The 123,108-nt window shown below is 36.2% G+C and overlaps 6 protein-coding genes, 1 long non-coding RNA gene and 1 pseudogene across 8 annotated transcripts; 6 read left to right on the forward strand and 2 right to left on the reverse strand.

The window, feature by feature from the left end:
• The first annotated feature begins 11,551 nt into the window (after nucleotides 1–11,551).
• On the forward strand, nucleotides 11,552–17,207 carry LOC127868088 (uncharacterized). Its single transcript, XM_052409683.1, has 2 exons — nucleotides 11,552–12,375; nucleotides 15,631–17,207. The coding sequence occupies exon 1, from the start codon at nucleotides 11,612–11,614 to the stop codon at nucleotides 12,326–12,328; it is 717 nt and encodes a 238-aa protein (XP_052265643.1). The 5' UTR covers nucleotides 11,552–11,611; the 3' UTR covers nucleotides 12,329–12,375; nucleotides 15,631–17,207.
• Nucleotides 17,208–23,059: 5,852 nt separating this feature from the next.
• LOC127870359 (uncharacterized) lies at nucleotides 23,060–24,873 on the forward strand. The gene is made up of 3 exons (XR_008044775.1): nucleotides 23,060–23,176; nucleotides 23,658–23,758; nucleotides 24,266–24,873. It is a non-coding gene; the product is annotated as an uncharacterized LOC127870359 (long non-coding RNA).
• A 3,667-nt stretch (nucleotides 24,874–28,540) lies between these two features.
• LOC127869906 (THAP domain-containing protein 1-like) lies at nucleotides 28,541–34,042 on the forward strand. Its single transcript, XM_052412565.1, has 3 exons — nucleotides 28,541–28,948; nucleotides 33,223–33,354; nucleotides 34,028–34,042. Exons 1-3 carry the CDS (start codon nucleotides 28,541–28,543, stop codon nucleotides 34,040–34,042), a joined length of 555 nt encoding a protein of 184 aa, XP_052268525.1.
• Nucleotides 34,043–34,284: 242 nt separating this feature from the next.
• LOC127870218 (acidic leucine-rich nuclear phosphoprotein 32 family member A-like) lies at nucleotides 34,285–35,199 on the forward strand. Its single transcript, XM_052412867.1, has 2 exons — nucleotides 34,285–34,513; nucleotides 35,116–35,199. The coding sequence occupies exons 1-2, from the start codon at nucleotides 34,317–34,319 to the stop codon at nucleotides 35,147–35,149; spliced, it is 231 nt and encodes a 76-aa protein (XP_052268827.1). The 5' UTR covers nucleotides 34,285–34,316; the 3' UTR covers nucleotides 35,150–35,199.
• A 295-nt stretch (nucleotides 35,200–35,494) lies between these two features.
• On the forward strand, nucleotides 35,495–39,841 carry LOC127869907 (uncharacterized; annotated as a pseudogene).
• A 5,011-nt stretch (nucleotides 39,842–44,852) lies between these two features.
• LOC127868089 (uncharacterized) lies at nucleotides 44,853–93,490 on the reverse strand. The gene is given in 52 exon segments (XM_052409684.1): nucleotides 44,853–45,862; nucleotides 46,589–46,714; nucleotides 47,176–47,389; nucleotides 47,800–48,620; nucleotides 48,811–48,934; nucleotides 49,252–49,423; nucleotides 49,706–49,965; nucleotides 50,470–50,596; nucleotides 50,816–51,289; nucleotides 51,515–51,787; nucleotides 52,111–52,276; nucleotides 52,438–52,553; nucleotides 52,940–53,041; nucleotides 53,328–53,552; nucleotides 53,926–54,038; nucleotides 55,207–55,368; nucleotides 55,964–56,091; nucleotides 56,286–56,575; nucleotides 56,772–57,011; nucleotides 57,798–57,877; nucleotides 58,555–58,654; nucleotides 61,901–62,026; nucleotides 62,883–63,071; nucleotides 63,359–63,441; nucleotides 65,523–65,694; nucleotides 65,843–66,012; nucleotides 66,220–66,486; nucleotides 70,437–70,642; nucleotides 71,044–71,118; nucleotides 71,576–71,687; nucleotides 72,885–73,008; nucleotides 75,124–75,327; nucleotides 76,023–76,217; nucleotides 76,417–76,689; nucleotides 76,691–76,936; nucleotides 77,394–77,491; nucleotides 78,152–78,305; nucleotides 78,852–79,060; nucleotides 79,745–79,936; nucleotides 80,838–80,954; nucleotides 81,651–81,776; nucleotides 82,364–83,587; nucleotides 84,059–84,209; nucleotides 85,591–85,762; nucleotides 86,136–86,267; nucleotides 86,741–86,907; nucleotides 87,293–87,456; nucleotides 87,833–88,028; nucleotides 88,347–88,729; nucleotides 89,069–89,212; nucleotides 93,103–93,136; nucleotides 93,424–93,490. Coding segments are annotated over 52 exon segments (10,647 nt in total). The 5' UTR covers nucleotides 93,463–93,490; the 3' UTR covers nucleotides 44,853–45,672.
• Nucleotides 93,491–104,663: 11,173 nt separating this feature from the next.
• LOC127869908 (uncharacterized) lies at nucleotides 104,664–105,080 on the reverse strand. Its single transcript, XM_052412566.1, has one exon. It carries the CDS (start codon nucleotides 105,078–105,080, stop codon nucleotides 104,664–104,666), a length of 417 nt encoding a protein of 138 aa, XP_052268526.1.
• Nucleotides 105,081–113,827: 8,747 nt separating this feature from the next.
• LOC127868090 (biogenesis of lysosome-related organelles complex 1 subunit 6-like) lies at nucleotides 113,828–121,129 on the forward strand. 2 transcript variants are annotated; one of them, XM_052409685.1, is made up of 6 exons: nucleotides 113,828–113,943; nucleotides 114,204–114,424; nucleotides 115,352–115,490; nucleotides 116,117–116,204; nucleotides 118,300–118,386; nucleotides 120,331–121,129. In XM_052409685.1, exons 2-6 carry the CDS (start codon nucleotides 114,214–114,216, stop codon nucleotides 120,484–120,486), a joined length of 681 nt encoding a protein of 226 aa, XP_052265645.1. In that variant the 5' UTR covers nucleotides 113,828–113,943; nucleotides 114,204–114,213; the 3' UTR covers nucleotides 120,487–121,129. The 2 variants fall into 2 exon arrangements, with proteins under 2 accessions (XP_052265645.1, XP_052265646.1); XM_052409686.1 differs by having other exon boundaries at nucleotides 114,204–114,406.
• Nucleotides 121,130–123,108: the final 1,979 nt, after the last annotated feature.

Below are 123,108 nucleotides of genomic sequence, written 5' to 3' on the forward strand. Positions count from 1 at the left end.
GAAATTCTCAGGTAACTTTCTATGGAAGGGAAAGACCGCCATAGAAATCGGTATTTATCACCATCAATGTTGCACGTGTTGAGTATTCAGCTGATATGTTCCATGTATCAATTATTAATATATGTATCCCGGAAAAAGCAACTTTTTGGAAAAACCCACTAATCTGCTGGTACAAATAAACATGACCCATTTATAATCTTTTCAAAATCACACACCGTATCAACCGTTATTATTTAAAGGAAGCTATCATGGGTTGATATAATGGACCAGCGTTGTTTGTACCGGGGTGATTAGTGGGTTTTTCTTAAGTCGTGCTTCTCCGGGATCAGTCTATTATACATACATGTCAAAAAATATCCGTTTAAATAAACAATGTTTGATATTTTATGTTTCAATTTTTAACAATCTTAATTTTTAAGGTGGAGACATCTCAAATGTTCATCTTGTGCATTGTACAATTAAAACTGTTCAATGAAAAACCAAGATCACCGCATGGCGGGTGCCAACGCTCGGCTGCATTGGCTGCGTTGCAGTTTTTAATTTATTTTTTATTTTTTAAAGGTCACAGTGACCTTTGGTCTAGTGACCCAAAATGGGTGTGGCGTGTAGAACTCATCAAAATGCATCTACATATGAAGTTTCAAAGTTGTAGGTGGAAGCACTTTGATTTTAGAGCCAATGTTAAGGTTTTAGCACGACGCGGACGAGCTGGCTATGACAATACCTCCGGTTTTATCCGAATACAGCCGAGCTAAAAATATAATGTTCAAAATGTAAATAAATGTATACTTGTACTTGTATTTTTAAATCGCATACACAACGCACACACCTTTGTCACAACTCTAATATACACATTTGCAACAGTAACTTTAATGAACTGCCAATTTCCACAGAGAGCATGTAAACACGTCTAGACTGGTCAACGCGTAACTTTACATCTTGCAATGTTACAAGTTTACATTTGCACTGTTGTAAAGTCTGTAATCTATACGCGGTGAACGCGACAAAAAATAGTTTTTGTCTTAGCCAGGAACCAATGCTACACTGACAGGCCCGGAACTATTGTGACAAGGGGTTTTCAGTTGATTTTGACTTAATTAGTGGGTGTTGTGAAATAACACATTTTCATTTAGCAGATTTCATTATTTTATTTTTTAATTTCAGGACAACGATTGATACATAAATGTTTTGTTTCAGATTCCATTTTGGTATCCCGTAAATATGCCTTACTGCCATGGCAGATTAGCAATATGATGGCCCTGTTCACCAAGAGGCAAGACTTAGTGTGTACATGAACGTGATAAATGTCTAAGGCAAATGCATACTAAAATAACATCCAGCAATTAACCTAAACAAATTAAGTTTATAGAACATATGTTTGAGTTTCTACTGATAATATATGAAATGAACCAATTATTACATGATGGAATACTGAATTAATTGTGTATTGTTCAAATTTATTTATTTTAAACTCAGAATATATTAAATAATCCACACAATTTAAATTTTTGAAACAACCATGTTTTGTTAAAATATAAGATTTTCTTCCTATTCACTGTCTGTTTTTAATATCACGATTCATATTTTGCTTAATTATTTGTACAAACTTTTTGTATAAATAATAGACATAGAAGAAAAAGCACTCAAGTTAAAATGTGTTCGAAGCTGTGTAAGAAGTACATGAACACCATCGAACTACACAGAAAGTGTTGTTATGCAGCAAGTTTAATATTTCAATTGCAGTGACAGACAGAGACTTTGGAAAGCTTTTTCTTTAAATGAACTATATAAACAACCCATTATATATTTTTTGTTTCTATGTAATTATTGATGTTGATTAGATGCATATGAACTCGTGATTATTAATAAAACAGTGGTTTCACAACAAATAACAATATGAACCCAATGATGCTTGTTTGTGGTCTATTAAAGTTTGTTTATTTTCCAATATTAAGCCATGGCATTTTATCTTGATTTGGGATAAGGACCTGGCTTTCCAATATTTTTTTTTATAATTTTTTTTTTTGGGGGGGGGAATATCGACAAAACTGGAAAAGGGGAAGACATTTCCCAAAGTAAGCTTTACATGCGGGCAAAATTGCATCATCTTAAAGAAATATTCTTAGAAGAAGGGGCCTTTCTCTTGGGGGAAGGGGCCTATATAAGGCCCTTGCTCAAGACGGAAACAAAGCCCTGTATAGCCATATGTGTCTTCAGTATATCTAAATAAACACTACATTTATAATTACATTACAATTTAATAAACATACAAATCTTACATGCTAAAGACAGTAGTAATTCAGTATCAACTTAATAAAGAAGTACAGCAGTATTCACAAAGTTAAATCTGTCAATGTATGAATTTGCAAATCTTGCTATAACAACAAAAAAAGCAACAATTGACACCTAAAAAACTATCATCATCAAAATTTCTTGACTTTGGGATTCCCTATAACAACAAACATATTACATTGTACTAAAACAAATTACTCAATTTCATATGAAATCTGAATATCTAAAAATACTTAATGAAAATAATCAACAGCCCAAGTCATGAAAGGGGGCTGCAAGATCATATTACCACTGCACAAATTAATAAATATGAAATGTTGGTTCGATTTGTTGAATTGTCAAAATTAGTGATTTCATTTTTATTCAATGTTTACTTCGATTTTTTTCTTTCACTGCAATAATTGCACCATTAGGTAATTAGCCGGAACAGTTTTCTGGTTTGTCAATACTGGTCAATGAAAAAGAGTTCAAAGAGCAATACTCTGATCATGACACTTTGGAACCTGTTCTATTGTATGTTATCTGTTTATTTATCTGTATCAAGATATCACGTCAAGTCTATAGAAGAAACTTTCATCTCCTACCTGAAAGGAACAAAATACAGAATGTAAATCATATGAAGGCAAAATCACTGAAAACCATTAAAAACAAGCAAATTCGTTGAATTGATATCTCCCGCCAAATAAATTTTGTTTATGGATGGGTATAAAACTAAAAGAAAGGTATATGTGAAGGGTTGTGCCTTTTGTCATTTTGTTTTAACTTATTTGTACCTGTGATGGGTTTGCAGACAATAAAATGTAGATAGTATATTTTTCATGAATCAATTAACATTGACAGTATCATGACAAAAGGAGAAATTGCTTATTATGAGCATTTTCTTAAATAGAAATCATACAAACTGAGTTATTGCCCCGAAAAGTAACAACATACAAAAATAACAAAGGATAATAACTAAAAACTAAGACAGAAGAGGGTTTTGAGCGTTCAATATTAATTTAGCTAACTAATAAAGTAATGCCTTTTCCACGAAAACATTCAATCTTAATGTACACTTACTTTTCAGAGTGTTGCAGAGTGAACACAACATCCACCATGACATACGTGGAAATAACATAAATAAGTTTTAAGGTCTTATATTTGACACTCGGCTAGATAATTAATAACAATTGTGGACAGTTATTACAGAATCCCTTGATGCATAGTAAAGGAATAACTAAATAATGAATAATGGATCCATCATCCATCGACCTTACATGAAGCATTTGTGTAACCTTGACCCTTGATGTGAATCGTATGACCTTACATGAAGTATTATGTGTGACGTTGACCTTAACTCTATACATGAATCTTACATATGAGACACAGCAAGGAAGAAGATGAAGAAGAATTATGAGAGGTTATTACAGAACCAACTGATGCATAGTAAAATAATGGCTAAATAATTAATATTTCTACAAATGTGTGACGTTTGATGTGTGACATTGATTGGGTCAAAATCACAAAGGTCTTTCACTGCCTGATAATTGAGAACAATTACATCAGGACATTTTGAGAATCCATTTTAGTGTGGTATAATCCTTACCAAATAAGGCATATTTTATCAAAATGTGTGATTTTGACCTTTGAGTGTGACTGTGACCATGATCCTAGCAACCTGGATCTTATATTTGACACTCGGCTAGATAATTAATAACAATTGTGGACAGTTATTACAGAATCCCTTGATGCATAGTAAAGGAATAACTAAATAATGAATAATTCATCAAATTTGTGACCTTTGACCTCAATGTATGACCTTGACCTTAGCCCCTAGGATTATGGGTTTTGAATGTGAAGCATCCCCAGATGATTGAGAACAACTGTGACAAGTTTCATGGCTCTGGCTCATGTGGTAATGGAGATAAAGCTTATATTAAAAAGCTTTTTTTCTAAATACAAAGGGCCATAACTCCGTTATTAACAGATGGTGTACAATGCCATTTGGCGCGCATCATCCTTTTATCCGTATATAAACTCATACCAAGTTAAAATGAAATCCGCAAAAGCACTTCCAAGATATAGCTCCGGGCACAAAAGTGCCGGACGGACGGACAACGCAAAAACAATATCCCTCCGCCTATGGCGGGGGATAATTTTGCACAGATAATTTGCATGAATTTCAACAGACAATTGATTCTGGTCGTGTTCAAAGGACATATCTTCCGATTATCAACTCTACTTCTTTCTATGTGCATAGATTCTAGCTCGCTTCTTTGCACGCGACTTGCTGTTACAAGTTTACATAGATCTACATGTAGATCTACTTGTCGCCCTTTCAACACTACAGAAAGTTGTAATCGTTTATCGTTTAATTTTTAAGAAACATTCCGAATGATGTTTATGACCGCGGAAATTTAAAATGGAGCACTTGCCCCCGTATCCCGATCCATTGACTGAATCCGGGTCGGTTCGGTCACTTGTGCCGGAAAAAAACAAACGCATGGGATGACGCGCATCTTTATAAATTTACATCCAGGTAAGTTGTTTGATGACGTCATAATCTTCATCATCATGACGCAGTCGGTTTATAGTACTGACGATGTAGATTTGAAATCTGGCTATTTTGTCAAAACAGATATTATAGATTAAGCTATAATAAGCAGATTTATGTAGCTAGGTCTAACTTTAATTGCCTTATACTCCAGATTGCCGAATTTTATCGATAGAAATTTCTTAACTGTTCTATATATAGATTTAGCGCACTCTACTTTACATATCAAAAATGTACATAGATCTTTTTACACAACTGCCCAACTTCCTTGATGGCTCAGTGGTCTAAGGCGTTGGACTATATTTAATGATCTGACGGTCGCGGGTTGAATCCCACAAGGGTCTATATTTTCTTTTTTTTAAATTAGGGGGTGGCATGATATACACTGTATGCATAGTTTTGCCCTTCTTTTGTCATTTTGAGACAGTCTTCAACTTGGATAAACCTTTTTGTCATAAACCTGCGGTGAAGTCCTTTTAAACAAGATTAAAAAAAAATAATTCACATAGGCCTTCTCTAGATCTGACGAATCTTTGTTTTATTTTTAATGCGGCCAAAACAGGTCCCCTGATAGCGTGCCAAGTATATAAATAGCCCCTTTTTTGGCGTTCCATGTATTATGAATACTAGGCGGCCGGACATCCGAACCACAATAAGCTAACGCCAAACTCCCCTCCCCACCCCAAGGTGCAAATTTAGAGGTACACAGTGCTAACTTTCCCTGTTTATTATGTTTTATAGACTGATTGGTGGCAAGCTAAGAAGATTCGACGCTAATTGGCTCAGAGACTATCCGTGGTTGAAGTACTCGGTGTCTAAGGATGCAGTTATATGGGCCCCGTGTCTCCCGTTTGACAATAAAAGGGTGAACGCTTTAGTTCCACTTCCGTTTCATGACTGGAAAAACTTGTCTACAGTCGTAAAAAGGCATCTCGGCGAAAGCCATAATGACAGCGTCGCCATGTCGGAGAATTTCGTGGACGTTATGGAAGGAACAAATGATGCAATCGTTTTTAAACTTTCTTATTCGGCTAAAGAGACTGTTGAAAGAAAAAGGCACATATTAGGTCAAATAATCAAAGTAATTGTTTTGTTGAGCAAGCAAAGTATAGCCGTCAGGGGTCACATAGAAGATAAAAGTAATCTCATGGCTGTTCTGAAATTGAATGCAGAATCCGACCCTATTCTTGATGACCACCTGAAACATGGCAAAGAAAATGCAAAATATGCAAGTCCAGACATCCAAAATGAGTTGATTGGAGTATGTGCTGATAACGTACGTCAGAGAATCCTTTCTCGTTGCAAAAATTGCTGAATATTTTGCAATTATGGCCGATGAATGCACTGACTGTTCAACAAAAGAACAACTATCAATATGCCTACGTTTTCTGGAACTAAAAGAGGGGAAATATGAGCTACATAAGGAATTATTAGGACTTGTAACGTGCATTTCAATTAGATGAGTGGTTCTTGCGAATATCATATTACAACATCTTCAGGGTTGTGGAATTGACATTATGAAACTTTGAGGCCAATGCTATGACGGCGCAAGCAATATGTCTGGCAAATATAATGGCGCACGAGCAACGAGCATTAATTCAAGAACGTGTTCCTTTTGCAACGTATGTGCATTGCAATTCGCATTGTCTGAACCTAGCTTAAGTCCATATATGTAAACTCCAGTGTGTACGGAATTTTTTGATGAAAACCGTTCAGGATATCGGATTTGCCATCTCCTATTCCGCAAAACGATAAGAAGCGTTCATCTCCGAGCTGTCAGAAGACCAAGTAACATGTGAACAAATGTAAGGTCGTCAGAAGCTGTAGACGCTCTGTGAAACGCGTTGGACGAGCCGGGCAGAAGCACTGACGACGTTCGTAAAGGCTTTCAGGGTTGTGGTCCATTCACTCGAATGATGGTGACGTGAACACGTACGGGCTATACTGAGATTTGAGTTCATCATCACTCTAGTCACCTGTGACCACGTACTCAGCTCTCTCGTTGGACTGACAGCAATACTGCAAGAGGTAAGTTTCTAGCTCAAGTGTTCGAAAAATTGTTTAGCCTACTCCTTTGAGGCCTACTCGACCCCGTCGTCGCGTTGGACAATATAAATCTTTTCGATATATTTGCTTTCAAACTTGGAATTATTCTTCGTCGTCATAAACATAATTACTATAAAGGCCTGGTTACACAGTCAATTAGAGCTTCACTTTTCTGTATTATAATTTATGTAATTCTTTTTGTATCTAATGTAGACATATAATTATGCGTTAACATGCAATGAAAATATACATGTATAAACTCATTGAAATTAGTTTCATAGGAATTTATTGACTTGAATAAATTTCTATATTGATTGATAAGCATTAAATAATAAGAAAATATCATTTTCCGCAATAAGACAACAATTTGATATTCGTTTCCAGGTCGACATAGACTTGATAGAGGCTGTGCGAGAAAGTGGAGTTGTAACAAGCATTCTTCTTGAACGACAAGATGATGCGGTGTTTAATGCGCTCTTCGAGAAAGCTGTCAATAAAGCAGCCGAATTCGATGTTTGTTTACATACCCTTAGTCAATTTTTATTTTGTATAGCGTGCCATTTATCCCGGCTTCGCCATAAGGCCTTTAAGCGAAGTTAATTAACAGCTCCATGTAAAAGTGTAATAAAGGATGTTTTAACGATAGTTAACGATGAACTGTAATCCAAACATTTAGGACAACTATTACAAAGTCCATTTGTATTTGAGTCTTTCTATGATCTATGGACATAAAAAAGTAATTTCACACGTTAGCAGTAAACGATCTAGTTTTAGATCGATGCAAGTGTACCTCGTCAAAATCCCAATCAGCGGAACAGGGCAAACTACGCTTTACGAGATCCGTTGACATACTGGCGGATTTCCTTGGTCACGTCTTTGTCGATCACCTTGTTGAAGAGATCACAGAAAGGTCGCTCATTAACCAGGAAAGGTTCTATGCGCAGCTACTTCTGCCAACAAGATTGGATAACCTGAATGATGAACTGATAAATCAAATCTACACGAGTTATGGAAGCGACATTGATTCCACTAGAGATGCATTTGCGGGCGAAGTTCGGCGTTGGAAGTTTCAGAAGCCGGGCATTCTTATCGATATTCTTATTGTTACACCAAAAGCAGCATACCCGGCTATACCAGTACCAGTAATCCTGCTCACAATGACAGCTACATCCGCCTTGTGTGAGCGTTCCCTCAGTTCTATGCAACGAATCAAAACGTACATGAGAAGCACCATGTCTGGTGAACGGCTGTCTGATTTAGGACTCCTACACATTCACAGGGAAACAGATGTTTCGATCGATGAAATCATCAACACATTTGCATCGGTTAAGTGTAGAGATAATGATTTCATGTAAAGGATGCACTTGTTAGAACAATTAGTGTAATTAGTGTAATAGATCGACTATAAGTAAGTTGTACACTCAACACGTTTCGGTGCCTTTATAGACATGCAGACAGTATTATTGGAAAGAATTCCCATGGTTTGACTTGTGAATAAGTGGAGTGTTACACTTTTAATTAAATGTTTCTCTGTTCCATATTGTTTTATAATTTAGTTCTCTGGTATAAAGATAACACAGTTATCTTTAGTTCTCTGACATTGAGATAAAACAGTAAAATATCAAAGAAAAACAAGCCAACGTCTTATATTTTCTTATCTCATTATTATTGTCTAGTTATGCTTTAAATCTCACCACATGCGTTATATGATTTAAAAATGTTCAGGGGGAGGACCCCCATTTTAATGTATCAAATCCGGGCCTACAGCTTAAAAAATGCTAGCTACGCCTCAGCTTTAATGTCAATTTTTTTTCATTATAAAGAAGTGAAACTATGCAGTCTTCTAGCATTCAACATCCATCATACAACAATTCTCTTGAGTATTATTCTGCGAAGCGTGGTATATGTTATATGAAATAAACATTATTACGTAACATTTATCAGTTCGATACATGTTAGTCAATTACAATAATGTTGTGTTTACACGAGGCTATACGAGGCATTTTGTTTATAAGCAAGAATGCAATGATTTCCATGAGCGCTCTGACAATTTATATTTGAGTATCATTTCTGAATAATTCTCGTTAAGATGATTATTAACGATTGTAGATTATTGCTCATGTTTCTTAATATTATTAAACTAGTTGAATGATGATGGCAATAAACCTTTGTTTTACTTTGTGTCCGTGAATGTAAAATTTAATTGTATAATCGAAATGTAGCGAACGACAAGACTATATAACAAAACAGGCGTTGTATTCATATATCGTGCATGCATGTAAATATACACAGCTCTTATAATTCCTTTATGGTTTTCAATTAGTTTTATTGATTGCTATATCATAGCAGCAAGAACAAGTGTATGTACAATGAAATCTTCATATATACATATATAAAAACAAATGCATAGTTGCTCATTCACCAACATTGACTCATTGTTAATTTCAAGGGACATTAAATTTGGTTGATCTGGATAAAAATGAATACTTGGATATGGCCTATTTCAAAGGTTAAAACCAAAAGAAAGGATTTAAACTTATTATGTTCTGATCTGGTCAACATGTGCATTTCATTAAATCCATGAAGGCATACATATCGGGGGAAGAAAGAGCACTGTAGGGGTGCAAGAGGTTAACCGGTTAACCTACCGAAACGACCAGTTAACCGGTTACATTTTCCGGAAAAGGTTAACATGGAAAAAAATATTTGATTATGTTTTTTTTTCATGGAATAATTCGTATGAGTTTACTTTTTTCGCGTGACATACTGCCAACATGCGCTGGCGACTAGTAAGAACAACATGCCGCACCATCGCCGGTAATAAAGAACGTGTCAACAATCAAAGTAAAAAAGAAATTAATCAATACCTTTGTGATAACAAATAGGGGGTACGTTTTGATAACTGACACTATTGGTCTTTTGACTCGCTAAAATTTAACTAGCGAACTCACTGGGGGCTGACGAGGTATAAGCGTAGTCCGTTTCGCTACGAAGTCGGGTATATGTTTTACTACGAAAACATTGTGTACATACACTACTTAATCAGGTGAGTTTCATCTTTTCTGGTGTTTATGGATTAGAGAACGGAACATCCAGTAATGGTAGGTACTTATTTTCAATAACAAACTAATAACAAATGTGCGTAGTTTCAGCCTGTACATTTATTTTGAGGTAAAATCGAAATATTTGATTTGAAGCAATGCATAAGGTGGTTATTATGTTAAAATAGCCAATTACGGTAACTTAAATCGAATAAAACTACATGTTACTTTGATTCATTGTACATTACACATTTTAAAGTACAAACACGGTTACGAACATGTATTTTAATTATTCAAATGCTTTGTTTCAAAGAAAATTACATGTCGCTTCATGTATAGGTTTCGCACAGAGTATGTATTGGTTGTGCTACGAAGTACAAATATAATGTATAGGTTACTCAACGAAGTCTCTGTATCCTTTTCAGGACATTGGGGTCCTACTTTCCACACCTTACGGCTGTTACAGGTGTTGATTTTACAGGTAAAATCATGTATACGAACATGAAATTCATCTCAAAATTAGTAGGCGATACCCGATTTTCAAGAAAATCGCTTTGACAGATAAAATGTAAAAATGAAAATCCGTATGAGATAAAGAAGGATCGAAGTTGGGACATGGGATTTACTTTGACATAAGCAGAGTTTCGAGATAACATAACGAGCATCGAATGTTATTTAATAAAGAATACCGTATGCTAAAAACCTATCGTCGGTCTCTATCCAAAAGAACGTATAAGCGATTGTCACAAGGTGAAGATGCGTAATTTTTATTGAGACCGACGACAATAAGTTCTCGACTCTCAACTGTCGTCTAATATATATGGATTTTCGATTTTGATCGTTTCCTTTGGCCTAGTCGTGAATTTAATTATATCATAATAATGTGCATTACCATGTCGACTGTGCGCTTCGGATCATGTTGTGTCGTTGTTGTTACTATCTCTTCCTCAAAGGAAACATCCAGCCACTCCATGACTCTGTATTTAAAAAAACATGTTCTTTATTTCGCCTTTGAGAGATAACCAACACGTCCTCTGTGAGAAACGCATACACGCTAAAGCGTTGTCGTAGCGAGGCATATACGTATACTGTCAGAGACATGATCATACGTAATAATACTATTTAGCCTTTATTTCTGACAACTGGGTCACCCTATACATTTCTGAACACACCAGTGGCTTAACGATACACACATCAATATGGAAATTGTGTCAATTAAACATAGTTGTAAACCTTAATTGCATTTTTGTAAAATAAAACTTGACTTCGGTTTGATAAATCAGCGGTAAATTTAATGTTTAACGCATAAACCAGACACATGTTGAGTCATAATTTGATGTAACAGACCTATGAAATGTCATTGTGCTTAAATTCAGAGTTTTGTTATTACAAAAGCATAATCTTACCTGTTTTAAACACAAATTTCCACTAATCCGTTCTTCGATGTCATGTGTAAGTACACAATGTTTTCGTAGTAAAACAAATACCCGACTTCGTAGCGAAACGGACTAATATAATTTTCGATGTTTGAAATTTATTGAATGAGTCGAAAATTACTTTCCCTTCAGTATGAATTTGCCGCTAGAGGCGCTCTAGAAGCACGAGGTTTTCGTGCATGGTTAAAACGTGGTCAGTTTTCGTCATTCAGCTTAGTGAACTCGCACGGTATACATGTTATTTTTCGGCTGGGGTTTACACAATGGACGACATGGAGCGAGCCACGTGTTCGGAAGACATAAATAACAATTTAAAGAAAATTCTGTTTGAATTAAAGAAACAGCAAGTTGATATAACTTCTTTGAAACAGCAAGTTAGTTTACCAGTGTCGTCTAAACAAGACCATAATGACATTAAATGGAAATATGAAGGAAACAAAAAGCAATATGATTTCAATTGTGATGTCCATGAAGGAATCAAGCAATGCATGTGGGCAATTGAAAACCAGAAAAGCGACTACGCAAAGGAAGTTTTATCGGAGGTTGCCAAGAAAATTCACACGAGAAATAAACACATAAGGATAGCGGAAACGTCAGAAGGCGGGTGGGAAACTTTCAAACAGTATGAACAGAACCCCCTCGCGAGTGACTCAGATGACGAGTCGAGAATCAATAGGGCGGATTCTAAAGCTCTAAAGAAAAAGAAGGTTAAGCAGGCGAAGTTAAAGAAAAAGTCAGCCGTCCTGTATGGACACTCGGACGCACTCCGTCAGTTGCTTGAGGGACAGGCAGGAACACGTCCGGCGCCGTACCCGTTACCACAGAGGCCCACACCACCGTCGATTGGTTCTTTTCGTGGCTACTCTGGATGGGGTCCCCAGCTCGGGCCATGCTTCGCGTGTGGACAGGTCGGTCACATCCGGCGGACGTGCCCCACCACCAGAGGGCAGCAAGCGAGCGCTCAGGCCAGGAAGTACTGATGCCACTGAGGCGAGCCCACCCGTGACCGAAAGTGCTGTATTTAAAGATGAGTATTACATTCATGAACAAAATGACAGATTTACTAATGATTATTTTATTTACGAGCAAGGTCAGAAAGACATTATTGTTAAAAATAGATTGAAAGAACATATCCAATTTTGGAAAAACATTGGCGCCAATCAATTTATTATTGATTCTATAGAACACGGTTATAAGATTCCATTTTATTCTTTACCCGAAAGCGTATTGCTTAAAAACAATAAATCAGCACGTGATAATAGGGAGTTTGTAAGGAAAGCAATTACAGATTTGTTAGATCGGGATTTGGTAGAAAAAACAGATGCCACTCCTCGTGTTGTTAATCCACTTTCTGTATCCATTCAAAGTAATGGTAAAAAGCGTCTCATTTTGGATCTGAGATGGGTAAATAAACACGTATGGAAACAATCGGTTAAATATGAGGATTTGAGATTAGGTTTGATGTTTGTTAAAGAAGGGGGATTTATGATAAAGTTTGATATACATTCTGCTTACCATTTTGTGGATATATATCCTGAACATACAACTTACCTTGGGTTTTCGTTTGAAGATGATCATGGTGTATTTAGTTACTTTAGGTTCAAGGTTCTTGCATTCGGGTTGGGTGTAGCACCTTATTTTTTCACTAAGCTTACAATGCCACATACAGCAAAGTGGAGGGGCGAAGGTAAACGAGTTATTATGTTCTTGGATGATGGTTTTGGTACACATGATAATTATGAGGAGACGAAAAAGCTTGCGTCTGATATAAAGCAAGATTTGCTTCTCTCTGGGTTTATCCCTAATGTAGATAAATGTATCTGGGAACCAGTACAGGAAATGGAGTGGCTGGGTGTTAATATTAATATGAGAGAGTTTTCAATAAGAATCCCTGAAAGAAGAATTAGCAAGGCTATGAATACCATCAATAGTTTATTGGGCTCTGTATATTTGCCAGTAAGAAAGGTAGCTAGTTTTATTGGTCAAATTATTTCTATGAGTATTGTAATTGGCCCTGTAGCTCAAATAATGACTAGATATTTGAGTATCGATGTTGCGAAAGAGTGCACGTGGAATGCGTACGTTAAGTTGTCAATCGATAGTGTAGAGCAATTGGCATTTTGGAGAGAAACGCTCATTTTGCTTAACAAAAGATTGCTTGTTGCTACTGGCGCGTGTTCAAAAGTAGTATACAGTGATGCATCTGCTGTGTCTTATGCCGGATATGAGGTAGGGACGGTGAATGGTGTGGCGCATGGGTCATGGTCGTCAGAGGAGACTAAAATGTCTTCTACTAGGCGGGAACTTTGTGGAGTTTATAGACTTTTAAAGTCATTAATTGATGTGCTTGCAAGTCACCGCGTTAAATGGTTTACAGACAATCAGGGAGTTTGTAGTGTTATTAAAAAAGGTTCTATGAAAAAGGATCTACAAGATTTAGCTATCAAAATATTCCAATTAACAGCAAAAAAATTCAATTCATTTAGAAGTTGAATGGATTCCGAGAGAAGAAAACGGTTTGGCAGATTATTTATCTAAGATTGTAGAGACGGATGACTGGGGAATTGGTTTAAATGTATTTGAAATGTTGCAAAGTAAATGGGGCCATTTAGATGTAGATGTTTTTGCGTCAGAACATAATGCTAGAGTTTTAACATTCTTTAGTAGATTTTGGTGCCCTAAATCTGCAGGTATCGATGCATTTACATTTGACTGGAGTATGATTTTTGGGTTGTACGTTCCTCCTGTTACTCTAATTCCCAGAGTTTTGAGTAAAATGGCGTATTGTAAAGCGAAAGGCGTTTTGGTTGTGCCAGAATGGAAATCGGCTAGTTTTTGGCCACTTATATGTGATAATTCTGGCGACTTTAGTGCATTTGTTAAAGATTTTATCTTTTTGCCTACAAATAAAGATTCATATAAACCATGCAGAAATGGTTTAGGAATATTTGGTACAGAAAACCTGCGGTTCAGAATGATTGCTTTTTTCGTTGAGTTTTAAAGGCTCTACTCGTCATGTGTAATTTACCATATCATGAATAAGGTGTTTCCCTATATAACTAATTCTGTTTTTGCCCTAAACTCAAAAGAGGGAGCACGAGGTTTTCGGGAGCACGAGGTTTTCGTGCATGGTTAATGAGTATGCGCTGAGGTGTACAGCGGTTATGGCGCTTGCCATTTTACAGTGACCTGTAACACACAAGGTGTGGGAACGTGAGTGTAAGCACGATACAAGGTGTCGGTATCGGTTGTAGTGGTTGTAATAGAAATTGGAATGTATTTGTCTGTTTTTTAAATGTGTGTGTTTATGTTGATTTTTTTATTAACACGAAGTTGTCGGTTTACATATGTTGTTAATTTTACTCGTGAATGAGTATGCGCTGATGGTTCAGCGGTTAAGGCGCTTGTCTTAATTGAAGCCACAGTGGCTTGTTACACACCAGGTGTGGGAACGTGCGTTTAAGCACGGTGCGACGTGCCGGTATCGGTTGTCGTGGTTGTATTATAAATCAATGCATTTGTCTGTTGTTGTTGTTTTAATGAGTGTGTTAATGTTAAAGTTTTTATAAACACGAATTTGTGTGTTTAAATATGTTGTTAATTTTACTCGTGAATGAGTATGCGCTGATGGTTCAGCGGTTAAGGCGCTTGTCTTAATTGAAGCCACAGTGGCTTGTTACACACCAGGTGTGGGAACGTGCGTTTAAGCACGGTGCGACGTGCCAGTATCGGTTGTCGTGGTTGTATTATAAATTAATGCATTTGTCTGTTGTTGTTGTTTTAATGAGTGTGTTAATGTTAAAGTTTTTATAAACACGAATTTGTGTGTTTAAATATGTTGTTAATTTTACTCGTGAATGAGTATGCGCTGATGGTTCAGCGGTTAAGGCGCTTGTCTTAATTGAAGCCACAGTGGCTTGTTACACACCAGGTGTGGGAACGTGCGTTTAAGCACGGTGCGACGTGCCAGTATCGGTTGTCGTGGTTGTATTATAAATTAATGCATTTGTCTGTTGTTGTTGTTTTAATGAGTGTGTTAATGTTAAAGTTTTTATAAACACGAATTTGTGTGTTTAAATATGTTGTTAATTTTACTCGTGAATGAGAATGCGCTTATGGTTCAGCGGTTAAGGCGCTTGTCTTAATAGAAGCCACAGTGGCTTGTTACACACCAGGTGGGGGAATGTGCGTTTAAGCCGGTATCGGCTGTCGGGTTATTAATATACATTGGGATGTATTAGTTTGTTTTGAACTTTTTATTAACATACATTTGTGTGTTTACATCTGTTTTTTCAGAGACATGCAGATGACATAAACGCGCTGCCTGACGTCTTGGTGGGGGGAGTGTCCTTGCTGCCAGAGTTACTCAAAGAATCAAGAGCTATGAACACATCAGAGGCATACAGAAGGGGGTTTAAAAGGTGGTGTGATTGGGCTTTGAGTAATAACTTAACCAGTGAGGATACTTTTCCCGCCAAGGCGTTTCATGTGGCTTTATATATGACATCTTTAATTCAAACTGCTCAGTCACCAAGTCCTATTGTGAATGCTTTTTATAGTATAACGTGGTATCATGACTTGTTGGACTTACAATCACCAACCGATTCTAATTTAGTTAAAAATGTGTTAGAGGCTGCTAAGAGGAGACTAAGCAAACATTCGAATAGAAAAGAACCAATTTCTGTATCTGTACTTGAACAAGTTTTTCACTGTTTGTATAAAGAAAATAATGTGTTTAATCAAAGGACAATTTGTGCACTGTTACTTTCCTATGCTGCATTTTTAAGAAGTAGTGGGTTGTTGAATTTAAAGAGATGTGATATTATTATTTACCCAATGTATATGAGTATTTTTATTCAGTCATCCAAGACCGACAAGTATCGGGATGGAGCATGGGTGCCTTTAGCTAGAACTGGTACTGTTTTATGCCCAGTAGTTAATCTTGAAAGATATTTTGTGTGGGCTAAGATACCAAGTGATTCAGAATGTTTTGTCTTCTCTCAACTGTCAAAAACAAAAGAAGGTTTTAAACTAAGGCAATGTGATAAACATTTATCATACAGCAATTTAAGAAAACTTTTCATTGATGCTATCAAACCTTTTGTAAGTGATATAAAATGTTATGGTTTACATTCATAGAGATCGGGTGGAGCCACAGCGGCAGCTAACATGGGTATTCCTGACCGTTTGTTTAAGCGTCACGGACGATGGTCCAGTGAGTCCGCGAAGGATGGTTACGTTAAGGATTCGATAGATGACAGGCTAAGGGTGTCTAAGTGTTTAGGTTTGTAATTGTTATAATTATGTAAATATTAAGAACAATTGTTATAATATTTATTTGTTGACAATTATGTTACGTTTAGTAGCCCGTTCTTTTAATTCAGCCGGTATGCGAGTCCCTGCGGCTAGTACCAAAAAACAGAGTTTTTGTTTGTTTGCTATATAGGCAAAGGAGGGATGTAAGGGAAATATAATTTTCTGAAATTTATTGGATGAGTCGAAAATTACTTTCCCTTCAGTATGAATTTGCCGCTAGAGGCGCTCTAGAAGCACGAGGTGTTCGTGCATGGTTAAAACGTGGTCAGTTTTCGTCATTCAGCTTTGGGAACTCGCACGGTTTACATGTTATATTTTTTTTTAAATAATGTGTTAATATTTCATATTATGGAAATTATATATGAAATTGAATAATTGATATATGTATTGAACTAAATTTACATAGAATGTCACTGTATGATGACTGTTAGAAAGATTGTATTATGTGATGTATGTTTGACGTTTTGATGATGGTTATTATGTTAAGTATAATAATAAATGGACAGCCGGTATGCGAGTCCCTGCGGCTAGTACCAAAAAACAGAGTTTTTGTTTGTTTGCTATACAGGCAAAGGAGGGATGTAAGGGAACGCTTATACCTCGTCAGCCCCCAGTGGAACTGCGGTGAGGGGGAACTATTAGCGAAGACGTAATTGACACGTTTATTGAACTCGCGATAAAAAACAGTTGAGACATTTAACGGCTTATTTTAATGTGTTGTTAACCAATATCCAACACTGATTGCTCGCAAATACACCGTGTTTATAAGTAACAATTTTATAAAGAATTGCATTCGTAGTTACAATCTTTACGAGTTAACGTCGTTTTAGTTTATCAAAAATTAATATCATTATGATAATGTACGTCCAACGATTCGACCATTACCGTCCGATGCAAGTTTTATTTAAGAAAGCAAATTATTAACTAATTAAATAATTAAACATCAATTAAAAATATTTTAAAAATAAACCCGTTAAATTTAGTATTTGTGTAATTGCGTAAAATATGCGCGCTAGAGTACGTTAACAAACATACGTAACTATCAGTATTTGAGATCATAATACTTAGTTACTTCGCTATTAAATAAATGTACTGATTATATTAAATGTTCAACTTACATTTCGTTCAAATTTAATTTGCATTTGTGTCCTTTATTTTACGCACATTTTTTTATATTGTATAATGAAAATCAAACGATACAACTTCGGCTACAAACGATAAAATGCAAACAACAAAATATGCAATTATCGAATAAGAAGAGATGCGGATTCGTTGAACACACATAACCCACTTTACGTCGCATTGAAAGGAAAAATACATTTCTATATTAAGCCAATTTGAGTTTCAAAAATTATAACAGAATGCACAAAGGAACACGCCATTTTTGTGAGCGATACGACGCGAACGTAATATAAGCGGCCCCACCAAAACTTAGTTAATAACACGTAAAAATGAACATTGTGTAGTTCTTTAAATGTGTACTCCTATGCATTTACGCAGGAAAAGAAATAGCATACATTAACAAACTTATGAAAATAATGTGTATAGTACATTTTATTACGAAACTGGCATGTTATCAACGCAAGCGATTTCAAATTTCAAATTGCTTTTGTTTCTACAGAGCGGTTCGAGCGGTGTGATATTTTTACGTACTCTATATCATTTTAACTACTTAAGGCATTTCGGTTAACCGGTTAATAACCGGTTACGGAAAAAGGTTAACCGGTTAATGATTTTTGTAACCTCTTGCATCCCTAGTTTTATGCTAAAAAATTACTTTTTGTTTATTACTTATATATGAAAGTGGTAGTATTGGCATTTTTCATTATTATATCTCACTTTAATTCACAATGCTAAACTCCCATAGGCCATCGTGACAAAGAAATACTGTAAGACACAGCGGGAAAAAATTTACTGTCCAAAAAATACTGTCGCCCGCTACCTTGGCAATCACGTGCCACCAGCGGGAAAAAAATTACTGTCCAAAAAATACTGTATCCCGCTGCCTTAGCAATCACGTGCGGAATGTTCGCAAAATTATACTGTCCCATTCGCGCATGCGCAGTACGCAGTTTTGCATGACCGTTGTGTTTGGATAATTAAAATATCGATTGCAGCTGAATCTGTGCTGTAATTATTGCCATTATTTAAGCTTTGACAGGATTCATAAAAAATCAAATTAGTAGACACGCTTACCTCAATCGTAACTTTAATCCAATGCTTAGTTACAACGATATACACTTCCAGTGTCTGTTCTTAAGGTGTTATGCATGACAAACACGCAATCCGAAATACGTTTTGGATTCGTTCGATTCTTTAAAGTCTCTATAACGCTCAAAATCAACGAAAATTTCGTTAAATATTTCGTAAAATAAAGTTAACACCTAAACAATCAGTGTTCCTTATAGCAATAGTCAAAATTTCAACGCTAGATGTGGTATGATTACATAGATTTTTGTAGATACACAATGCTCGTTTTTATTTATTTGTGGCCACAATTAATTCCCGCGAATATATCTATTCATACGACACACGAACACCATTTCAGTGTTCATGTGTCGTATGAATAGATATGCAAAACAATAATAAAAACGAGCATTTTGTATCTACAAACATCTATTTTACCAGACCACATCTGACGTTGAAATTTCGGCAATTGACTTAAGGAACACTGATTTTTTATTGGTTAAGTTAATTTTACGAACAATTGTAAGAAATTTTCGTTGATTTTGAATAGTAATGTTACTTTAAACAAATATTTTACTGTTAAAAAACCAACACGTCCATATTGTTGTCCCAAAATGTTTCGTCGCCGAAATGACGTCACACGAGTACGTAATAAATTGCATATCAAGTGATGAAAATCAAATACGGAAAGCTGGTTCGGTAATATATTTTTAAACAAATAATTGAAGACTAAGAAAATTGATGGGATAAATCGACTTCTAGGTCGGTTCCGAATAAAGCGAAGTTTATTTTGCTCGGCCCGAAAATCTGACCCACTCAACATATTAATGGTTGTTCATTGCTGAATTTAAATACAATTAATGAATATTAAATTTGTTCTTGGTTCATATAAATTGTTCATGTTGGAATAGTTTGTTCGGTATAATAAAATAAATATTACATGTCTGACAGGGTGACAGTAAATTTGTCAACTTTCGGAAAAATGCTGTCAACCTCGGCTTCGCCTTGGTTGACAGTATTTCCTCAAGTTGACAAATTTACTGTCACCCTGTCAGCCATGTAATATTTATATACTGTTGAATTGAGCTGAAAAGAATTAACAGGTCAAAAAAGTTAGTTAAAATGTGGTTACTGATCTACTATCTACAACTCATCTTGCTGCCAGTTGTTTATTAAAAAATATATTTTATATTCGATATTTTACGTGACTCACCCAGTCTTCTAAGCCGAAATGATCCTTTAAACAAAATAATGTCTTTGTGTCGTATGAACGAATCTGAACTGTAACTAAATTTAGGTTCACATCAGTTGTCAAACGAAAGTACGGTTGATATTCAAATGCATTATTTTTCTTTTTCCGGGATATTGTTTTTTAATATATTGATGCTGCATTACCAAATATAAGTGTATATGAAGTGAAAACACCAAAAATAAGCAGCGGTTGCGATAGACACCTATAAACTGTTAGATTCCCATAATATCACTTTAATATCGCATACCATTATCCGAATTATATTTGTTTTTAAATACAAGCAAATTAAAACTAGAATGATTTTACAGTCTCGAAAAGATAGACTTATTTGGCAATTTATTTATTTCTCACTTACTTTATTTAGCGCTGATGGGGTTAAGAACGAGTCTATAAACTGCATTACGCAGCAAAATATCATTTGAAAGCAATCGATGTATTTCTTAATTTGCCGATATGGTTTAATATACGTAACCTTTTTTAAACGAATTTTATGATTTAAGAAACATTTGTTCGTGCAAAAAGTTGGGTATCCTTTGTACAATTGCAAGATCATGAAGCGACCAGGGCTAACACAATGATCTGATGTTATCAACTTGCGAAGACTTAAAAAAATATTCCTATTTAAACAATTAATTTTGTCAATCTAAGTTGAACCAAGTATGAACATTTTACAATTGGTTGAATCAATTAATGTTTTAAAACTATCGGTGAAAATAAATTTATCCCGTATTGCATCGCAACTGTCTGGTCTTATTACCGCATAACATTCCAGTGTCGCGTATAGAGAGAGCGTGCTACCCGAATTCCATTACGTTTAAAACTTGAAAATATAAAGATGATGTAACAATGTTTAAAGGTCAACAGAAGAAATCAGACTAACTGTTCATATTTTATAAAGTAATACCATATTATAACAACAAAGTAAAAAAAAAAAGTTAGAGCTAAAAAACGATGATTTTGATGATCGGGAATATCCGTAACGCGTTCGGCAATTTCCGCCGCTATTTTTCCCCGATGACGTGTGTGCAGCGGTTTATGGACGTTTCGTGCCACTACCAGTTCGTGCCACTGATATTTGTGTGGAAAAGGGGTAGACGTTTCGTCCCACTGATAATATATAGGCGGATAGGTGTGAATAATGCCGTTTAGGTGTGAATGATATTGGGGTGTACATTAATGTAGAAAATTACAACAATGTTAACAATTATAATTATAAATAACAAAAATAAAATGATTTATTGTTAGTATACAAATATGTGTACATAGTTCGTTATGTTCAATAAATATACAACATAAAGTGTTGTTATTTTTTATGCATCATGTGTACCGGGTATGTGTATGTAAAAAAAAAAAAATTTGTGCATAGTTCATTATGTTTAAAAAAAAAATAAAACATGAAGTGCTGTTATTTTTTATGCTTCATGTGTATGCACTATATACATAAATAATAATATAACACAAATGAGCAATAATACATTTTATTCAATAAAGACCTAATAAAATGAAGTTGGTCTTTTACTTGTAGGAAAAGCTTATGCTTTACTTTCGACTCACAAACTATCAATTAGCGGTAAGTGCCTTTAAGTAATTAGCAAACAATGAATTACCGACTCGGACTAATTAGTAAACAACTCACCGCTTTAATGATGATTCAAACTGTGTAATGAATATAATGTTAATTTATTGAAAATGTTTTAATATATTTATGTAATCAATCTAGATATTGTTAAAATGTATGTATGCATTCCCTTTTGATATTGTTAAAGTATAATATAAAAAAGTATAGGAAATCTTGTTTCGTTTCTTGCAATGAATATACCGGTAATGTAAATTTATTGAAAATGTTTGAATATATTTATGTTTTCAATCTAAATATTGTTAATGTATTATAAGAAGCATGTAAATTGACTCTTAAACATTTTTGTTCATGTAATTAAAAACGAGAGCGCCGATGGCGTTAAAAGCTTAGGTGCAAGATACAGGGAAGAATGGCGTCACGTGGTATAATGTAGTTCGATATCGCCATCCGCGAATTTCTCAAATCAATAATTTCAAACAATTACCGACTATTTAAATAGATAATCTTTCCATTTACATCAGTGTTTGAAACGCTTATGAAAAATAATTACCCAAGCCTTTCAAAATTTAAGCACGGACAGATCTGTATCGATTCTTTTGGTTACATTACACTAAATCATTGTGTATCCCTCTGTGGTCCATTCGAAAGTAGTGCCTATTTCTAAAGAGTTCCTTTTCTCTTCTTGAATATAAGCCATTTAACAATGTGAGACATGTCTTTTGTGGTTATTTGTAATATCCTGTATGTGTCTGGAGTACTTTGATGCCTTGGATTGGAAGCTAACTTAAAAGATGAACTTTTGAGGGTGTGTTTTCTATTGTGTGGGGCTTTTGTCGAAATTAGGATTCCGAAACACGTTTTTCTACGGTGGGTTCATTCGACAGCGATTTACTTTCTTAGAAGTTGCGAGACGGTATGTTTTTGATTGCAATTATTGGAAGATGACAGATCCATCTTTAAAATGATACCAGGTTCGGAAAAATTGATACGTCGGAAAGGCAAGAAAAATGCTGTGAAAGTTGTCAGTTTTATAATGGGACCCTATGGGAATCGGAATTAGTGTAATATAACCTTTAAAAAGCACATTTACTGCAATGTCAAGGTCACATGGATTCGTCTGCAAGCGAGACAAGTAGAAAATGAATTTTAATGAATGTTTTGATGATTTGGGTGCTAAAATAGATAAGAGGTGTCAATATTTTGGTCCAAATGGATGTTTTAGGTGGTTTTGGACTGTTCCGGATGGGTGGGGGACCTGGTATGGACAAGTAAGGGTAACATTTCCAACAAATCTTAAATGTAAATATTATTATGTCCATAGATTGAAGTTTCAGGTGGAGAGCAAGATGAAAAATATGCAAAATTACATGCATGCAACCCATTTATGATATTTTTCTCTTTGTTTGTAGGCCTGACCGTTTGTCCTTGAGCCGTAGATGGTCAACAATCCGCTAGCTGTCTTGCTCTGACTGGTGCACTGGACATGATTTCAATGTGAGTCATCATACTGATTGTTTAATTAACACATGAATTTCAGTTTGTTCGTTAAAGTACTAACTTAGCTGTGTATTTTTACAGTGGACGTAGTGGTGCGGTGCAGGTGGTAGACTAGGTATTTCCATATATACACTATGTTTACAGAATTGCGGCCAGTGGAGCAACATAGCTGATGAGTTAATAGCACTAGTTCTTCAGACAAATAACTTTATTTTCAACCTATAAAGCATATTTAGCTGTAGGTGGGGCCAATTAGCTGTAAGATCTGGCTTTTGTTCTGTTAAGCCCTTAGAGTAATGAATTTCAGAGTGAAGACCATAGCGCCTTTTCCTAGTCAAGTATCGGGCAGCTGTATGTCTTTTCAGAAATGCACATGTCTTTTTAGGCATGTCATTGTGTTTGCTTTTAATAAGATAGGCAATAAACTCATAACCTTTAGACAAATGAGCATCTGTAAATTCAGATTTCACTATTTTAGAGTCAGCCAGACCATGATTGAGCTTAAGGGTTGTGCTGTGGATGCAGCCTGTGCAGTTCCGGGAGAAAGTCACTGTCTCGGGCAATGTGGTCTGTTATCAGGTAAGCAATATTGAAAGCCTCACACTTTTGGGGGGTCTGAAGCCTTGTGCTGTCAATGCGATCTGGTTCAAGTACAATAAGAATGCATTCTCAAAGCAGTACTTCATCAGATATGGTTACCTCAAGCTTACAGTTCGCGGGCAGATATGACTTCGATTTGTTCTTGCTAGCAGAACCCCTACAGGCCAAACTATGCGTTAAGCACTATTTTCCACAGCAACCCTTGCAGACAGAAAAACAATACTTAAAATTACTTCTGGCATTTAATTTCTAATTTCCTACATATCTCTTTTGTATGTGTGTTTGCCCTTTTTAACTCTGACATGCCATCTTGCTCACATTGATGGAGCATACCTGTTTTTGTTTAGAGCCAAGTCCCCGGCTGCTCGAGTTTGCCGTGTCAATAATGAGAAAGCCATGGCATGATGTCTCCTCTATGTGTTTCCTTATCTCAGTGTTGAACATAATTGCCAGTTTCAGGGGCCTAAACATTTTATTTTATTAAAGGTCTGGATGATCCTTGCCTGACTGCGGGTTTGTGTACACCTCAATCCGACTCTGTGTCCTGAACAGAGGCCGCAGTGGTGCAGCGCTTGTGGACGATCCATCAACATCCTGAAAGGTCAACACTACACCAAGCTGGGAAAATTGATCCTGATAGTCATCCCCAGGTAGTGGAATGAATGTTCACTGAACTACAGAGGAATCACACCCAAATGACTTTCCTGCCACGACATTAGTGTGGCCACTCGCATAGGAATTCCTTAGCAAACATGCTCTTTTGCATGGTGACTGTGGACATTTTTGCAAAACTTACGCTTTCAACACTGGATTTTAAAGAGAATACTTAATAAAATGTCGCTAACAGGACTTATTTATATGAGAGAGACTATCTGGATGCGCATTAAGTGTCACTTTGTGTCGTAAGCTGTTGAAGGAGCGATTTGCGCCTTTTTAAGTGTTAATTTTGGGTAGCCGGCTTGTATCGGCTTGAAAGCTGAAAATTATGCCTCTCATCATAATAGCATTAATTTTTGTAATTGCAATGTGTATGTTTAGATTGTAAGTGAAGCTTTTAATAATAATTTTCTTAAAAAACATGATTTTATATGCTGTCAGTGAGTTTTTTATTGAAAAAAGTGCTTAAAATTTAAAAAAGTCTCCTATTTCATCAAGAAAAGTACACTGATTCACAATCAATACATTTATTTGGGCCTTTTGCTGATATATTGGTGAATTTCGCATGCAATGATACCAGTTTTTGCCATGAAAGTTACGCGTAACAATAATTGGAGACGCAAAATCAGCTGTCGTCACTTAGACTAAAAATCATGCATTCCGACTTGACTGCGGCCAATTTAGTCACCGCTTTAAATGGCCATTTTAAGGCCTTTACCCCCATCCGAATGCACTGAAATTGCATATTCATTGTGGAAATAGTTGAAATCTCATGTGGAGAAAGTTTGAAAAAGATAGGACAAAGTTGAGTTCCCTTAAAGGTTACATTACACTAAATCATTGTGTATCCCTCTGTGGTCCATTCGAAAGTAGTGCCTATTTCTAAAGAGTTCCTTTTCTCTTCTTGAATATAAGCCATTTAACAATGTGAGACATGTCTTTTGTGGTTATTTGTAATATCCTGTATGTGTCTGGAGTACTTTGATGCCTTGGATTGGAAGCTAACTTAAAAGATGAACTTTTGAGGGTGTGTTTTCTATTGTGTGGGGCTTTTGTCGAAATTAGGATTCCGAAACACGTTTTTCTACGGTGGGTTCATTCGACAGCGATTTCCTTTCTTAGAAGTTGCGAGACGGTATGTTTTTGATTGCAATTATTGGAAGATGACAGATCCATCTTTAAAATGATACCAGGTTCGGAAAAATTGATACGTCGGAAAGGCAAGAAAAATGCTGTGAAAGTTGTCAGTTTTATAATGGGACCCTATGGGAATCGGAATTAGTGTAATATAACCTTTTCTCTATTGACCTTATCGCAACATCCGGGCACTTGCGTCAGTTAGAGTTACATGCCCCTTGACGACGGTGAAAACAAAAGCGCTGTCGCCATTTTATTTGCATTGAAATATTTAACACTGCTCTCAATTTTCTTAAGTTTAGGCACATCTTCGCGACCATTTTTTAGAATAAAAATACCCAGAAATAGAAATTCTTTCATAATAAATTTAATGAACGAACACAAATAGCGATGAAAACAAACAACCAATAAATTTTAAATATATGCAACATATAGTAGCTGATTTGAACCTCTATATTTGTTACCTTATTACCTTGTTACGTATTAAATAAATTATCATGATCAATGTTATTGTTTTTATTTAATTCACACCAATTTCGACACTTTTTGTTTCCGCATGATAGGTATTTGGATGCCCCTTCCTTCATCTCAAACCGATTATCTCGTTATTATCGGATACTGTCCAGACAAAGAAAACACGGTGTCATAAAGCCAGCTGGGGACCTATACTTGGGGCTCTGCATAAACCACATGTGGTCATTAAACACAATTTATGATACCTCCATGTCATCTCTTGTCATACTGAGCAATCATTTAAGCCAAATTTTTAATGCCGAAATAATTGAATATACAGTTGCTTTATAAAACACGTTGACACCTTTAATAAACATGTAATTAAATTAAATGCAATATTTTTCATTTGATTGTTTGCATCAGTCTTAAAATCGTGTAATCTTTTGTATTCTGGTGTTTAATTGCCCCTTTGTTTTGCATAATCCGATTTTCTCGTTTTGATCAAATATTGTCTAAACTTAACTGACAAAAAGGTGTCATAAACCACACTGGGTGGTCCAGACAGTGTCATTTAACACGATAGATGCCACCATGTATCCTCTTTCTGGTAGTATTAAGCAGTCAATTGGATGAATAATTAACGCCGATGTACTTAACAGTTGCTTGAATTAGATATGTGACATATGGTCAAATATAAAGTCATGTCCAATTTAGATTATCAGAAATTTACACCGTAAAGATACTAGCCCGATTAATTTATTAAAGTATTTAATAATTATAAAATTTACGTAAAAAAACAAGTACCGTATTTAGCGTGTTTCAGTTTATTAAAAAGACGTCATTCCGTATTTAGATTTAATGTTACGACAATAAACGATCGACATCATAAAAAAGAAATTACGTTTGACAGCAACGGGGGAAAATAATGTTTGAAAAACAAATATTTATACAGATATATGTGTGTTAATTTTAATATTTGTCACTCGTACTCATTACAATGAACACAACTAAGGCTTTCAGTAAGTCATGTACCAGATGTCCCTACGTATTTTACAGCTTCACATTAGCATGATAAATTGACATAGTAGAAATATAATTATAATGTTCGAAGATGAATGAACCCTGAAAAGAACGACAATACTCATTACATCAACATCTATAAGGGTACTCCCATTATTACAGAATAAACGAATTTACCCGGTGTCTCAGTGAGAAAGTTAATGATGAATGTCGCCGTACTCGATCATCGGCCACTTGGTCGGGTCATTTTTCCAACATCCAGCTTGCAATTTGTACGGACATTCATTAAGTCCAATTAGTTTTATTTTCTGATCATATCGGGCTTTCGAAGTGCAATCAAACCCTTCATAATAGTCAAAAGACATTTTAAACACCAATTACAGGACATTTAATTACCTATCGACTTCCCAATAGGAATGCAAATGACGAAATATCAGCAGAGGTGCTCAATCAGCGTAGTTAATCGACCGTATCTAGGGCATTGTTTTCACCGTCGCTAAGTGACTGCCCCTTTTGTGACGTCATCGCGATAAGGTCAATTCTTTTCACAAATGAAAATAGACGCTACCCTATTCGTCTGCGTCAGGAATTTGTCGTAAAACTTGTGGTAAGCGTTAGATGCAGACGTGCACAACAGATTGAGTTCTGAATACAGATTTCTGAATGCAGATTTTTATAGAAACTCCTCACAGCAGTTACTTCCCTTGCTTCGCCCGGTCAGTAACTTCTAGTATAAGGGAGGCCACTGCGTAGGAGATTGAGATTTATAGTGCAGATAGAATTGTTTTACGAACGAAATTTGTTTTAGGTTATAAGAAGATTTTTTGACATAAAACGGTCTTAGAAAAATTCACTAAAAACGGTGTCAGCAATATTCTTGGAAGAAAACGTTAGAAAAACGTTTCCAAAAAAAATTTGTAAGAATGACCATATACTAAATCAAATAGATATTTCGTCTGATTTTTGATCAGGTAAGGCTTCATAAAGGGCAACCGATGGATGTGGATTTTCGAAATGTGGTATATACCATAAGCAAAGGTGCGTAAACGCACCTATGCTAATAAATCTTGAAATCGCAGAATACTTTTAAACTGAATAAATAATCTTGAAATAAAACAAAGTTGATTTAACATTGAATAGATGTTACAATCAAAGGTGCGAAAGTTACCCGTTATGATTCACACCTATACGGTATTATTCACACCTATCCGCTTATATATCAGTGGGACGAAACGTCCAATGCCCTCCTACACAAATATCAGTGGCACGAACTGGTAGTGGCACGAAACGTCCAGCACCCGTGTGCACCACTGCGCATGACGAATATTCCCATGTTATGTACAGTATGCACTGAAGCATGCAAATTTCCCTCAAAACTTCAAGGATTACAGGACTGTGTTGATCATTCACTTGCATATACTTAATTTATAATCTCTTTTGTGTTTATTACCAGTCGAACTTTTACATGACATTGAGGATTTACTGATTTATAAGATGGTGCAATGTGCAGCGTTTGGCTGCAATGCTCGTCCTGAAAAGCAAACGGAAAAGAAAGGATTCTTCGGCTTCCCAAAGGACGAAAGTATTAAGCGGAAATGGATTCTAGCCGTGAATTCACGAAGGATTATCGACGGAAAGGTGGTGGACTTTACGCCAAGCAAATATGCAAAACTCTGCATAAAACATTTTGAGGATAAGTGCTTTGTCCACACCCCGAGTGTGATGGCGAGTGCGGGCTTTGGGATGAGACTGTCGCTGCATCCTGATGCAGTGCCAACTTTGTTCCCTGACACGGACAACTTGAAGGCATTACAGCCGAAAGCCCTAAAGCCCGACGAGTTAGGAGCCCCAAAACGGAAACGTGACACCTATGGTGCTTTTGCCAAGAGAAATCGCAAAACGGTAAGAACTAAATTAATAAGGTCAATGATCAGATATGCATCTTAATACCACAAGTTCTATGTTATTTCAAAAAGCTCAAACACTGACAATGTAAAAAATACTTTTGAATTAAAAATCATTGTATGTAGTTAGAATAGTTGGCAGCTAGTAACCAAACTAACTTTGGCAGTACGGCAAGATCTAATTATTTATTGTAAGTGTTTAGGCAGGCATCAGTTTGAAATCGACACATTTCGATCTTAATACAAAAATGTATCTATCTATATATACTGCTAGTCTACACAATGGGTTATGGAGGTTTCGGTAAATGACAAGTTCGGTAAATTGATTTATATAGTAAATGCCGTGGAGGTTTCGGTAAATTGAAATTAATTGAGTTGTTTGGCACTAATTAAATTATCTGTTTAAATGTACGGAGTTGATTTTATCAATTTAGAGATGTTTGCAAAGTGTTAATATTAATTATCCAGGCTTGCAACCCATTAATATTCTAATCAAGGGAGGTAAATTATATATTAAAAGTTTATCTTTAGGTCATGATCGTTTTGTATTTTATATATGTTTTTAAACAATTAGTTGATTAAAACCTTAATTAAAGCGTATCAGATAAAAAAATATAATAATGCGACTCTTACAAGAGGTGGCCTCCACGTGGCAAGAGCTGGGCAACATATTCATTATGTTGGCAAACTACCTCATGTTTATATAATGAGAAATTTTCGGTGGTTTAAAATACTAAGATCAAATATGTTTGTTTCTTATGTAAATAAATTTCTCGCTTCTTTTTCCTACAATCAGGTCAGCACATAAGGTATGATTCTTAAAATAATGTAGGTATGTATGTTTAGATCGTGAACAAGCTTTAACACTGGTGGCCGAGTTTTTACATACACGACCAGTAACTTTCAAACTGTGAAATAAACAAGCGTTTTCCTTCTATAATCATGTTTACAAAAAATACTGGTGGTGACGTCAAAGGATGTTTATTTGTGGTAAAAATTACATTATTATGTAATTTGGTAATTATAAAATTATCATGGTCCTTTTCAAATAAGAAATCAAAGAGAGGATGAAGAGAAGGTTTTCACGGGTTATCGAGTAATTAAGGTAAGTGTTGTTGCTCAAGTGTTAAAGTGTGTATATATGCAGGTGATTTCTTTTACTGTATCATACAATCATGGCTGAACATCCATATATTTTCTGCAATATTGAGGTCACTTCTCGTTCGCACGCTATTGCATGTGATGCATGTGGAAGATGGAGTCACATTAGACACACCGGTAAGTCTTAGTATTTTCTTTGTGATAACAGAGATACATTAAAAATGTGAATTTGCATTTCTTTTGTAGTCGCCTGTGTCATGTATTGTAATGTAAGGGACACAACTCGTATTGTCTTGTTAAAGCATGCAGTCATGAGTTACTTGTATTGAGATTTATATATATATGTGAATCTATGAATAAAGCCAGTTGTGAGTGACCCACCGACGAGTTCAGAGTTATTAAATGGTGTCAGAAATCTATTAAAAATCGGCGCAATCAGGCGATTGCATGACAATCGTACGTTGCAAATCTGTTGTTAAAGGTTCATTTTATACAACAGCGAAATGGCTTCGAAGGGAATCAGGCCATTACCGGAATTTAACCCGTCAGAAAGTGCATCAAGTTGGGAAGACTACAAACGGGACTTCATAATTCATTTGGACGCGCTAGGTCTGGACGACAAGCCTGGAAAAAGAAAGGTTGGTGTCCTACTTGCCAACATGGGGAGAGAGTGCGTAAAAATTTACGATTCGTTCGCGTGGGCGCCGGAAGTTGTTGCCAATCAGGATGCTGGAATCGCGGCAGTGCCAGCCGAGGATAAATGCCATCTAGAAATTTACGTTAATTAACAGATAATGGTTGTAAATATAAAATCATATTATGTTATAACTTTGCTTTATTTATTTTCGCAAATTACCCATCAGCAGTACATGCAACTTCGCAGTGGTGAGTTACAGATAGAGTGGTTCTGTAATGGTTGCAGGAACCCTCCTCTGAATACCACAGCAGAGGGCGACGAACCACCACCACCAATTGAGACCCGGTCTCGCCAGTCAGAAATCTTGCGCAAGAGGACATAAGACACGGGGGTAACACTACCATACCAGATGTGTCATTCGATCTAACTCAACAGTACGAACGACCAACGCGACCAATTAAATCAGCATGCGGAAAATCTGAATGATAATAATGTGTCGTATTAATATTGTACTGGGTCATAAATGTATCTTATTAATATGTGATTACTCCCTCATTTTTTTTTAAATGACATGAAATATTCAAATATATATATTGTATCCATGTTTTACTTGTTGCTTATTTATAATATATGGTAAATAAAACGGATTACAAAGTCAATCAGTTATTATTTTTTATTCAACGGATTTGTTCAGGCAAAAAATGATATCAGTTATTTTGGCCGTAAAACCCATTGTTCCAGTACAGTAGCCAGGTGCCTGTGTATAAGATATAAGTTGATAAGATAATGATCATCACAGCAGCTTGCTATAACACAGTGTATTCATTCTGCTGGCGTTGTGTTAGATGTCATTTTTATCAGTTTTCAATTATGTGTATCTCTTCGCTTAACTCAACGTTCAATGGCACGCGCACTTAACATAATTATAAAATATAACGCGTATCATTATATTACTTTTTTATTAATTACGTACACGTATTAGATTTTATATATTGTTTTTTTTCTTGTGTTTTTCTCAACCAGAAAACATGTATTATAAAATTCAACATGAAATCATTTTTTAAATCATATTTTACAATAAACTTTTTTAAATAGCATTAAACTTAATTGAAGAGCTTACATTGATTCCGCCATAAATCATTATTTATTATTACTATTATGTTATTTAAATAAAAGCACCAATTATAAAAAAAAACAAGAGTATTGCGTTATTTTAATCGTAAATTTAACTACAATTTCCTAACAGAATTCGTTTTTCAGAGGTAGCTCATTCATTTCCCTTAATTCTTTACCGTAGGCATAGCATTAATTACTCAACTCAAAATTAATCCACAGTTTGCAAATAAATGCCCCTAATGTTATTGTAAGCCAATACTAGGTGTCATTAACACCTCGTTGTAGGTATACCACCTCTATAAAACCAATTTACCGAAACCTCCACGGCATTTACTATATAAATCAATTTACCGAACTTGTCATTTACCGAAACCTCCAGCACCCTACACAATTAGCATTTCAAGCAGTGGACACTGTTGAGTCCATTTCCTGGGAAGAACCAGTACTTGGTGTCTATGGAGGAGATAATGAGAAAGCTCCCTGAGTAGGGAGCGAACCCAGGAACTCCCGATCGCTAGGCGGACACCGCATCCAGTACACCACCGTGACCTCTTACTGGTTTCCACCACGGTTAATTTAGCTCAAGTTCTAATGTAAAGCAGTTGCTGACAAGCCATATTTTCTACCTATTTACCAAAAATTCAATTAATAATGTGTTGCTTATCTTTTTATTGTTTAAAATGTGAAAACGCAAGGGCTTTTTAGTAAATCCATTCAGACTTCCAATAATGTATTAATGCTGGTTTAGAAAAAGAGATGATAAGTTAGAAATAGTGTGCCATTTAACTGTTAAAAGAATAAAAAATAAATTCGAATTAGTAGCCGACAGGTGTTATATTATTTATATACCAATTATTCTTCATGTAGTGTGAATCATAAAATGCATCTTGATTTTTTTGTGTTTTCATAAATTGAACAGCAACTGATTCTAGTACTTAGTATTTATGGCTATTTAGGCTACTGGTAGTGCCATGATAATTTAAATAACAGTTCAATTTCAGTCTTCAGGGTAATATATTTAGCCAAAATCATTGTTCTATATTAGAAACAGGAGAAAAATCCAATAGCCTGACTATATAAATTATTAATTTTTAGAAGCCCAAAAAACATCTTACCAGACCCGGGATGTCTGGCTTATAATTGGCATGAAGACTGAATAAATGTTATATTTTCAAATTATTATTGTTACATTCATTTATAATACATGAAATGAATATTTTTGTTTGAGAAAATCACCAAAATGATGTCCATTCCCTGTTTGATGTCTTATTCTCAATTCACATAATACAGTGTTTTTAGAACACACATATTGTTGCCAGTTATAATTAGATATAAAATCTACTAAAATGAACAATATCAAAGGTACAGCAACACATGTATGAAACTCTGATTTATTATATCATGTCATTATTTGTCAGGTGGATGAGGTACTGAAGTTGGCAGAGAGTGAGTTGTCTGCAGAATCACCAGTCGCGGAGACTCCTGCAAGCCTTGACGAACCTGATTTGTTGACACCCAGTCATTGTTCAAAAGCTACTCAGACTACAGAGGTGAGGACACTAAATAATAAATGCAAACAATATTTTGTTCCAAAATTTCCAATCACAATTCACAGTGTCTAGTGAAAAAGTTAATTATTATTTTGAACAGATGTTTGTATTTATTAAATGCTCAGGGATGTTAAGCGCACATTTTTAACCAGGTTTTCCAAAGGAAAAAACTGGTTATTAGATTGGCTAATGCGGGCTGGCTGGCGGGCGGGCGGAACAAGCTTGTCCGGGCCATAACTATGTCGTTCATTGTCAGATTTTAAAATCATTTGGCACATTTGTTCACCATCATTGGACGGTGTGTCGCGCGAAATAATTACGTCGATATCTCCAAGGTCAAGGTCACACTTTGAGTTCAAAGGTCAAAAATGGCCATAAATGAGCTTGTCCTGGCCATAACTATGTCATTCATTGTGAGATTTTAAAATCATTTGGTACGTTTGTTCACCATCATGGGACGGTGTGTCGCACGAAAGAATCACGTCAATATCTCCAATGTCAAGGTCGCCACGACTAAAAATAGATTTTTTTTTTTAAACAAACTTGCAAAGGGGGTTAATTTTGTTTGTTCATTTCAAAAGTTCAGCTTGAGTTTTCTCCCTTTATCAGATTTTTTTTTCACAATGAAAACCTGGTTTTGTGACAATTTTGTCCCTTGTTAACTTCATTAAAGGAAGAAGCAATTTGATTTCTGTCAGTTGGCAACTTGGCATGTTACATCATTTTGATCATATTTTTACTCAACATATGTTTGAATTGTGTATATATTTACCCTTTTAGTTTAAATCATGCAGATATGCAAGCCACCAATTTCAATCAATTATTAATAACAAAAAAGTATGCAAACACTGTAGCAAAAACTAATGTTTTAATTACAGACGGTAGTGTTTCGACCGACTGAAAATAAGGGTTTTAACATAAAACCAGACCGGAAAAACAAAAACGTGCAGGCTATCGCCAACATGGTGGACTCGGCTACTGAACCGGCTTTATTTGATTCTGAGGCTGAGGTCGAGGGACTCTTTGAGGAGGAAGACACGGAGGATGATATCCATGATGATGACTTCGACAGTTCAGAGAAGGATCCTGATTGGGAGCCTGATTATGACTCTGAGGAGGAATTGATGTCAGATGATGAGGAGGAAGAAGAGGAGGTTTGGTATGTATTTAAAATGAACTTGCTTGTAGAAATGGCATGTTCATGAATGCTTTTTACTCAATCTACTTTGTGCAATTATACTAATATTTTTAGAAACGCCATGCAGACTATTTGCTACCTTTATCTGTACATAATTATATATGTGTGTTGTCAATAGCTAACATACTCTCTTGGAAAATCTCACTATATAAGATGTATCATCAAATTTAAACTGGAATTATGTTTGAAACATGATGCATTTTACTATATAACATTTATCATCAAAGTTAAATTGGAATTATGATAGAAACATGTCAGTTTACTACAACTTACAGATATATTAAAATGTTTTGATGATGTTAATCTTCTTTTATAGAAAAGAAAACTGAAGTTCTATGCATTAGTTAATAAATCTTGTCAGTGTATAAATGTTTTGATGAGTGCCATGGCAATAAGCATTTTTTTTTATTTGCAAACATGTATACATGTGTCTATTGTAAATGTCTGTGAATTTCCTATACTTTGCTTGTAAGAAATGCAACTATTTTCAACTTTTTTTCGTAGTAATTGTTAAGTTAACATGTAAACCAAATTCAATGTTTTGCATCGTAATTTCCTTTCAGGAACAGCAATCCTGAATATCCTGACAGACCTTAGTTTGTATATGAGAGTTGTTTGCTCCCGTTACTGCTTATGTGCAGTGTTTGCGGCGACAAATGTTCCATTACTCGTAAGTCGGTGCGTGGGGGACAGCTGAAGATTTCCACTCTCTGCGGAACCGGTCACATTAGAAACTGGGATAGTGCTCCGACAGTCAATGGAACACCTCTCATAAACCTTGGTGCTGGAGCAATATTTTTAAGTGGCGTTTCAATAAGACAATGTTTGAACTGTCTGGACTTTCTCAAAGTGCCTTTTATTAAATATAGAACATTCACACGCATCCAGTCATCTTACATCCTAACAGCAGTTGATAACATCTGGAAACGAACCCAGAAAAAAATGTTCCAGATGTGCGAAGGCCGTTCTCTGAGGCTAGGAGGTGATGCTCGCCATTGTTCCCCAGGCCATACATCCAAGTATGGATCCTACACACTGATGGACCTGGAAACTGGACATGTCCTTGATGTGCAGCTTGTTCAGGTATGTTTATAATTTTAAGGGCACAGACATGCCAGTAAAGCAATATTATTGACAAATAATTGAAACTAGTTTCATCTCAACACAAAGCTTGAGTATACCCCCACAAACGAAGTTAAGGGTGTATAAAAGAGTCAGCTCGTCCGTTTGTCTGTTGGTTAGTCTGTCTGTCGTTTGGTCAGTATTCAGGGTTCGCTCTTTAATTCAAGTTGTTTTCATCCGATCTTCACCAAACTTGGTCAGAAGTTGTTTCTATATGATGTCTTGGTCAAGTTTGTATTTGGGTCAAACCGGGTCAAAAACTAGGTCACAGGGTCACTTAGTGCGCTTAAATCATTCAGCATGTTGTCCGCTCTCTAATTTAAGTAGTTTTCATCCAATCTTTACCAAACTTGGTCAAAAGTTTAACCTAGATGATCTCTAGGCCAAGTTTGAACATGGGCCTTGCTGGGCCAAAAACTAGGTCACGGGGTCACTAAGTGTGTTTTACACATGCAGCATGGGTTCCCTATTGCAAAATATTCTGTGTCAATGCGGCATGTGGGGGTATTCTTCACGTCTGTGACAAAGCTCTTGTTAAAAAATAACATCGCCATTAAAATCTCAAATATACAGCAGAACTTAGTTTACAAATGGATGATGTCACATATAAAAGAGTTGTAATGGTTGCGATTTGCAGTGATGAAAGAATTTCTTACACATTTCAGAATTATGTGCGTGTAATGCAGAAATATATCATTCAATCTGTTATTATTCAATAACATATTATGTTATTTAAAGGGGCCTTTTCACAGATTTTGGCATTTTTTTAACTTATTCATTAAATGCTTTATATCGATAAATGTAAACATTGGATCGTAAAAGCTCCAGTAAAAAATCAAGAATAAAATTAAAAAAAGGAAAAGAACATTGCCCGGACCAGGTTTCGAACCAGTGACCCCTGGAGTCTTGCCAGAGTCCTGAAGTAAAAACGCTCTAGCCTACTGAGCTATTCCGCCAAGTAGACATAATTCACGTATTTTATACCTTATATAAGCAATCTTCGTAGTTTCACAAAATTTAACGACAAAAACAGAACTCTCCAAGTTATTCAATCGTTTCGCGTTGCAACGCTTTATAATTTTTAGGTTTTAAAATCGTCAAAAGATGCATATAATGGCTATATTAGACCATGGTAAATGTTCAGTATTACCGTTTCCTCACAAATATCATAACTAAAACGAAACTTTGCGAAACTGAAACAACTTTTTTCAATTTTGTCAATTTACCAAAGCGTGAAAAGATCCCTTTAAAGTGAACAATGTATTATGTCACCTGATGGTATTATGTTAATTATTGTTATTGTGTTGGTGTCGTTCTGATATTGAAGTCCTAAAAAACAACAACAAAACAATGAAGCAGGCTATAACAGTTATATCTATGTGAATGTTGTTACATAAAGTAATCAAGCATGTGTGAATTTTAAATTTCAGAGTAATGAAGTAAAGAACAGCAATGCCATGGAGCTGGAAGGTCTCAAGCGGTCACTCTCAAACCTGTTCAGCAACGGGCTAAATGTATCAGACCTGGTTACTGACCGCCATGTCCAAGTCAGGAAGTTCATGAGAGAGGAGATGGGCCGGGTTCGCCATTGGTTTGATGCCTGGCATATGGCTAAAGGTACCTTTTTAACTTTCTTATTATTAAAAGAGAATCTTTTAATTTATTAAGTTGCTTCTGGTGCACAAGGTCACCCAGGAAAAGTGTAAAAAGGGTACATGACCGCCATTGAATGACTGAACTACTGTTGAAAATTGTTCAAACAACTGAAAAAACATCATTTAATATTTACAAACAAATATATCAGTATTATAAACATATGTGTTTATATACATTTTATTTGAGAACTTGTCTAACCAATTCATTTTGCTTAACCAATTCATTTTGTTTTAAGGGATCAAAAAGAAGCTGATGGCACTTGGAAAGAAAAAAAACGTGCGAACTAGTTGGACAGTGGACTCAGTCAATTGCGAATCACCTGTATTATTGTGCAGCTTCAAGTGCTGGCAATGGTGACATGGTGGTCGCGAGATGGATGTCCATTGGAAACCATGTTTCCGACATACACGAAGGTCACGGGGACTTGTTTCCGAAGTGCCTCCATAGTCCCATACAGAGGAACTGGATTAAGAAAGGTATGATGAAATATGTTGTGATAAATAGATCTATATGTAGTCTCTTTAGGTGCCAGTCCAAAAATGTCACTGAATAATGAAATGTGTATTTTGGTGGTTGTGAAATCTTTCATGGTCAAATATTTTGGTTGTATTAAATTGTTAACCTTAACCCAATAATTATGAAGTTTTTATATCTTATGTTTTTTTTTAATAATATTAATTAAATAATTGCTTATGGATTTTTTAAAATTATTTTACTCAATTGATCTACAAAGGCCTTGAAGTGGGACTATACGATTTTTCAACTATTTATGAATTTTTATAAAATGTCTGAACAACTTATTATACATATATTTCAATATAAATTAAAATAAAAGTTAAGAAGAACATGTGTCGAAAAATGCGAAATAAGCCAGATATTTAAATCTGAAATTGAAAATGGCTTCCAGCCAAATTCGCCAGCATATATATAATGCATGTACAATGTGAATCTAAATTTAGTTTTAGTGCAGATTCGTTCATACGTCACAAAGACACAATTTCGTTTCCTTACAAATACGAGTAAAAGTGTCGGCATCGGCTTTAACCAGCGCTAACTTGTCTTTGCTGCATTTTATGAAATTCGTCTTCAATGTATAATTTGTATTGCCTATTTTGTGTCATCGTAACATAATTTAATCAATATATTAAAATGTACCAACATATAAAAATCGTACAGTCCCCCTTTAAAAGTAATCTTTGAACATTGTGTCCAAAAGAAGATCTTACCAAATTTAACATTGCAAACATTACGAAAGGCCTAAAGAGTAGGTCATTTGTGTTCAGAAAAAAATGTTGTTAAATTTTATAATTATTATGCCCCCCTTGGAAGAAGAGGGGGTATATTGCTTTGCACATGTCGGTTGGTCTGTCGGTCGGTTTGTCGGTCGGTCCGTCCACCAGGTGGTTTCTGGATGATAACTCAAAAACGCTTGGGGCTAGGATCATGAAACTTCATAGGTACATTGATCATGACTTGCAGATGACCCCTATTGATTTTGAGGTCACTAGGTCAAAGGTCACGGTGACCCGAAATAGTAAAATGGTTTCTGGATGATAACTCAAGAACGCATACGCCTAGGATCATGAAACTTCATGGGTAGATTGATCATGACTTGCAGATGACCCCTATTGATTTTGAGGTCACTAGGTCAAAGGTCAAGGTCACGGTGACCCCAAATAGTAAAATGGTTTCCGGATGATAACTCAAGAACGCATAAGCCTAGGATCATGAAACTTCATGGGTAGATTGATCATGACTCGCAGATGACCCCTATTGATTTTAAGGTCACTAGGTCAAAGGTCAAGGTTATGGTGACCCGAAATAGTAAAATGGTTTTCGGATGATAACTCAAGAACGCAAATGCCTAGGATCATGAAACTTCATAGGTAGATTGATCATGACTCGCAGAAGACCCCTATTGATTTTGAGGTCACAAGGTCAAAGGTCAAGGTCACAGTGACCCGAAATAGTATAATGATTTTCGGATGATAACTCAAGAACGCTTTTGCCTAGGATCATGACACTTCATAGGTACATTGATCGTGACTCGCAGATGACCCCTATTGATTTTCAGGTCACTAGGTCAAAGGTCAAGGTCACAGTGACAAAAAACGTATTCACACAATGGCTGCCACTACAACGGACAGCCTATATGGGGGGCATGCATGTTTTACAAACAGCCCTTGTTTTATTTACATTTATTGGATTATATATTTAACATCCGATTAATGTAAATGAAATGATTATGAAATTTTGTTCAATGACATGTGTTGCCATGAAAGTTGGACTATTACTTGTATTTAGGCTCGAAGGCGCACAAGGAATTACTGTTGGTCATCGGCGGCAAGCGCCTTCTCTCTGACATTCGCATGCTGTCACCAGCTGAACAGACCTCGATGCTGGAGGCTCAACACAAGGTGGTCTGCCAATTTGCGCCAAAATTTGTCTGCTTTTCATACGCAGCAATGAAACAGAGGTATGAATTGTGATCGATTAATATAATATCTACAGAAGAGCTAGCGCAGGCATGTTGTTTTTGTCTTTCATAGTCCAGTGGTAATAATTTATAAAACTACAACTTTAAGGCAAAAATTAGTTTATTTCCTACACGATTGATAAATATTTGTGCAAGTTTAATGAGAACAACATTTGATTATGATGCGGTTTGGGTTTTTTTACATTCGGCATTGGTTGCGGAAATTCTAACAACCAAAAATAAGATCTTTAATTCGAGTAAAATTATTATCCTAGTTGACTAATAAACATTGTCATTTGCAGTTCATAAACCATCAAGTGCCCATGAGCATATGTCCATAATAAATATGCATTAGTTGTGAAAATGATTTTAGTTCCTTTTTATGCCCGTGAAGGTGGGCATATAGTGATCGCACTGTCCGTCTGTCTGTCTGAAATTCCGTCACACTTTGCGTTAATGTTTCGAAAAATGTGGAAAAACACTTTGCGTTCAGGTTTAGACAAATTTGGAAAAAGGGGGCATATGTCATCCTATGGTGATATGCCTTGTCGTTATATGAAATAGTAATTGTTGATATAATTTGTGATTAAAGGCTATTTTGTAATCCAGATTGCATCTAGCAGCCCTGCATTCCGTTTCTAATGCGCACAGGAAACATGCAGAGACGAAGAACGGCTATTTTATCTACATAAAACACATACACATCTACTGACTGTTGAAACATGATTGGCAAAAATTGCATATAATAGACCCCGGTATCGTCTGCTACATAACATTCGCTTCATTAATTAATACAGTTCCTTCAGCTAATCTATTTAGTAAAGCATTCATTATGTAAGACCATATCTTAAACTTAACATGCTATAGATATACCGCGATAGTTACTCGGATCGTCCCGAACCCTTGATTTATATAAAGGCACAATTATATGCTCACTCCATATATCGGAAAAGATGCCAAAACGTAAGATATAATTATATAACATGTAACGAATAGGGGTAAAAGTATGCATAGTATCTATATAGACTACCGACACAATTCTACCGTTACCATGGGAGTTACCGTAATACATAATACTAATGACAATGTCATCTGAGATTAGAAAATCTGAAATAGCATCAGTCTGCTTAATCGTATGAAACAATATTTTGAACATCCAACTTGTAAAATAGGCGTAAACGAAAATGTTGAATCAGATTTTTTTAGATAACTAGTTGCAGATATTGATGAACAGGCCTTTATTAACCGACCTTTGTGTTTAAGGCTTTTGACGTGAATGAACTAAAACATTTTGTCTTCCCTGTTGGTATAATCTTTTTGATTATAACACATTTTTAAAGGATGGACGTTCTGTACGATTTAAAATCAGTAGATTCGTTAGCTCATTGAAATAGACTCAGAAACGATTATTGCATGAATTTCTTGTTTGAGTATATTTAGTACACATCAAGTAACGTATAGCTACCAGGTCGTGCAGCCCCACTAGACGGGTAATATGAGTGTAATTCATTCAGCTTAGGGCGGTTGACAGGACGGGTTTGAAAAAAAACAATCTTGAAAAAGAGCACTGCATGATGTATGTTTTAATGTAATTTGTCGTATGCTCTCATTATCAATCAACATGTTTAAAGTTTTATTAATATAAAATAGTAATCTAGATATTAAAACCTGCAACACAGCTTATCAGACGTTATATTTATTGTCTGAATATAAAACAGATAGGCAAATTACAGACTGATTTTAAAAGATCGATTAACCATTCCCCGAATCTGTAAACTCTTATCAATTTATCCCGTTACTTAAAAACAGATTACGAGACCAGTATATCACTAACTGGAACGTAAGTGTCACATCATCTAGTTCAATGATTTTATATAAGGAATTAAAACCAGTATTCGAAAGATCGGCTTATATTGATATTGTTGAAAATAAAAAAACATAGGAACATTATAGCTAAATTACGTTTGTCATCTCACAAATTATTTATTGAAACGGGTAGACACCAGAACATTGTTAGAGATCAACGAAAATGTGTTTTTTTTGCAACCTCAATGATATTGAGGATGAATATCACTTTGTTCTTACATGTCCTTACTATGCCGATGTTAGGAAAACATTAATTCCAAAGTATTACAGATGTCGCTCAAATATGTTTAAGTTTATCGAATTACTTAATAGTTCAAATAAAAATGTGTTAAGAAAATTAGCCATGTTTTGTTTAAAAGGCTTTGAAATGCGAGAAAATGTCTTATATATGTGAACATGTTTCATTGTAGTATATTTTATTTACTTGATTGTATTTGTAATTCATAGATGCACTTTGACTATACTGTGTTTACTTGTTTGTCAATGGTCAATTGCGTTTTGCCGATTTTTCCAACAAAAAAACTTGAAACTTGCTATATGTTATATATCTTTCATAAAGCCACTAAGCGTATAATAATGTAATACGTGTTGCAAGCATTAAACAACGTTTTTACAGTATGTGGTCACCCAGTAGTAACCTCTTCCATGTGACATTCTCACTTAAACATGTTGTATTTCATTCTTTTTTGAATCGATCTTCCTTCGAATGATGTATATTTTGTATTTAATTATAACGCATGCTGTTATTGTATATGTATGTTAACGACGATGAGCTGTATATGCTTAAGTCAAATAAACTATTCTGTTCTGTTCTGTTCTGTTCTGTTGTTCTTATTATAATGCTATACTGTTTTAATTACACATTTAGATATGTATTATACATGAATAGTTTGTACTGGTCATATCACGTTTCAAAAGTCTTTCAATATATAATAAATTGCTCTTCATTTAACGGCAGTGGGTGTATTGAATCCCGTGTCCGTGATTGTTTCAATACTTGTGAAAATTGTATAGGTGGTTTCTGCATTTGAAAACTCTAATAAATAAACATCACTTATATCTCATATGTTTAACCCATTAATGCCTAGCGTCAAAAAGGCATTGGCAAACAGTGTGATGCGGCGTCTCATCTGGGTATGCGCTGTTTGCTTAAAGGAATTTCTGTGAGAAATATTCTAAATATTAAAATAAATATACTAGACATCCCTAAGTTTGGAAATGCATTGATCCATTTTAGAAGGATAGGAGAGTCCACTAGGCATAACTGGGTGGAAAGCGCATATTGTAGTTGTGTCATACCATTAATTGTACACTAGTATCATTATCCGGTAGCTAGCGGTGCATGTATTACAGTAATCAAAATGCGCACTTGTGATTTAATTCCTACGCATTCTTTTCAATATGGGTTATTCAGGGTGCAGGATCACGTGACTTTGTGGGGTTCCAATTAAACGCTAATAGATGTAAACACACCGGTGAGAGATTCTTTTTTCCGACTTACTTTTTATAACAATCTTTCTTACGAATTTCAACTAGTGCATAAAATACAGATTTTAATGCTGCTTATGTGAATGTGATATACATCAAAATTACTTAATTTAATAAGCACTTGTTCTTGTTAAAAAAATATATGTGTACTGCATTCAGTTATACGGTTATGCTTCACGCAACGTTAACTTTTGTAACCGATTTCAGACGTATTTAATGATTTATTCTTATACCTTAAGATACTGACACAAACTGCAAAAAAAAAAAAATTATGCACTAAAGATTTTTGTAAATGAATTTAAATTACTTGAGATATTTGATAAAGTAAAGTTCTAAAGAGTGTGTTTACATCTCTCCAGCCCTTGTGTAAACCCATGAAAACCCCTTTGATTATGCACCCTGTTATTCGACAACAGCCAACGATAGAAAACTATTTCTTGCATAAACTATCGGCACTGTATGAATGATCTTGAAATCGAAATGTTCTCTTTCAAAAGTCATACAACTCCTTTATTTATTTATGGATTTTAAAAAAAGCCTCTAAAAAGTAATAATGACCAAAAATAAAATTTAATGCGGGATTATGCCAAAAAATTGATTAATTCGTTTAAACACTAAAAATGGCGGACATCTTGAAAATTGGAGATGGGTCCATAGCTAAAATTGAATCAAATACTTTAATCTACAAATGTGCCAAGTTTGTTGCTTTTATCAAAAAGTGAACAATTATTTCACCATATGACCCCACTATACGGAATGTATTTCGAATTGCTAAATACACTATGCAAACGTTTGCACGAAACAATGAAATGGTGGAACAAAAATGAATTCAAACATTCTGAATGCCCCGAACTTCTCCGTTTTATAGTTTTTAATGTTATCAGTAAGCAGTGAAAGCCTGTCGTATAGCTGAATATTTAAATATGATCTTAGTTGTCAGCAACTGACACATTTTGGTTTATACATCACTCTGTTTTGAATCAATATCATTCGAAATACAACGTATTAATCAGTGTTAAACTTCGACTTGCAATCTTACATCAGTTTACACATTACATTGGTTTTGACGATGCAACATTGTGACCACAGCTTTCTTTGTTATTTTTAAGATGAATGTATTTCGTCTTTACATTTATCGCTTAACAAAGACGTTCTTAATTGTGATACACGCTCAATTTCTATTTCTTAGTTTAAAACGTCACGCGTGTCGTGTTTATTCTTTCTTGTGTGTGTGTTAGGCTAAGCACGTAAAATCGCTTAATAATTGCGAGGTAACCTCGCGATTTTCGTATACTGCAATATCTATTGATGCAATCATGAGATTTAAAAAAAAAACGTTGTGGTTGTTTCTGTCGCCTTTGTTTCTACCTTCATACAATAAACGTTTACGTCGATCAAACCTTGTCTTCTTTTTTTTACTCAGTCACATTAACTGGGAAGATACTGTGTGTACATTGAGGCAAGGCGGTAGAAGAGTTACTATAAGATCATGCATCGATATAAGACAAAAACGCTGCGTCATACAGTTTTGGCGTGGTACAATATGAGTGTACATAATCTTTCGAAATGTTTGTGAAAACTAATAAATACTTTTTCAAATGTATGCTTAAAACAAAAATCGTTTTTCTAATGATGTGAATTTAAGTTATGCAAAGATTTATTAGAGAAACCTTATATAAACAATAACAAAACCTAACTTAACAGTTTATTTCAATAAATTATACGAAAAGAACACTAACACGAATACGTAGATAAATATTTGTTTGCCTTTTCTTTACGAGTAAATTTACTATTGCTTCCAAATAAAGTAAAAAAACGAACGCATGTTCATCACTCACATCAGGTTTTCTTAATACGCCTTTTAAGTTAAAGTGTTTAATTTTTACGAATTTTAATTGTCGCCTCTTTTACTTATTCATATATTATCAATATGTTAATAAAACTACAAGTATTGGTTAGACATAAAATATATAAATTAATATAATTTATCAGAGAAAACAGAATATAGACACGCATTTCATTTTTTTTTTTCGTTTTTTATCGAAACTTATTAATAAATCATCAATTTGTAAATAAACATGCAAGAATTGATTTCTCATAAAATATATAAATTAATATACTTAATGAGAGAATACAAAATATAGACACGCATTTCATTTTGTTAAAGTCAGCTATGTGTTTCGTTTTTAATCGAAACAGATCCCATTTTGAAATAACGTTACCCCCGTTTTAGCAGTCATTTTTGTTCTGTTTAATTCGTTATGTATATAAATAGTAGAACTCATGTCCGTGGTATAGTACTTTAGATATGGGTATAAACTATTTTTAGCTATTGCATGCATACAAGTTTTGAGTAACGCCCATAGTGTTTTCCCTTGCGCTTTTTAATTTTCATGAACGTTTTGCAGTTTTTTCTAATCAAATGGAATAACAAAACAAAAATACACAATAACAAAAATCAATGTCCTGTTAGCATTAAACAATCCGGATAATCCAGTCTCTGGTTCGAGTCCTAGTCCGTGTGAACGTCCGTCATACCCTTGGCCCCGGGACGCAGTCTGACGCCAGACTGCATGGAGCGGGGCATCGGATGGTCCTGCTGTAGCTCCGCCTTATGGGCCATCTTCTGAGCCATTCCTTTATGTAACATGTTGTCCAGTTTAACGTCACCCATGTACATGTTCGATATGGAGGCCAGGAACCTGAAAAAGAAAGATTCACATAGTATGCAAGTATGTACCTACCTTTCATATTACATTTTAATTTTGTTTCAGTATCGTATATTATGTACGGACTTAACTTTCTAAATTACGTACATTTTATTTCGTAAACAACCGTATTGCATTACATATTTTAATATCTTACGCCAAGTATTAGCTAACCATACATGACATTTTCTGCGACTAAACAACCATGCTGGATTGCGTAACCCGCAATGATTGATACTAAGATTGTACATGACAAGGTGATGAACAAAATCGTCGTAGTAATATTTAAAATATACACTTCTAAAAGATTTTCATTTAAGCGATAAAAAAATTAGGATATGAAAATATCGCGTGTATTTGCAGTGCCCTAACGTTAATTTTGCCATAACACGAATCACTACTTTGTTCAGTCACGGCTAAGCTATCCAAATACTTTTAACAGTGTACGGCTGTTTAATCAATGCATATCTGGCAAATGCTAAAGGACTTGCATTTTGGAAAGCGAAACAATTATCATAGAAGACACTGTCGACGGCAAAATCATTTTATATCATGCCACAATTCATAGTTAGACCTCTTACCGAGTCAACCAAAAGCAACATCTGCAAGTTTGCCTATGGTCAATCAATTAAAGCTACTTTGGTCTTTAACACAAGCTTAGTTCAGACAAAATAAATTGCAATCGATTTAAAACTTGGTTGAAGTTTATTGACAGTTTACCTGTCGATCTGGTCTGGGAACTGATCAATACGGTCCTCCAGCTCTTTGTATTTCCTTTCTTTCTCCAACTCGGCAGGGCTGATAGTGGTCGGGCTAGCGCGTCCTATTCCAGTCCACATCTTAAACCTGGAACGACGATTAAACGTGGGCAATTTTGAAGGACAAATGTCCAAATTTGCTGCATTCTTCAATTTTTTTTAATATGATCAGAATTATTATCGTCATCAGCATAAATATCATCATCATTATTAGGATGATGATGATGGTGGTGATGATGATGATGATGATGATTATTATTATTAGTAGTAGTAGTAGTAGTAGTATAATTATTATAAGTATTATTTATTTTTTTGTATCATTATTATTATTATTATTATTATGATTTTTATTATTATTTTTATTATTATTATTATTATTATTATTATAATTATTATTAATAATAATAATATTATTATTATTATTATTATTATTATTATTATTATTTTTATAATTATCATTATTATCATCATCATTTTTACTAGAATTAATTATTATAATTATTATTATTATTATTAATTATTAGTATAATAATTTTTATTATTACCAACCTGTTCATCATAAAGTCAACAATCTCGTAGTCGTTCGTTTGCTTGAGTTTGTCCTTCCTGACAGCGGAGAAGGTGTCGTTAAGAATGGAAATAAGCATGTTGACGACGATAAAGGTCACCGAGACGACAAAGAGGAACAGGAACAGCTGCGTCATCCACTGGTTGACATTCTGCATGCCGTAGATGTCGAACCTTCCCATGATCATTAGTATTCCTGAAAGTATCACATTAAACATTGTTCGCATTAGAACGGACATTTTTACGGCACGAACATAAATTATGACATTTTGAACACAACTGCTACATTCTGTTCGTATATCTGTATTTCTAAATATAGACTTTCTGTTGGATCAGAATACAAATATGTTGCTTAACTTTATCTGGGGATACAAATGTTTAAACATAACCTGCTAAGGTTTCATACAATAATCGGAAAATACGGACACAAGAAAAAAATTATTTGACAATGGTATACTACATTCTTTTTGTTTTTCTCGCCAAAATGCAGACACGTTTGTTTCGAGGTTTAAATATATATTTTGTGGATCCATTTGTTTAACAAAAAATAATATATTTGTTTCATAATAAATATTTAACGAACAATAAGTGAACAATCATGAATACCAGATTCGCACGACTTGATGAACGTTCTAAAGATATTCAGGTGTGGCCCGTAGATCAAATAGAAGAACTGAATGAAGGCGTAGAAGACTATGTTGAAAATGATGCTGAAGTGGATCAGCTCGCGACTCGAATTGCTTAGTGTGTCCGCAAGCTGGGAGATCTTTTTGTTAAATCGGAGGAGCTTCATGAACTTGATCGTTGCCAAAAACACTAGGCTTCCGACGATGTAATTAAAGATTTCACTCCAGTAGCCGACGTATTGGAACTTCATGTATTCGTTGCCATGTGTTTCGCTGAAATAAGCTGTGAGTTCGTTGATGCAGACGAGTCGATAGAAATAGATAACGACTGCCGTGACTGACATGGCGCTGATCCCCAGATCAACAAGGTTCCAGAACAGGAAGAAATACTTGCTCTTCTCTTTTATGATATTTTTAATGAGATTAATTACAAAGAACAGGGTGAAAGCCAAGTAAATGATCTCGCATGCAATCTGGAACAGAAGGGCGGAATTCATGTACGGAAGGAGCATGCAGGGTTCGAATCTATAGGACGTGAATATTCCACTCGCCCTGAATTCAGACACAAGTGTGGAGATAGCAAACAGGTTAACTGACGGATTGTAGACGGTGAACTCCATGAATACAGCTCTCGTATAGCGGTCTATCCAGCCCTCTGTCTCTAATTGTTCCAGATCTTTAATCATCTCTTGATAGTCCTTATTCAGTTTCACAACGTACCCACCGCCACCATACAGCGCCATCTGACCCCAGTATGGATACCCATTCAAGGAGTCGGCGTCTTTATACATGTATTCCTCCCTGAAAATTACAAATTGTTTCTTTAATCAGAAAAGATACATTTTATAGATATAAACTTAATATTTAAAATGCGTATGCATATTTACTTCCAAATATTTTACAAAATGCATATCTTGCGATGATAAATATTAACATTTCAATAAAATTTATAATATTTAAAGATTAAAATAATAGTCCTGCGATATCTAACCGAGACGCGTTTGGTGTTGTAGTCCAGCCTGGTCCGAAGTCGCCTTTTTCTTCCACAGATAGCTCGTACTGGGCGTTGCACTCTTCGATTATTGCCCTCATGTCACCGGGTACTTTGCACGAATCTAGAACGGAGAGGTTTATTTTACTATTTTCTTCAGGTTTTGTTTCCGGAATATTTAATATAAATAACGAAACATAACAATTTAAAATAAATCAAGCAGGGCTCGCACACCTTACCGCCGGTAATAAATACAACACGACAACGTATAAATAGCATGCATGCTGCAGCGGTAAGAACATGTGTAAGATATATAATGATTTTTAGATGTGTGCAAGGATACAGCTTACAATTTTAAGTCACGCCATAAACATGTTCAAAATAAAATATCCAACACTACCGGTATATATTCTTAGAATTTGTAAAGAATGAAAAACTCACCAGGTGTCACTCTAACTTGTCGTAGTACAGCGTAACCCATGAGACGCGACTGTTTGTCGTCGATGTAACCGCGCATATAAAATGGTGGGAAATTGTTGTAATAAGGTCCTGCACGAATACCTCTCAACATGCCAGATTGTGCCCACATCCAGAACTCTTTCGTGTTGCCGATCTGACAAAAAGATCAATTCATTTAAAAGTAATATTTTCAAATTACTTATTTTCCGATTTTCGCAAGATCGATCTTACATAGCAGTACTTAAAAAATCAAAGTGACCTTAAATGCTTTTATTTGAGTCGCTTCTTAAGAACGAAATCTTTTCGTTTGAATGACATAAACTGGACTTAATTAAACATACTCGTGAATACCATGATATTTTTCATGATAACGTGCTGCAATCTAATTGATGGGTGTTTCGAGACTGTTATACATGTTATCAAAGGCGAGGTTTACCGATGTGAATGACTTGTGCGTGTCGTTGGTTAGAATGAAGACCTGCTCCATGGTTTTCTTGTATTGGTAAGAATTGGTGCTAACGCTGCGGTAGCTGATGACGATGAGAATCCATAGGAAGAAGGCATAAAACAGAATCTCGCGGATGATTGACCACATCTGGATTTCTTTCAGCCTTTCTTCGCGGGCTTTCGCCAGGAATTTAGAATCTGGTGGTTTAGCTCTTCGAATTGGTTTCGTGGTTGCTAGTAAGCCAAATTCTGAAAGAAAATGTCAAAGGCGTTTGTTCATAGGCCTAATTCAATAAAAAAAATACTTTCAAGTGTAGTGTTTTTACATAAAATTGCAATATCGTCCAGCTTTTCTCTCGTCTGACTTAGAAAAGGCTGAGTACACCGTTTCATTTAAAAGAATTTTATTGATAACAGGCTCTCAGCTAATTAAGATTGGGGCAGTAGACAGTATCGTCTCAGAGTACATCCGGATAGTACTTAATGAGCAGAGGGAATATTGTCCGAATTTAGGAGGACGGGAGCGCAAAATAAAAAAGTAGTAATCAATCGATATGTATCCGACAAAGAAGTAGTATTTAATACGCACTATCAAAACTTTATTCACAAATGATCTCTGAAAGCATGATTGCTCATAAACATATAACCAAACCCAATAATATAACAACCGTTCGATTTATAGTTCAAATACTATAACTGCTGTTATGCTCATATCGATATTGGGGGTTCAACATTTGAAATGTTACTGCATACCGTCATCTTCATCCACATGGAGGAACTGCTCGTCTTCTCTCAGTCGTCTTGGTTCTTCATCCTCTACCTCTTCGTCGTTTTCTGGTTTCTTGATCAGCAGCGAAAAGATGATCGCAAAAAGGAACACCTACAAAATAAAGAGTTTGCTTTAAACGTATTGGTGAATAACCTATTTGTTAAAGCCAAACATTACACGCGGACAATCAAAGAGATGCTTAAATACATTAAATAGGTTCTTTATTTTGTTTAAATCCTTCTCTTGTATACAACAATGATTAAACATTCAAATACGTTGGATACCTTGGGGTTGGAGAAAATGGCAAAATAATAGTAAAATTGCATTTACCTTTATAGGCTGCGTAAAGAAAATTGATGTTACAAATGAGATCAGCATAGAGGTGATCCATTTCTTGCATTTCATGTCTTGGAACTGGATACCATAAAAAGCCACAAAGGCGCCAGAGACAAGCACAGCGGCCCAGAGCAACACCCAGCCAACGATCACAAACCACCAGGGCAGTTCGCACGGCTTTTTATTCGGTGCCGCCTCATGAGGACTGGTAGTAGACATGCAAGACTCCGGTCGTGACATAACGGGTTTCCCATCGATCAGGAACGATGACCCAGGCCGATCGAAATCAAGCGAACTCTTCTCGCGCATTTTCACGTCGGCCATTGATGCGGAACGCTGCGGCATGCTATCGATCGCTTCTTGAACTCTCGACTTTTTAGTCCAGCGTGGTCGACTCTTTCGGAATATCGTAATTAGAATGAAATTGATCGGGAAGATGATCAGGTTTGAGGCTATGCCAATAAATATCTGGAAGAAAAATTATAAAACAAAATGTCAGCAGATAATTCTAAACACTTCGAAATGTTGTGTTTGGCGACGGTGTAAAAATTGAAGTCTTTATGAAAAATTCATAGTATTAACGACGTTATTGCCTGACTATACAACGAAACAACACGTCAAGTATTTAACGGATGACACACACTTATAAATAAACAATCTTGAAGTTTAATACCAACAAGAATGTACGTGTACCTGTTCAGATGTGATCGCAAACGGACCAACTGTGTATGCATTTGAGTCATCTGTAGCCTTATTGTAGAACATTGCGTTGGCCAACATTGAAGAGTACAGAAGACAGAGGCAGCATGAGACGCGCTGGCAGCGGGTGAACCTGCTGTTCGGGGGTCGGGCTACCACGGAAAACCAGAGATGACCGTCACTAAGGTTACGAGCCGTCTGCTGTTGGAACAGGTGCGTGAATTCTGTCATCTGCTCTCGCCCGGCTACGGGTATAACACGATCTACCTGTTATAATAACGAGAACATGATAAAATACATTTGTATTAAATGCATAGGAGAAACGTTTGTATATTATGCAGTTTTACAGGTATTGTTGGTTGGCCAGTATAAATTACAAATAAAATTAAACAAGTGACAACAGATACCCTATGGAATCCATAAACACTTCTTTGGTCAATTCGGTACAAAAACTGATATGTGTAACTTGTTAAAAAACGTACTTAAACATTTAAGCCATTGTAGTCTATAAGGGTGAAAAGACGTCAGAAAAATAGCGCCATATGAAGACAGTCCCTCGAATATTTAATTACTCTTTCAAGAGCACTAACCTGTCCGTCATCTTCCTCGACGGCGAACCACCGATTGGCGATGAAGTAGTACTTCCTTCCGGTCTGAACGTCCCTCACCAGCACGTGGTTCAGGTACCACGAGGCGAATCGGCCCTTCCCGGAGTTGTCATGCCAGATGCGAAGGTACGTCAGCGGACCCAATGGTCTGACATTGCAAAGAAAATAAATAAAGCATTTACTATTTTGTTACCTTATTTTGATTTCAAATCTGTGGAATCTTGGATATTGAGTCTAGTTTCGGGAAAAAACACAATAATTTTACAGTTGGCAATATTCTAATTTTTAATACGATAGATTTTCAATTACTCTGGAACCGCCATTAGGAATCCATCATTACTGCCGCGCGTGAAGATTTTGCGCTTGCTGTCTGAGAATGTGCGCACGTCCGTTTCCTCTTCTTCACCAGAAAGGACGAAATGCACCTATAGAATTTTGAAACATATTTCAGTCCATATTTCATGGAATTGAAAATCTTTAATCTATTTTAACCCATTTATGCCTAGTGGACTCTCCCATCCTTCTACATGTGTAAATTGGATCAATTTATTTCCAAAATAAGGGATGTCTAGTTTATTTATTTCTATATTTAGAATATTTCTTGCAGAAATTCCTTGAAGCAAACAGCACAGACCCTGATGAGACGCCGCATCGTGCGGCGTCTCATCTGGGTCTACGTTGTTTGCCAAGGCTTTTTTCTAGACGCTAGGCATAAATGGGTTAACGTACATTAATATTTAAACCAAAAAATCAGTTTTTTAATGTGTCGTTCAAACGAGTCATACGAAAAATGTTTTTAGTTGATAAATACCTTAGATTCTGTACCGGCTCCGCGTCTCATACCAGTTGACACAAGTACCTCGTAGTAGTAATGATCTTTCGGGTCATTGTCTAGCAGAGGGCATAGTCCGAGCTATACATGAAATACAATAAATATATTCTTAGTCCATGAAGTGTTTATTTAACATAAAATAGTATTGCTGCCGTGCCTTAAGCTACCGCAAATAATAGGCTTTGAATTATGTCTTTCAAGCGACATAACAGTAAAATACAAAGGCATTTGTCCGTTGTTGTTTGTTTGTTTGTTTTAAGAATACATGTACTTGCAATTGATTAAAATATGTATTTCTCGAGTTAATAGTCACATTATATTCATATAAAAAATAATACAAATCATAAACTGTACATGGTGAGCACACCTTCGTGATATCCTGCTTGTCCTTTCGTCTGGCCCATATCATGGCGACGATGTAGAAGAGCATGACGACAATCAATGTGACGTACAAGGTCGGGTTCTTCATGAAGTCGGCGTTCGAAAAGATGAAGTTCCAGTCGAGTTTGTTGGGTGCAACCACCAAGTTACCGCCAAAAGACGTCAAATGCGTTGTCTCGCAGACCACGGAGTTGCCCGACTTTTCGGATGGCTTTAAGAATAAAACAAATGACCATGACGACGACGGTGACGATGACGTTCATGATGATGATGATCATCATCATCATCAGCAGCAGCAGCATGCTGTCATTGCTGCTGTTGTTGTTGCTTCTGCTTCTGCTGCTGATGATGATGATCATGGTGATGATGATGATCATGATGATTATGATGAGGAGGAGGAGGACGACGAAGAGAAGGACGACGAGGAGAAGGACGACGAGAAGGAGAAGGTCGACGAGGAGGACGACGACAAGGAGTAGGACGGAGAGGACAAATACAATAATGTTGATATTAGAAGAAAATGATCGTTATAATAGCAAGACATATATCATTATTATTAAGATGATGACGATATTCATATTTACCTTAACACCATCTGTTTGTATAATGGAACTGCCCTTGCGAGTGAATGCGCATGACATCACTACGGGAAACAGCTGGTAGTCTTGCGTGAACAACTTGTTTGTCTTCCACTCATCTTTGCACACAAAATGGAAATTTGTAATTGCATGTCATGGTATACACTTGTAGAAAGAAAAATTGTGTTAAGCTTACAGCTGAACTCAGGAAGATAGAATGGCAATTTAAGATTTAAAAAAGAAAGAACTTCAACACCCGTAGCGAAGATGACTGTCCTTTTATCACTCTTTCTTCCGCTTTTACATATCTGCTTATAGTCTGTATAGCTCTTCCAAGTCCAGCACAAAAACACATGGTTTTAATTGTGTATGAGATGGACCAGAAAAAAATCTATAATTGATATTAAATAATATGATAATGGAGGAGTTGCCATGACTGATATATATGCTTTTGAAAAAGCTAGACCATAAAAGTGACATGTTTTTTGGAGAATTGAATCATTAAATGGACAATTTTTCCAACTGGTATATCGTCTATGGTTGATAGGACTAAAATGTTGAATTTATTTAATGATTACATGGAAAACAACAGTGCCAAACTGTCACAAGATACGCCCGTTTGAAGGTTTTGAAAACTACTTCAATTAGAGAGCGGACACCATGCTAAATGCTTGAAATGCACTTAGTGACCTCGTGACCTTGTTTTTTGACCCGAAATAATTCATATTTGAACTTGACCTAGATATAATTTAGACACAACTTCTAATCAAATTTGGTGAAGATCGTAACAAATTACTTCAATTAGATAGCGGACACCATGCTAAATCCTTGAAATGAAATGCACTAAGTGACCCCGTGACCTATTTTTTGATCCAACATGACCCAAATTCAAAGTTGACCTAGATATTGTCTAGATACAACTTCTGGCCAAGTTTGGTGAAGATCGGAAAACTCTTTTTGAATTTGAGAGCGGACACTGCTGTGGACGCCGCCCGCCCGCCCACCGCCGCCCGCCAAGGGTGATCTTATAATACGTCCCGTTTTCGACGGGCGTATAAAAATGCGATTAAATAAAAAAGTGTTTGTTGATTCCTTACATTAAATATATGATATCAGGTCTTGCAAGCAATCCGCATCTTATGTAGATTATTGTTTCCTCCGTGATTTCGTCATTTTTGTCAATTCACCTGCGTTTAACTACTTACACAATACAATACGACATACATACATAGCCTTCATGAGCGTGTAAGTACACCCTCAGAAGATAAAGAATGAATTTAAAAGTACCTGGCACTGTGTCGGGCAAAGAAGCAACGTCAGGGTATTCATTGATTTCATGGGGAAGTAGCTGACGTACGGCGATTTTCCAGCTACCCATATCGTTTCCCACTACATCTTTGTCCACAAACAACGTGTACGGGTCGATTTTCTTGGCGTTGCCGTAAAATCCTGTAACGGAAAGTACACACGAGTTAAGTTTTTATTATTTTTTTGTTATTTTTTGAGATTGTAAACAAGAAGCAATAGAGATATGTCTGTCCGTTTTTTGCCAAATTGTGTTCAGTTCACCGAATAAAATATATAACTACGGGCGATTTCCAAGAATAATTTCCAGCTCACGACTCAAACATTGATTGACATTTGTGAACTGGTCAATTGGATTAATAATCACGCCCTCTAAGGTCAATACCCGATAAACGCTGTTAACAGTGCGATAATGTTTAAAGAAGACATCCCCGAAAAAAGTATGTTCAAGTGTTATGAATGCTTACCTCATTTCATTATACAGTCAATCGGTTAATATACACATACCAAAACAAATGCAATATTGTTGTTGTTGTTTTTTAACGTTTTAAAATAAACCAAACATTTATTAGGAAAACAGTAGCAAAACTTCTATCTCAGTTATAAAAATTATAACAAACTTCTGGACGACCAAAAGCTACACAAAACGGCCAATATAACAATGTGCCGAAATGACTGAAGTGTAAATTTGATCTTGCTATCCAAATGATACTAAAAGTACTGTACGTTGTGCACGTACCCGTGTCTCTGGTGTTTCGGGGGATCATTCCTGCGGCTTTTACATTCGTCTTGTTTACAGATAGGGAAGGTTTTTCATCGAAGTTCACTAGGACCAAGAGCTGATTATCCTTCGAGATATTAGTTGGTCTGAAAAATTGACGTCATATACCTTTATTAGTACAAGTTTACATCAACGTTTTATATGTCTACGAACATTAAATGAACATTTCTTGACTCATGTGTTGACTAATAGCAAATACTTAATACCAGGACCACAATCTGTCGATGGAATAACAAATATCGAGTCAAACACATGACTTGTGTGTTCGATATTTAAATACCTAAACTTAATCTGAATCGCCGCTGGGTTGTTAACAAACACTTCATGGTAGAAGAAAACCTCGTCCGCTCGATCTGCCGGGATAACCGGTTTGGCAAGGTCAACACCTGACCAGTTGAACTGGGGAGCGTTCGGGTCCTCGGCGATGGTGACAATGACGGGCGTGGTCAAGTTTCTCACGGGGTACTCCGTGCCGTCTCCGCGGGAGAATTCAATTGTCACCTGGCGGTGGTGCTGACCCATAGGGCTGCCGTCTTCCACTGGAGCCCCTGGGGCCGCTCTGGTAGATACCTTTACGTTAACATATAATATATATATATAACATATATTGATATACAATTCACAAAGGAAACTGAACACTTCATTACAGTATAACCAGTACCTTATATCGTCTTTTATTGTACATATTAATGCCCGTGTTACTAGTAAATTGTAAACTTTAGAAAGCGAAACGAAACATGTTTTGTTATACTGGCACCAAATATACCTGAATGATCATGGGCTCGTCGGAATGGTCGCTGGCGATCATTCCGCTGGGGAGATCAATTGCACAGTCTCCGATGGGAAGAGTTTTGTTCTCAAGTGCGGAGCCCGTGTTCTTTGTAACGGACGTGACGATGCTCCCGGATTTCATCTCAATTGGTTGGTCGGACATTGGTTTCAGACCCGTCAGGATTTTAATTAGGTCGTCAGCAATCCCAGCACACGTAGACACGCTGGACATGGTCTGTGAATTGTTCATATTCATCGTGTGTGGAAATTAAATATTCATATATAAACAATTGTAATCACGAACTCAAAAACGATAGGAAGAAATTTAATTTGTAAGTTCAACGCTGACTTTTTTAATATGCCAATGAGAGTTTCATGCCATTAGGTATAGTTGATGTGTAGAATGTGATTTTGAAAGGATGTTAATCCATTTTTGCCTAGTGGACTCTCCCATCCTTCTAAATTGGATCAATTTATTTCCAAAATTAGGGATGTCTAGTATATTTATTTCTATATTTAGAATATTTCTTAAGGAAATTCCTTTCAGCAAACAGCGCAGACCCTGATGAGACGCCGCATCGTGCGGCGTCTCATCTGGGTCTTCGCTGGTTGCCAAGGCCTTTTTTCTAGACGCTAGGCATAAATGGGTTAAATGGGTCAGTCATTCAGGAGAAAGTCAATTCGCTAAGGATATGTTCGTTCAAAGTTTTCATCAATGCTTATTGTGTTATGTTTCAAAACAAGTAAGACTTGCATTTAAAACAAACATAACGGTGTATTCTATGTTGTGTTTTGATATAACAACCATTTGATTTAACCTAACTAATTATTAATCATTGCATGTTTTCAAATGTCATAACAATATTTGCGCTGAACACGTGCATTAAATTTCATTGTTAAATTAACTTATTTAATATATTTATGTTAAAAAACAATGAAGGCAAGTTTCAAAAGAGGTTATCCTTAAACGTAAATGTAGGTTTGGCCCTTACATTGAAATAAAAACCAAACGAAGACTTACAAAAAGCGTCTGCTCTTCCTTGTTCATAATGTGTTTGCCACTGGCTAAAGCATCGACATCGTTGTCGAACGCAGGGACATCTGATAAACGAAAACAAACCATGAATTAAAACATGCATTCCTAGACATTAAGCACTGACATGGTTAGACAAAACTTGCGTTTAAGATTTAAATTTCATGTGTTATACTTTAAAACCAGTCAGCAATTAACTTGTTTTTGTTAACCAGACATTGTACATACTGAAGTGTAGGGAAACAATATATAGTGACAATTATCAATATAAAATGATGCAATTTTCACAAATGTATCAATATCGATTTAATTTGTGTCTGCAATATAGTCTGGTCGGCTGGTAACGGACTCTGTATGAAATGATTCACGTTCATTGATTCTGCCAACAAAACAATCATCAAAAGACTCAACAGTGGTAAAATAGACTTTATTTCGAATTCGATGAATCACTAGGTGCGAACAACTTGTTACTGTAATATATACTTGTGTAACGTAAATATTCGAATATTGTCAACATATTTTAATTCAATGATATTAAGATTACAATGCAAAACCGCGTGGATTCAAGTCAATTTTAATTTAACCACATGTACATGAGCGAATGAAGCCGAGTACTGGGTTGAAAATAACAACTTCTCGAGCGCAATAAGCAATGCCTCACATATACCGTTGATCTCCCTCAAATTGTGTGTGTAAATTATGACATAATTCGATCAATTATAGCAATAATAATCTTCGTATTTACCGTCTAGTGTAGAGTCCATGTTCGTGCTGAAAAACGGGACTTTGACGTCCTGGGTCTTCAAGTCCGACTTGGTCGGGTGATCACGGCCTAGATTAGCAGCCTAAAAAACGGTTAAATATATTAAGATTTAAACGGCATCTATGATTATGTTCATCCGAAAAAAACGTCAAAGTACACAAAAACTATAAGAATACGAGTACAGGGGATTATTATAATATATAATAATAATAATAATATAATATAATATAATATAATATAATATAATATAATATAATATAATATAATATAATATAATATAATATAATATAATATAATAATAATAAAAATAATAATAATAATAACTTTATTTCATGAAGAATTCACATTAAGTAATAATTTCTTTTTTACAATGTGGTATTCAGAAACATGACACAAGTTTATATTTTGAAACATGCATACGAACATACAAGGGAAAAAAGAGCACCGCCTTGCGGGTGCAGACCACTCATCTATTTTCTTTTTAAAGGTGAAGGGACTCTCTATTTAAATCACAAAGGAGGGAGGGGTGGAGTGAAGAGGGGTGTATAGTGTGGGGGTGTGGACATTTATTACATTTTCTTCCAAAAATGCGGGAAAAAATGCAAAAAAAAATCGGGGGGGGGGGGATTCTTGGGTGCGATGATTGAAGGGTATTTCAAAAATAAAATAATGAAAATATATATTTGTGTTTTTTAACCGTTTCAAAAATAAATGGGGGGTGGTGGGGTGGGGGTGGGGTATAGTGTGAGGGTGTGGTGGTCATTTGTGAGGTGATCTTAAAAAAAATAAATAGGGGGGGGGGGGCACGGGGGATGGTTTGGGTGGAGAGCCTGCACAATCCCCTTATGATAGTTAATAAGTGTTGAAAGTATGAAAGCAATAGCTTTGATACTGTAGGAATAAAGTGGACCTTAACACAAAACTTAACCAAATTTTCAATTTTCTAAGTATAAAAAGGGCACATAATTCTGTCAAAATGCCAGTCAGAGTTACATCACTTAGCCTGCACAGTCCCCTTATGATAGTTAGTAAGTGTACCAAGTTTGAATGCAATAGCATTGATACTTTCTGAGAAAAGTGGACCTAAACGCAAAACTTAACCGGACGCCGACGCCAACGCCAACGCCGACGCCAAGGTGAGGACAATAGCTCATATTTTTTTCAAAAAATAGATGAGTTAATAATAAAAATAAATATTTGTGGTTTTTAACCGTTTCCAAAAAAAAATTTGGGGGGGTGGGGTGAGGGGGGGGTATAGTGTGAGGGAGTGGTGGTCATTTGTGAGATGATCTTAAAAAAAATATTAGGGGGAGATTCGGGGGGGTGGGGGAAGAGGGCACGGGGGATGGTTTGGGTGGAGTCTATTGTGGTATGTCAAGTAAGAGTAGTTTTGTCAAATTATCAATCAAATCTAATCATAAATAAAGAAGTTATGGAAATTTTAGCAAAATTTAATAATTTGACCTTGAGAGTCAAGGTCATTCAAAGGTCAAGGTAAAATTCAACTTGCCAGGTACAGTAACCTCATGATAGCATTAAAGTATTTGAAGTTGAAAGCAATAGCCTTGATACTGTAGTGGTAAAGTGTATCGAAACACAAAATTTAACCATATATTCAAAGTTACTAAGTCAAAAAAGGGCCATAAATCCGTAAAAATGACAACCAGAGTTATGCAACTTGTCCTTTTACTTTACCCTTATGATAGTTTGCGAGTGTTCCAAGTATGAAAGCAATATCTATGATACTTTAGGGGTAAAGTGGACCAAAACACAAACCTTACCCAAATTTTCAATTTTCTAAGTATAAAGGGCCCATAATTCCGTCCAAATGCCAGTCAGAGTTACATAACTTTGCCTGCACAGTCCCCTTATGATAGTTAATAAGTGTTGCAAGTATGAAAGCAATAGCTTTGATACTGTAGGATTAAAGTGGACCTAAACACAAAACTTAACAAAATTTTCAATTTTCTAAGTATGAAAAGGGCACATAATTCTGTCAAAATGCCAGTCAGAGTTACATAACTTTGCCTGCACAGTTCCCTTGTGATAGTTAGTATGTGTTGCAAGTATGAAAGCAATAGCTTTGATACATAAGGAATAAAGTGGACTTAAACACAAAACTTAACCAAAATTTTCAATTTTCTAAGTATAAAAAGGGCACATAATTCTGTCAAAATGCACGCCAGAGTTATCTAACTTTGCCTGCACAGTCCCCTCATGATAGTAAGTAAGTGTACCAAGTTTGAATGCAATAGCACTGATATTTTCTGAGAAAAGTGGACCTAAACGCAAAACTTAACCGGACGCCGACGCCAACGCCGAAACCGACGCCAACGCCGACGCCGACGCCGACGCCAAGGTGATGACAATAGCTCATTTTTTTTAAATAGATGAGCTAAAAAGAAAATGAACTATACAGTTAAATGTTATAATAACTTCCTTATCATTTCCAACGACGTTGACGACAACAAAGACGACAGCGACGACGATGATGATGACGATGATGATGATTATGATAATATAAAATATGCAATATGATACAAAAAACAAAAATCAAACTTACAAAAATCAAACTTTCAAAACAAATCACATCAGACACATCATAACAAAGTATTGACATAGAAAAAAATGAGCATACATGCATATCAATGATTTGTTTGCAGGTATTCTTTAAATTTTATTTTGAATGTAGTATTCGAAGACACTTGTCGGATGCTTATTGGAATTAAATTCCAAATGGTTCGTGCACGAAACGAAAACGTTCGCTTTCCATGATTTGTTTTAAACGGAATAGATGATATATCAGTGTGGGTGATGGATCTAAGAGCGAACACATTGTTATTTGAGATATGAATAACATTAGTCAAAAAGAGAGCATTGCGCCTATTACAAACTTATGAACAATAGATCCGATTAGGAAAGTACATCTGTTATTGAATGTCAACCAACCAAGTTCTTTGAATAAGGGAGCTGAAGGAGTTGAATATTGTTTATTCAGTATTATTTTTTATCAGCTCGTTTTTGTATCGAATGTATTTTACTTAAGTGTGACTGTGTTGCTGAACACCATAATGATTCATACATCGTGTTAACGAAATAAAAATATAAAAACAAGTGTAACAGTTTTAAGCTTCGTTTTGCGTGTATCTTCATTAAGTCAATGTTATATTCTCATCCTTTTCTATGAGCCGTAAACGTAATAAAAATATATACAAACCTCAACTATTACTGCATCATAATGGGCAAAATCGTATCATCACTACAAGGTTTTTTATTGAAGGCTGCCTGTAAAATAACGCCATCAAACAAATTATTTGATTGAACAGACCTGTTCAATATTGGTGCACGTCTCCAGGGCCAGGGCTGTGACTGCTTCTATCTCCTCGACGGTCATGCTGTCCGGGGCTTTTTTTATGTTGTCGATAGCTTTTTCAAGAAAATCCGTCACTTGGTTCTAAAAGCAATCGCCATAAATAGTTTTACGATCAACCGATCATAAGTTTAACCCATGTATGCCTAGTGGACTCTACCATCCTTCTAAACAGGATCAATTTATTTCCAAAATTAGGGATGTCTAGTATATTTATTTCTATATTCAGAATATTTCCTACAGAAATTCCTTTAAGCAAACAGCGCAGACCCTGATGAGACGCCGCATGATGCGGCGTCTCATCAGGGTCTACGCTGTTTGTCAAGGCCTTTTTTCTAGACGCTAGGCATAAATGGGTTAACGCATCCGATAATCAATTATAAAATATCTAATAACTATATAAATACTGCAGATGTATTTTACACATACTCCTGATTAATGTTCCTTTGCGTGGCATTGGTGGGCAGATCTGTTTAGTATACTTTATGGAATTGTAGTCTCTCAGGTTATTGAATTAAAATAACACATATAAAGGGCAGTCGTGGAAATTTTATTGTACAAGACATAACCAATAACTGAAAATTCCAATAAGTTTGGATTTCTTGTTAGTTCCAGAATTTATGAAGATATTTCCGTTAAATGCGTTGGTGCGTTAATAACAGGGACAATTCTAAATTCCAGTAGCCACGTGTCAATAGGCTTGTCTAATGTTCTCATGAATATAAGACAAGCCTATTTGCCTCTATTATGACAGATTTCGATCACATAAATATTGAACAAATCCATATTTATCTACTTAATAAAGGTTGGATTCCATTTTATGTGTGAAAGCCAGTTGAAACCTCAAGTAAGATAGGCCTGGTGCAGATCTATGTATGATGTATAAAAAACGGTTTCATTCAAATATGTAATGTTAGATTCCCATAAAAATTAAACAAACTTGTGTCTCTCTGGTGAGAAAAGTCGGGTTTCCGCTTATAGTGGCCAGTGAATCGCACATTCGGATAGTCTCATCGGTGGACTCTATGGTACATTTGGACAGCGTGCCGGTAACCAGCTGGGACACTAACTGGGCACCGGCGTCGCGGATTTCCTCATACATTTCCATTTTGGTCTTGTCGTCTACATCCTGGAGTACGATTTCAGATTTAGAACAAGAAAAGCACATCACGGCAGATCCTATGCATATTTTTCTTCGTTTGTTTCATCGCAAAGCTACCAAGAACATAACTTACGCCGGATATACTATCGACATTACAGATTAACAGTATCTATGTAAGCAACTGAACGAAATGAAGGTCATTTGATCCCGGCCCTTCTTAGAAATTATAGCGTTATTATATGCAATTCATGTTGATTCTTGACGACACATTCTTGTACTGATATTATATGCGAAGAGCACATTGTGTGACTTACCTTTGAGAAAGCTCCGGGCCTCGTATCATTGCATGACAGACAGGACGGTGTGTAGGATAATGCCGAACCCATGCCTTTGTAATCTGTAATGTGCATGGATGAGTTTCAAAAGCATGTAATGTACATGCCGCGCAGCAACATTTGCTATCGGTCATATTTGTGTCGTGTTCTGAGAAAGCTGGGCATAATGCATGAGGGTAAAGTCCGCATAGGCTAATCAGAGACGACACTTTCCGATATTATGGTATTTTTAGTTTCAAGGAAGTCCCTTCTTACCGAAAATCAAGTTTAGGCGGAAAGTGTCGTCCCTGATTAGCCTATGTGGACTGCACAGGCTAATCTAAGACGACACTTTCCGCATATGCATTTTGCCCAATTTTCAAAGAACAAGACACATTTGTATACACAGACTATTTATTATAGGGTACGAATGTGTAATTAAAATGTTGCCAATATATAGTAAAAGCAATAGGAAATGTACGTCCAAATGTTATGTTTTGAAACGTAAACATCCACGAGTCCATTGTGTCAAGCAAATAGCTATTAACAAGTTATAATGTTCACACTTATTTTTTTACAACAAACTTATCAAAACACCGACAGCATCTGTTACGGTCACATTACATACTAGAATGTAAACATTCAAACAAATGAAAAATATAACAATATATTATCAATAATCTGACAATGAAATTATTGCAAGAATGTGCGTGCATACGAAGGACTAACCCAATCTGTGTGGTTTTCTTACGATGCTTAAGTGAATTTTACATACAATTGTTATTGCTGCAAATAGTTTATGAAACACGTGGAAAAAAAACGAATACAAAAAGGAAACATTACATGATTGACAGGTGATAAGTCAAAACTATTGATTGCTGGAATGTAAAACGTTGTATTATAATATACATAAAACGGTTATATTGCGAGCAGTTCAGAATGTATGGAATAACATGCACAAATCTGGAACATGGTATATATCTTCAATAAGACATTAACAGGAATAGTATTGAACTTCGCAAGTTTGGAACAAAAATAGTGAACTATTAAAGTATTATGATGGAAATTCATATATTTATATAATGTAGTAAGACATATTACGTTGATGACTAACTCAATGTCGTAGGACGAAAACAATACATAAAACATGAAAACATGCACATTCATTTTCACATGAATCAGTCTTGAAGTGCAAGTGAACCACACACACAATAGTGTTAGTATTGTCAACATGCTTGTTACTGGGTTCATATGTTAGTTGTGTGTTCAAAATTGAACTTTTTTAAGAGACACATAAGGTGTGCTGGAATAAAAACATACAAGTGCAAGATAATATAAAATTGCGTAATAAGAAATGTGTGGACATAACAAAGTTTTAAAAATGTTACCTCCTAATACAAAAGCTAAAGTCATTAACAAGAACGTTTTTATATTATACAAAGATACCATAATACAAAGAACATAATTTTTTAATATTTATCATAAATTGTCGTTATTTGAACAAAGTAAATAACAAAACATAGCAATTAATCAAAATAATAATATACGATTTAAACGCTTCATTTAACTGTAATTATGAAGTCGTGTATTAGTTTTCAATTAAAATTATAACGTGAGTTTCAAGGAAGTAATTTTGAAAATAACAAACACATTGTTTTTTACGTTTCCTACTTATTGTAACAAGAGTTCCGTGGTCGGAGACATATATCCCCCAACCCCCCCCCCCCCCCCCCCAAAAAAAAAGAGAAAAAAAAGCTAGTGACCGACCGACATCCAACAAAACAATATAATAACACCCGCTTCTACGAAAAGGGGCATACATATAAACAATCCGGGACGTAAAGATGAAAACACCATTACACAAATAGAAATACTCAGAAATATATATTTTGCAACCGGACAAAGGTTTTCTCGACTTTTCTGATGTTTTTGCCCAAGCATTTAAAGCAAACTGAAAGAATCGGTCTCGAGAGCGTGTCAATAAGGCTCAGGCTTTTAGTGCAATCGAGCTTAAATAAATATAATTTTTAACAGTTGATATGGACATCGTACTGATTGATCTGTGAATTTTCGTCTCGGACCCTTATGGTCCCGAAAATGCTTGCAACTGGTCAATTAGTTAGGGAATTACTTTATTCCTATGGATTGAGGGAAAACAACATGCCTGTGTACTCGTCGTTTTCGCCAAGCACTTGGAACATGGACGAGAGAGAGTTGAGAAAGGAGCAGGTCTCGTCGAGATTTGCCGAGGCCTCAACAAGGTCGGAGGGATCTGCCGTCGAATTCAGCATGCCCAGAAGAAGTCCGCGCATCTCCGTCAGCGGAAGTGGATCCACCTGATGAGAAATGCGAGTAAATATTCAAACTATGAATTTGAATTCGCTAATATATTATTTAGATTATTGGTATTTAAAGTTCCATGCGCAGTACAGAAAACGGATGATACTTTAAAACATTTGTAACTTTTCGAAATGAAGCACTCACTGTGACAGTATTAATCGGATATATTCCGATAGAGCCCAAACTATCTTTCACATGGACACTGCAGTTAAGTTCGTTGCCATTGGTCAGGTCGCCAACCGGAAGCAGACGGTTGGACCAATCTGGATTGGCACCGTCTGCGATGTCAACCTCTTTACCGTTAATGGTCTGACCTGGAATCCAGCAACGTGGATCGTGATAAAAATGACAACGTAGTCCGAAGTTATACTTGCAAAGCAGACAATATCAGAGACTTAGTAAAGTACAAAAATAGTAGTACTAGTATATCAATTGTTAATATATTGTTTACCGCACTGTTATTAACAACCTATTAAAAGTATGTAAGGTTACATGTATTTGAAGACAATTTCCGCACTTACATTTTATGGCGTATTTCTCAATCTCGTTATAGTCGTCTTCGAATCCCTCGCACTTGATACTGAACGAGGTGTTCTGCGCGACGCCCGCGCCCGGCGATATCGTGCAGTTGCCGCCGTACGGAGGGCGGTTCCGTATTAGGCTCATTATACTTTCGCTGGTGACGTTGTTCACGTTGTTGGTGACGAACAGACGTAGCTGGAAATCGTCGACGTCTGGGTAATGCGAGAAGACTTCCGTTTTCACTGTCAGCTCACGCGATTTTAGCCCTGTAAGGTTTTGCGTAATTCGTGATTATTTCGTGAACTATTAGAGTAATGTTGTAAGACTGAATGTTTTGTAAAACACAAACACAAGTGTAATATGTTTCACTCGTTTTGTTTCTAAAATATTATCCCAAAACATTCTTAATAATTGTCAGCGTCAAAACAGGTGCTTTTAATTGAATAAAATACATATTGCCGTCCTTTTCACAATTCGTAATTGACACAAACAATTGATAACAATAATAAATTGGATTTGAGATCTGCGAAACCAAAAGAGTTAAATGACGTGTGATTTTTTAATGTAAAAAGTCTTATGAATTTATAATGTGCACTCCTAGATTGTAATGCCTTAAAACGATTCAATATATACACTCACTGTTAGGAAGAGTTTTGAATACGCAAGAAGATTGTAACTTCGCAAAAATAATGCTTGTTTCCGCTTGCATCGCCAAAAATAATGCTTTTTTCCGCTTGCATCGCCAAAAATAATGCTTGTTTCCGCTTGCATCGCCAACAATAATGCTTGTTTCCGCTTGCATCGCCAACAAAATAAAGGGTATGTAGGAAAGCCAAATGTTTCGTAATCATCTTTCCACTATACACACGTTATTTCCACTAAAAACCCTTTCTTCTAACAAATTTTCTTTATAAATAGAAAATATAATCGAAAGTTGGCAAGTGGAAACAAACAAAGGGGTGGCCGAAAAATGATTAAAGGCCAAACGGTGTGTATAATAAAGCATCAATATTAACTTTTTGTTATTTTCATCTTAATTTCATAGTCGTATAGAATTGTGAAATAATATTTTTAATATGTATTTGATTATATTACTATATTAGTTTTTATATTATTATTATAGAGTGATCTTACAAGGAAACACGTCAATATGTACGTATGTTTAACAAAACAACGGCAGATTCAGGCGCGTACTTGTGGAATACTGGTAATTACAATACATTTGCAATGTTAGTATTATTTGATTCAGTCAGAGTTTCTTAGGAAAAAAGATTGCCAAGTGGTATATGTAAAGACAACAAGAAACGTCGTTGAAAGGTATAAACACTTGCAAATGTGTCGCGTTCTGAGAAAACTGGGCATAATGCATGTGCGTAGAGTGTCTTCCCAGATTAGCCTGTGCAGTCCGCACAGGCTTATCAGGGACGACACTTTCTGCCTAAATTGGATTTTTGCTAAGAAGAGACTTCATTTAAAAGAAAAATGTCATAAAAGCGGAAAGTATCGTCCCTGAATTAGCCTGTGCGGACTGCACAGGCTTATCTGGGTGGGACGACACTTTTCGCATCATGTATTATGCCCAGTTTTCTCAGAACGCGACTCAAATGTGTACCTTATACTTGAGCACAAAACATGAACAGGGTTGAATGCAAAGTAAATACTAATACAATCAGTTACATGGTATACTTGGAAACTCTTACCCGGAGTCCAATATACTTACATTAAAGTGTACATACAGGTAATTACATAGACCCAGGGCTATTGATTATGCTTTAAACATGTCACACATTTAACAGTGAATTTATAGGTATCAAAGAGTAAACTTTACGCCTATCAACACCACATACACAATAAAGACGTTTACCACATGAAAAAACAAGACGTACATGTACATCTATCATAAAAACACAATCACAACATGTAGGACAGTACTTTTAACAGGTTACTAACATTTCAGGATGGACGCTATTAAACAGACAATAAAGACAATTATGAAGACCTTATTTCAGACGTAAGTTTAGGCAATAGTGTTATGTGTATAGATTGCCCTATATTACATTTGTATTAAGGTTACATTCATTAAATAAAATATTGGATGATGGTTACAATTATTATAGTCTTGATTTGTTTTTTGAGTTTTTATTTTCCCGTAAATAGTAAGGGACTCACAAAACCATTGATCAAGACATTAAAACAAATAAGGCACGTATACAGTTTTCCCTAAAATATTAATGCTCATTGGGGCATTGTCGACCTGAAATGGACTTGAAGTCACCCGGGGGTGACTAGAAGCCGATTCATGTCACCCTGGGGTGACTTCAAGCCGATTCTAGTCACCCGGTCGGCTTGAAGTCACCACAGGGTGACATGAATCTGCTAGAAGTCACCCTATGCGCTACGCTAATTGGGTCATTGTCGACCTGAAATGGCTTGAAGTCACCCGGGGTGACTAGAAGCCGATTCATATCACCCTGGGGTGACTTCAAGCCGATTCTAGTCACCCGGTCGACTTGAAGTCACCACAGGGTGACATGAATCGGCTTGAAGTCACCCTAGGGTGACAAGAATCGGCTTCTAGTCACCCCGGGTGACTTTAAGCCATTTCAGGTCGACAATGATCCCTATGAGCAATATAAATAAAATATAGATATATTAATATATCGTGTGTGTATCATTATGGGCGTAAAAGTTGAAACTGAAAGTGATGCACATTTAGTAAATGTACTATATTTATGAGACAAATTATTGCATGCTTGATTCCCATCATTGTAGTTCCGATTTCCTCAATTGGGATGCGCATTTGTTACGGTATACCAACTCCGCTAGTTTGTAAAAAAAGTACGTACATGCGTTTAACACTCGAGAGTTTATTTTAGTGAAGGAAACACCAATAACAAAGAAAGACGACACAACATTACAGAATTAAGTATACCAGCCATATACCGTACCGTTGTTTCCTAAAATAGTATAGCGTATACTGTATCATGCAGTTACAAATACATAAACAAGCACACATATACCCACACATTGTATTATGTTGTATTGCATAATCTAAATATACATTTAATATAGATACGACGAAAAATATATTTGACGACAATTAATAGATGCAAATACAATAGTTTCGCCCAAACATTCAGTTGATGCCAAAAGTATGTCGATCAACATTGCTCTAAAGCTATACTAAATGAGGTCCATCCTTAACTATAAAGATAACGAAAAAAAAAATTCATACACATTTGTTTTTTATGATATGCATGTCTATGCGACAACTTGCCGTCAATGTAATACATATGCGTTCGCCTTTAAAAAGTTCATGGTTACATTTAAACAAACAAAAACGCATCCCTAATTTAATTTACTACATAGCATTTTGTATACATGATATATATTACTATGACCCGCTTTTCTTGTTAAATACATGAGATAGTGCATTAAAATCCTAATGCCTACGATTTTGACAGAATCTTCCTTCAACTCAATTTCTGAAATTAACCAAAAGATTCAGCAAAATTTGCATTCAACTATTAAATAAGGAATACACATATTTTAATAAAATATGTATTATGTTAACGCCATCAGTTATATTGAATGTGTCTTGGCGTATACGCCGAAGAAAAGAAAGTATCGTACACTGAGACGATCGTAGAACCTTCAATACAATACCAGGCAATACGTTGAAAATAAGATCGCAGTTTTCTTACCTTAAGAAAAATTTATGAGGTGAACAGCTTTTCCATCGGTTTGATTTCAATATCATAATACCACGGAATTTAACAAGAAAAACAAAAATAATTCATTTTGAATAATAGTTATATTTAATGCCCTTTCTGCGATGCACCGAATTTCTCCATCCATCACAGAACAGTGAATGAAAATTTCGAATGCGGAACGCTTAAAATTATAAACACTGAATATATTTTGAATACGAAATTATTCTCATTAACAGAAACTTTCTTACATTCAATATACTCGCGGAGATGATTGAAATTTTGAACATTTGTGCTGAATTGTAGTACAATCAAGTGTAACATACATTGTTTGTAAAAAAAAATTGCCCGAAGACTTAATGGTATAAGAATGTTTTAACTCACCATGGTCTTATTGCAGCAGCGAATGGTTCATTATTTACAATCGAGCTTTTGCACACAACGTGTATTTAATTTTTTTAACCCCAAATGACCGAAGGATTCATTTGAATCGCAGTTTTCAATACCTTCGATGTACTTGCTGAGAAACACCAGGTCTCTCCAGCACTCGCAGCAGTCACAGAAATGGAAGTCCTTAGCGAACATCTGCCATTGGTACGTGTACGTGCAGCCGGTGCAAGGGTTCTTAACGGACGCTACCATGCCCAGCTCGGAGTTCGGGTTGAAGAGCTTTCCTATCGGCCCGGGTTTACAGATGGTCGGGATTTTGAAACTGGTGGCAAATAAATATTCAGATTTTGAAATTAAACATCAGTGGCTAGGATTTTGAAACTCAGAGTTTTATTAGCTGAATTTTAACAATTAATTAACGTTTTTCTTCTAGAACTTAAGAAACAATGTGGTTCTCAAAAGAAAAGACAATTGGTGAATTTCAACATTGAAACGGACTTTAAAATTGAGGAGACAACATGTGGATATGGAATTCAAGAGAATACGTTAAAAAATATTAAAACGTGAATGGTGAGTTAGAACATATAGACGTGATTGCTCCGTGTTATAATTTGATTGGTACCCCTGCTTTCTACTGATATTCTATGTAAGTGAATCAAATGGGCGTTTTCTCAGTTTTTATATTTCTAGATTGTTTTTTCCTTATGTTATCAAAATGCTTACTTGATATCAACTTCCGGTGGCTCGCCTGAGATCACATTTATCTGACCAAGGAATTCGGCCCATCGTGTATCTTTGTAACCTTTCAAAACATTCATTAACGTGAACGCGGATATTGGTAAACACGAAATATTATCGAATATACTATATTTGTATACGGTTATGGACATTTTAAAGCACAATTTGTATTAAGATCTTCTACATAAAACAAGACTGCCTTTTTATTAGGACAGATACATATGTAGATAAATACTTAATTGGTTTCAATTAGGAGTAAGAGATTAATATTGTATTGGTGGACTATTTCTAGTGATGGGGATGATTATTAATGGGAAGCTTGCCAATGGGTCCGAATTGTTTAGATATTGCTGGTAATGAGCAGCATATTTTCAATGACTGTTTTAACATTTCCACTAAAAATATACACATAGTGTACGGTTCAACTATATGCCTCTAGTTTAAAATGTGATCAAAGATGAATATGGTAGGAAAATAATACAAATAATCGATAATATATTGTATGCTAAAACGTCCTTACCCGATCACTCGCAGCTCGTACAAATGTCCCACCTTTAGGATGCTGGTATGGAACGTCACGGAGCCGTCTGTATCGTCAAGCCAGCCTGGACCCTGCCGGAAACACCCTCCTGCAAGGTGAGGAAACTTTTAGAGGAAGACTATGCGAGCCTCGGTCTGAGAAAACTGGGCTTACGGCAGTGCGTAAAGTGTCATTCCACATCTGCATATGCAATAAGCCCAGTTTTCACAGAACGTAGATAAAATGTTTAAACGATCCGTTAATACATCTTTTATTGACATCCTTTTCCAATATGTTGAGAAAAAATGCATGACAGTTGGCTTGGCGTTTATGTAGACGGCGAAATGTAATTATCATACTCAAATTACTTGAAGTGACATTAATTATTTTAAGTGACATGCTTTAAAATTTGATTTACAATTTTATGAGGTTTGTGTTATTTTACACATGTGTGTATTGTGATTAATGTGTTGTGATAAATGTTGGGCTAAGTGTAAAGTAAGGCGAGACTTTCAAATGGTTCCAACCCATTCTGAAGTAACGACCAATTGTAGGACCTTTTGTATAAATATTGAATATTTGACACACATTTTTACTATGGTAGGCACTACGATGACCGTGCTTTAACCCTTTCAGCGCTGGAACCAAATTTTAAAGGCCTTTGCAAATAGTTTAGATCCAGATGAGACGCCTCAGAATGTGGCGTCTCATCAGGATCCAAACTGTTTGCTATTCTGATATTATTCTTTGAAAAAAATCGAAGAAAATGCTAATTTAAGAAATTCAGCAGACGACATTTTAGCAGACAACAAATTTCCCAGTATGCAAAGGGTTAAAGCAAGACTGCGTATACTTGATTACAAGAGCAAGTAAAATGGCGAGAAATTACATATGTGAAACCATATCTAGTTCTGTAATGCAATGTAAGCAAACATTAGTGAAATGGTGCAAGTACAGAGATAGACAATAGAGCACACTAATGACAAACAGCGATGCTGTGTATGAGCAAAGTGCAAACATAAACAAAGTAAAACATAGCAATTGTAGCTCAAAAGACACATAACAATTCAAACTCAAATAGTTTGCAAGTGTTATGTTATGAGACACGCAGAGCTCAATATTGTATTAGTTTGTAATACAATCACTATTAAACATTTCTATCACATAAAAAGCATACGGAATTGAGATATCACTTTTGGTCCGATCCTTCCTTTACAGTTTAATATATTATCACGCGTACTATATATAGTTACTGTAAAATTTAACTTTGGACATAAAACTATTTCTTGCAGACCTACACCCTTACCTGAGTCGGTGAAGCCAAACGGCAGGCTGCTCAGATTGGCGGGAGAGACGCGTAGGTCATTCAGGTTCGTGAAATTCTCGTTCAACGTCACGTCACGACAGGCGATATCGAACTTGTCGAATATCTAACGAAATGCAATTATAAACTATACAAATATTCAATATAGCAATAGCAGAGTAAAGAAATACTAAAATAAAATACTATAATAATAATAAAATAATACGAAGACGTGCAGGCAGTTTGCCGTTATGAATGCGCTGGACGGTGAATGAACGAAGTATTAAATAAGTTTGTTTTAATGTTTACCGCGAGACATGTGTAACCCTTCGAACTCATAACCACATCTAACGGTGAAAACCATACAAAAGCAAACACCGAACAAGTATTTTGGCTGAACCGGGGTTCTTTAAGTAAGAGTGGTCGAAAACTGAGGCTAATTTCGATATGGGTAAAAAACCGATAGCAATTTAATTACGTGCAGGCAGTGCGACCTTCTGATGGAAATGAACGTTAATGACGTTTTACATATGGCGTATTATAAAGCAACATTTTATGTAAATTATCCTATGTAATGGGGAAGTTGATATCGATCGTTTTAGAAAGGAGTGTCCATTTGCTTGTGAAACATTTTGAAAATATATATTATGGTATAAACACATTAACCCATTTACGCCTAGTAGACTCTTCCGTCCTTCTAAATTGGATCAATTTATTTCCAAAATTAGGAATGTCTAGAATATTTATTTCTATATTTAGAATATGTATAACAAAATTCCTTTGAGCAAACATCGCAAACCCTGATGAGACGCCGCGTCTCATTTGGGTCTACGCTGTTTGCCGACGCTAGGCATAAATGAGTTAAATAAAGCTAACGCTAAATACTCCGTTCGGTAAAACAAAATTACATGTCTGGTAAGAGCCATGTTGAAAATAAAACGCTTAGTGATATGTATAACCAATACTCTGTGTAAACTAATAAACAATATTCCCACAGAAATAATTCCAAAAACTGGATGTGACCTAATAAGCCATTCAATTGCATAACGATTTTCTCTAATGTGCGCGCGAATAAAATTGTGTGTCCTGGCACCAAAGTCGGAGAAATTTAAAGGTCTTTTGCAAGGGTAAACTGGATTCTTAAAGGGGCCTTTTCACAGATTTTGGCATTTTTTTAACTTATTCATTAAATGCTTTATATTGATAAATGTAAACATTGGATCGTAAAAGCTCCAGTAAAAAATCAAGAATAAAATTAAAAAAAGGAAAAGAACATTGCCCGGAGCAGGTTTCGAACCAGTGACCCCTGGAGTCCTGCCAGAGTCCTGAAGTAAAAACGCTTTAGCCTACTGAGCTATTCCGCCGAGTACACATACTCGCCGTATTTTATACGTTATATAAGCAATCTTCGTAGTTTCACAAAATTTAACGACAAAAACAGAACTCTCCAAATTATTCAATCGTTTCGCGTTGCAACGCTTTATAATTTTTAGGTTTTAAAATCGTCAAAAGATGCATATAATGGCTATATTAGACCATGGTAAATGTTCAGTATTACTGTTTCCTCACAAATATCATAACTAAAACGAAAATTTGCGAATCTGAAACAACTTTTTTCAATTTTGTCAATTTACCAAAGCGTGAAAAGATCCCTTTAAGGCATGCAAATTATTCATCTGCTTTCATTGATGCACTATGCTAAAACAAACGCAGCAAATAAATCAGCTGCTATCTAAAACAAAATGAGATTTTTTTTATAGAAACAAATCAGCAAAAGATAAGAGACAATAAAACCCCAAGGGTATATCGAACTCATGACTTAAGGCCCATACAAAAGTAGGACACTAGACATCGCTTTAACCAACTGCGCTCTTATTCTCGGTCCAACATATTGATATATAGGATATCCACCATTATGACTGCAATTTCAAAACATAACAAGAAACAAACAAACAAACAGACAACATATTATATAAACAAATGTTTTTTACATCATGAAGAATATAGTTTTTTCTTATTCTATATGGCGATTTTAATCCGTTATTATATGCCAATATCGATTTTGTAAAATTGAGATTTTCCAAAGAACTACACTCTGTTTCTGCCTTTTTAAAAGCCAGTCATTGCGTTATTGTTCAGTGGTGTAAATATATTGATCGTGCGTCTGTCACATGCACTAGTAACATAACAAGCAATCAATATGCTGTGTTTTCAATAAGTGTGTGCATATAACCCATCTTACATCAGGCATTACAGCGCGGTCGACATCCGGGTCGTAAGAGTTGTCACGTGGTGAGATGGTCAACACGGAATTAGAGCCGACCGTCTGCTTGAACACGGTGTTAGCGAAGAGCTGTACCACGATGTCCGACTTGATCACTTCGATGAACGTCTGCGTCTGCGCGGAAAACTTCTCCCCCACGCCACCCGTTGTGTCCATGGTGACCTTCATTGTAATTTTAAAGTATATGTGTTTATGTTTTGATAAGTTCAGTGTTTCAATTCGCATGTGGTAAGCCAGATCATAATTGTGAAATCTCCATTCCAAACGGTTTTCAAGTTTTTGGAATGGTTTGTTTCACTAAATGAATGTGCTGAGAAGAGTCAACGTGATCGCCTCAATAAATAGTTTAACCCATTTATGCCTAGTGGACTCTCCCATCCTTCTAAGTTGGATCAATTTATTTCCAAAATTAGGGATGTCTAGTATATTTATTTCTATATTTAGAATATTTCTTACAGAAATTCCTTTAAGCAAACAGCGCTGACCCAGATGAGACGCCGCATCATGCGGCGTCTCATCTGGGTCTACGCTGTTTGCCAAGGCCTTTTTTCTTGACGCTAGGCTTAAATGGCTTAAAACAAATATTTGTCATGTTGATTGTAAATGTAGAATATCTGTTACATGTGTAAGGTCTTCAACTTACATGAAACATATATGTGTATGCGCAAAAATAAACAACAAAATGTGGTGTACATACAAGTTACAAATATAGTCAGTATTGTTTTATAATTGAATTTGAGAAATGTAATTACCAAAACAACAAATTCTCTTAAACAGACAACACGTTATTGTTTAATAGACGAATTTTCTGAACGGACATGTGAATTCAAGTTAAAGACAGAATAAAAGTAATTTACGATGTAAGTTAGTCGGTATAGGCCTAATGGCAGAACATTCGGCTCAAACGCTAGCTCCGAGTTTATGGACGACGGGATGGAAGTGATATCAACGTCGGCCAACCACACGTCGTTCGTCGCATCCCAACGTTCGCACTTCCACTGTTTCGTGTTCTTTAGAGTGTTCGGGCATGCAAGATCGGTTATCCCAATGACCTAACAACAAGATAAGGAGAATTAATGCAATAACCGGTTATCTACCTTAATGTAATATCACCGTCAAACACACAATGTTAAGTATAGCAGACATGACTTAAGGAGAAACGTAATATAAAATTATGATATAATCGCTATTTTACGCAAACGACTCAGCGATCATGGGTCGTAAACGTCAGGTTAAATGAATATGTCTGACCTTTATCCTCTTGCTCATCCTAAAGGTCACGGGATACCGGAATATAGGACGACGGTCGATGATGTTCAGGTTCGGGGCGCTACAGCTTATTTGCGAAACCGGAAATTCGAAGCTCGCAATCGCCGAGGAGAACATGTTCCACGCGTAAATCTGCATGACGTACGTGCTTTCTTTTAAGTACGTATCGGTGCTGACGACAAACGCCTTAGTGACATCCGCCTTCCCCATCCAGACCGGTCTGTTCGAGAAGTACGGCACGCTAGCGACGTTACAAGGTAACGCTGTCGCCATACAGCCAGACGCGAGGATCGTCCGTTGAGAAGCTCACCGCGACGCACATGGCGGTACCGTAGCTGTCCATGGAGACATGGAAGGTCTTCGTGTCGTAGGCCTTGGTGATGATGCCGTTGTCAGTGATCGATATATTGGATACCGGGCTGATCATCTCGATGACGCTGGTCTGTATTGGCCCGCTGTGGATGGGATTTTTTGCTTGAACGGTCACCGTGTAGACGCCGGGCTGAAAGGTATGGGTGTTTGGATATTGACGATTTAAGATAAGAAGGTTATAAATATGAATTTCATACAAGTTTGAAACCCCCTTGTCAAATTAAGAAGGCAAACTACATATCTAACTTTGTGGTTTGTTTATTTCTTAGAATACACATATTGAAAGTGGGATATACAATCAATAAGCTGGTTGTGATCAATAATACATGTAGTTGATTACATTACATCTGTGAAGCAAATTCTATTTAGTCCATAGCAGATCGTGGTTCTTTTTGCGAACCGCTAAAATAATACAGAAATGTAATTGTGAAATATTTTATTCATTCTATAATTCTTCCAGATTCTCAACTGGGTAATCAAGTATATGACTTCATGAAATGTATGGAACGCTAATTTTAATAGCGCCATTAATATATATAATATATTAAAGATTACTCGTATTTGATTATTTCCGTGTTATTTCCTACCTGAGTAATGTTCATTCTTATCTCCTTTTCATTTGTGCTATTACAAGAGAATATGTCGGTTGCGCTGCTTGCCATGGCCTCGTACCACACAAAAGTACCTACGAAAAATGCAAATATGATACATTGAACTTGAATTAAACACAAACTTCTGCACACTTACGCGGTACACTGTCTCTTTAACCCATTTATGCCTAGCGTCTAGAAAAAAGGCCTTGGCAAACAGCGTAGACCCAGATGAGACGCCGCATGATGCGGCGTCTCATCTGGTTCAGCGCTGTTTGCTTAAAGGAATTTCTGTAATAAATATTCTAAATATAGAAATTAATATTCTAGACATCCCTAATTTTGGAAATAAATTGATCCAATTTATAAGAATGGGAGAGTCCACTGGGCATAAATGGGTTAATAATGCAACTCACGAAACAGTATTAAGAGAGCATGTTTTGTAACCAAGCGATTTTGTTAAATTTCAAGGCTCTTTACCAAATGCCTACACAGTACAGAACATACAGGACTACGTTCAGCAGAGGGTTAAACATGGGATCACCACTTTCGAACGTTCTATGCAAAGCACTGTGGATCTTAACCGGTGTAGCAGCAAAAAAGAATTTAGCTTTCAGGAGAGTTCGTCGTGTAAGACAGCCCCCTACCCTCAAAACTCGGGGAAACGATCGCTTGTTTAACACAACCATGTGTTAAAAGAAATGTGATTACAGTTTATACTTTAAAGTCAACTATAAAACAACATGATCACTGACCCGTGTTGTGTGAAACGGCGATCACAATTTCTTCGCTTATCAAAAACTTGTCCTTCCCCGCCCCGAAGCCGACGACCGGTTGACCTCCAACCGGAACTCGCGCCTGGCGGAGGATGGTGATTGTGGTGTCGAAGAATTGCGCGTAGCAACCGCTCTGTAAGTTCGACGATGAAGTAAAGAACTAGTTATTGAGTTGAAAGGTGTGCAAAATATTGCCAAAATAAACTGATATAGGATGTTCAAAAATAAGTCGATTTTGAGTGCGGTGTTGACCCACGTACATAAAGTTTTGACTATTGAGTTTTACGAGTTACTGGATAAAAAATCGATGTGAACATTGCATTTCATTATTCATATGTACAGTGTTGTGTATATATACATTCAAATATTTACAACGCGTTTATGAGCCAATTGTTTAAAAAAAAAATACGAATGAAGTTCTTCACATCTACGCACTAATAATCTAATTACCCCTTCAGTAATCGTGAAACTAAAGATCTTCTGACATATGGCATCGTTAAACATCGTGATAAAGTTCATCAAAAACGGAATCAGATGACTAACCTCCGTTGTACTATTGACTTGTATGACCTTGTAGTTCATTTTGATGAATTCATCAATGACGTCATTAGATGACTTACAAAATTTGAAATAAAGATGTTTTCCCTCAGAACACCAGGAACTCCAATAGATAACTTACCACAATAGTCCTATTGACCTTTGAGGCATCGTTGTACATGGTTATGGTAGTCAGGTAGTGGCCGGGTTTGGCGTACTGATACGAGTGCGATTTGAACGCCTGCCAGGGGACGGGGGTAGTCGCTGGGGTGCCGTCCCCGTGGTCGTACACGATAAGAGCGTCGTCGGGGATGGGCGTGCCGGTGTAGGTCATTTGGTAGTTTATAAGACCTATTAATTCACAAACTTTAAATTATACAACCACATCTGCTTAGAATTTTTACATAAAAAAATGTAAATCACTTAAGATGTAAATAATTGAAAGTCACTTTCGAAATCATAAATGAAATTTGTGTTATTGTCCAGATACTATTTTAACTCTTTCAGTGCTAGAACCGCATTTTGAAGGCCTTTGCCTTTGCAAACAGTTTGGATCCAGATGAGACGCCACAGAACGTGGCGTCTCATCAGGATCCAAACTGTTTGCTATTCTGATAGTATTCTTTGAAAACAAAAAAAATCGAAGAAAATGCTCATTTTAGAAATTCAGCAGACGACATTTTAGAAGACGACAAATTTCCCAGCATTCAAAGGGTTAAAGACATAAAATCGGCATACATGTGTACGTCGCTCGTGGGTTAGTGATGCCTGATCTTATTGACACTTCTTTTTTGAATAGATGGTTTGTTTAAGTCTGGTCTTCTATACCGACAAATGCACTGATATCAACACCATAACGGCAGCATTCCCATAACAGATGTAGTAGACTTTCGTTTACGATGCCCTATGATTTTGTCCTTGCCGACAATCTGCTCATGCGATCGGCGTTTTGATTACAACTGCCTTAATGACTTATCTACACTACTTGTAAACCACACAGCGCTTTGATTACGTTCAACGAGCAAGTAGACTTACAGGAGGGGGAAACCTCGTAGTTCATGGGGGCGTTCAATGCAGTGAACGTAAAGGCCTGTGTCACCGGATAGAGGATCCTCACCACGTTGGAGCAGGTCTTAGTCTCCAGAAGGCTCGTCGCAATCACCTGTTGAGTGTAGTTGCCGTGTGCATACGTGCACGGGTGGCGATCTTGACCGTTGGGACTGTTCTCTGTCGACAAAAATTAGCCTCGCTCTTGGAAAAATGTGTTAATGCGTTTGCTTAATAAAGTGTCGTCCTATTCTATAATGTGCAATCCACACAAGCTTATCAAGGACGACACTTTTTACGCTATTGAGGATCTTTGCGATTAAATAACTACTCTATTACTAGAATCGGAAAAAATAGTTTAGGCGGAAAGCGTCGTCCCTAATTAGCTTGTGCGGAATGCAAAGACTAATCTGGGACGAAACTTTATGCACATGCATTAAGCATATTTGTTCTAGAACGAGGCTATGATGTAGATGATATTAATTGATTTCAGAGTAGTGTCGCTTGTTATTACAAGAGTGTACATTTCTACCCGGAGGGTGCATCCACGATTGAAAATATTTATTTTTCTATCACTTGTGAAATAAACTACGATCTTACACAACGTTATCATTAACGGAGGTCAAACAAAAATGAAAACCAAATTGGACCATACTCCTAAACTTTTTAACCCATTTATGCCTAGTGGACTCTCACATCCCTCTAAATTGGATCAATTCATTTCCAAAATTAGGGATGTTTAGCATATTTATTACTATATTTAAAATATTTCTTACGGAGATTTCTTTAAGCAAACAGCGCAGACTCAGATTAGACGCCGCATTATGCTGCGTCTCATCTGGGTCTACGCTGTTTGCCAGGGCCTTTTTCTAGACGCTAGACATAAATGAGTTCATTTCACAACATAGCATAAAATGAAAAAAAATTATTTCGCGCATCAATCTACTTAAATGTCACATAAATAGGGGGGGTGTGGATAACTCTAAATAAGAGTGAACACTCTCTTCATGGCAATTAACAAACAATTGTAAAATCAAAATATTAAGGAAAACACAAATATCTAAATTTGATTTTTTTATACCTTGTCGCAACCTTGTAGCATCTGTACCGGCCACTAGAGTGTTGCAGTCAAAGGTCAGGCTAAGTACGCCGGCGGGAGGTGCCCGTCTGGCCTTGAACACGAGATCAATGGGTACCTCTGTAAATAAAAACCATGATGCATATTTCCAATGGTCAAATGTCAAATCTTGAAAGCTTATAGAGGGCACCCATCTTGCCGTAAACACTAAAAACAATATTTTTTGGTTCACCTGATAGAGTGCTGTTTAAATTACAGCATTTACGCTTAAAAGGTCATATATGGACACTAGCGAAACATGCAAAGTATATTACATGTATAAATGGTCCAGTGAAGGTCGTTATGCCTTCAAAGCTAAAATAAGAAACCTTGAGGACACAGGCATATCGTGATTCATATATCATAAAGGTTCAAGCCATGCTCGTTATGCCTTAAAATCTGGGATAAAAAGAAATAGTGCGGACACTAGCACAGTGCGGTATATATGTCATACAGAGTCAACGTGCGTTTGAAACGCTGGAAACGTCCACCGCGAGGGCACCTGAAAATTAACAGTTATACAAATGAGTCGTGTTCTGAGAAAACTGGGCATAATGCATGTGCGTAAAGTGTCGTCCCAGATTGGCATGTGCAGTCCGCACAGGCTAATCAGGGACGACACTTTTCGCTTTTATGACATTTTTCGTTTAAATGAAGTCTCTTCTTAGCAAAAATCCAATTTATGCAGTTTTTTTCAGAACACGACTCAAATAAAGGATCAACGTGTGATTACAATTCAGATGCAAACCCCTTCACTGGAAGGCCACTGTGTGATACCTGGTATTCCGGCGATGGGGTCCGTGTAACATTCCATGTCTACGATGGGTGATACGATATTGACAATGGATCCGTTTGTTACACTGGATATCAGGTTTGACAGAGTGTAGGAAAACGGTAGCGGACCTGCAAAAAGGTAGGTATAAATCGGATAAAAAGAATATATTTTTAATCATTATTATTTTATTCAATCGTGTGCTTATAGTTCACAAACAACGATTTTTTTAAAATTAACTACATGTAGTATGAATCTAACCATACATTTAATATAAGAGCGAGCACAGTGAAGCACTCAGTGTGATACGTACCAAAACATACAGCACTTACAATTTCTTATTATATACCTTATAAATCTGACATGTGTATATTTGCTTATAAATACAGATCAGATCAGGATTCTTTATCTCACAGTGTAACATTGTTTCCGTATTAACCAGCTTGAAAAACAGACTTTTAAATGTACACATCATAACAACGTCATGATTCCTTCTATATATTGGAATGTTCAATGCAACGCTTTTGAACAAAACAATGTTTTTAGCGGGGTTTTGAGTGAACAATTATAAAGGAATGGCGTGAAAGTGGTTTAAAAAAATAAGTTAAAAAAGAACACAGCCAGCGAATGGCAACGTGTGTGTGCTAACTATAATAGTTTTCTGACTATCATTTCCCGCAAGAATGTATTGATGTTCGAAAGAATGTTGTATACATACCGTCTTTGTCAAAATACCGATGGCTGTAGATAGTTGTTAGGTCACAAGGATAGATGACGTCATGGTTGTTGTCACCCCACTCAACCGAGCACGTGACGTCATTCGGCGCGATGGAGCCAACACCGGTGAAATAAAAATCGACATCCGCTGGCGGCAGAAATTCTTTGATTGAGACTGAGGGAACCATGGCGACACTATTGACGTCCATCATAACCCAGACGGGATAAGTTTCTTCGTAGAAATTGAAGTTATTGTAGACCTTCACGCGCACGTTATGAAGTCCTGTCGATATGAATGCGTAAATCAGGGGCAAGGTAATGACGTTTGCCGACCAAGGTATTCCCGGCGTGTTTATCTCGGTCCTATTTGTGCCGTCACCGTGATCCATAAAAATATTGACACTCGTTCCGTCCGTCATTGTGATATCACACTGGATGGTGTCGGAGAGCCGGATAACCGGAACGTCCAAATCGATGTACTTGATCACATCCGGGAAGGTGCAGACGATATCGGGGCTCGTAATCTTAACTTCAATACCAAAGGCCACATTCACAGGGCCGGAGCTGGATAATGAATTCCATATCTCGTATACCACATAATGGGTTCCCGTCAACGACTCGATCATGCTAGGACCGACGGCACGACGCTGCGCCTGTTCGATCGTCATCGGCTGGGGGACACCGTCGTACGTCAACGTTACGCTGACATCAGATCCGGTTGCCCAAGCCAAAACAATATTGAATGTCTTGCCTTTCATAGCCCCGGGCGGACTAAGACCGGCACCGGAAATACGTTCCACGGCCGTCACTGTTTTTGAAAAAGTTACTGAGTTGATGGTGTTCGAGCAGATGCACTGAACCTGAATGGCGCCCGCCAGACGGAAGGTGTAGGTTAGTAAAGGCCCGTCCGCCTCTGTCCGCGTCAGAGTATCCGCAGACCCATCCTGGTACGCGAAGCTGTACGTGCAGGTGTAGTTACTTCCTGTGATCATTGTCAACTGAATGCCGGTGGGAACGTTAACCTCGACGCCATCGAGAAGGTTTAGAGCCACGCCGGAAATGGTTTGCTCAACGCAGAAGACAGTCCAGTTGTGCTTGAAGCTGATAGCGTTCGAGATGTTAACGGAAACGTTAAATGTGCCGATTGATGAGTAGGTTTTAGACACAACGTTGCCATTAGATGTGCTTCCGTCTCCCCAGTCCCAAAGAACCGTCACCATATCGCCTGTATGAATAGATTAATGCAGATGTTCATGGCTGGAGATCGCTTTAAAATTTAACGAAATCTTTATTACTTGCGGTTGAAACTAAGGTTGCATTTTCATCATTACAGAATCTGAATATACTTTTTATGTATAATTCCATTACCTTCCTGCATAAAATGCAGACACGCGAAAGGATCGAACGGATTGCAATTAGATTATGTTTGTCGTGGGCATTCTGTTAAATTTTGAAATGCTTTGAAATTCTGTTATAAACAAAATGTTATTAAACATAATATTGAAGTGTCATAACAACGCATGAAAAACTCGTTTGTTTCGTAGTTTCTGTCTCAATGTGTAGTTGCGGAGTGTTATTTGATAAATTTCTGATACGTTTCTTAATGTACCGCTCTTGCCTAGACGCCGTTACTATAACTATCGATTCCGACACACAACTATTACATCGACACGTGTCTACCCGATGCGTGACATACCTGTATATGGCAGAACTTCGACCTGTCGGGCCTGACCCTGCGGTAGGCACGTGGCAATCTCCTTGATCACAGCGCGATCGACGCCCAACTGCACGCTTATTTCGGTGGACCCAACAACCGACACACTTAGGCTCGGGTTGTTCACGGTTGCCTAGAAACGTGTGATTGAAATTGCATGCATACACATGAATTTGAATTAAAATACCTTTACGGAATCTCCTCGGAACTTATTATTTTTTACATATTTCGTTTTATTATCTGTAAAGCTCTGAGGTGTGTTCTTGTCATTAACCCATTAATGTCTAGTGGACTCTCCCACCCTTCTAAATTGGATCAATTTATTTCCAAAATTAGGGGTGTCAATAATTTATTTCCAAAATTAGGGGTGTCAAGTATATTTATTTCTATATTTAGAATATTCCATAAAGAAATTCATGGAAGCAAACAGCGCAGACCCAGATGAGACGCCGCATTATCTGGGTCTACGCTGTTTGCAATGTCCTTTTTTCAGGACGCTTGGCAAGAATGGGTTAAAATTGGCTTATATAGATTCGGAACAGCTATGTTTCGTCTAAATATGCGTGAAATAAACACAAATGAACAAACACATTCTATTTAGTTTTTAAAATGCTGGACATGGGATCTGTAAACTTTTTTTTTTCAAACATAATATTTACCGCAGAGTCCGTTAAATCCTCAATATTGATTAGAGAGGCGCATTTTAACTTATTTACTCGATTTAATCATCTTAATGCTGTCAACTAAACTTAAATTTCGGTTCATTTTTAAGTAAGCGAGTTAATCACGGGGCAGCTTTAACGCATATTTCTATGTGGTATTAATGTATCTTTAACACATATTGTGGTACTATAAGGCAGCTTTAAAGGGGCCTTTTCACGTTTTGGTTAATTGACAAAATCGAAAAAAAATTGTTTCAGATTCGAAAAGTTTCGTTTTTGTTATGATATTTGTGAGGAAACAGTAATACTGAACATTAACCATGCTCTAAAATATCCATTACATGTATATGCATCTTTTGACGATTTGAAAGCATGAAAATTATAAAGCGTTGCAATGCGAAATGATTGAATAATTTGGAACGTTCTGTTGTTGTCGTTATATATTTTGTGACACTACGAGGATTGCTTATATAAAGTAAAAAAAAACATCCCTTCATAGCATAAGTACGGATGGCCGAGTGATCTAAGCAGAAGACTTTTATTCCAGGACTCCAGGGGTCAGTGGTTCGAGCCCAGACGAGGGTTAGTTTTTTCTGTTTTTTTTAATTGTATTCTTTTTTTTAACTGGAGATTTTTAGGTCCAATGTTGAAATATATCAATATAAAGCATTTAATGACAAACTTCAAAACATGCCAAAATCTGTGAAAAGGTCCCTTTAACGCATATTGCGATGTGATATTTTTTAATGCAGCTTTAACACAGATTGTGGTACGATAACATAGCTGTAACGAATACAAAGATTATAGTACTGCTTGACAACACATGACAATTAAGTTTTAACATTACAATACCGTCAGTGTGACGTTCCCATTCGTCGTGAAGGACATCGGATAGTAGATCTTCGACTTCTGAACTACTACCGCCTTCAGTTGGTGTTGCTGTGGTTCTGTCGTACATGATGATGACGGCATGTCTGCGGGAGCTGTGATGGACGAACAGGTCGCTTGCCCAGTTGATACGTTCCTATGCAAAATATGAAGAAGCACATGCGCAATGAGATCAACATAGCAAGATTGCGATGTCAATTGTGAGAACAATCGCGTTCTGAAAAAAACTAGACTTAACGAATGTGCCCCAGATTCGCCTAAGCGGCCCTTTATAAAAGATAGCTCGTTTAAAATTCAAAATGAAATTCCAGTGTAGGCGGAAAGCATCGGCCCTGATTAGCCTGTGCGGACTGCGCATGCTAATCTGGGACGACACTTCATGCACATGCGTTAAGCACTGTTTTTCCAAAGCAATGTTCGTTTTATCAAATATATGCTCGGGCGTTCATATTACAAATTGTGAGACCTTTTAAGTTATCGTTGTGTTGATTTTAAATACGGGGTTTTACCTTACGGCCAGCAGCGAGGAGCCGGCTATATTGTGTGCAAGAACATCACCCGGAAGTATTTCAAATTCACCGACCCATGGAGTGTAACTCAAACCCGTTTGGGTGATCGTTATGGGGGTCGTTGCGACTGACCTGAAAACAATAATTTAATGAGAGGTCTAACGCTACTGTGTACATGTACAGCAAATTGGGATTAATTCCTGACAAACGACTGCGAACGTTGCATATATCAAATACCTTTCGCGAACCCTTAACGAAAACAATTGGCCCACAGAATAATAGAGACGTTAATGCGCTTGTATGTACTAGCCTTTAGGCTTACTTTAAGATAATTAAAATAAAACGCAAACAATCTATGTACGTGTTTGTTTATATTCATATAACCGTAAGCTTATTGGGAGTAAAAAAGATTGCTTAATTAAACATTGGTGTCCAGACAAAAGTAAACGGTTTCTTAGACATGTTATTAATAAAGTGAACCCAGAGTTATTGTGATCCTGTCTTAACTTTTATGTAACACTGGAACTTACGCCAAAAATTTCCCAAGCTCAATCAACTTGATGCAATCTATCAATACACAAACACCATGAATAAAAGTAACGTACACGTATGTTAAAGTGGCTCCTAGACCTGTCGTAGGTACACTGTTGCAGCACGTGTTGATGTCCGAGCAGAAGTGGTTGACCCCGCACTGGTGGCACGTACCTATGGTCTTACACGTTTTGTCTGTGACGCAGAATTCTTGACCAAGGGCGCATTGCGGCCGGTAAACCTATTAAACGTCAATTACGGGTAACCATAAACGGCGTGGTAAGGATAATGCTTATAAACTAGTTTAATGATTAAGATTTTTAGATGAAAATACAGAATTATCCCGCATGCCGCGTTGTGGTCGGTACAATTAAATGACATCATCATGATTGATATGGTGTTAATTTTAACCGATTTTACTATTCGCGGTCGTCTATTGAAAGGGATGGCAACAAGTTTGTGTAAGGGAACTCGCGTGTTCAATCCCTACTCTGGCAACGTAAACAGTATCGTTTCGGGAGGCTTCCAGTGCATGTTATACCCAGGCTATTGAAAAGCATGAATAAAAAGTGTGCTGACGTAGCATTAATTAAAGTTCTGCAAATGAAAACAAGACTACATCTTACGTGAAGGGTCAGAGTTCCGGTCGCGACGGCGTAGTATTCGACGCCGTCCAGGGTTCCCTTTTGTGTGGCCGGAAGCGCTCCGACTACCAGCGTCGACACGCTTGATCCGACGGGGTCAATAATATTGCCCTGCACGGGGTTGCCGAACATGAATTCGAGAGCATCTGAAAGTAATAACATAAATTCTCGTGTATTGCATGACAACATTTTATCTCGAATGCATTGATAAGGCATTAAAGAAGCTACGATTTGACGAATAGCAAAACGTTAAATTTCAATTAAATTTAATAAAACGTTACAATCAACACATTTCAATTACAATATCAAAACTTGGATCTGCTAATAAGATCTTAAAAAGCAGTATATTTACATGTACTTTCAGTTTAACAATAAATTGCATTTATACGGAAAGACGGCACTTACTAATGCTTATGGAAAAAAAGTATAAACGGGCTTGTGCGATGAAATTAGTGTAACCTATATAAAGCCAAGAATCAGACATACTTAACTAAGTGCATGCCGTTCATGTAAAAGCATTACCTGCTATATCAAACGTCGCCGAAACCGCGGGTCCTGGGTTGCCGTCCGTGTGGGTGAGCGTGACCTTCATGTTGGTACCACGTGACACCGAAACCTCGCACGTGTAGTCCTCGTACGTTGCCATGACGGCAGGGCAGGTAACGTTGACCCCCGCCCCGGGACTCTCAACCAGGACCGCGATCGAGCTTTGGAAAGGCTAGAGTCGGAATTATAAAAATGATATTTGTTAGTATTCGGTATAATCACGCGCTATATATTGAGAGGGGGGCAGTCATATTTTCAAGAGGGCTTTTTTTAAGAATCCAAAGATTTAAGAAAACGTGAGTTTCACATACTTTTAATTTTGTCGATTTTGGACCATTATTCAATGCGTTTTTTTCATTTAATAATGTAACTTTTTGCAAACGTATTTTAATAACGCATTTGATAAAAAAACCAATTTATACAATTATATCGCTTTATTCTGTTAATAGAACGTCATTTAAGCGTGTACTTTATAAAAAAAAGTCATTACCTGCAGCAGTTGATCCGGCGTGTTTGCGTAAGCGTCGACGCTGTATAATCCCGCCTTGTGAAAAACATGCGTCGTAAGATTCGCGCCGGCGGTTGTGTACGCGGTCATGTCGGCGCCGTCGTCGTAGTCGAATCTAAGCGCCGCGTTCGCGTTGGATGGAGTGAACGTTGGCGCGAAGGCGACGGTGTTTCCAACGGCTATCGTGTCGGGACTGGCGACAATCGCCACAGTTAGAGGCGGAACGGCATCGTATATGGACAAATGTTCCATGGAGCCGCACATTTTTGTGTTGTCGCCGACACACGCCATGTTACAGAAGCTGTCGGCGACCTGAGGCATATTTAGGACAGACGGAAGTCTGTTTTCGCATAGGCAGAAGGAACCTGAAACATAAAAAATTCCGAGCGGTGAGGTTTCTTTTAATTATTTAAAGAGGATTTCGCATTGTCGCTGCAGGATTCAAATCTACAACCCTTTCGTTAAATTAAATTTAGAATATGAGAGCGATGAAATACAAAGTTATTGTTCTAATTCTAAAACTGTATGTAAGAATGAAAAGGTCATAGCGAATAATCGTTTATACAACGTAATAAGTACACCTCGATTACGGTACTAGACTGCGTCGATGCAATCAGTGTATCTTCTACATCCACCCACGTATAGGTTTTAAAAAATGAACATAATTATAATTTATTCACAGCAAATATTGAAAAAGACCTTACCTGCTTTCAGTATGGCATATGTGTACTTGAAGGCCCCGCATGCCGTGTAGCAATTTTCAGGGGTCACGGTGCCCTTTCGGATGACCCCGGGGTTCTCGCCGTAGTTCGGGCGCCTTCGAAACCCGAGGAAACATCCCCGGTAAGCTGTACAACAAACAAGGGGATCAGAGCAAAGCACTGTTAAAGTATGGCAATTTTATTCTAAGAAGGCCTTAATATTTGGATACTCGTTTAAGGCGAGGTTAAAATTTGCGTGCGAAAAAAGAGGACATTTGAATATTTTATTAGAATAATGTATCTACTTAAACGTGAGTTTAATGAAATTATCAAGGAGAGAAAATATTGTAATACGTTTTGGACTTAAATAAGTACCAAAAGCTGTGATAAAACAGTCGTAATCTTGAAAGAAACTAGTTTGTTCCTGATTCTTCTTAATTAATAGGCCTAAAGTTGTGTAGACAGATAAGAGTACGAGGGATGCTCGACACATGTCCGGGCGGACACTCCCAATTCAATATGGTTACCGGAATTCTAGATCACAAAAGCGAAAATTCACTATTGTAATCATGGCAAACTAATTGAGGAATAAATAGTTTAGGATTTAACAAGGTTATGTTTTGTTCACCGACGCACGGCATGTGCGAACACACGTCTCAACGTTTTACCTCATTGACAGTTGCGACGAGGAGGTAATGCGGCTATTTTCCCTCGCATAAATTAGCTGTCTGAGCTTACTTTTGACAAGTATGTATTTCTTGCAATAGCTTATGCAGCAGGACCATTGAACGCGATTGAATCAGATTTATATATATATATTATGGAATGCAAACATACTGCTATTTTTAACGCATACTGTTGCATTTTTTTTTCAATATTCAAGCAGAGTTGTCTTTTCATGCTATCTCATTTATTCTTTCTAAAATACAATGATATGTGTATCTATAACACACACTGAACTGAACAGAGGTGTGCACCATTTCCCCCATTTTTGGTTACAAACAGAATGTAACATGAATTCATATTTTGTTTCGCCTATGTGACCGCGGCACGAATAACAATGCCGATTCTAACAGAATCAAGAAACAAGCTCACGATTGTATTTTTAATAGTATAGTTGTTGTTTCTTTACACAATATACAGCGATACATTTTTGTAGTTGTTAAGATATGGGTTTATATTGAATGCATACCATATACATGTAGGTCGTGTTCTGAGAAAACTGGGCTTAATGCATGTGCGTAAAGTGTCGCCCAGATTAGCCTGTGCAGTCCGCACAAGCTAATCAGGGACGACACTTTCCGCCTAAATTGGATTTTTGCTAAGAAGATACTTTATTAAAACGAAAAATGTCATAAAAGCGGAAAGTGTCGTCCCTGATTAGCCTGTGCGGACTGCACATGTTTATTTGGGATGACAATTTACGCACAAGCAGTATGCCCAGTTTTCTCAGAACGCGACTTATTTATTAATTAATTTCAAAGCCGATTGATTTTTACGACACTTTTTCTGTCAACAGACTGAGATCATGTATCTAAATTTATTGTTAAAATTATTTTAACAAAGTGAATCAAACACCTGTAACTTCATAGATATCTAGAAATGAAGTTTATTTCATTTAAAGTTTTGGTTGATAAAGCAATATGCAAAACGGTCTTATAACGAACATGCCGTTATTACCAGTATTACAATCAGTTATTGTAAAAACTTCCAGGTAAACAAGAAATAAGCTGAAAAACAAACAATATAGTTTTAACTCGAAATAAAATCGATGTCGACCGCTGACAGTTCTTGATCAATGTCTCCCAAGTTGCAAACCAACCAACGGTTTTTGTAAATGCCATATTGATTCGATTTCTGATGATCAACTTGACGACATTAAAACCGGTTATGTTTGCTTATTGCTTCTGAAGCCGGCGCGGTAGAACATTTCCTGTTGAAATTGAATTCAGCCTGTACCTGATGGTATTGTTCGTACCCAAGCGTCAATCGATATTGATCTTTGGCACCCAGTCCGGAAGACGCTTGCGGAGTTGCGTGAATGTCGCATTGGAATTGTTAGGTGGCCGCCGCTTTAATTTAATTAAATGTGTATGCCGCATATATAGTGGTATATTTCTTTCAAACACAATTGCACTTAATAGTGTTCTCATTGTTAAGCAAGTATAAACCATTCGCGTAATCAACTTCATCATTAACCCATGTATGCCTAGCGTCTAGAAAAAAAGGCCTTGGCAAACAGCGTAGACCCAGATGAGACGCCGCATGATGCGGCGTCTCAAGGTTCTGCGCTGTTTGCTTAAAGAAATTTCTGTAAAAAATATTCTAAATATAGAAATATAGAAATAAATATACTAGACATCCCTAATTTTGGAAATAAATTGATCCAATTTAGAAGGATGGGAGATTCCACTAGGCATAAATGGGTTAAATATCAACAATCTTCGCTCTATATTTTTTTCAACTTCATATAAATCTTCGAATTACGTGAAAATTCTCGCATGAGCGCCTCGAGCGGCTTGCGATAATAAATAGATAAAGTTAAATAATTTTCTAACTAAAGTGCCTTTTCGTGGAAAATAAATATTTTATTGAAAATTTAAATGTAAATAAACCATTAAGCTGGTTGATTACAATCTTTCCATAATGAATTTGAAAATTTCATGAAAACTTCAAAACCTTCCATGAAAATATCCACAGTTCTCGTAGAAATTCTTCTTTAAAATTATTTTTAAAACCGAATCTCACAATTTAAAAAAAATCATGAAAATCTATACTTCGCTTATAGTAGCATGAACTCTTTTGACGAAAACGGATTCAGGCTGGCGAAAACCATCCGATTATCTTGTGCAGTAGTTGGCACTAACTTTCTAATTGTATTTATTTTCAGATAATATTACATGAAAAAGCCGAAATTGTTCGCGAAAGTTTAAAAAAAATCTAATGTGTTAAAATTTCATGAACAATTACTGTTTATCTTATAAGAGGTATGCCACCCTAGTTTATGCCACCGTACACATATACATTTTTTTTTACTTTTTCTGGTACCATTTATAACGCGTAAAGGTCCTTGTGTCCGTGTAATAAATATGTAACATGTAAACACGCACCAACAAACACATTATAATATTGTCTGCGCATAAACTAAATGTTTATGTTTCAGTTTCTATGCGCAAACAGACAATTCAATTGCATAGCCATTATTTCAACAGTGGTTTATACACTGTATATATCAAGACTTAATGAGTCGTGTTCTGAGAAAACTGGGCATAATGCATGTGCGTAAAGTGTCGTCCCAGATTAGCCTGTGCAGTCCGCTTTTATGACATTTTTCGTTAAAATGAAGTATCTTCTTAGCATATCAAATTTAGGCGGAAAGTGTCGTTCCTGATTAGCCTGAGCGGAATGCACAGGCTTATCTGGGACGACACTTTATGCACATACATTGTGCCCAGTTTTCTCAGAACGCGACTCAAATATAACACACTAATTTTGTCACAAATTGTAATGGAAAAGTTTTGAAGACCGATTCTATATCAGTTCCTTTCATTGATAGCTGGCGAGTTGTAAAATAACATCAATTAAAATTATTTAAAGCCGTTGCATTCTATGCTACAAAACTCCTTTTCTGTATTGAATATGCTTTTTTGATCTACTTAGTTCATTACGAGCTTTTAACACTTCGAAATAAACTCGTGTTATATTTAATAAATTATGACACGGAGCGTATATCTCATCTAGAGTCCGTGGTTATGAACTCGTTTAAATGACATAAACCGCGTACGAGTCTTCATACAATTGGTTATTGTATGATACTTATATACCATACAATTTATGTATGTACAATACATGTATTACTTTCTAAAATGAACGGTGTATAGATGGTAGTCTTCTAATTTTTCTGATGCCTCGACGACAACGTTGTGCCATTCACACACAAATGGACATTTTCTAACGTCAGATGACACGTTTGTTCCTCATTTAAGAGCTGATATATAAACTACTAAACATTTTCGGAATACATAATATTCTCTTACCACATTCAGCTGGGACGAAAAGACTTGTCAACGCCTGAAAATATTAATTATACATTTAATAACAGTAAAATAAAATAACAATAACGATTCAAACATAGCAATACATTATTATGTGTAAAAGAATACAATCAGTATACAAGTATTATGTTTTTGATTTCTGTTCCTGTTTTGTTCTCTTCAATACCTTTACAAATATTAACAGATTGGCCGCAAATATACATGAAATAAGAACAAATTATTTGATCATCACATCACACAAATAAATCGCTTACTGTAAACAATTATCTAATATATATATCAAAAAAAGAAATGTATACATACAATAAATAGAAGAGCGCGTGAAAAATAGTCGCTCCCCATATTCCATAGTACTTCTTGCAATAGAGCGGCGACGTTTGATCGACGATTTCCAGCAATCGCCTTGGGTATGGATACAGCTACGTCATCAAACGCAACCAATCGGAATGCAACAATCTAATGCGACCAAAGAACTAGATCCCCGGAAGGCGCTCTCGTTCTATGGGACAATATAAACAATAATTTTCTTTTTACGTCCATAGCGAACAATACGACCATTATTATACTTCGATATAAATGATCAATACCTATGCTCCCATGCCCGTAAGTCAATTATTTCTCTCTTTGCGACGCAGTTATTTTCGTTGCAACAGAAGCGATCAACGAACTTATCGTTAACAAATAAGTTTAATATCGTTGTCTAAATCTAACAAAAGCAATGAAATAAAAAATGTATAGAAATTGTAACTCTATTTAATTATAGAAACCGTGATCAAAAATGCCTTGAAATGTGTTAGAGTGTGAAAAAAATATGGCCGTACTTACTTTTTTTGCTGCATGATGTATCATCAATTTTTAAGAGCTTAATAAGTCGAGATTTTTGTGTTTTATATTTAATATGAATGACTAATTATTAGCTTCTTGAAGACATTGGTTCCCTAGAGTTTTGCATTGACCGTTCTCAAGGCGGTGACCCCAACTTTGATAAATTGTATGTGCACTGTATGTATTGTAATGTTTTTCACAGGTAATAGGCCACTTGCCTGGAATAAAAGATAGCGCATGGTAAACACACGTTCTGTCCTTACAAGACTCCGGGCGTTTGATTATTGCTATCAGTAAGCGCTCCGACTAACCTCAAAATTTATATTGAGCATAATAAGACCTGTTTAAAAATATATAAAACCGAATGCGATCTCGAGCAACTATTTATTCTTTTCCATTAATTCTTTTCTGAAATTGTAGACCTTAATATCACCGAGATCAAACGGCCAGTATAGAGATCGATTGCGATCGTTCTCTCGTCAAAAGGTATTAACGCCACGGAGGTAATACTGGTGATTTCAAAGACACATTGATTGATAAACGGCGGGGAACAATATCATACTTGTATTCCAGGACCCGGTTCACAAAGGCACGTCAGCCTCCACAGTGCGATCGATTCTTGAGTTTTATTGAGCGGGTAGCGGTTAAATTAGTTTTTCATATTTTAAAAACAGTGTTCTTATACACTGAGAACAACCGGGTTGAAGGCGATTAAGAGTCATCGATTTAATTATCCCCACGCTTTTCACGCTTTTTTTATTGTGGTTATCTCCGCCGTCCGTCTGTCCGTCTTGGCCACTATCTCCTCCTACACTTTTAGCACTAGAACCTTGAAACTTACACACATGGTAGCTATGAGCATATGTGCGACAGTGCACTATTTGGAATTTTGTACTGACCACTGGGTCAAAAGTTATGGAGGTTGGGTGGGGCCGCGTCAGAGATTTTCACTCATTTTTTATGTTATTTTACATTAACTTCTTCATTTCTACACCGATTATTTTCAAATTGATACTGAACATCTCTATGACAATACGGTCAATCTCAACTATGCATGGCCCCATTACCAAATACGGGGCGCCCCCTAGGTCAAACATGCGGCGTGGAGATACGCGTCGGCCTCTGCCGCGTTATTTCTATTTTAATCTAATTTGAGTCATCTTCAACAACTACAAACACTGCCATCACCATCGCCACCACCAACACTACTACTACGACAACTACAACTTCGTCTACTACTACTATTACTATTGAGAACCTCAGGGTCATTTTGGGATTAGACATTCTTAAACAAACGGAAGACCCCCACTGTCTCTAATAATTCTGCACATGTAAGTAATCTGAAGTAATTCGGAAGAAATATTTAAAAAAAATCGCATCAATCGTCGGTATAAATACCGATATTCGTTTTAGAATATGGTTACCTATAGGTGTGATAGGAAATGTCTTTCGGTTACAGTGCGTTTTGCCCAGTAATCCATTCACATTGATTCAAATGTATTTTAGGTCATTCTATTGGCAAATACAATTTATGTTACATAATAACGTGTTCTTTGAAAGTCATAGATATTTAGTAGCTACCGTTCACATAAGCGCCGGCTTAAAAGGACTTTTAAAGGCTAAATTAACTTAAATACTTATTTTGTTTGCTCTAATGTAAACACACACAATTTCAAGAATTGCGGGATGGAATGAGTAGAGTGATCAAAATGATTTGAAACCCGATTCTTTCTGTGCATTTGATGATAATTATAGATATCGCAGAAATTTTAATATGCATGTCATTATTTCAATGTGTGCTGTTTGAAGACGTCGGGCAGAGCTTGGCCGTGTTTTATTATTTGTATAACATATCATCCTATTTTGGTTTTCCACTAAAATGTATCGCAAAACCGTCTTCCCGTACTTTTATTTTTCATTCAATTGATGACGGTTAATGACGTATCTGATTCTCGTGTGACATAATTTCTGTGACGAAACACGCCAGTTTCATTAAGACTTTCTGGATTGTAATGACAAGTCGGACGTGTTATTTAATTTAGCAGTAATATATATTTTTAAAGCATCGAACGAATCCAAAACGTATTTCGGATTGTGTGTTTGTCGTGTTTCTATGCAAATTAATACATAAAAACGCAAACAAATGCATTATAACGGTAATAAACGCGTGATTACGTTGAAAAAAAGCGCAATGACGACAAACTGAAAGTCGTAAAAAACGGTTAAATAGGCTTACTAACGCTAACAAAAGCGTAATCACGCCAAACTAAAAGGCGTACACGCGCTCAAAAGTCGTATTAACGCCTTTTGTACTATATAAAGTAATGGCTTCTATGAAGACAATAATTAAAACCAAAACTTTATCGATACAGTTGAGTTTATTGGATTTTAAAACACAATTCCAAGTTCAAGTAAACCGGGGGGGGGGGGGGGTAACTTCCTATATACGGGTATATAGGGGTGTGCCGATTTTATGGGGGGTGTTTTTCGACTAAAATTATAGAAATGGGTATGGTTTTCAGCATCTAAGTATATATATGGGTATTGTTATCAGAAATTTGCTTGTATAAATGCATATAGATTTGAAAGTATCAATATCAAAATGGGTATGATAAATGTAATTCTTCTATATAAATGGGTATCAAAACGTAAATTTCACTAGCAGTAAAGACGCAGAAACTTTACTTTTTTATCTGTTGCTTGATCGACCTGTGACGTCCGTCATATATTAAGTGACGAAATCGTAACATAATCTAAAAGTGCCTGGAAAAGTGCAGTTACTGCAAATGATTTATGAAAATTGTGTCGAAATTAGACGACTGTCAACTACATGTGTACACGAAATGATACTCTGACATTCCCGGCTGTCATTGTGACATCTTGGATAATAATATATGTTTTGTAGAAAATTTTGATTATGTGTGGAATCAAGAAATCGTTATCACAGGCTTTGAAAGTAAATTCAGAAAACATATTTAATTTCCGGTCATACTTAAATATAGGATTTTATTATAAGTTGAAAACATATTTAAAATGGAGATTTCTATAACGATAGACGAATTGGAAAGTGATCAATCTGTTTTCGTAGACAGTTTAGATATATCTCTAGCTCAACTAAGGGTCCAGTTTATCAAAAGTCTTTTATTGAAATGGGTCTACTTTCTCAATGGTATCGTATAAAAAAGGGTATGCTTTTTCAAAAATCTTGTATTAAAATGGGTCTACTTTATCAGAGTTCCGGTATAAAAATGGGTCACATTTCGTAAGTCTAAGCGGGACACCCCTACCCTAAAATTTGGGAAGTTACCCCCCCCCCCCCCCCCCCTGGGACATGTAATATCTCCGTCGCTCGAGTCGCCAGTTTGGCTGAACCAAAAGATGCGGAGCAAATCCTCCTGAAAAATAAAATATAATAATTTCAGTTTGCATGCCCGTGTCTGCTATGCTAAATGCGAAATAAATGTTCCGAATGGTCGGTACTGTTTCATTTTCGCAGAGTGACGGCGACGGAAATAATTGTGTGTACCGGTATATTGGAATGTTCTGTCAACGTGGCTAAAATGAACATATACATGTACACTCAAAATAAGTATATCACCGACATTACCACCAGCAATATGTATATCACCGACATTACCACCAGCAATATGTATATCACCGACATTACCACCAGCAATATGTCACATTGTTTCTGAATTTCTACAGCGGCAGCCTGAGGCTCTGTGTATAATGGTATCCAAATGAAACAAATAAATATCTGTTATTTAGAGATCAAACGTGTCAGATCAAAGCGCGCAGTAAAAGGAGTTAAAAGACCATTGGTTTTTACCGTTCGTTTTGTGAGCCAGCTTAAGTAGACCAAGCTTGTTACTGTCGGTTACTTACGGAATAAATATTGAACTATATAGTTTGCGATGCCAAATATGCATACACGCCGATTTTCTGTGTCAGAGTATATAAGAATACCCTCAGTACGTATGGCATAACCCATTTATACCTAGCGTCTAGAAAAAAAGGCCTTGGCAAACAGCGTTGACCCAGATGAGACGCCGCATGATGCGGCGTCTCATCAGGGTCTGCGCTGTTTGCTTAAAGGAATTTCTGTAAGAAATATTCTAAATATAGACATAAATACACCAGACATCCCTAATTTTGGAAATAAATTTATCCAATTTAGAAGGATGGGAGAGTCCACTCGGCATAAATGGTTAAATGAGAAAAGCAGTCAGCGAAATTCACAAAAATACGACCACCTAGCTACACACTTCAGGATAAAGCATTCGCACAATTGTTGTTTTTCGGTTTGTCCGACGGATCCTCATTTACATTTATAACTTCACTTCCAAAACATACACGGTAATCATTCTTTCTGCGCACAAACAAAATATATGGAAGTGAGATTTAACTCCTAACGGGTATCATACAGGTTATGAGCATGTGCATGGTTACATGTATTTGGTGATGTTTGATCAAGTGTTTCGTGGTCTTAATAAAATTTCGTCTGATGTTAAAAATTGGTTTGGTTAACTCATTTATAGGTATAAATGCCGACCAGCCGACGCTGAATTTTTAGGGATTGTTACATAAAACAGTTTTTACGTCAACGCCTGTTTTTGATTTGTATGCCCTAAAACCTTAAATATCGTGTAACAATGACTAGATAAATTTTGTAAATGCTTAAATTATTTTTATTATTCAAATCAACAGTGCACAGGAATCATTCAACATTTGATATTTAAACGAAATATCAGTCAGGGTTATTAACACTGTCTGAGTCGTATTTAAGCAACTTCATCTGAGACGTTGCCTGTGAAAGTATACTCACATATTGGAGAGGGTTACCAGTGCTTCATATAAGCGTCATTGAATGTATTTCAATTTCATGTTTATTCATTTTCATGTACTGACATTAACGCGTTACTCATCTACTCCATGCGTCACCAATATTGTTATGAACGTACCATCTACTGCAATGTGTCATTCGTAAATTCGCATATGTTTTCTATAGTTTCAACGGGTCAATACTTTTCCATCGTGTGTTACAGCACCTGGTCTGTTGCAACACGCACACTTGATAGACGACAACAACTATTTCAAACTCTTATACAAACACGTTTGTTGAGATGTGTACGAAGGGACTTAAATAAGCAAATATTAACAAATGACTATAAAAAAGCGAAATAGACATATACTGAAATTACCGATTAAAATCTTTAAAGGTTGCTGTGATAACAACTTACTCGCCATAAGGATGATTCAATTGCTTATCATTTTCTTTTTACGTTTCACAAGTAACTATTGTTTACAGTTAAAAGGTGTGATGATGATACCCGACATTGACTTTTATGTACTGTTTTAATTACCGTTTTATATTACGTAAATGGTAAAACTGTAATTATGTGTTAAACAATCTGCGGTAAACGCTTACTTCATTGACCGACGTCAATCAAAAATAATATTCGTCAGTTAACCCCGTCCTCATAAGCATTCTCGGAACCGATTGGACGGCGAATAATACAGATTGGCGACTAGAAAGTAACCTGCAAATTTCTCGTGACGCATCTTGGCCTGTATCTCAACCCAAGGTCCGCCACGCCCGTCTTCTACGCTGCCACCTCCGCTGTCCCCGTCCCTCTCCTGGCCATGTAGTGAAACTACTATCTACATTGTACTTACGGACAATTACCATTCCGCTTAGCGATCCTTCCAAGTTCTGAGAGAACGTCCGGGTCGAGGGATGACGGTTCTCGCTTGATTAACAGAGCCGCCCGAGGAAGTTCCCATATCCGACCATCCACTGGCAGGGAAACCACTATCCTCCTACGAACAATTACCATTCCGCTTGGAGTCTTCAAGAAAATCTTCTGTGAGTGACTCTCCCCCCCCCCCCCCCCCCCCCCGATCGCGACGTGCATGCTCCAGCTGCTGACCGAGCGCTGTTAAAGTAATGAATACTATATCGATTATTAAGTTACCTTGATTTTTTGACAATCGCCATGTTCTTTTACATTTTCAACTTTAATCGCGAGCTTACAGATTTAATTGCCATTGGCGATTTTGTCAATCGGAAACGCTAAAATATAATATCGTGACTTTGAAATAAAGTTTGTCGCATATTCACCGCTTAAATTTGTGTTATTAATTGCACGTGTATTCAAACCACACGTAAACGTTTGTAAATAAAAATTACAATACGGGATATCACACAATTTGTGTCCTCAATTTGCTTATTAAGAGTTTTTCTTTTCACCATCGAAATATATGGTATTCAAATAATTTTATTAGCATGCAGTTTTCTTTCGACATGCAGGTTTTTTCGACACATTCAAATCATAATTTTCTAGCCGTGTCATGCGAAAATATGTCTTATGGCGCGTTTGCTAGCGCAAGTTTTCGTGGTCTCATTATGACAGACAGACAGACAGACATACTTTTTTTATTCAAGACTTGCACATAGTACATCGTCTAAACACATATATTTACAACTAATATGTCAACATGTTAAGACATCCATAATTCCGTATTTTGTGAAGAGAAAAACAAAAAACAAAAAACATAACAAAAAATCAACCGTTGTGAAAAAGGTGTTAAGTTAACATAAATGATCATACCATTTCTATAGTGGAGATGAGCAAATATCGAATATGTTTTTGAATTTTCAAAACATATGTATGCATATGAGATTAACAATTTTTTAAATAAATACAATAAATACAATTATTTGCTCTAAGTTTATTTTAACACAGCTAACAATTTTTAAATAAATGCCAATAACATTTGCTGCAATTAATAAATTCCAATAATTGTTCCATTTGTATCCTTACATAAATAAATCAGCAAACATTAATTTGTATTCGATACATCACGAGCATTTAAATTTTCAGACCGCATGGTAAGTGATTCTTTTATAAAAAGTGATAATTTAATAAGTTCAGCTCTGTTACTGGATTTAAGTAATTCTAAATATTTATAAACTGATGGCCTTATATAGTATTTACTTTTGATATATTTTGTTCTTATTGTTTGGTATCTGGAGCACACACAAACAAAATGATATTCATCTTCTATATCGTTTGTGTTACAAATAAAACAGTGTCGTTCCTGTCTTGGTGTATTATTCCTTGCATATCTACCTGACTGGATACGTAATGGATGTGCCGACATGCGCAATCTACAAAAATAGAATCTTAGACTTTTTGGAATAAAATCCAGATACATTTCATACTCTAGCGTTTGTTTAAATTGCATATAGATTTCTAAAACAGAGCTCTTTTCTAGGGTACCAAACCATTCTTGTTTAAAGGTGTCACTTACTCGTTGTTTAAAAATATGTACAAATTCTTGAGGGTTAATAGTATGAACGTTATTAAAAACATCTGCAAAACCATGATTTTCCAACATCAGCTTTATATGATAAACCCAGTTACGGTGTCCTTTAGAACAGTTATTAAGTGATTGTTCGTAAACCTTTTTTAAAATAATATTTTCTGTAGATACCAGCTGAAACCAATAATTTAACATACGGATGTACCTATCTACATATAGTGGGTATCTACCCAAGTCACCGTACACTGTGGCATTACAAGTATTAGGTTTAACATTTAGAATTCTTTTACAAAATTTTAAGTGTATTCTTTCGATTTCTGTCGCTTTTGAATATCCCCATGTTTCTGCTGCATAATTTAACGTAGATCCAACAAAGGCATCGAATAGTTGGCAATAAATTCTAGGTTTTAAATCAAATTGATTACACTTACTTAGTAAAACATTCATGGCTTTAAGCGCCTTACCCACTAAATGCTCTTGATTCAGATTAAAATTACCAGTATAGTTAAACACATTCCCTAAGTAATTAAAAGCATTAACTACTTCAATTTTTTGCCCATTATAGTGCCAATGTTCAGATTCTAATAAACCTCCACGTTTCCGAAAAACCATAATTTTCGTTTTTTCATCATTAACCTTTAAACCCCATGAATCACAGTATTGATAGAGCTTATTTAAAAGATACTGAACTTCAGTAGGTGTTTTGCCTATAATGGCCATATCATCGGCAAAAAGCAAAAGTATTAATACAATATCATCAATAAGTATACCAGATTGAACATCTTGTTGTAGGAACATTTCTAAATCTTCAACAAATAGAGAAAACAATAATGGGGACATTACCTCCCCTTGTCGTAAGCCAACGGCATAATTAAAATAATCAGAGTAGTTAGTGCATGATTTAACACATGATTTTACATAAGAATACATATCCTTAACAATTCTTAAAATTTTGCCCTGTATTCCAGATTTATACAATTTTAGCCACATACCATTTCTATATATTGAATCAAAACATTTCATCATATCAACAAATATAACATAAAGCCTTTTGTTTTCAAACAAATAATTATGAACTAGTGACAAAAGAATAAATATTGCGTCAACTGTAGAGCGCCCCTTGTGAAATCCAAAATCGGGCGTCAGAAATTATATAATTTTGTTCACATACATGCTCAATACGTTTATTTAAAACTGTAGTGAATATTTTAGATAGACAACTGACAAGAGTTATGCCCCTGTAATTATTAACATCAACAGTTGAACCTTTCTTATGTAATGGGATAATTATTCCCTTTGTCCACTGCTCGGGGAAAAAGCCCGAGTCAATGATTGTGTTAAATATATCACACAAATGACCTGATAAAATATCAATGGTTTCAATAAAGTACTCGTTTAACAAATGGTCACATCCATAGGCTGTGTTACGCTTCAGCGATTTGACATCATTTATGATTTCTTCTGTGGTAATCCGATTATCAAGTTCAGGGTAAACAGTATTTGGTATATTAAAGTCATTGTTAATATTAAAATTATCTGCCTCTTCATTTTTACAATCGAATAAATTTCCCCCTAAATTCATAAAATAATCACGTAAATCATTTAATGGTATATTCCCATTCTTTTTACCTGAAAATGATTTAAGAGTGCTTCCAAAAATCCTTTGGTCGACTGGTTTTCATACGTTCGAGTTTACGCATTTGCTCCTTATAGCTAGCATTCTTTTTCTTCTTTATTATCTGTTTATAGTGTGTTTTACATTCGCATAAATTAATTCTATTTATTTCCGATTTTTCATTATTAAATCTATTTAAAGCGTTGATGTTAATATCTCTAGCGGTTTTACATTCCGTATCAAACCATTCAGTATCCAAGCGCTTACATTCATTAAAATAGGTGCTGTCTTAAAAAAAAACATTTTTTGGAAAACGATGGGTTTGCTATATCTTGTAAAATATTTGTAAAGTCACTAAGCGTACTGTCGACAGACAATCTAGCTGTACAATTCGAGCTATTAATAATCGCATTTAATTTTGACAGATTTGCAATAACACCTGATCGAAATTGATCTCTTAACTGTTCATTCCATTTCAATTTTGTTTCTGCAAAAGACGTTTTGACTGCGATAACATTGTTACATTGTAAAGAAAACAATAATGGGGCGTGGTCACTCCATTCAGTAAAGCCAACAATCGTGCAACTGTTAATTTGTGCAAAATTGCGATCGCAGGTAAGCAAATAATCTATAACCGAACAACCGTTATGGGAAAGAAATGTGTAATGGTTCGAATCGCCTAGTCGACCGTTTACAATGCGTAAACCGGTCGCTTTACATTAATCCAATAATTTAGTCCCGTGGTTATTCAATCTCTTGCACGACGGTTACATTACATTCACCTCTGTGTTGGGCTCAGACCGGACTATTGTTATGAAAGCGTCTCATTCATGTCATGATCATACCAAGCGTTCATCATTGAGGTTACAGTATACTAAACAATCTCTTGCACGACGGTTACATTACATTCACTGCATTAAAGAAAACCATCTCATACCATGATATCTTATATCAGTCTTAATTTATAATTATAAAATTGATATGGTTTTTTGTTGTTAAGAAACCAACATACATACACACGTCGAAGCAATTCCTAACGTCACTCAATAAACATTATGTTCAATTATTTACATATGTAAAGTGCGTGGAATGATTCCATCTGCGTAAATGGGCAATAACATAGTTCCAAAGAGTTGCATTAAAACTCGCAAGTATTTGCACGATTTATCGTACATTTAAAAGTCATATTTCTTAATTTAATGCATGCGATCTTAAATATCCAATCAAATATACATTGAATGCGTTTGTTCGGTTTTAGCTATTTCATAGACAAAATGGCGTGCTGAGCCTTTCGCAGAGTTGTATGTGAGAGCAAGGAACGACAACTCTGCGTGGAGATTGGTGGTTAATGTGCCGTACATCAATTGAGGCCCTACTAGAGGTGTCATCCGGACTGTAATCAATATCATCCGTGCAAACATTAATTTTATCATGTATAATACAATCATTCTTTTGACCCACCCTACTGTTAAAATCTCCAAATATATAGACTGCTCCCAAATTGCTGTACACGTTAATATCATGTTCTAATGCGTTAAAAAGGTCGACATTAAAAGTATTATAAATTGGCGAATCTTCACCCCAAATATAAGTACCACATTCCTTGTAATATAATATTAAACCACCACTACTACGTTTTGCATTTCTATGTTGATATTTCCTATAAAAATTATGAGAAACATACTAGTAACCGTTTAATTCAATGTCAGAGTTTGCATTACACCAAGATTCATAAATAAAACAAATATCATTTTTACCTAATATATCCTGAGTAGTCCTACTGGCTCACTGGTCGGCCATCGATGTACAGCGTGTCATAAGCAATCCAGGCTTTCTTGCCACCCCTCTTTGCTTCCTTCATCTTAGGAACGAGACGCCGCCGTTTCTCCTGAATCTCCGGAGGAAACTGTTCAAAAACATTATAAGGCGAGCCTTTCAGCTCTGGCCACTGGCGTCTCACTTCCTCGCGGTCCTTGAAGAAGGCAAACTTAACCACCACAGAACGCACCTTCCCTGTTACCGGATGCGATGGTGAACGGTGTACACGTTCAAGGCGCATCGCATCGACTGCATCGCTGGCTAGCTTAAGCTTCTCCTTTAGGAAAGCGCGCAGCTTGGTCTCGGTGACCGCCGGGGGTTCATTTCCGGTAGTGTTGTCCTCCTCGATACCGGTGAGGATCAGGTTGTTCCTCATTGATTGTGACTAGAGGTAGGCCACATCGTCGCTTAGCTGTTGTCTCCTCTTATCCATCTCGGAAACACGTGAATCTAGGAGACCTATACCTATATCTGCTGAGTCGACCTTGTCTTCTAGTCGCATGACCTTCTCCTCCGTGCGTTTGGAACGTTCGTCAAGCACCAACCATACCTTTTTCATTTCGGACTCGAAGTCTAACACCTTGCGCTCTAACGAATCTATGGCCCTAAACACTTGTGCATTATCGCAAACTTATCGGTAATAAGTTTCATACAAGCCATGATATCGCGATTGGTAGGCTCTTTGCTACTATCTGCCATCGCTGTCACAGACCGCCGGGCGTCACCGCTTTCAACAAAAACACTTGTGTTGGCACTTTCGCAGTCACCAAGATCGTAGCTATCCGCATATAAAACGGCATTCACTTTACCCAGCACGTTACTTAACGCGTTTTCTTCGGCCTCCTCAGACGGGCCTCTATGCTTTTGTTGTTTACTTTTCACACTATCCGAATAGTCCGAATTACCGTCACTACTATTTCTATACTTTACCATTTTTTAAAACACTCGCGTGTGATGCTAATTATAAAACAAACTAGTTCAATTGTAGTTTTGTACTCTAAATGCTCTATTTAACTCACAAATAATTCAAATTGTAGACCCGATGAAAACACATTATGTATCTGCTGACATACTGCGAGATGCGCAGGCAGTATCATAGCTACGCTAGCGCATATGGCATAAGATCCATTTCCGCATGACGCGGATCTATAAAAATATCATTGTTTCCTTTAAATGGAACATCTGAGCACAATACTTTTTGATAGGAAAATGAAGTCAAACTGTGTTTTTATCGCGAACGGGCAAATTTCGGTAGGATTTCAGTCTTTCAAGAACGACTTCGATCCATACCGACTGGAGAATACGTCAAACATTTGTGGTTAGATGAAACAATTTCTGTCTTACCATAAAACTATATTTTTCGGTAGTTTTTGTTTCTCATCTTAAAAGCAACACTGTTATCAACATGTATCGATAGCACAATGTGTCTCTCCCGAACGATTTAGTACCAAGTCAAAATGCAAATTATTATTTAAACAAAAATTACACATAATGGGTTGCAAAACTTGCTCTTAACCTTAGTTGTTTGCAACTAAAATCCACTATATGTAACAAAACATATCTTTTAAAAAGATATTTGAAAATATTAATGCTGACTTTGAAATAAAGTTAGAAAATTTACTTTTCTAAATAATTAACTTAAAAATCAAAAGTTTAACTATTGTTTTTGTTTTATTTGACAATTTTGCATATTCACAGAATGAGTTTTGTTCTTCACCATCGAAATATGTCGTTATTTATATTTTAATAAGTCTTAAGGTATAACAATAGTTCTTTGAATAACTCTGAAATCGGTAACACAATTTCACGTTGCGTGACAAATAACCGTGTGCAATGAATGCAGTAAAAATGGGATTTTTGAACAAGAACACATGCTTATTAAATAAAAAAATTCTGATGTATTTCACATTACTATAAACAGCATAAAAATCTGTCTGTTATGCACTAGTAGAAATTCTTAAGAATTAAAAAAAAAGTTATTTGAAATAAAGCACCACTTAACGTCGTGTATGAATCCCCTAAAGTTAAAACGTTAAACCCCAAAAGGTTACGCGATACTGCACCCTGATTTTAGCACAATGCTGTTCGAAATAAAATTGAATTCAAATAGCAAATACAGCAAACTGGCAAAGTAGGGTATCATTTTCAAGCGTTCAGGAACGATTTCAAGACTTGCTGACCGAAAACGGCAAGCATTTGTTGTTAAGGGGTGTTGCTGCAGTTTTGCTGATTTTTTTCCACTAAATAGATTTTGTTCAAAATTTATATTCAAGTACTATATACAAATACTATATGAAAAATGAAATAAAAATATAGGGTCACCGGCCTTGTTTTGATTTTATTCACCATTTTGTACTTTTTCATTTAAACTGGAACATCTCTAATTGCCTCAAACCAATTAATAACATATGAAATAGACAACATATAGATATTATATAAGCTGAGATACATAAAATACCATTCAATTAAACAACACAATGCCAAAAAATGGAGAACACAAGTTAAATTAATTTTTTTAAATTATTATGTCACTCCAAAAAACTTCAATTTTTTACTATTTTTAACACCAAAATGTAACTTTAAAAAAATTTGTCAAATAGAATTCTGCAAAACTGCTCAAATATGTTCATCATCGTGTTGTCATCATAAAACACAAATAAACAAAGGGAGTCATCGCACTTTTAACCGAGATTTTTTGTTTTAACTATCCCTACCGTCTACGTCAAATTTTATAAAACACATCAATTAGGCAAAACCCAAGTACCGGTACATTGATTGTAAGAAATATGCATAAACATTAGAAATTATTTGCAATCTTAACTGGGATCACAACAGCTTACCAAAAGACATTAATAAAACACAATATTTAATCACAAACATAATACCATCACCGTAATACCATGCAGTATCAAACTCGACCTTTATCATTAATAACTTATATGTACTTGTTCACAGATTTCGGCTTGTTTTGAAATTTGTGATTAAATGCTTTAAATTGATTAATTTAAAAGACATGACTAACAAGAAATATCTTTAAAAAAAGATATACGGCGTTGATTGTGGTTGCAGTTAATGAAAGGTAAAGACTTCAATGAATGAGATCAAAGATAGCGAATGTCTTTTTCTGTGCAGTTCTTAGCTGCAGCAAACGCAGTACGGGATGATACGCGGAGGTTTCGCGGCTTATTTTACATTATTACATATTGCTGGTCATAAACATATAGATTACAAAACAGAAAACCAAAAGAAGAATGGAAGTGAAATTAATACATATGAGTCAACCGGCCACACGCGAAGTATCCGTATATATTTTAAATATTTATACGCGCGTTCTTCGAACAAACCTGTTTTAGTGGTTTGTCTGGCATTGCTATTTGATTCGATTATTTACAGTATCGAGAATCATTGCGCTCATGCTTAATTCATTAGTCAATATGATGGCATAATTCTGGTTAAATTAATTGAAAACAATATTTATCATGGTATTGTTGTAAAACACATTAAGAATCTATTATTATTCATTTAACATCTGTCTGGTCTAAAGAAAATTCCAGTTCACCTAGTTCACGCTATAGCGTCTTCATTATGTTATGATTATTTTCCTGGCCGCGAACTCCGATCAGCACATAGGGTTGAGACGCAGCGATGACCTGTATGTAAACTCTGACATTCACAAACAGTGGCCGCAATTTGACCCGATGTACCTCGCGAGTTGAAATGCAATACATTAAAGTGAGTCTTCGCTTCCACTGCTCTCTATACTTTAACATGTTAACATGTTGACAGGAATATGGAAGTTAGTACTAAATATGAGAAAATAGCCTTTAAGTGCAAACGTTCTCGCGCTGACAATCTTCTGAAAATAAAAGGTGGACGCACAAACTGTATTGATGTCGAGATTGAGTGTATAACTGTTCTATCTATTAAGCCTTTTCATTAGATATACAATTGTTTCATGCTTAACACGCAGTAAAACAGTGTTACAAAGACGCGGACATGTTTCCAATGTGCTGGTCGTATTCTCAAATCAGCCAATGCAGTCAATGAAGTGTATTCATCTGTACTTGGCCGCGGGAAGTTTTATTTGAATTCTATTGGACGCTCACAAAGGTCAGGCTAAGGTGAAAAGCTGGCTTAAAACAGCTTACGCCGAAAAAGCTCCAGTATAAAACAAGAATGAAATTAAAGAAATAAAAAAAAGGAAAAAAAAAGTTAACCCCACCTGGGATCGAACCACTGACAATTGAATTATGAACCAACTCGGTCATTTCTGATGATACTGATAACAAAAATATTGAGTTGTGATAATAGCATCATCGGTGTTGCTATAAATATATTCTCGGTTAAATAAACTGCCGCAACACCCCTTAAATAATGAAATGATTTACCTCTCATCGTGAGTCTTACCCTATACTTTTTCGGTAGTGTTTGTTATCTCATCTTGAAAGCAAAACTGTGTTTATCGATAGTCAATCATGTCTTCCACTGACGATTTAGTGACCGATTACAGACCCTGAAATTCTGCGAGTTGGATTTTAATGCGTAGTTTTACATGGGCCAAATATTGTGTCTATGTTTCGTTTGAACATGCAGAGAGAAGACGGAATTCCTAACACTGAACAGTGTTATGTACATCCTTTACACTGTGCACAGACACAGTGATGTAGCCAAAGCTCAGATAATTTCTCTTGAATCAGCCTATGAAATGTTCGAATGTATGCATTCGTGTCTGCTGGCGTTATGTAAATGTTATTTAAGGTCTTATTGTAAATTTTGCATTTGTATATGGTGTCAAAACAGTTTTGTAAAGGGAATTTTCATCATGAAATTATATTTTATATTAACTGGTTCTCATCATCACATTTTCCTCATATTTTCTATGCTTTCAGAACGTCTAAAAAGGACATCCTGTTATTATTCCGTTCAAGTTATCTCTACATCTACATCTACATGGTACGTTAACCTGTCATCACTGACAATGATTTAACGGTGCGCAAGAAAAAGATTAAAAGTGTGAAATATAATTAAAGCATCGGTCAAGGTTGCAAAGGTAAAATATGATAAAAGAATAAGATAAGATACCAACTACTACCCTCCATAAGAGTGACCAATCCAGCTTGCGTAGCGCTGCCAGGGTATGATACCCCGCCGGCACAGCTCCCTCCTCATTTGGAAAAGTAGTAGTTGGAAGTGGTATCCCCTAGAAGGGTTGGGTCGACAGCTCCCTCTTAAAGGATACCAAGGAGGGAGTCTCAGCGGTGCTGGCTGGTAGTTTGTTCCACATCGGTATAGTCCGTGGGAAGAAGCTGTACTTAAAGGTGTCTGTAGATGTAGAGTACTGCCTGTATTGGTGATTATGGTGGTTTGCCGCTCTTGTCCTGGAGGTAACTGGAGTCAAGTACTTTGAAGCTGGTATATCGACTAAATTGTTGATGATTTTATATAACATAATCAGTTGAGTTTTTCCTCTCCTTGTCTCCAGCGATTCCCAGTGCAGATGGTCAAGCATATCTGAGACGCTACTGGTGTTTCGGTATCGATTGGTGACAAAGCGAGCTGCTCTACGCTGAACCATTTCAACTTTATGTATCATGTCCTTCTGGTAGGGACTCCAAATGGAAGAGCAGTAGTCAAGATTTGATCGAACCATGGTGTAATAGGCGTTTTTTTAGTCGATTCAGTAGCCTTGTGCAAGTTTCTAAGTAAAAATCCGAGCATACTGATTGCCTTTTTCGTTGTTCTAAGTATGTGTTGCCTCCAGGATGGGTTAGATTGAATGTCCACGCTTAGGTATTTTGTTGTTTTATCTAAAGTAAGTGGAATGCCTTTCAGGTGGTAGATAAAGGTCTTGGAGCTTTTAGATCTGCTTACTCTCAAAACACTGCACTTATGGGGGTGAAATTCCATGCCCCACGTCTTTTCCCATGTGACTAAAGAATTGAGGTCATCTTGCAGTATGGTTTGATCTACATCTGATGTGATTTGGCGGTAGAGAATGCAGTCATCAGCAAAACGGCGTGTGCTGGATTGGACGCAGTCAGGGAGATTATTGATAAAGATCAAGAAGAGTAGAGGTCACAGGACTGAGCCTTGTGGTACTCCGCTGATGACTGGTACTGTGTCCGACGCCTGACCCTCTAACAATACCTGTTGTGTTCTACCGGTGAGAAAATACTGGATCCACATCAGTGTATTCCCATTGATGCCATAGTGCTCTATCTTCTTCAATAATCGCTTGTGGGGGACCCTATCGAACGCTTTACTGAAGTCAAGGATCACCATGTCTGTCTGAGTCCTCTTGTCTAGTGACGAAGCCAGTTCATGGTACAGTGTAAGTAACTGTGTTTCGCAGCTTCTCCGAGCTCGGAATCTATGTTGACAGTCATGTAGGACTTTGTGGGTGTCAAGGTGCTTCATGATGTTGCTTACTAGGATGTGTTCTAGCATCTTAGAGCATAAGGAGGTGAGGGATGCTGGTCTTTAGTTTGCGGCTTCATGGCGAGTACCCTTTTTGTAGATGGCGGTTACATTCGCATGTCGCAAGTCGTCTGGTACAGCTCCATCACGTAGTGAGGCGTTGAAAATCATGGTCAGGATTGGAGCCAGTTCAACTGCACATTCCTTCAGAATACGGCCAGATATACAGTCAGGTCCGGAAGCCTTCCTTGGATTGATCTTGCGCAGCAACTTCTCCACACCCTCTTCGGTGACCCAGATCTCTGACATGGATGGTAGAGGTGTACCTGGTGGACTAGGGACATGTTCCTCGTTCTCCTGTGTAAAAACAGATTCATATTGCCTGTTGACGATATCAGCTTTGTCATTGGGTTCATTAAAAAGTCTGCCAATGTGCTTCAGCGGAGAGACACCGGTGTTATCTTTCCTTAAGGATTTAATAAAATTCCAGAAGCGTTTCTGTTTAGATGTGGTGTTGTCTTCTTCTTCAAGCTCAATCTTATTGTTTATGTATGAGAAGTAGGATTGTCTTTCGAGTTTCTGAAGATGTGCTTTTTAATGTCTGTATTTTCGGATGTCGGAATCTTTCTTGGTTTTCTTCATTCTGCTATAGAGACGTGTTTTCTTTCTGATGGCACCTTTTACTTTCCTGTCTAATCACGGCTTTTTCACTTTACGGCCACTTAACATCTTTGTCGGGATATGTTTATCAATGAGTTTCGAGAGATGATTTTTGAAGACAGTCGTTTGAGATTTTCATGTCGGAGTTCAGCTGCTTAAGACTAGTTTTGATAGCATCGTAGTCCGCCTTGTTGTCGACGAAGACTTTACGCAGTTTGGTGGGTGCCTTATGAGGACGCAGACTGGACTCTATGTACACGGCCTCATGATCAGACATTCCCGGTATGACCTCGACACTGTTGACTAATGAACTGTTGTTTGTAAAGAACAGATCTAGGGTGTTTTCAGATGTTTCTGCTAATCTTGTAGGCTCAGTCACCATCTGTTGTAGGAAACGATCTTTTGCAATATCTATCAGCTTGTTGCATAGTGTTGCCTTGGGTGTTGAGGCCTGCACACAGCAATTTTCCCAATTTATTCCACCTAGGTTGAAATCTCCCCCAAGCCAAACATGTGCTCCTGTAGGCATTCGAGCCAAGCTTCTGTCTAGCACATCAAGATACTCTGGGTTATCATTATCTGGTGGGCGGTAAAAAGACCCTACATATATACATGGCTGGTACCTGTTATTTTCAGCTGGACCCATAGCATCTCGCAGTCTTCGTTAGGTTTCAACTCATCTGGTTCCAAGCTGTCATATATTTGTCGGATCAGGACAAATACACCACCACCCTTTTTGTTTTTCCTATCCCGTCTGTACACCGTGTAGTTTTCTGGAAAGATTTCAGGACTTGGGTGATTTTATTTTAACCATGATTCTGTCCCAATTACAATGTCAGCATCAGTTGTTTCTATTAATGTGTGAAGCGAAGCCTTTCCCCTGAAATAGACTGTCAATTTAGGTTAAGAACTTTCATTGGAATATCTTTCCGTTGGTTTGGACTAACTTTCACATGTATGAAATTATTTGGATTACTGTGCAGGAAGCTTGGATGTAGTTGATGGTCTGCAGCATTACTGTATGTAGAATGGAATGAAGATGAAGGGATGCGGGCGGGTCGGCTTACGTTATGGGAACCTCCTACTCTGTACGGGGAAGAAGTGGCTCCAGGTTGATCAAAACTGAAATCCATAGTCTTGCTTACCATATCAGCTGAGAGCGGTTCGAAGGTATTTGTGGTCTCAAAAAATGTCGAGTTAAAAAGACTTGATAAAAAACTTGGTAAACCATATTTTACGCATTCCCAAGAACAATTGCGTAGGGCCTTATAGACGTTATGCAGTCTTGATGGTACCATATCTGGCATGTATCGCATTGGACGCCTGGCGTTGTCCACTTCACCGAATGTTGGCATATCCCGCCAGGAAATTTTGGAGGGTGAGGGCCTGGATTTGGCTCCGGAGCATATGATTCTGCCAGTAAAAGGACACATAGGTAGAGAAGAACTAGTTTGTCACGGCAGACTGGACCTTTCTTGCGTGACATAGACGCCTGCATAGAAACAATCAGCTGCGTACTGGGTGTTAAGACAGGATTGACTGGACGTATAACACATTGTCAATTACCTTTCAGTGAATTTCCTTCTGCGTGACTCGATGGGCTAAGTTTTGAGGCAATAAGGACTGCAGTAAGTATACAAATACAAATAGTTTTCGGAAACATCTTTAAATTTCGTGTCCATTTCTTTTCCGGACGTAAACAAATGGCCGACTTCAAAACGAGGCTCAACTGAGGGCTGTTGAAAAAGTAGCTATTTCTGCTGTAAAGTGGAGTTACGGGGAGTCTGAGCTCTTTATCAAACTGTTTCTGCAACTTACCAACCCTTCTATGTTAAAGAAATTTTTCGAGAGCAATTTTTCAGTGATGCGCGCACAACACTATCATAAATAGGGTGATAAACAATACACACACACACACATATCGAGATGTGTGCTAAGAATTTCAAACTTGCGATAAAAAGCTATATCCTAATGTTGAAAAATGAGTTGCGTCTAAGTTTATGCAATGGCGAACAACGTTAGCGCTTTTAGCGCTTTGATTATGGGGTTTAAAACTGGCACGTGACCATGCACGTGACCATTTGCAAAGTCTGTGTCAACTTTCTGTACGTTTACTCAATTTAGAAGTGTATCGTGTGTGTAACAGCAATTCAAACACAAAGGTATATTTATATAAATATATGTATAAGTTGTGTATTAACCGGAATATTTTTGTATTTGTTAATGGTATATTGCTTGTACGCTTTATTTTGATAAGTAACTATTATTTCGGACATTGCTATATTTCGGTTATCATTAGGAAATCGTATTATTAGATCTCGAGTTCACTCTATATGTTCTCATTTTTGCCTCAATTAAGGTACCGAACTTGCAAACATGTTTAAAATATGTGTTTTTAATAGCTCATTTTTATATTTTTCAGGAATGAGTCTATGAACCATAACACATATATAAACCGAATGGATGAAACCAAACCAGAGACACCAGATGTGCAAGGTACTGATGAAGACAATGGGAAAGATGATCCAGATATTACAGAAGTAAACAAAAGCCTAGAAAAAGAAGATACAAATATGGCAGTTGGTAATAATGTTAAAGAAAATGAAGACACAAATGACCATAAAGGTGAAGAATTGGAAAAATGTATGACAGCATTCAACGTGTACTTTCCTCTTCAAAGTGTATACTTGTTAGTTCTTAATTTTAAATGAAATATAAACTGATATTGTCGTTGGTTTAATCATTTAGCTCAGTGCCAGTTGTCAGGTTAAGAAGTGTTTGAAATGTCCCTTGAATTATGTCACCAAATGTTTAAATCTTGAAAATGCACTTTACATGTATATCATATGTTTTCAAATTTTAATTGTGTGTATTGCATCCATCCCAGAAAACCACTTCAAAGTGTCGCAATAAGTGTCAGTCCTCTTAACCCATTACCAGTTAGATACGTTTTTCCGCTCATTTGTAGTCCCTTAGAAAATTAAATTAAATTTCAGACCTTTCTTACTAGATTCAAGTTTGTAAGGCTTCATATCCAAACCGTAGATACTGGTGAGCAGCAAACAACATAAAACCTGAACAGACTGCGAGTTTAATACTCGCAGGCTGATCTGGCTTTATGCTGTTTGCACATAGCCCTTTTCACTTTGCTTTTAAGTGGGAAAGGGTTAAAATACCATTAGTGCTTAAGCTGGACCTTATCACAGCTATTAATGCTTCCCTCCCAACGTCACCGAATGTCATAAAATGTAGCAAGTTTTTTTAATCATATATTATAGAAATTTGAAATTGCAAAAGGGACATAATTTAAGGAATTTTGTTGTTGATAATAACCTTTTCACATGTGCAACATCATATCATAAGAATGAACGCATGCAAGTTTGAATAATTTTGTCAAAAGTTTAGCAGTTTTTCGTCTGACAAGACAAACAGAATGCCGTCTATTGTAAATCTATTAAACTCACTTCAACATTGTTTCAAAGGCAATAGCCAATAATAAAACAGATTAAGATATAGACGTTTAACATTTATAAACTGATAATAGATTTACAAATTGTGTCTTTATTACAGATGATTCAAATGCAACTGATGAACTACAAGTTGAAATGTTGCAAGTCGATATGTCTGCGGTTGAACGGATGTCAACTGCAACGCTTGGACTGGTGCTTCCAACACTACAGAAAGCAAAGGGCACGCTTAATGAATTGCTGTAAAATGTTTTTTATTTCTGTTATTACAGGACTATTAGTTTGATAATTAAATGATCTTTCATCATAATTTTGTATGTTCAAAAAGTTTTCATATAATACACATGTAATTTTAATTTGGAGCAAATTCTGATATTTAAATACTCATTATGATTTGCAACATTAACAATTGAGTTGACAATGCAAAGGAAAAGTGCAGAAACTGTATAAAGTGATTGTGATTGATGTTAAACTACACATTTTATTTTATTGTGCTAGTAATCATTCAGCAAATATCAGTGTGTTTGTTTTTCCAGATGCTTATACAAGGCTAACCCCAAAAAGATATGTTTCACCAAAAAGACACAATTCATCTAAACTCATCTAAATCCTTAGTGAACCCAAAATGTCTAATATCAATACTGCTTGCTTCAAAGCATTGATTGTTGCATGGATGTTATCTATGAATGCTATCAACACACTTACATCATCTGACCTCATTTTGACCTTGACCTACTTTTCGACTGATTCATATTGACCAATGAATCAACACTGAAGGCTTTCACTGAAGGCATTTCAAATTATTAAATGCAGCATCTTGTATTTCCGAATACCGAAGTGCATATCTTTTTTTATGTATTACATACAGGACAAACCAAGAGGTACTAATAGAAACAGTTCAACAAGAAAACACAAAGTTCCAAGATACAGAAGCCTTGTTGCGACTTAAGGAAACAGTAAGTAAAGCAGAATCAATCTTGACCATATAGTTACAATGTAAAAAACTTATTATGCTTGAAAGTCCAACTTTTAGCATTCCCATTTTGATTGTGTGCCCTTTACAAGTTCAATGTCTAAGGGATTTATATGCCCTTGGAATGGGACTTGTTGACAGTTTGGCAAACTTACGATTTCCCAAAATTTTCATACATTAAAAAATTAATACATGAATTTAATTCAAATAAGGAAAATAACACTGACATAACAAATTATTAAAAATAAATTTCTATTTATGAATAATCATTAATAGATATTGGTAAATAATAATGGGTGGGTAACTTTTTATGCCCCCTGATCGAATGATCAGGGGTAAATTGTTTTTGGCCTGTCTGTCATTGTGTGTGTCTGTCACAAACTTTAACCTTGGTTTAACTTTTGCAATATTAAACTTTTGCAATATTGAAGATAGCAACTTGATATTTGGCATGCATGTGTATCTCATGGAGCTGCACTTTTGAGTTGTGAAAGGTCAAGGTCATCCTTCAAGGTCAAATATATGGCTTCAAAGCGCAGTAGGGGGCATTGTGTTTCACAAACACAGCTCATGTTTCATTGATAATGTAGCGAAACTGAATTACAGACATTTAAAGTCTCTGTGGTTTAGTGGTTGTGTGTTAGCTTTCTTTTCTAGAGGTCCCAGGTCTGAACCCAGGGCAGGCACATTTTTTTAAATATGTAATCTTTTTATGCCCCTGAAGGGCATATAGTGATAACACTGTCCGTCTTTTTGTTTGCCATACTTTGCGTTTAGGTTTCGAAATCTGCGTTTAGGTTTTGAAAAATGCTCATAACTTTAATGTCGCTTCAGATGTAACCTTCACATTTGGTATGCGCGTGTATACACTGTATATGGAAAAGGCCTTTCCGTACGCACACAAATTTTGACCCCTTTGACCTTGAACTTAGGATCTGCGTTTAGGTTTCGAAAAATGCTCATAACCTCTTTCAAAGCGTTTTTCGGGGGCGTATGTCATCCTATGGAGACAGCTCTTGTTTCTTTTTATTATCTTTGTTTACAACTACCGGTATGCAAACTATTACTTTTTATCTGAAAATTCATTTAATATATTAAAATATACAAAAATGTGCGAACAAGTCCTTCTTATATGTAGGAGGCCTAAGCCTTTGTCTGAGTTCACAAATTGATAAATGATTTGAAACTCTTATCAGAGTGTAACTATTTTCAGTTAAAAATGTTATTTATCAACATGTGTTTATGTCCGTATTTGTTTTTAAATTTCGCAACTGGTAAAGGAGGGTGTTCTGGAATCTCCATGGATGTATTTACTTTTTGCCTGTCTGTAGACAGATAATTGTTTTATCAAGTGCAGTCTTCATACATTTTTCATTTATAACTCAAACAGTTTACTCTTTGCCTTATGACATGAAGCTTTGCATATGTATGTATGTTAAAAATGCTCAAAGGGGCCTTTTCACTTTTTGGTAAATTGACAAAATAAAAAAAAAATGTTTCAGATTTGCAATTTTTCGTTGTAGTTATATTTGTGAAGAAGTACTGAACATTTACCATGCTCTAAAAATATCCATTTTATGCATCTTTTGGCGATTTAAAAACCTAAACATTATGAAGCGTTGCAACGCAAAACGATTGAATAATTTGGAGAGTTTTGTCATTGTCATTATTTTTTGTGATACTACTTATATAAAATACATCTCTCATTGTATGAGAACAGATGATCCAGTGGTCTAAGCAATAGACTTTTACTCTAGGGGTCAGTGGTTTGAGGCCCTGTTTAGGGTTACATTTCTTCTTTCTTTAATTTTATTCTTTTTACTGGAGTTTTTTTAGATCCAATGTTTACATTTATTAATATAACGCATTTAATGACAAACTTCAATACATGCCAAAATCTGTGAAAAGGCCCCTTTAAGTTGCTATAACTTTCTTTTCAATTTCTATAATTTTATTTCATGATTATCGCTACATAATACAACATGTTGCGTCGAGGAAATGGGGCAGTTTATTTCACTGCTAGTTTTATAAATACAACTATTTCAACTGGTCGCATATATTGTCTTTTACTGCTTCAGATGCAACAGGCAAGGGTCTACCATAACAAACTGATCAGTTTGAAAAAGGAAATGACGTTCCTTCTGGATAAATCCACAAAGCTTAAGGTATGTTGTACTACTACATTGTATTTAGTTCTCCGTATAGTCTTACATGGGAAACATATTGGTATGTCATATTTTAAACCATACACCTATTAAGTAAACTGGTCTGCATAATCGCAGACTCCGCTACACATCTGGAAGGCCAGTTTGAATGTTGATGCGATTCCATATTAATGTTTATATCTTTATTGACAACCGTAATTCAATAAATCAATAAGACACACATGCCTGCAACCTGTGAACATTTCTAATTTGTTTTATTTTCTGACACTGTTTTTGGATAGCATTCAAATGTAAGCCATTGCAATTTTCGTCAGACATGTTTAAGCGCATCAGTGATTATGTGAATAAAAAGCCTTATTAATTTTTTATTTTTGTCAATAAATGAAACTATTATTTCTTTCGACACTAAGTAAGGATCTGGAAATGAGTATTTATAAAAGTAGCTTCAACCTGAAGAGGTCTTTTTTCTACACTAAGTTGCATGTCAACTTGTAACCTATACTGAAAATGCAGAACATTAATATAGAGACATTATACACGTTTAGTTCAGGTACACCATATTCAGTCAATAAGACATGCCAACAAACTGTTACACAACATTGCATTAGCTTGTAAAAGTAACATGTTTGCGGAAAATCCAGTATTATTTGATAAGCAGAATTTTCTTTTTCTATATATCCATATAATAAATGTCTTCTTTTTTTATATATCCATATCATAAATTTCTTATTTGAGCACCAACATCTTCAAGACTTAACGAGTAAAAGGACACAACCCGATTAATTTGCTTTTAAAGTATTAGTCTTGGGTCACCAATTTGTTCTTGATCCTTTTGTATACTTAGTTATATACAAATTACTCTTTAGTTATCAGTTGACAGGCATGCATGATGCTGTTTATATTTTGACAGGCTTTGCAATTTTTAGTCAGATTGGCCCGAGATGGCCGAGATGTTTTGTTGAGTGTGGATTTTGTGTGAAACTTTATAACAAGAGCACCGCATAATGGGCCACGCTCGGCTGCGGGTGCAGTTTTGAATAAATGAAAGCTTGTCAGAATTATTTTTTTTTAGAGGTCACAGTGACCTTGACCTTTGACCTAGTGACCCAAAAATGGGTGTGGCATGTAGAACTCACCAAGGTGCAGCTACATATTAAGTTTCAAAGTTGTAGGTTGAAGCACTTTGATTTTAGAGCCAATGTTCAAAACCTTGACAAAATGTTAAGTTTTAGCACGATGCGGACAGCGGACACGACGAGCTGGCTATGACAATAACTCGGGTTTTCTCCGAAAACAGCCGAGCTAAAAATTACTCTTCTGTTGACAGAATACATAAAACTTTGAAAACATCAGTCTGACATCTTATCTGGTTAGGTTGGTATTTTATCAGACATTTGGTTAAATCCTTGATATGGGAGCTTTGTAATTTCTTGTCAGACATGCTGTTTATATTTTGACAGGCATTACAATTTTTAGTCAGATTTGACTGAGAGGATTTGTTGAGTCTCGATTTTGTTTGAAACTACTGCAGTGATTTCAATTGTAGCAGAATTCTGCATTTTGATGCAAACAAGTTGCATTTTTCTCATTTTTGACTTGTGCAACAAATTAGCCTTGCATCATTTTGACACATTTGTTTTCCACAATTTAAACTTGAAAAAAGGACCAGAAATGATCGTTTATGGAAATTATAAAGCTTTTGTGAAAATGATTTATTCATTCTTATGATAAATTAGCTATTACAAAACCTTAAACATTTCAAGTTACTTCAGTATCTTGACCATAATCATTTTTATTTTGACCCCTCATAATTTTGAGACCTTGGGTCATTTTGTCTCGTGGTTTTGTCTACTGAAATCCCTGCTACTCAACTGTTGTGGAAATGTTAAGCAGATTCAATAGTTTCACTCCCAACCTAAGACATGTTCTTGATATTTCCTTCAGTCTCGAGCAGTTCGCCTGCAACAGCAACGCCAGCGAGAAGACCTTGCGCGTGCAGCACAGCGGGAAAAGGAGCTGGAGCGTGAACAGATGCTAAAGCCCAAGATTGCGCAACCTTCCCCTCCCAAGACTGCCCAACGCTCACCTGCGCCGACATGATGTACCCGCAGAGCAAAGCTAGGCATGAACATTCCAGTGACTATTGGCGGTTATTGCCAAGTCAATTTTATTAAAATGTGTTGGCATTTGTTGGTAATTGTATCGAACAAAATGAAACAAAAAATGAACACAATGACAGTGAGATAAGCATTGTGTGCTTTTTGTATTGTATTGATCGCTCATTGATTTCTAAGGCCTAGGTTTTTGGATGTTTTAATATAAAATTATAATATTTGTTAAAATGATCATGGTTCAGTCATGTAAAATTATGTCGAGAAAACAGTCTTTGATCAAAAACTGTAAAAAAAAAGAGTTGTATTATAGCCATTGTATGATAGTTTAAAAAAATTGAATAGCCATTGGATATGTTATGATTCTAAAATGCTAGTAAAGTTATATTATAATTTATTGTATTTATTTAAAAACTAGATTTTAGCAACTGCAACTTAACTTTGCAGTTTTTTGTACAAAGAAACTCAAAGGTGAGAAATAAATAGGCTTGCCTGTCCATGTTATGTGCAATTTATATGCCGCAATGTTTATTTTTCCCATGATATATTCTGTGTTATGATATCAGCACAATTTTTAACATGTGTTTCCCATGTATCTTGTTCAAACATAAGAATAAACTATTGGATGATTACTTGTGATATTCAAGAAGATATATGTTGTCTATTCTTGCATTATTATCAGTAGAAAACATTATTTATAACAAATTATTATATATACATAAAGATGAAACATTTATACAAATACACGATATTAATTTTCTGCCACATTATTAAGCTAAAAATAGGCTTTTGCTGGTAGGTGGAAATATGGAGTTGTCAAAAACAGTGAATCAGTGAACAGTAAAAACGGTACAGCAAGTATATGCAATATTTAAGTTGTCCGTGGAAGCTTGTAAATATAATTTTAAACAATTGAATAAACAAGCAATTAAAATTTGCACCCAAAGATAACAGTAGGATAATATTATAAAGAGGTAATCCTGCATTGAAAATTACTGATTTTAAATTTTCAGGCACTTTTAAGGCTATAGGAAAACACCCGTAAAGGAAAATTCAAAATAAAGGAACAGGTTTAATTAGGGTAGTATTTATTCTAAACAAAGAGTAAAAGGAAGGCAAACAATAATATAATTTGCAAAAACATAAATAATTTATTATAAATGATAACATTGAAATATAAAACACACAAATGTATAAATGCTTTGAAAGATAGGTAAATATTACCTTCAACTTTTATTTAACAAGTTGCTTGAGATAGTGGATGAGTGAACATGATATGCATTGGAAACTGGGATATCAGAGATTTTTTGTTTGAATCCTGTGGGTGGTATTAACAAAGTATAAATAGTCAGACAAAAGTATTACTTGAAAGGTTTTCATATTACATTCAGGGTCTTCCCCAGGCCATTTAAGCGCCCCTTGCCGGGGCGCTTGAATTTCGAAATCAGAGTCCCCGGGGCGCTTGAAATTTTCCGATCAGTGTATTCTTCAGTAAAATAAAGTGGAGATTGTCCAAAAAAATCAAGGTTTCCCTATCAGTGTATCAATATTCCCTGTTTTAAAAGAGCACTCGGTACCTACTTTCACAAGTAATCGCCATAAACACCACATGGGGTAATGGATAATCCACTGATAAGAGAATAGCATGACGCGCGTATCGATTATTCTAGCCACATTACGCGGTCATTTAAATGCTGACAAGGATGTATCTGGTAACTTTCCAGTCGTCAAACTGTGAAGTTCATCGTCCAATCGGTTACGCGAATGCTTATGAGGGCGGGGTTAACTATCGACCATTATTTTTGATTGACGTCGGGCATGAAGTAAGAGTTTATCGCAGCTTGATTAGTAAGAAGTTGTACCATTTGAGTAATATAAACCGGTAATTAGTACAGTACAGAACATTAAAGACGGTTTCGGGCATCATCATCACACCTTTTTACTGTAAACAAGTGTTACCTATGACTCAAAATTAATACGAGAAATTAATTGCAAGTGGTAAACAATTAATTATTATAGCGAGTAAGTTGTGCAAATGACTCCCGGTTACAATTATGTGATAACAATTTATTTAATTCCAGTACATGTATATTTCAACATGTCCATTTATAGAACTGATTAACCTCGTTTTTCTGACATTTATTCGACACGTAATGCGCTTTAACAAATTTTCGTTGTATAAATTACGCACACTTGTAAATGTTTCGTCCGATAATCGATAGTTAGAAGACTGATGATGGCAACCGGCCGTGATCCTCGTGGACAACGTGAATTTCATGCATAATTCCGTCAAAACATTTATTCGACTCGTAAAGTGTTTAAACAAATTATCGTTGAATTTATAACGCAACGGTTAATATTTGTTGAAATCTCAAATGGGAATAATTAAATTTGTAATCCGAAACCCATTCCCGTAAGTCGATGTTAACGCGTTTTTAATCCGAAACACACTTCCGAATGTAAATGTTACCGCAACGTTAAATATTTTTGCTTCAAATTAGCAGTGCAAATTTTATTTTGTGTCGAATCTTTTTCTCAATTAAAAAGAGCGCGAAAATTATGCAGCATGTACAACGTCTATTGCATACAAATGGCGTGTATTGAGCGTTTT

This window comes from Dreissena polymorpha, chromosome 2 (assembly GCF_020536995.1).
Source record: "Dreissena polymorpha isolate Duluth1 chromosome 2, UMN_Dpol_1.0, whole genome shotgun sequence".
NCBI lineage: Eukaryota > Metazoa > Mollusca > Bivalvia > Myida > Dreissenidae > Dreissena > Dreissena polymorpha.

What these genes read in the sequence shown, in the direction of transcription:
- LOC127868088 (XM_052409683.1), top strand. Translation starts at nt 11,612, where the DNA reads ATGGACGACATGGAGCGAGCCACGTGTTCGGAAGACATAAATAACAAT.
- LOC127869906 (XM_052412565.1), top strand. Translation starts at nt 28,541, where the DNA reads ATGGTGCAATGTGCAGCGTTTGGCTGCAATGCTCGTCCTGAAAAGCAA. An exon ending in CCAAGAGAAATCGCAAAACG is followed by an intron (nt 28,949 to 33,222) that starts GTAAGAACTAAA and finishes ATTATTTGTCAG; the next exon opens with GTGGATGAGGTACTGAAGTT.
- LOC127870218 (XM_052412867.1), top strand. Translation starts at nt 34,317, where the DNA reads ATGGTGGACTCGGCTACTGAACCGGCTTTATTTGATTCTGAGGCTGAG. An exon ending in GAGGAAGAAGAGGAGGTTTG is followed by an intron (nt 34,514 to 35,115) that starts GTATGTATTTAA and finishes ATTTCCTTTCAG; the next exon opens with GAACAGCAATCCTGAATATC.
- LOC127869908 (XM_052412566.1), bottom strand. Translation starts at nt 105,080, where the DNA reads ATGAGGAACAACCTGATCCTCACCGGTATCGAGGAGGACAACACTACC.
- LOC127868090 (XM_052409685.1), top strand. Translation starts at nt 114,214, where the DNA reads ATGAACCATAACACATATATAAACCGAATGGATGAAACCAAACCAGAG. An exon ending in GGCACGCTTAATGAATTGCT is followed by an intron (nt 115,491 to 116,116) that starts GTAAAATGTTTT and finishes TATTACATACAG; the next exon opens with GACAAACCAAGAGGTACTAA. An exon ending in TGTTGCGACTTAAGGAAACA is followed by an intron (nt 116,205 to 118,299) that starts GTAAGTAAAGCA and finishes TTACTGCTTCAG; the next exon opens with ATGCAACAGGCAAGGGTCTA.